The sequence below is a fragment of the Macaca nemestrina genome, chromosome 4, assembly GCF_043159975.1.
Source record: "Macaca nemestrina isolate mMacNem1 chromosome 4, mMacNem.hap1, whole genome shotgun sequence".
NCBI classification, from domain to species: Eukaryota; Metazoa; Chordata; class Mammalia; order Primates; family Cercopithecidae; genus Macaca; species Macaca nemestrina.
Window position 1 is genome coordinate 127,935,609 of NC_092128.1, and position 105,379 is coordinate 128,040,987.

Here is a 105,379-nt window from a genome sequence, read left to right on the forward strand (position 1 = left end):
CTGTTCCCGTTACAGGTGTGACTGGGTGTGTACAGGCTGCTGAGGTGCCTCTTTTCCAGACTTTCATTGGACCATGACATTCTGAGGCCCCAGTTCCACCATTTTCCAAGGTGGGACATGCTGAACCAGTCCCTGGAATTGTGGTTCAAGGTGACCAGGCTGCGGCTGCTCTTTAAAAGGCAGAACTGCCAGGTCTGTGTCTTATTTTCCTTGTCATTCTAACGTATCTCTTGATATGGAGACCAGCAAAGTCTGAGTATGTGACAGCCCTCCTGCTAGAGTTGGTACTATTTATACATGACTCTTAAGAGTCAAAGTAGGTTGAGAGATCTCTCTTCCTGGCACAGCCTGAGTAGGCTAGAGTACTGGGACCCTTAAAGCCTAGCTCATGCAGTCTTCAGGGGAATTTCAAAAAACCATAGGATGAGGGGGTAGAGAAAAAGCTGGTATAAATAAGTTGCAGGTGAAATAATTGGAGGCAGGAAGAGAACGGGACCTGCTTGGAACAGTACACACACTGCCTGGGTACAGCTGAACAGTCAAGCCAGTTCTCTGATTTGGGCCTTGTGCAGTGGGATTAACAGGCCCACTTCTGCTCTGGCCTGGGTGCTGAACACTTTGGTTCTAGAACCAAATGTGGATTCTGGACTCGGGAATTCCAGTTGGGTTTCACAGGCCAGTGAAGTGAGGAGGCCCAGGTGGGCCCACAAAAGTGGCTGTGGGTGAGCTTACGCCACACATGACTGGCTGCTTCTATGCCTACATTCACAAGACAGATCTTCTTCCTCAAAGGCATGCCCAGGGAGATCTGAGGCTCATAGGAGCCAAGTGAAGAAAAAAGGTGATGCCTCAGCCCAGTGCTTTTGCCCTTCCTGGCTTGTGGCTTTGGGGGCTCAAAGTGCTCATCAGAAAAATGGGCAATGAAAGACTGGCTGCTCACCCCACTTTTACCAGGCGACTGCACAATGCTCAATCTGCAGCTCCAGGTACAGCCTGTGTTTCAAAAAGCTGGGGGATCTCTGGGCTGAGTTCAGGAGTCCCCCTCAGGGACTCCTCCTGCCTACCCCTCTGTGCCCACCTGACAGCTCACCATGTCTGCTGTATGCCACCCTTATTGCCTGCTCTTGCCAAGCCCATGTCTCCCTGGGTTGGCTGGGGGCACATGCTCACTGAAGCCCAGGTGGCCTGACCATCCTTCCTCCAATGTACAGCCTTAGGCAGGTGCCACCCAGGTTTTCTCCTAGAATGTGATCTCAGGGGATCGCAGCAGCACATTCCACTCTAACTTACGGACTAGTTAATCAAAAAGTCACTTACTGTACCAAGGTGGGTGTGGGCCTTGACACTCTTGATATCCTTCCTCTAGTGGGGCTGCACTGGGGGTTGCCATCCTTATTTCTTGGTGGAAAAAGCTAGCAGGTGAGGCAGGACTCAAGCGCTAGGGACAGGACAGAGAACCTAGGCTGGCCTCACCCAGGGCCCTCTGTGGCTCCTGCAGGCAGGAGGGCTCCATGGAGCTTCAGACCCCTTTTCTAGGATGGTGCCCATAGCCCCTTCCTGAATCTCCAAGAAGGGCCCACTCTGCAACCTGCACCTACTGGTCTCTAAATGGAAGGTGAGCATCTGGTCTCTAAATGGAAGGTGAGCATCCATTTATGTTTGTGGACATGGCCTTCTGCTCCATTTCCATGAGAAATACCTAGGGAATCCTGGGCCTGTGGTGGAGGTTCTCTAAGTGCCAAAGTCAGTAAGTCTCAAGAATATAATTAATAGTATTTTCTGCACATTACTATCTCAGGGTTACTTTTGCCCAAAAATGTGTAAAAACAAATATTAAGATTTTTATCCTTTACATTATCTTAATTAGGTCATCATACAAACCTTTTATTTTCCTCCCAATCATTGAATTTTTGTTTTATTCTCTTTAAATTGTTACCTGCTTTAGAGGCAAAAACTTAAAAAAAAATACACTACACAAATACTAACAGGTAACAGCAATTTATTTAAATGTAATTAGATTTCTTTAAGTAAATAATTTAAGTAAACAGTTTATATTACTTGTATAAATTATTTTACATCTCACCCTCAATCTTAAAAAAAATTTAGCTAGGTATGCAATTCAAAATTGACAGATTTTTTTAAAATAGGCAACTTAACATTTTATTGGACAAGTTAGGTAATATTCATTCTCAAATATTTTATCTTAGAAATCAACACACTTGACAATTGATATTCATAGTATCTATGAAAGTGACATTCTGAACGTGCTTTATACTTGCCAAAAATTTAGGAGAAAAAAATCTATTCTGGCCTTCAGCAGTAAAACTTAAAGATTAAAGAAATAAGATTAAATTTACTGGTTAAATTAACCAAAAAACTGAAACAGATTCATTTACTTGTTCTTTATCTTTCAGTATCTGATAATGAACAGATTTTAAGATGTTCAGAATCTGCTTCAGTATAGAAATAAGGCCAAACAGCTCTTGTGAAAGAATCATTAAAATATACAGAACAAACCTATCACTTACATTACTTTAAAAAATCACCAAATTCATAGTCCAAAAGAATACCAATCTTATTGGATTTTACTACTGACAGAAGTGGGCTTTTTTAGGACCTGATGCAGCATAACCACTCTATATATCATCCAATTGCCCCCAAATCAACCCAGAACTGAAGGTTGATCCTGCCAGGTCCTAAGAAGACCGTCTTGACACACACCCAATTTTCATTTAGGATCGTTTCCCACTTCTCCTTCCAGTAATGTCTGCCAGAACTACACTTCTGAGAGCCCAGGACAGCAGGGCAGAAATAAAATCTCCTTGGGTTGTAATAAACGTTTGGTTTTGTTCTTCCATTACACAGCTTTTTCTATCCTCGGAGACAGTAAGTTGAGGATGTGCTGTGTCAAGATCTAAAACCAAGGACAGGTGCGGTGGCTCACACATGTATTCCCAGCACTTTGGAAGGCTGAGGTGGGTGGATCATGAGGTCAGGAGATCAAGACCATCCTGGCTAACACGGTGAAACCCCATCTCTACCAAAAATACAAAAAATTAGCTGGGCCTGGTGGTGGGCACCAGTAGTCTCAGCTATTCAGGAGGGTGAGGCAGGAGAACTGCTTGAACCTAGGAGGCGGAGGTTGCAGCGAGCAGAGATCACGCCACTGCACACCAGCTTGGGTGACAGAGCGAGATTCCATCTCAAAAAAAGAAAAAAAAAAAAAGATCTAGAATTAAATCTACTTGAAATAGTTCTGTCTAAGCCAGAATATAGAGGAGGATGACTAAAATCCTATATATATATATTTTTTGGAGACGGAGTCTCACTCTGTCGCCTAGGCTGGAGTGCAGTGGCGCGATCTCGGCTCACTGCAAGCTCTGCCTCCCGGGTTTACGCCATTCTCCTGCCTCAGCCTCCTGAGAGGCTGGGACTACAGGCGCCCGCCACCACGCCTGGCTAATTTTTTGTATTTTTAGTAGAAACGGGGTTTCACCATGTTTGCCAGGATGGTCTCGATCTCCTGACAGCGTGATCCGCCTGCCTCGGCCTCCCAAAGTGCTGGGATTACAGGCGTGAGCCACCGCGCCAGGCCCTAAAACCATATTTTATATTTTGTTAATCTATATGAAAAGAGTTCAGAGTATTTTAGGTTTCAATACCTGTGGTGCACACTCTTAATACGTGTCAGCAATTCCAGGTTTGACTGCATAGAATTGCCCACTACCTCCCTCAGTAGATGTTTAAATGTAGAAACATAATCTGAAAATTTTACAAGGTTTTCACTTAGTTTTGCTAAAATGTCCATCTCTTCATCTTGTTTCAATTGTGAGAGTCAACTGTGCAACATGGGTACAATTATGCTCTCTTCATATGCAGAATTAATGTCATTGTTTTTACTACAGATACTTTCCATTTTTCACCTGAGACCACAGGCTAATTTCAAAAAGAATATTTACTTCTAATTATGTAGCTTCTGTTACATAGCTAGTATTGTCTTTGTTTACTTCATGTATATGCCAAAAAGACCTGATAACTTATGAAACATTCAACTGTTTACTTCAACAAACTGGCTCAATAAATTTAATAAACTCAATTATGTCAATTTTATAAAGTAAAATGAACAATAACTAAACAAAAATTGGATTAAATAGCATTCTCTAATTGAAACAAAATATAAAATATACTAAACATACAATACATGCACTATGAAATTATTCACATGTGAAAAATTATTTTGTGAACACCATTAAATATTATCAAAGTCACTTTCATAATCTCTGAGGGGATTATACAAAGAATGTTTTATGAAATTAGACGAAAAGAAAATTACATATTATGTCTATGGTGAGCAATAGGCAAACAAACAAACAACAAAAAATTAGAATTTGCACAAGATGATTCTAAGCCAGGAGCAATAACATTTTAGATAAATGAATTTAATACACAGCAGAGAAAATAGATTTGCTTTCAAAATCTTTGAAGTTTCTGGTTTGCTGGTAACTGATCAAAGCTTGTAAAATTATCTATTTCACTCTAATATTTTTCTTTTCTTCTCAAAGTAGGTACACAACCATAAACAAATACGATTACTTTCTCTATAAATCTGTTACACCTAAAGTTTATTTCATAGTGATATATTTGTATATTTAAATCCATGTAAAACAAAATTAAAGGTCTGTATGTGTTTAGCAGACCAGAGAAGTCATGTTCAACAGAAAAAAGTAGGATAAAATTTTGTAAATAGTTGTTCAGAATTCAGAAACATATAGCTCCACTATACTCATAATCTTTGTTACAACCATCATAATAACCTGTAGTTACAACAAAACAAAAATGTAAGTTATAGAAACCATATTCTCTAAATTATTTTAAGTTAAAGACCACTGACAAAGGGATCACTAGAGATGTTATTCCACTGTTACCCAACAGTATATTGTTACCTATAACCTTGGGTTAAGATGGGATAAATTATCATCAGTGGCAAGATACATATTCAGTGTAAAATAGCCTTAACACAGTAACAACAATTTTGGTTTATTAAAACAAATTAAGTTCACACGTTGTCATTAAAAAGGCATTTTGAAATTCACTGTATTTTAATAACCTTAATTTGCAAATGGTAAAGCAATTTCCTTCTAAAATTCAAATTGTTTCTCTTACTAAGCAGATTATCCTGATCACTTACCACACTCCTATCATCCTGTCACTTACGACACCGCTGTAAACTACTAAGTGGCCTTTCCACTTAGGATTTCTTCATGTATCTTAGATTTCAGTTTACTTAATCTTCCATGGGAAAGTATATAAATCTGTCCATCTAATAGAGAAGAACCTCTCATAACTCTGGTGCAGCAATCATTGACCATGTTTTCACATAAATTCTAGAAATGAAGACATAGCATCAAATGTAAGAATTAAATTACATCAATATTTGCTTTTGAAAAAATACTGAATCCTTTTAATATAAAAAAGTAGGTTCCTTTTAGAGAAAAGTGATCGAGACTGCTGACTAGAAGCAGCTAGACTGTGTAGTTCTCATAGAGAGGAATGCAAGGTATACACAAATACAGCACCTGCAACTGAAACATCCAGGTACTTGCATTGGGAATAATCAAAGAAACAACTTATGGAGAATGGAGTAAAGAAAGGCAGGACAGTGGGCCACCTGGGAACAACGTGGAGCCAAGGGAACCTCCCCACCCAGTAAAGCAGTGAGTGTATGTGTGACCCTGGGAACGCACAATTCTCCCACAGATCTTCGCAACCTTCAGGTGAGGAGATACTCTCATGGACCCACTTCACCAAGGCCTTCAGTTTAACACACAGAGCTACATGGAGTCTTAGCAGAGCAGCTACTCAGGCCTGTGCAAATTCAAGAGCTTTAGATACTGGCTTTCCAGGCTTCCAGAAAAAGCAGCTGCAACTTGAGCAAAGCAGGAGTTTACACCCCTGTACATACTCATAGGAAAGAGGCAGAATCCAGGGGGCTGAGTAGTGATGGTCTGTAGGACCCACTTCTACAATGCCTCACACAGTAAGACCTACTGGCTTAGATTCCAGCCAACCATTGGTAGCAGCACTGCACCTCCCTGGGATGGAGCTACCAGAAAGAGGAGTGGGTCACCATCTTTGCTGCTTGGGCAACTTAGCCATTCCAGCCTTCAGGCATTGAAGAGCCCAAGCTGACTGGGGGCAGAAAGGATCTCCTAGCACAGTACAGGTGCTCTAAAAAGACAAGACCAGACTGCCTGTTAAAGCAGGTCCCCAGTTTCATTCCTTCTCACTGGAAAGTACTTCCCAATGAGGGTCTCCAGCTACCACCACCAGCGCTCTTTGGTTGATGGAGTTTTGAAACCTCTTTGTGATATAGTTCCTAGAAGGAAGAGTGAGTTGCCATTTTTGCTGTTTGTGTGTTAGCTCTTCCAGCCTTCTGGCTTTGGAGAATCCAAATAAACTGGGGGTGGAAGTGGTACCTCTGAACAGCAGAGTTGTCCTACAAAAATGCGGTTAGACTGCTTTCTTGAGGGGGTCCCCAATCATGTTTTCCTCACTGGGTAAGACCTTCAACAGGGGCTTTCCAGCTACTTCCTACAGGTGCTTTTGGGTTGGAAACAGGTCTGTACCTCCCTGGGATGCAGCTCTCAGAGAAAAGGGCATGCTGCCATTGTTGCTGTTTTGCAGCATTCAGTGGTGATAACTTCCGGTACTGGAACATCTGAGGAGACTAGAAACTGCAGTGGACACCCAGCATACTGCAGCAGCCCTTCAGAAGTCATCAGACTGTTACGTGAGTACCTGTTCTCATATATTCTCATGAGGCAGGTTCTCCAGGCCTGGGCCACTAGCCAATCATTGCCAGAGCTATTGAGCCAGTAGCAACATAGCAACTCCCTGGACAGAGCCTCCAGGGGCCTCTGCAGTACAACTGTCCTTGCCACCCTCAGACTCATGAAAAATCCAAAACCCTAAGTGCCTTATTCACACCTCAAACAACCTGCAGTTTACCCAAGGAGAGGAGGCCAGTCCATCCTCCATGGGTCCCACAAACTACCCACTGCTCCTCACCAGACAGTGAACCCCTAACTTGGCCAAAAGTACAGATCCTCCATCCTGGGCTGGCTGCACTGAGTGATTGCTGACCTACATCTCTCTAAGATGCAGCCCCCAGAAGACAAGCAAAGAGATGGGGCAGCAAGCCAGCTCACATGGTACCCAGAGGATTTGGTGCAAGAGCATCTGTAGTAAAGTGTGGCCAGCGACGGCCATTTCTCCAGGCTCAACTTTCTCCCATAAGAGACTTCAGCCCTAGGGGAACTGTTGGGCCTAATTTCTGCAGGATGGTCTTGCAAATCAAAAGCAGCTGGTCCAACTGCGCACTCCTTGGACTGCTGGTCTCTCCCAGGGCCCCAGTCTGGCCACAGCTGCTCACAGGGCAGTCTCAGGTACCCTGGAAGCTCATACCACAGCATCTGCACTGGTGGGCCATGCCTGACCCATGAGAAGCTCCAGCAAGGCAGCCCCTATGACTGCACCAGCCCACGCTTCTTCCCCACACTCCAGCTTCCCCCGAGACCATAGCAACTCCCCATATTTCTTTGCTGGCAGATGTCTGCAAAGGCAGGTTTGGCTTTGCTTGCCCCACCAGCAAATGGAAATGCAATATGCCCCTGCCACCCCCAGCAACTGCCACTGTAGATGAAGCTTTGGTGGGCAGAGAGCCAGAAAACTCCACTCCTGCCTTTGTGCTAACACTGTGTGGAGAACAGGGTATCTTCCCACACTCTGAACAATCACTCCTTCTTGGGGGACACAGAGAAGGCATCAAAACCTTCGCTGGCCAGCATCTCCCCCTATACCAACACCACCTTTAAGTGCAACAGTACACAGTCTCCAGCAGGTATCCCCCACTCCCCTCCCAGCTGCTTTGCTCCTGCCAGTGAGGTGAATGCCAAAGACAGGCAGAAACCCCATATCCACTAGCACTCTGCTCCAGCTGTGGCACCTTGGTTCCACAGAATCGCAAACTCCAAATCTCAAGGAGCCAGAGAACACAGCTGGGGCTCAATACAAGTCCCCCGGAGTTAGAGTATGCAGCCTCTGAGTTGTGAGCTGGGCACTGCCCGCCCCCCACCACCACCAAAACAAAACAAAACTGCCAGGAACAAAGCCTGTTGGCTGCATCCATCTTATACCACAATCAAATACTCAAGACCATCAAATAGGATTACCAAAAAAAAAAAAAAAAAACAAAAAAACAAAAACCCATTCAAAGGTCAGCAACCTTAAAGATATGCCCACAAAGACAAGACAAAATCAGTGCAAAGATAAAAACACAAAAAGCCAGAGTGACTATTTTTATCCAAATGACCAAATTACGTTTCCAGCAAGGCTTAAGATGACAGAAGTAGAATTCAGAATATGGATAGAAACAAACTTCACTGAGTTACAAAAGTTAAGTTGCAACCCAATGCAAGGAAGGGAAAACATTGCAGGAACTGACAGAAAAAACAGCCAGTGTAGAGAAAAATGTGGCCAACCCGATAGAACTGGAAAACACAATACAAAACCTTTATCATGTAATCACAAATATTAACAACAGAAGAGGCCAAGCAGAGGAAAGAATCTCAAGAGCTTCAAGACTGACTTTCTGAAATAAGACAGACAAGAATAGTGAAAAAAGAAAAGAGGAATGAACAAAACCTCTAAGAAATATGGGATTATGTAAAGAAACCAAATCCATGATGCAAGAGATTGCCTGAAAGCGATGGGGAGAATGAAAACAACTCGAAATACATATTTCAGGATAACATCCACGAGAACTTCCCCAACCTAGAGAGGCCAATATTCAAATGCAGGAAACGTGGAGAACCCCAGTAAGATACCCCATGAGAAGGTCATCCTCAAGACACATAATCATGAGATTCTCCAAGGTCAAAATGAAAGAAAAAATATGTTAAAAGGCAGCTACAGAAAAATAGGACAGGTCACCTCTAAAAGAAGCCCATCAGAAAAACAACGAACCTTTCAGCTGAAATCCTACAAGTCAAAAGAGATTAGGGGCCAATATTCAACATTCTTAAAAAAAGAATTCCAACACAGAATTTCACATCTGACCAAGGTAAGCTTCAGAATTAAAAAATATATATGATCCTATTCAGATAAGCAAATGCTGAGAAAATCTGTTACCACAAGATCTGTCTTACAAGAGCTTCCGAAGAAAGCATTAAATAAGAAAGACTATTACCAGTCACTACAAAAGCACACTAAAGTATACAAACTGCAGACACTATAAGGCAACCACATAAACAAATGTGCAAAATAGCCAGCTAAGATTCTAATAACAGAATCAAATCCACACATATGAATACTAACCTTAAACATAAATGGGCTAAATAACCAAATTAAAACACAGATGGCAAGCTGAATAAAGAATCAAGATCTAACAGTATGCTTTAAGCAAGACAGCCATCTCAAATAAGCTCAAAATAAGGGGAAAAAGAAAAGTCTACCAAGCAAATAGAAAACAGGAAAAGCAGGGGTTGCAATCCTAGTTTCTGACAAAACAGACTTGAAATTAACATAGATTAAAAAAAAAAAAAAGAAGGGCATTACATAATAGCAAAGGGCTATATATGCACCCAACACATAAGCAACACATAGTTCTTAGAGACCCTCTAAGATGATAAATGTTCTTCCATCGTTATTACATTTATACTGCATTTGTTCAGTATTAAATTTCTGATGTTGAACACGGTATGAGGACTTGTTAAAGGCTTTTCCACGTTTTTAACACTTGTGGAGCTTCTCTCTAGTATGAATTCTCTTATGTCTGATGAGGTGTGAGAACCAGCTCGATGCTTTGCCACATTCTTCACATTTGTAGGGTTTTTCTCCAGTGTGAATTCTCTTATGATTAGTCAGGTCTGAGAAGCACTTGAAGGTCTTGCCACATTCTTCACATTTATAAGGTCTCTCTTCCATATGAATTCTCTTGTGGTTAAAAAGGGTGGAGGAGCGGGTAAAGGCTTTGCCACATTCTTCACAGATGTAGGGTTTCTCTCCAGTATGAATTCTCTTATGTTTACTAAGGGCCGAGAACCACTTAAAAGCTTTTCCACATTCATTACATTTGTAGGGTTTCTCTCCAGTATGAATTATCTTATGTTTAGCAAGGTCTGAGAACCACCTATAGGCTTTGTTACATTCTTCACATTTGTAGGGTTTCTCTCCAGTATGAATTCTCTTATGATTAGTAAGGTCTGAGAAGCACTTAAAGGCTTTGCCACATTCTTCACATTTGTAGGGTCTGTCTCCAGTATGATTTCTCTTGTGTTTAACAAGGGTTGAGGAGCAGGTAAAGGTTTTGCCACATCCTTCACATTTGTAAGGTTTCTCTCCAGTATGAACTCTCTTATGTTCAGTAAGGTTTGAAAACTTTTTAAAGGGTTTGCCACATTCTTCACATTTGTAGCATCTCTCTGCAGTATGAACTTTCTTATGTCTAGTAAAATCTGAGAACAACCTACAGTCTTTGCCACATTCTTCACACTTGTAGCATTTCTCTCTGCTAAAAATTTCCTTATTTTCCGTGAAGATTGAGCACAACTGGCAATCGCTGCCAAATTTATTACAATGACAGGTTTTGCTATGGGTAGTTGAAAAACATTGATGAAGGCCATTATAACTGCTTTTCTGCCCCTTGCAATTACCCACACTTTGGTTGTCTTTCTTTAAATGTAAATTATTAAGGTCACAGCTTCCATATTTTCTCAGAATCACTTTTTGAAATGAATCTTTTATGTCATGCTCCGGCAATATCTCTGCAGTGAAATGAAAAGAGCCAGCTGGAGAAAAAAAAAAAAATTCTCCCTCATTAGACTCAGGTGAATACACTTTACAAATATATAATTATACAAAGCACATTAACAAAATGACAATAAAATACCACAGGCTCTATATTCTTACAGACATATAAACCTACCAGAAATATACTGACCAAAATGCCTTTGCGAGAAGTCTAAGAACCAGTTAAGCATTTGCAGCATGCCAAGAGAGCAAATGCCAAGAACCACATAGAAGCGTTAATAAAAGTATTTCATATTTACCCAACACTGTCATTCTTCATCCTATGATGAGTCTAACTATAGACTCCAAACTCCTGTCTTCCCCCTCCAAAAATAAATAAAATAGTGGCGCATGTGTCCATGCTTCTGGCTTATTGAGACCTTACCAAAGACTAATTTCTATATTCCATGACAGTGTTGAAAGGAAAGGTGGTATATACTGACAGTTTCAGACAGATGAGACCAAAGGTAAATGACTGTTACAAGAGATGAAAGACTTCAGTATCATAGACAGACAATGGGTATAGCAAGTGACTACAGGATCTCAGTAAGAAACACAGGGAATGGCCAGGAGTGGTGGCTCACACCTGTAATCCCAGCACTTTGGGAGGCTGAGGCAGGAAGACCACCTGAGGTCAGAAGTTCAAGACCAGGCAGGCCAACATGGTGAAACCTCGTCTCAACTAAAAATACAAAAATAAGTAGGGCGTGGTGGCAGGCGCCCATAATTCCAGCTACTTGGGAGGCTGAGGCAGAAGAAAGGAGAATCGCTTGAACTCAGGAGGTGGAGGTTGCAATGAGCCAAGCTCGTAACATTGCACTCTAGTCTGGGCAACAGGAGTAACACTCAAAACAAAACAAAACAACAACAACAACAAAAGAAACAAAACAAAACAAAAAAACATGGGGAATCTTTTTAAACTAAAAAACACACAAGCCCAGAGAAAACATTCATAGAACGGGCTTGAGAGACTCCAAAAATCTCTAGCCTAAAAAACTGGTATCATATTCCCCCAGACAAAAGTCACTTAATACAGATTTTGACATGTGGCTTTTTATTGTACAAATTGCAACCTAACATTACAACATATACAAAATATCAAGATAATATGGCTCAAAGATAAAAATGAATATCCAGAAATCATTTATTTAAAAAAGGAGATGTAAAAATTACATGAAACAATTTGAATTAAAGTCTAGATCTACTTTTTAAAAGAAAAAAAAAATCACCCTAGAAAATCACAATTACATCTCAATGATGCTCAATGAGTAAAATGGAAAAAAAAAAACCCACCAAAATGAAATAACAAAAATGAAACCAACAAAAAGATAAAAAGCACAGAAAGATAAAAAAAAATTGTGTAGAACTACAAAAAAAGACTAATATGCACTTCAACATTAGTAAAAAATATAAGAAAATCAAGAAGCTCGGCAAATTTCAACTAAGATTAACACAAAGAGATTTCTAACAAGACACAACATAAACAATGATTTAAAAGTTGCAGACAAGAAGAGAATCTAGAATTCAGGAAGAAAAAAGAGATGTGTTATTTATATGCATGCTTCTGCCAGATTATGAGTAAATTTAAGAACACAAATTTTTCAGGCAAGAAGGGAGTAGGATGACATCGTTAAAGCACTGCCAAAAAAAAAAAAAAAAAGTCCAAGCAAGAAACTTATCCAGCAAAAGTATTCTTCAAAATGAAAAGAAAAAAAAAATCTAACTGTATCATTATATCAAGATCTGTATCAAGATCTAACTATATGTCTTCAAGAGACTCATTTCAGATCTAATTAAAAAAAAATGACTGAAAATGGCAGGATGAAAAATACAATTTATTCAAGTGTTAACCAAATGAGAGGAAAAGAGGCAACAATTTATTAAGTTGAAAACTGTCATATTTCATATAATTTACTTTAAGTCAAAATTCACAAGAGACAAAGTAGGACATTCAATTATAGTAAGAGGGTTCATTCACTGAGAACCTATAAATACAAGACAGTTTTCCCAAACACATAAAGCAAACATTGACGGAACTGAAGCAAAAACAGACAGCAATATAATAATGGAAGGATACATCAACATCCCACTTTCAGTAATAAATAGAGCAAGACAGAATATCAATGAGGGAACAAAAAACTTGAATGCACTATAAAATAATTACACCTAACAAATGTATACAGACAGCAGAATACACATCTTTTCAATATCTCATGAAACATTTTTCTAGATGGATGACCTGTGACATCAAAAAAGAAGTCTTAACATTTTTTTTTAATTGAAATTTTACAGACTATTATTTATGGTCCAAATGGAAGGAAACTAGAAATCAATAGCAGAAGAAAAGCTGAAAAATTCAAAAAACATAAAAATAAAACAACACTTTCTCTCCCCCCACTCCCGCCCCGCCCAGATGGAGGATTGCTCTGTCACCAGGCTGGAGTGCAGTGGCACAATCTCGGCTCACTGCAACCTCCACCTCCTGTGTTCATGTGATACCCCTGCCTTAGCCTCCCCTCCCGAGTAGCTGGGACTACAGGCATGCACCACCACGCGCCCAGCTAATTTTTTGTATTTTAGTAGAGACAAAGTTTCACCATGTTGACCAGGATGGACTTGATCTCCTGACCTCATGATGTGACCACCTCAGCCTCCCAAAGCGCTGGGATGACAGACATGAGCCACTGGACCCAGCCAGCAACACTTTTAAGCATGCTCTTTTTCAAGGGTTGGAAGACGTAATATTGTGAAGATGTCCATGCTGCTTAAAGTGGCCCACACATTCAACACACCCCTTTTCAATTTTTAATTTTACTTTTCCAAAAAGAAAAACAAAACCCCACAAAATTACGTAAGATCTCAAGGGACACAATCTTTAAAAGCCTGACAATCTTTTTTTTTTTTTTTTTTTTTTTTTTTGAGACGGAGTCTCGCTCTGTCACCCAGGCTGGAGTGCAGTGGCCGGATCTCAGCTCACTGCAAGCTCCGCCTCCCGGGTTCCCGCCATTCTCCTGCCTCAGCCTCCCGAGTAGCTGGGACTACAGGCGCCTGCCACCTCGCCCGGCTAAGTTTTAATGTATTTTTAGTAGAGACGGGGTTTCACTGTGTTAGCCAGGATGGTCTCGATCTCCTGACCTCGTGATCCGCCCGTCTCGGCCTCCCAAAGTGCTGGGATTACAGGCTTGAGCCACCTCGCCCGGCCAAGCCTGACAATCTTTAAAAAGAAGAAAAATATTGGAAGCATTATGCTTAACAATTTCCAAACACAAAATAAACCTACAGTAATCAAAGCACTTTGGTACTGGTATAAAGGTAGAACACCAAAGTAATGAAACAAAATGCAGCACAGATATAAACTCTTGAATATATGGTCAAATGAGTTATTTGTACACCATATTGAAGCATTATACACAAAAGAAAATAGGTAAAAGCAATTTAAACTTTCCTTACCAAATGAATGGATAATTTAAAATACAAAAAAGGGAATATTAATCAGCTTTTAAAAAGCAGGAGACCTTCTAATACCTATTATAAAGACAAATTTTGAAGACAACACGCTAAATAAGCCAGCTACACACACACAAATACTGTATGAATCTACTTACATGGAATCCTTAAAAATAGAAAATAGAATGATGTTTGTAAAGGGTCAGACAACAGGAAAAATAAGTAGTGGATTCATGTGTATAGCATATTTCTTTTACAAAATAAAATGTTCTAAAGATATGTTGCTAAAAATGTCAATATACTTAAAGCTGAACTATGTAATTGAAAATATTAAAGAGTATAAAATATTGTTTTTTTAACTTTTACGTTTCAGACAGAGTTCTGCTCTTGAAGACCAGGCTGGACTGCAGTGATGCCATCTCAGCTCACTGCAACCTCCGCCTCCCAGGTTCAAGCGATTCTCCTGCCTCAGCCACTGCAGGAGCTGGGATTATAGGTGCACACCACTACACCTGGCTAATTTTATATTTTTACTACAGATGGGGTTTTGCCATGTTGGCCAGGCTGGTCTTGAACTTCTGACCTCAGGTGATCTGCCTGCCTTCACCTCCCAAAGTGCAGGGATTACAGCTGTGAGCCACCATGCTCGGCCCTTGTATTTCTTACAATTAAGAATATAAAACAATCATTGACTACTAACAACAACAACAACAAAAAGCAAATATACAAGTCATAAAATACAGGTAATATTTACACAGGCAAACACACACAGAAATAATTATATTGGCAACATATGTATGACTGATTAACATGACTTTTGTCCAAACATTGGTTTAATGTGTACAGAGTTGAAATATTGGCATACAAAATTTTAATACATAAATAAAAACTAAAAACACAATTAATTAATGTGACATAGCCTACTGTAAAACATGAGCCACTAAGATAGAAAATAGTGGAACAAAATTTAACAAAAAAATTAACCAAAAAATATTGAATCAACATAGTGTACTACTAAAAAATAATTATTCTAGATAGCCATGCATTTTAACTGTGACTGCACATTTATAAAGAGCACATATTTTGGTATTTTTGTTCAATTTCAACTTTTCCTATAGGTTCAGAAGCCACATGTTTAGGTTTGTTACATGGGTACATTATGTATTGCTAAGGTTTTGGATACTGCTACTACTACTCAGGTGGACAGCACAGTACCCCATAGGTACCTTTTCAGGCCTTGTCTCTTTCCTCCCTTCCTCCTCTAGTGGTTCCCAGTGTCTACTGTTTTCATTTTTTATATCCATGTATACTCAATATTTGGCTCTCACTTATAAGTAAGAACATACAGTATTTGGCTTTCTGTTTTTCTCCATTAATTTACTTAAGATAATGGCTTTCAGCTGCATCAATGTTGCTACAAAGAACATAATTTTTTTTGGCTGTGTAGTATTTCACTGTGTATAGGTACCAAATATTCTTTATCCAATCCACCAGTGATGGGCAACTAGATTATTTCATGTCATTGTTATTAAAGACAATAAAGTTTGAATCACTAGTATACAGTGAAAGCAATAACATTTTATGGAAAATGCATTATAATCATTCATAAAAAGCTTTGATATGAATAGGCACTTAAATAATACTGGACATACTTATTATGTCATTAATGTATAGCTGCTATTTTTGCACAAAATGTAAAGGTAAGACGACCTCTGGAAGCAAAGTATTACATTACTAAATAATATAAACAACACAAATACAGTACAATATTGTATGAAATAAAATAAACAATTAGAAATAAATTTATATAATCAATAGACAAAGTTTGAGAAAAGTTGATGAAAATGCTAGTAACTTTTTGTACACAGTAAACTTACACATATAAATCAAAGATTATAATATATGGTGTGCCTGTTAATTATCTAGTTCACGTTTTATATAACACATACATTTGAGCACATTACCTCAGAACTTGTGAAATTACAGGCATAGTTGTTATACAGCAAATCAGAAAGAAAAACATATACGACAACCCTAGTAGTCTTCATAGTAAAGAAGATTATAAATTATTTATAAATTGTAAGTAAGTTATTAAGAAATAGGTAAACTAGCCGGGCGAGGTGGCGGGCGCCTGTAGTCCCAGCTACTCGGGAGGCTGAGGCAGGAGAATGGCGGGAACCCGGGAGGCGGAGCTTGCAGTGAGCTGAGATCCGGCCACTGCACTCCAGCCTGGGCTACAGAGCCAGACTCCATCTCAAAAACAAACAAACAAACAAACAAACAAAAAACCAAAGAAATAGGTAACAATTTGGAATTTATTATATGCTGGAGAGTGTTCTAAGTAACCTATGGTATTAGTATTTTTTGGAATTCTGTGAGGTAAGTAGACAAAATCAACTATTCCACAGTAGAGGCATCTGTCATATAGAATTTACATTTCTAAGCTTAGTTCCTACTAAGAAAAATATACTTTTGAAGTGAAATAGATGTTTAGATTTTCTTGTACTTAATCAGATGCTTTGTGCTCTGATAAAAGTTCTCACTTTCAATTTCTGTATGATCAACTGACTGGAAATTATAAAGCAGAAAACGTATGACGTCTGTCCCGGGCCTCTCTCAAATCTCTTAACCAAATCTCAATGTCTCCCTACTCCTCTCACAGATGTCTAACATAACGCACAGATTTTTAAAAACAGCTTAAAAAGTAGTGGTCTTCAAAAATTTGCACAAATTTTCCAGATCCCTCAAAGCAATAGAAGAACAGTTAGATTATTCAGATCCTTACAGCATAAAAAGGAGTTGTCTCTCACTGTGAATGCACCAGCAGATTAAATGGATAAAAGACTTAAAGAATTTAAAAGCTTAATAAGCATACATCAAAAAATTGTCCTCCATGACAGTAAGAGGCTTCTCAAGAATCAATTCCATTAGAGAACAGCCTCCCAATCCACATTTTAAACTCTGGGTTTCTCCTTCACCTTTGGACCTTTCACATGTGTTATCTGCTAAATCATTCAGACCTATTTGAGTGTATGGCTATTCTTTTCACTCGCTTCCTAGTCCAGTAATATTTTCTATGCTGCAGAAGGTAACCAGGTCTAGCTTAAAGACTTTGCAACACAACTTTTCTATCCTTCAACAGCAATTGGTCTAAGTAAAACACAATCAACTCCCAGTATTATCCTCAGGAGAAATCTAAAACAATGGATCTGTTTAAAGTTCTGATAAATAGGCCAGACACAGTGGCTCACACCTGTAATCCCAGCACTGTGGGAGGCTGAGGCAGGTGGATCACGAGGTCAGGAGATCAAGACCATTCTGGCTCACATGTGAAACCCCATCTCTACTAAAAATACAAAAAATGAGCTGGGTGTGGTTGCGGGCGCCTGTAGTCCCAGCTACTACTGGCGAGAATCTGGGAGGTGGAGCTTGCAGTGAGCTGAGATCAGGCCACTGCACTCCAGCCTGGGCGACAGCGAGACTCCATCTCAAAAAAAAAAATAAAATAAATTAAAATTTTTAAAAAAGTTCTGATTAATAGTCTCTCTCCCTTAATATGAAAATGATGGAGTAATGAGAATTAGTCTGTATCTGCTAGAAGAAAGGCAAATGTTGTTATAATACTAGAGGAATTGCCATGCCACAGTCATCTAGGGAAGCAAAAGATTATAGAATCTGAAAAGAAAATGAGGAAAAATCTCTTTAACTTAGAAATTACACACAAAAGTCCAAAGACATAACTGAGAACATGTTTGTGAAGCACTAAAAAAATCTATAGCCTGGCTCATTGCCATAGCCATTCTTTAAGCAAGTCTTTAAATATTAGATTAGATGGCTGTTTTTAAGTTTCCAAATTTCATAAAAGCACATGACATAAAAGAAAAAAACAGGAAACATACCCCACTTGAAGAAATAAATTTCCAAAACTCAATCCTTAAGAAAAGAAGATCTTTGCATTATCTGACCAACATGTCAAAATAATGATACTAAATATGCTCAATAACAAAAATAGAACACAGACAAAAAAAAGAACCCAGTAGAAATTGTAGAACAGGATGGGGCGACCAAGATGGCCGAATAGGAACAGCTCCAGCCTCCAGCTCCCAGCGTGAGTGACACAGAGGACAGATGATTTCTGCATTTTCAACTGAGGTACCGGGTTCATCTCACTGGGGCATTTCGGACAGTCGGAGCTATTCAGCGGGTACAGCCCAACCAGTGAGAGCTGAAGCAGGGCAAGGCATCGCCTCATCTGGGAAGCGCAAGGGGGAAAGGAATTCCTTTTCCTAGCCAAGGGAAACTGAGACACACAACACCTAGAAAATCGGGTAACTCCCACCCCAGTACTGCACTTTACCAAGGGTCTTAGCAAACGGCACACCAGAAGATTATATCTCACACCTGGCCCGGAAGGTCCCATGCCCACGGAGTCTCCCTCATTGCTAGCACAACAGTCTGAGATCTAACTGCAAGGTGGCAGGGAGGTTGGGGGAGGGGCGCCCATCATTGCAGAGGCTTAAGTAGGTAAACAAAGGCACCTGGAAGCTTGAATTGAGTGGAGCCCACCGCAGTTCAAGGAGGCCTGCCTGCCTCTGTACACTCCACCTCTGGGGACAGGGCATAGCTAAACAAAAAGCTGCAGAAACCTCTGCAGAGGCAAATGTCCCAGTCTGACAGCTTTGAAGAGAGCAGTGGTTCTCCCAGCATGGAGGCTGAGATCTGAGAATGGACAGATCCTGATCCCTGAGCAGCCAAACTTGGAAACATCCCCCAATAGGTGTAGACCGACACCTCACACCTCACACGGTGAGGTACACCCCTGAGACGAAGCTTCCAGAGCAAGAATCAGACAGCAACACTCGCTGTTCAGCATTATGTAGCCTCCGCTGCTGATACCCAGGCAAACAGGGTCTGGAGTGGACCTCAAGCAAACTCCAACATACCTGCAGCTGAGGGTCCTCACTGTTAGAAGGAAAACTAACAAACAGAAAGGACACCCACACCAAAACCCCATCAGTACATCACCACCATCAAAGACCAAAGGCAGATAAAACCACAAAGATGGGGAAAAAGCAGGGCAGAAAAGTTGGAAATTCAAAAAATCAGAGTGCATCTCCCCCTCCAAAGCAACGCAGCTCATCACCAGCAACGGAACAAAGCTGGACGGAGAATGACTTTGACGAGTCGAGAGAAGAAGGCTTCAGTCGATCAAACTTCTCAGAGCTAAAGGAAGAACTACGTACCCAGCACAAAGAAACTAAAAACCTTGAAAAAAGAATAGATGAATGGATAACTAGAATAATCAATGCAGAGAAGACCATAAAAGAACTGATAGAGATGAAAAGCATGACATGAGAACTACATGACAATGGCCGGGCGTGGTGGCTCAAGCCTGTAATCCCAGCACTTTGGGAGGCCGAGACGGGCGGATCACTAGGTCAGGAGATCGAGACCATCCTGGCTAACATGGCGAAACCCCGTCTCTACTAAAAAAAAACACAAAAAATTAGCCAGGCGAGGTGGCGGCGCCTGTGGTCCCAGCTACTCGGGAGGCTGAGGCAGGAGAATGGCGGGAACCCAGGAGGCGGAGCTTGCAGTGAGCTGAGATCTGGCCACTGCACTCCAGCCTGGGTGACAGAGCGAGACTCCGTCCCAAAAAAAAAAAAAAAAAAAAAAAAAAGAAAATATAAAAAAAAGAGAACTACATGACAAATGCACAAGCTTCAGTAACCAACTAGATCAACTGGAAGAAAGAGTATCAGTGATTGAAGATCAAATGAATGAAATGCGAGAAGAGAAGTGTAGAGAAAAAAGTGAAAAGAAATGAACAAAGCCTCCGAGAAATATGGGATTATCTGAAAAGACCAAATATACGTCTGACTGGTGTGCCTGAAAGTGACGAGGAAAATGGAACCAAGTTGGAAAACACTCTGCAGGATATCATCCAGGAGAACTTCCCCAACCTAGTAAGGCAGGCCAACATTCAAATTCAGGAAATACAGAGAACGCCACAAAGATACTCCTCGAGAAGAGCAACTCCAAGACACATAATTGCCAGATTCACCAAAGTTGAAATGAAGGAAAAATGTTAAGGGCAGCCAGAGAAAAAGGTCGGGTTACCCACAAAGGGAAGCCCATCAGACTAACAGCAGATCTCTCGGCAGAAACTCTCCAAGCCAGAAGAGAGTGGAGGCTAATATTCAACATTCTTAAAGAAAAGAATTCTCAACCCAGAATTTCATATCCAGCCAAACTAAGTTTCATAAGTGGAGGAGAAATAAAATCCTTTTCAGACAAGCAAATGCTTACAGATTTTGTCACCACCAGGCCTGCCCTATAAGAGATCCTGAAGGAAGCACTAAATATGGAAAGGAACAACCGGTACCAGCCATTGCAAAAACATGCCAAAATGTAAAGTCCATCGATGCTAGGAAGAAACTGCATCAATTAACGAGCAAAATAACCAGTTAATATCTAATGACAGGATCAAGTTCACACATAACAATATTAACCTTAAATGTAAATGGACTAAACGGTCCAATAAAAGACACAGACTGGCAAATTGGATAAAGAGCCAAGACCCATCAGTTTGCTGTATTCAGGAGACCCGTCTCACATGCAGAGACACACATAGGCTCAAAATAAAGGGATGGAGGAAGATCTACCAAGCAAATGGAAAACAAAAAAAAAGCAGGGGTTGCAATCCTAGTCTCTGATAAAACAGACTTTAAACCATCAAAGATCAAAACAGACAAAGAAAGCCATTAAACTCATCAGGAAGAGCTAACTATCCTAATTATATATGCACCCAATACAGGAGCACCCAGATTCATAAAACAGGTCCTTAGAGACTTACAAAGAAACTTAGACTCCCATACAATAATAATGGGAGACTTTAACACCCCACTGTCAACATTAGACAGATTAACGAGACAGAAAGTTAACAAAAATATCCAGGAATTGAACTCAACTCTGCACCAAATGGACCTAATAGACATCTACAGAACTCTCCACCCCAAATCAATAGAATATACATTCTTCTCAGCACCACATCGCACTTATTCCAAAATCGACCACATAGTTGGAAGCACTCCTCAGCAAATGTACAAGAACAGAAATTATAACAAACTGTCTCTCAGACCACAGTGCAATCAAACTAGAACTCAGGACTAAGAAACTCAATCAAAACAGCTCAACTATATGGAAACTGAACAACCTGCTCCTGAATGACTACTGGGTACATAAAGAAATGATGGCAGAAATAAAGATGTTCTTTGAAACCAATGAGAACAAAGATACAACATATAAGAATCTCTGGGACACATTTAAAGCAGTGTGTACAGGGAAATTTATAGCACTAAATACACACAAGAGAAAGCAGGAAAGATGTAAAATTGACACCCTAACATCACAATTAAAAGAACTTCGCAACTTCAGCACAGTCTCAGGATACAAAATCAATGTGCAAAAATCACAAGCATTCTTATACACCAGTAACAGACAAACAGCCAAATCATGAATGAACTCCCATTCACAATAGCTTCAAAGAGAATAAAATATCTAGGAATCCAGCTTACACGGGATGCAAAGGACCTCTTTAAGGAGAACTACAAACCACTGCTCAGTGAAATAAAAGAGGACACAAACACATGGAAGAACATACCATGCTCATGGATAGGAAGAATCAATATTGTGAAAATGGCCATACTGCCCAAGGTAATTTATAGATTCAATGCCATCCCCATTATGCTACCAATGACTTTCTTCACAGAATTGGAAAAAACTGCTTTAAAGTTCATATGGAACAAAAAAAAGACCCCACATTGCCAAGGGAATCCTAAGCCAAAAGAACAAAGCTGGAGGCATCACGCTACCTGACTTCAAACTATACTACAAGGCTACAGTAACCAAAACAGCATGGTGCTGGTACCAAAACAGAGATATAGACCAATGGAACACAACAGAGCCCTCAGAAATAACACCACACATCTACAGCCATCTGATCTTTGACAAACCTGACGAAAACAAGAAATAGGGAGAGGATTCCCTATTTAATAAATGGTGCTGGGAAAATTGGCTAGCCGTAAGTAGAAAGCTGAAACTGGATCCTTTCCTTACTCCTTATACGAAAATTAATTCAAGATGGATTAGAGACTTAAATGTTAGACCTAAAACCATAAAAACCCCAGAAGAAAACCTAGGTAATACCATTCAGGACATAGTCATGGGCAAGAACTTCATATCTAAAACACCAAAAGCAACGGCAACAAAAGCCAAAATTGACAAATGGGATCTAATTAAATTAAAGAGCTTCTGCACAGCAAAAGAAACTACCATCAGAGTGAACAGGCAACCTACAGAATGGGAGAAAATTTTTGCAATCTACTCGTCTGACAAAGGGCTAATATCCAGAACCTACAAAGAACTCAAACAAATTTACAAGAAAAAAACAAACAAGCCCATCAAAAAGTGGGCAAAGGATATGAACAGACACTTCTCAAATGAAAACATTCATACAGCCAACAGTCACATGAAAAAATGCTCATCATCACTGGCCATCACAGAAATGCAAATCAAAACCACAATGAGATACCATCTCACACCAGTTAGAATGGCAATCATTAAAATGTCAGGAAACAACAGGTGCTGGAGAGGATGTGGAGAAATAGGAACACTTTTACACTGTTGGTGGGACTGTAAACTAGTTCAACCATTGTGGAAAACAGTGTGGCGATTCCTCAATGATCTAGAACTAGAAATACCATTTGACCCAGCCATCCCATTACTGGGGATATACCCAAAAGATTATAAATCATGCTGCTATAAAGACACATGCACATGTATGTTTATTGCAGTATTATTCACAATAGCAAAGACTTGGAATCAACCGAAATGTCCATCAGTGACAGACTGGATCAAGAAAATGTGGCAAATATACACCATGGAATACGATGCAGTCATAAAAAAGGAGGAATTCGTGTCCTTTGTAGGGACATGGATGCAGTTGGAAACCACCATTCTCAGCAAACTATCGCAAGAACAGAAAACCAAACACCACATGTTCTCACTCATAGGTGAGAACTGAACAATGAGATCACTTGGACACAGGAAGGGGAACATCACACAGCGGGGCCTATTGTGGGGAGGGGGGAGGGGGGAGGGAGAGCATTAGGAGATATACCTAATGTAAATGACGAGTTAATGGGTGCAGCACACCAACATGGCACATGTATACATATGTAACAAATCTGCACGTTGTGCACATGTACCCTAGAACTTAAAGTATAATAATAAAAAAATAAAAATACTAAAAAAAGAAATTGTGGAACAGAAAAATAATTGAAAAATTTTGTAAAGCCACAACAGAATTAATGATCAGAAAACGAAAATCAGAAAACTAAAGACATGTTATTTATAGAGTCATGAAAAAAAAAAATAAAAAAACTTGAAAAACATCAACATGGAATATGTGACTTATTAGATACGATTAAGGAGACCAATATATTCATGAAAGGAGTCTTTGAAGAAGAATGCAAGGGAAAGTGGTAGAGAGGTGATTTGAAGAAAAAAGGGACTCATTAAAACTTCCTAAATTTCAAAGTGATGAAAAAAATCTGCTCCCAACCAAGGATACTTAATCTGGGAGAAATTTACTTAAAACATAAGACAAAAATAAAGACTTTCTAAAATGAACCAAAGGTAAGCGTGTTCATTACCCCTAAAACAGTCTTATAAGAAATACAACATGGAGTCCATTATGTTGACAGACATGGTGGTTCACACCTGTAATTCCAGCAACTTTGTAGGCTGAGGCAGAAGAAGCAGCATTTTTGGCCAGGAGTTTGAGACCAGCCTGGGTGATATAGTGAGACCCCTTCTCAAAGAAGAGACCTTTATAATAATTTTGTTTTTCAGGGAGAGGGTTTTAAGACCTGCTAGAACTAAAGATTGACTGGAGTCATTTTGAAAAGGCAGGTCCTCATATAGGTGAAAAACTTGAAAACCCTTGGTCTTTGGCTACAGGCCAAGAAATGGTTCACCTATTTTGACTTGACTTAAAATTCTGTAGTGACTCCATAATCATCTCCAGCTTCTTCCAGCCATAGCCTCGGAGTGGTTCTGCACATCAGAGACCCAGAGAAAGATGCCTATTTGTGGTTATAGCAGTAGGTCTGCAGACTTCGGCCTTTACTGTGCTCTCTGAAACAGTTCAGTGACTCAGTTTCAGCAGTGATAGTCACAGTTTGTGGCAAGTTCTGCCAACCTAGGTACTCAAAGTGTTACTTGGGGAAATCCTGCCACATATTCAGTAAAAAACACACATCAGGCACACCGTATACCAACTGTACTGCAGAACACTGCCCTAGTGCTGGCCCTGCAGATCAAAGTCCTGAAGGCAATTCAGTCTGCCAAGAAATAAGAGAAGATTAACAACTACCCAGGCTCCTGGTAACAAACCCACTAAAGGCAAACTCCACAACAGAACAAGAAGCAGCCATGTGACCCATGTATAACCCCTCTCCACTGCATACACAAAAAGATTCTATCAGCTAATTGACCCAAGAGAAGATTTGTACCTGCTGAAATTAGTCTAAAGAATTGGAAAATTTAGATTCAATAAATACCCTATTAAAATTCTAGTAAAATTTTTCAAAATTTTAATGTTAAAATTTATATGGAATTACAAAAAACATTGAATAGCCAAAGCAGTTTTGAGGATTAAAAACAAAGCTAGGGGCAGGATACTTTCTGATTTTAAACTACATTTGAAGACTACTGTAATAAAAACAGGATGATCTGTGCATAAAAATGCACACCGGTATCAGTGGAGCAGAATGGAGAGCCCAGAAACAAATCCACTCATGTAAGATCAACTTATCTTTGACACTGAACCACTGAGAATGCTGAAAGTACAGTCTCTTCCATGCTTGGGGCTGGGAAAACTGAATATCCACAAGTAAAATAATAAAATTACACCACTTTTCTTACACTATATTTAAAAACTGACTAAATATAAAATAAGGACTCTAATGTATGACATAAATTCTTAATAATCTTAAAAGAAAACATATGAAGAAACCTTAATATTGGTCTTGAAGTGAATTTTTGGATACAACAGCAAAAGTACAGCAATAAAAGCAAATATAAACAAATTAAACTGCTCAAATTAAAACACTTCTGCAGAACCAAGGAAAAACAGAATAAGAAAACCACATCTGATAAGTGGTTAGTATCAACAATATATAAGAAACTCATGCAAATAAAAGGCAACAACTATAATAGTAATAATAACAAGATTTAAAAATAAGCCAAGGATTAAATAAATGTTTACTAATGAAAACATACAATTGGGCAACAGGTATATAGAAAGGTGCTCAATGTCACCAATCTGGCAGATGCAAATTAAATTCATTGTGAGATATTACTTTATACCTGTTAGGATTGCTAATATCAAGAAGAAGATTTATAACAAGCGTTGACAACAATATATTAAAGAAAAGATGCTGTACACTTTTGGTGACGTGGAATTTTCTAGAGACATTATGAAAACCAGTATGTAGGTTCTTTTAAAAAATATTTAATAGTACTACTATACAATTCAGCTATCTCATTTCTGCATATACAATAAATTTACTATCTCAAAGAAATACCTGCACCTCCACGTTCACCGAAACATTTTTCACAATTGTCAAGATGTGAAAGCAGTCTCAAGTGTTTGTGGACACTGACTGCACAAAAAAAACCATGGTATATATACAAAATAGAATATTATTCAGCCATAAAAAATAATAAAACCCTGCCATTTCTACAACATGGATGGACCTAGATGACGTTATGCCAAGTGAAACATCACAGAAACAGAAAGACAAATACTGTATGATCTCACTTCTATGGAGAATATAATAAGGTTGGACTCCCAAGAGAAGAGAATACAGAGGTGAGTGCTAGGCCCTGGAGGTGAAGAAAGGGGAGTATGTTGTTCAAATGGTACAAATTTTCAGTTAAAGGACAAATAAGTTATGGTAACCTAAGGTACAGCTTTCTGAATACTGAAAGTAATACTGTTATGTATGCTGAAAACGTGCTGAGAGATCTTAATTGTTCTCACTACAAAAAAGGTAACTCGTAAGGTCATAAATGTGTTTTTTCATTAATTTAACTGTATTAATCATTTCATTATGTATACACATATAAAATCAATACATTGTATATAATACATAGGTATTCAATTATTATTTGTGAAAAAAATTCGCGTTACTGGGATTATATGTGTGTGTGTGTCATACACATGCATATATAAATGTGTTTATATATATACATATGAATGACACAATCACAGTAAGCTTTATACTAAATAAAATCACAAAATGATGTCATTTAAAATTAAAATTAAAGTTAAAATTGAAGTTTAAAATGTACTCAGTACGCCAGACGCAGTGGCTCATGCCTGTAATCCCAGCACTTTGGGAGGCCGAGGCAGGCAGATCACCTGAGGCTGGGAGTTCAAGACCAGCCTGACCAACATAGAGAAACCCCGTCTCTACTAAAAATACAAAATTCTCCGGGTGTGGTGGCACATGCCTGTAATCCCAGCTACTAGGGAGGCTGAGGCAGAAGAATCGCTTGAACCTGGGAGGCGGAGGTTGCAGTGAGCCGAGATTGCGCCATTACACTCCAGCCCGGGCAACAAGAGCAAAACTCCGTCTCAAAAAAAATATATATATATACTCAGCAATGTTTTAAGCTCCCCAGTGACATAGTATATTTAATAAATGTCTGAAGTAGATACATTGAACTACATTACATACAGTTGAGGAATTTGGCCATATTTACCAACATTTGTTTTTATAAGAATAACATTTTGACGTAACACAATTTTAGAGTTTGTTTCATTTAGGGAGATGCTTAGTGTTTTGATATAATTACTGAGTATACATTTCTGTAAAATCACATTTGAAGGCTCCATAGAACAGAAAATTATAAAGCAGGAAGCATACATCTTTTTGTGGTGTTCCTGGAATTTCTGATCCAAATTACAATATCACCAAAACTTATATATTTAGACATTATCCAAAAAGAGAACTTAAAAAATGGTTTAATATAGAGTTTCTCAAAAATACAGATATTGCTGTTTCCCCAAAGCAATGGAAAAGCAGTCAAATCACCCATTTTCTTTTAAGCCATGAAAGACTTTCATTACTGTAAACTAAAAACAAAAACAAAACAACACACACACACATTACTGAAGGGGAAGTACAGTGCTTGGAAAATTCACAAGAATGGGACAAAAAATGTCCCTATGTTAAAGCAAGAGAAAGAAATGAAGGCTTCTCAGAAACTATTTCCACTGGAGCAGAGTTTCTGAAAGCATGTTTAAAGGTCTGGCTTCCTCTTTGACATTGGGTTCCGTCATTTGTGTCATTTGCTTCATTTACTCCCACCTACCTGGATGTTTGACTACTGCCTCCTGTCTCTTCACTTTCCAGGGCTCTTTTCTTTGCTCCAGACAGGTCATCAAGTCTGGCTTAAAGATAGCAAGACCTGTTTTATTAGAAAAAAATAACATGACTCTTGCTAGGATAATCCGATTACCAATCTAGTACTGTGCTCAGTAGAGAAGAAAGAACATTATAGAAGACTCTAAGGCCGGGCGCGGTGGCTCAAGCCTGTAATCCCAGCACTTTGGGAGGCCGAAACGGGCGGATCACGAGGTCAGGAGATCGAGACCATCCTGGCTAACACGGTGAAACCCCGTCTCTACTAAAAAATACAAAAAAAAAACTAGCTGGGCGAGGTGGCGGGCGCCTGTGGTCCCAGCTACTCGGGAGGCTGAGGCAGGAGAATGGCGTGAACCCGGGAGGCGGAGCTTGCAGTGAGCCAAGATCCGGCCACTGCACTCCAGCCTGGGCGACAGAGCAAGACTCCGTCTCAAAAAAAAAAAAAAAAAGAAGACTCTAGAAAATTAATTTAAATATACTGTTTCCTAACAGAGACTTTAGAATATTTAGAAAGTATTTTAAATTTGTGCTTCTTAGCTCTATTGCCCAGTAATACTGAATCAAAAATCAGCGTGAAAAATGCATTTTTAGGTGTGGGTAACAATATTTCATGCTACTAAATTTCTGGTATCACCACTAATTTAGACTGAAGTATACAGATGAGCTCAAAAAAGGGAAAGATTAATGTTAAAATGAAACATCTTGAAGATTATATTTTCTACCTCAACAGATACCCAATTTTTTCTTTTTGAAGCAGGATTCTGAAACTTATTTATGCAAAGCAGAACCTCAAAAAAAAAAAAACAAAAAAAACAGAAGAAAATAAAATATTTAATGTAGAATATGAGTTGTATATTGAAGTTATTCTCACCCAAGGAGACCAGGTTTCTGTAGTTCTCTAACATCACATCCCTATACAAACACTGCTGAGCAGAGTCCAGGCATTCCCACTCTTCTGGGGAGAATTCTATGGCCACATCCCTGAATGTCAACACTCCCTGGAAAACAAAACATATTTACCAAGTGACCATAGAAAGAATTCTTGATTTGACATCAGGTAAAATGAGAGTAAAGAAAGCTGGTTCTGACTTATATGAGTTACTGGAGTTATTCAATAGGATACTTTCTAGCACAGAAATATTCTCTACTATATTTTTACCTCTGAGAAAAGATGGAATAAGATCATGAAACCAGTGTATGTGCAATACTTTTCTTGGTGATACTGTATAAAATAAAGGACATTAACACAGGCATGCACATTTCTTAATGCTATATTTACATAATCCAAGTTAAGCTGTCTATAGTTCCCATATGGAAACTTCATGGTGAAGTAAAAGCATACTTCTCAAATCTTATTGTGTACAGCAATGAACAGGAGATCTTGTTAAAACCTAGATTTTGACTCTGAAGATCTAGGGTAAAGCTTGAGTTTTCAAATTTCTAAGAAGTTTGCCAGTGATATTACTGCTTCTAGCCCAAGAATATTTTGTCAAAAATTCAGTAAGTGGCACAGCCTAGGTTTTTAGTTTATTTGACCAGTAAAGAGAGATGAGAGCCTTCATTTTCCATAGCAAGCTATATGCAAAGAGAAGGTAAGAAGAAAGAAGAGCTATCAGATTAAATATGGTTTAATCTTGTTCTTGCACATCACTTGATAAAACTCCCCAAGGTACCTATCAATAATAAAGAGAAAAATAATTAACTCAAGTGAAAAATATCTGTCAGAGAGCATATTTACCAAGTAAATAAAGATCAACTATATTAAAAGAAATTTGTATCAGGTGCTGATTAACAAAGGATACAAGACTACTGTGCTATTATTAACATTAACATAAAAAGGGTCAACTTAATATGAGTCTAGTCATGAAGAAACACCAGTTTTAAGCAAAATTTAAGCTACAAATATCTCCCATGTTCTGTAATCTCTAATTTTTGGTTAAACTTTTTTTTTTTTTTTTAAACTTTAAGTTCTGTGATACATGTGCAGAACGTGCAGGTTTGTTACACAGGTATACATGTGTCATGGTGGATTGCTGCTCCTATCAACCCATCATCTAGGTTTTAAGCCCCACATGCATTAAGTATTTGTCCTAATGCTCTCCCTCCCCTTGCCCCCATCTGCTAACAGGCTCTGGTGTGTGATGTTTCCCTCCCTGTGTTCATGTGTTTTCATTGTTCAAATCCTACTTATGAGTGAGAACATGCCGTGTTTGGTTTTCTGTTCCTGTAAGTTTGTTAGTTTGCTGAGAATGATGGTTTCCAGCTTCATCCACATCCCGGCAAAGGGCACGAACTCATTCTTTTTTATGGCTGCAGAGTATTGCATGGTGTATATGTGCCACATTTTCTTTATCCAGTCTATCATTGATGGGCATTTGGGTTGGCTGCAAGTCTTTGCTATTGTAAATAGTGCTACAATAAACATACGTGTGCATGTGTCTTCATAGAATGATTTATAATCCTTTGGGCATATACCCAGTAATGAGATTGCTGGGTCAAATTGTATTTCTGGTTCTAGATCCTTGAGGAGTCACCACACTGTCTTCCACAATGGTTGAACTAATTTACACTCCCACCAACAGTGTAAAAGCGTTCCTATTTCTCCACATCCTCGCCAGTATCTGTTTCCTGACTTTTTAATGCTCGCCATTCTAACTGGTGTGAGATAGTATCTCATTGTTGTTTTGATTTGCATTCCTCTAATGACCAGTGATGATGAACTTTTTTTTGTTTCTTGGCCGCATAAACGTCTTCTTTTGAGAAGTGTCTGTTCACATCCTTCGCCCACTTTTTGATGGGGTTGCTTTTTTCTTGTAAATTTGTTTAAGTTCCTTGTAGATTCTGGGTATTTGCCCTTTGTCAGATGGATAGATTGCAAAAATTTTCTCCCATTCTGTAGGCTGCCTGTTCACTCTGATGAAAGTTTCTTTTGCTATGCGGAAGCTCTTTAGTTTAATTATATCCCATTTGTCAATTTTGGCTTTTGTTGCCATTGCTTTTGGTGTTTTAGTCACGAAGTCTTTGCCTGTGCCTATGTCCTAAACAGTACTGCCTAGGTTTTCTTCTAGGGTTTTCATGGTTTTAGGTTTTACATTTAACTCTTTAATCCATCTTGAGTTAATTTTTGTATAAGGTGTAAGGAAGTGGGGGTCCAGTTTCTGTTTTCTGCATATGACTAGTCAGTTTTCCAAGCACCATTTATAAGTAGGGAATCCATTCCCCATTGCTTATTTTTGTCAGGTTTGTTGAAGATAAGATGGTTGTATATGTGTGGTGTTATTTCTGAGGCTTCTGTTCTGTTCCATTGGTCTAGATATCTGTTTTGGTACCAGTACCATGCTGTTTTGGTTACTGTAGCCTTGTAGTATAGTTTGAAGTAAGGTAGTGTGATGCCTCCAGCTTTGTTCTTTTTGCTTAGAATTGTGTTGGCTATATGGGCTCTTTTTTGGTTCCATATGAAATTTAAAGTTTTTTTTCTAATTCTGTGAAGAAAATCAATGGTAGCCTGATGGGAATAGCATTGAATCTATAAATTACTTTGGGCAGTATTGCCATTTTCATGATATTGATTCTTCCTATCCATGAGCATGGAATTTCTTTTCCATTTGTTTGTGTTCTCTTATATTTCCTTGTTTTAGCATCCTAGAGAGGAAGTCTCTTCTGTTTTTTATTCAGAACTTTCTGAGTTATCCTTGGCAATAAAGACCATTCTCGTTAAATGTGCATTTTTTTAAAGCAGTTTTGCTTAGATTTAATGGAAGCTAAACAGTACATGGTCTCCTTCTTCACTGATAACCAAGGACCTGATCCCATCTCAAACAAGAATCTTGGGCCTCCACACCTTTCCATGTTCGACAGCCGCAAAAGAAACATTTGTAATGTTGCCGGTATAAATTCATGGTGACAATATTTTCATGGTTTATTAAAAACTGGGATGTAGAGAATAAGGAGAAGACTCGGGTATATAAGGAAAAAGTATTTCTCAAAGTCCCTTGACTATCATGAGAATAAAAAGTGAAAAAGGAGTTAAACTGATAAGGCAAAACATCACAAGTAGAGTGTTGCGGGAAGTCAGGGACCCTGAACAGTGGGACCAGCTGGAGTCGCGGCAGAGGAACATGAATTGTGAAAACTTCATGGACATTTATCAGTTCCCAAATAATACTTTTGTAATTTCTTATGCCTATCTTTAACCTCTTAATCCTGTTATCTTCGTAAGCTGAGAATGTATGTCACCTCAGGACCACTGTGATAATTGTGTTAACTGTACAAATTGATTGTAAAATGTGTGTTTGAACAATATGAAATCAGTGCACCTTGAAAAAGAACAGAATAACAGCAATTTTTAGGGAAAAGGGAAGACAACCATACGATCTGACTGCCTGCATGGTGCAGCAAAAAGAGCCATATTTTTCTTCTTGCACAGAGCCTATAAACGGACGTGCAAGTAGGAGATATCGCTAAATTCTTTTCCTAGCAAGGAATATTAATATTAATACCCTGGGAAAGGAATGCATTCCTGGGGGAAGGTCTATAAACGGCAGCTCTGGGAGTGTCTGTCTTATGTGTTTGAGATAAGGACTGAGATACACCCTGGTCTCCTGCAGAACCCTCAGGCTTATTAGGGTAGGGAAAAACTCCACCCTGGTAAATTTGTGGTCAGACCGGTTCTCTGCTCTCCAATCCTGTTTTCTGTTGTTTATCAAGACAACATGTGCACAGCTGAACCTAGACCCTTATCAGTAGTTCTGTTTTGCCTTTTGTCCTGTTCCCTCAGAAGCAGCTGATCTTTTTTCTGCTTTTTGCCTTTTGAAGCATGTGATCTTTGTACCTACTCCCTGTTTTATACCCCCTCCCCTTTTGAAACCCTTAATAAAAACTTGCTGGTCTGAGACTCAGGTGGGTATCAGTCCTACTGATATGTGATGTCAACCCCGATGGCCCAGCTGTAAAATTCCTCTCTTTGTACTCTTTCTCTTTATTTCTCAGCTGGCTGACACTTATGGAAAATAGAAGGAACCTATGTTGAAATATTGGGGGCGGGTTCCCCCGATAGTAGAGAAGTAAACATTTGCAAGTTCTACACACATAATATTTCAGAGAAAAAGTGGACACGGTCTCTGACCTGAGACACATGCACCTCAGAATAAGCCATTTCTTTCCTTTTCTCCTTCTCTGTGATCCCTTCCCAGGTGTGATTATCTGCACAAATTACACCTGTTTCTTGAGAATATGCCTTTGAAGCATGAGCAAAACTCCTTCCCCAGAAGCAACCACACCCACAGGCAGAAGGACCTAGAATTGCAGATAAAGTCTGCCTTTGTCCTTTAACACAAGAGAGTATCAGAACCAGTAAAGTCCTACATAAAAACCAAAATGTGAGTTTCCCCTTTTCAACACTCAGTTGCCCTTCTCTGCCATAGATGCCAGCAATTTCTACTGCAGCAATGGGAATATGGGCCGCACTGACCTGCCCCTACCAAACCCAAGCAGAGTAGTCACTATGATCTTCATTTGGAACTAAAGCTAAACTCACCTCTTGTGAATGTATCTGAAAGCACTCACGGTTGACCCTGGGCTCACCTTAGCCTCACATGCGGCACTTAATTCAAACAACATGGCTACAGGGGAAGTGGAGCAAGATGACTAAAAAACATCCTCCAGCAATCATCCCCCAGATAAAACACCAAATAGAATGACTATCCCAATAAGAAGCATCTTCATAAGAGCAAAAACTCTGGGGAGTGATCACAGGACCTAGTTTTAGCATCAAAGAGGCACTGAAGAGGGTAAAAAAGAAAGCCATTAATTGCCAACAGCAGCCCTCCTCCATTCCCTGGCAGTGCAGCTTGGCAGAGAGAAAATCCATGTGCTTACAGAAGGGAGAGTGCAGTGATTGTGAGAGTTTGCAGTAAAACTCAGTGCTGCCTGTCACAGCAGAAAGCAGCATGGGGCAGAATTCAGCTAGAGCCTACAGAGGGAGCACTCAGACTAGCCCTAGTCAGAGAGGAATTGTCCATTTCAGTAATCAAAACCTGAGTTTCAGGTAGCCCCACCACCATGGGCTAAAGCACTCTGGGGTTCTAAATAAACTTGAAAGGCAGTCTAAGAGCCACTGGGTGCTTTGCTAGGCTCAGAGCCGGAAAACTCGAAGTGCATGTGACCTTGTGAGATGTCAACTGGGATGGCCAAGAAAGTGCCTGCATTACCGTTACCCCAGGTATAGGCAGTGCAGTTCACAGCTCCAGGAGAAAATCTTTCTTTCTACTTGAGGAAAGGGGAGAGAAGAGTAAAAAAAACTTTGTCCTGCAACTGGGACATCATCTCAGCCATAGTAGAATACATCACCAGAAAAAGCCCTGAGGCCCCCATTCTAGGACTTAGTTTCTGAGTGACAGTACTAGACATACCCTGGGCCAGAAGAGAACACACTGCCTTGAAGGGAAGATACCAGTTCTGGCAGATTCATCACCTGCTGACTAAAGAGCCCTTGGGCCACGAATAAACATCAGCAGTAACCAGGTAGTACTTGCTGCATCCCTTCAGGGGGTGAGACCCAGTGCAGTGCAATCCAAGCTGTGGCCGCCATGTGGAGAGACTCCTGCTTGAGGAAAAGAGAGGGAAGAAGAAGAGACTTTGTCTTGAAGCTTGATTACCAGCTCGGCCATAGCAGGGTGGCTGTAACAAGACAGCTCCTGAAGTCTCTGATTTCGGGCCTTGGCTCCTGGATGACATTTCTGGAACTACCCTAGGCCAGAAAAAAACTCACTTCCCTGAAGCAAAAGAAACAGGCCGGGCAGAGTTCACCACAAGCTGACCGAAGATCCCTTAGGTCTTCACTGGATATCAGCAGTAGCCTGGAAGTACTTGCTGTTGGCTCTGGGTGCTGGTGGTCATGGGGAGTGGTTTCTTATGCTTGAGAAAGGAGAGAAAAGAGTAGAAAGGATGTTGTCTCATAGCCTCAGTGCCAGCAAAGCCACAGCAGAATAGGGCACCAAGTAGATTCCTAAGGTTTCTGACTCCATGTTCTTGCTACCAAATGGCATTTTGCTCTCCCCAGCCCAGGGTGGGTAACAGAGCTCACTGCGCTGAGGGAAAGGACATGAGACTGGCTGGATTCACCACCTCCTGAAGAGAAACTGGGTCTTGAGTGAATATCTGCAGTAGCTAGGTAGTGGTCACTGTGGGCCTTATGTGAGAGCCAGTCCTTTGCTGGCTTTGGGTCTGACTTAGTGTAGTCTTAGTGATGGTGACCACAGGGGTGCTTGTGTTACACCCATCCCAGCTCCAGGCAGTTCAGCATGGAGACAGAGAAAGATTCCATTTATTTGGCAGAATGTAAAAAAATAGAAAAAGAGTCTGCCTGGTAACCCACAGACTCTCTTGGATCTTACCTATGACCACCAAAGTGGTACCTCTACAAGTCTGCAAGCATCACCATGTTATTCAGGTTGGGGTGTCCCCTAATGCAGATATGACTGCAATGATCAAAGACTTAGATTACAACACTCAATTCCCTTTGAATACTTGGAAAGCCTTTCTAAGAAGGACAGGTATTAAAAAGCCCAGAATGCCCAGACATCAATGAACATCCACAAAGACTATTCAGGAAAACACAACCTCATTAAATGAGCTAAATAAGGCACTAGTGTGCAAATCCTAAGAGAGAGAGATATGTAACCTTTCAGACAGGAAATTCAAAAAAGCTCAGCAAAATTCAAAATAACAACAACAACAACAAAAATTCAGAATCTGATCCAATAAATTTGATAAATTAAAATCATTTTGAAGAATCTAGCAAAAATTCTGGTGCCGAAAATTCAAATGACATTGAAGAATGCATTAGAGTCTCTCAACAGCAGAATTGACCAAGCAGAAGAAAGAATTAGTAAGTCTGAACACATGTTATTTGAAAAGATACAGTCAGATGAGACAAAAAAAAAAAAAAGCCTCAAGAGGGCAACACTAAGAAATACGGCCTTAAAGAGGAGGTAGAGAAAAAGTTCTGGGTAGAAAGTTTATTCAAACGGATAAGGAGAACTTCCCATATCTAAAAAAAAAAAGTATTAGTATTCAAGTACAAGAAGGTTATAGAATACCAACCACAATTCACTTAAGTATGACGACCTGAAGATCTTTAATAAAACTCTCAAAGGTCAAAGATAAAGGATTCTAAAAGCAGCAAGAGAAAAGAAACAAACAACATTCAAACAAGCACCAATATGTTTGACAGTGGACTCTTCAGTGGAAATCTTACAGGCCAGAACTTTCATCCTAGAATACATCCAGCAAAAATATCCTTCTACCATTAAAAAAAAAAAAAAAAAAAAAGACAAACAAGCTGAGATTTTAACACCCCCAGACCTGTCCCACAAAAAATGCTAAAGGTAGTTCTTCAATCTAAACAAACAGGACATTAATGATCAATAAGAAAACGTCTGGTACAAAACTCACTGGTATATGAAGGACACAAAAACAAAATTTTCTAGCACTATAAATGTGGTGTGTAAACTACTCATATTTTGAGAAGACTGAAAGATTAGTCTATAACTACTTGTAATTATTAAAAATAATAACTCTCTACCTCAAGGCCATAACTCATATTTCTACTTTTGAGGCATTTATAGTTATTAAACATACTAACCACAACAAGTTTAAGACATAGACAGTATAAGATATAAATACAAACAATAAAATGTTAAAAAGTTGGGAGATAAACTGTAGTTTTTATTAGTTTTCTCTTTGCTTTCTTGTTTGTTCATTTTTACAATAAGTGTTAAGTTGCCATCAGTTTAAAATAATGGGTTGTAAGATGTTATCTGCAAGCCTCATGGTAACCTCAAATAAAAAAAACCTGTAATAGACATGCATACATAAAATCAAAAAATTAAAACATACCACTAGAAACAATCATCTTTACTAAAAGAAAGACAGGATGAATGGGAGAGCGAAAAGTAGACAGAAAAGAACACAAAACAACAAGAAATCAGATAACAGAATGGCAGGTGTCTTTATTTATTAATAACAACACTGAATATAAATTAACCCCCCAATCAAAAGACACAAATTGGCCAAATGGGTTAAAACAAACAAACAAAAAAACCCAAGACCTGACACTTTGTTTCTTACAAGACATACACTTCACCTATGAAGGCACAGAAAGACTGAAAATAAAGGGACAGAAAAAGACATTCCATGCAAATGGAAACCAAAAAAGAGGAATAGCTATGTTAAATAAAACAGACTTCAAGACAAAAACTATAAAAAGAGACAACGAGAGTTATTATAATAAAGTGGCCAATTCAGCAAGAGAATACAACAACTGCAAATTTATATGCACCTAACACTGGAGAACTCAGATACATGAAGCAAATATTAGAGCTAAAGAGAGAGAGATCAACCCCAATACAACAGAGACTTTGACAACTCACTTTCAGCAGGAGATAGATCATCCAGATAGTAAAATCAACAAATAAACATTGAACTTAATCTATACTGTGAACCAAATAGACCTAAAAGACATTTACAAAGCATTTCATCAAAAAGCTACAGAATACAAATGCTACACTTCAGTCCCTGAATTATTCTCAAGGATAGACCATGAGTTAGGTCACAAAATAACTCTTAAAATAATCTCCCCCCAAAATGTGATTATATCAAGTATTTTCTCTGACAATAATAGAATAAAACTAATAATCACTAACAGAAAAAACTTTGGAAACTATACAAAGAGAAATTAAAATATGCTCCTGAGTGACTAGTGGGCCAATAAGGAAATTAAGAAAAAAATTTAAAATGTTCTTGAAACAAATGAAAATGAAAACGTAACAAAACTATGAATACAATGAAAGAAGTACTAAGAAGGTTTATAGCAGTAAGTGCCTACATCAAAACAGTTAAAAAAATCTCCAAATAAACTAATGATGTATCATACAGAACTAGACAAGAGCAAACCAAACCCAAAATCAGAAGAAAACAGTAAAAACTATAGCAGACATAAATGAATATAAAACCAAAAAATCAAAAGAAACATAATGAAAAGTTAGAATTTTCTGAAAAGGTAAAATTTACAAAACATTAGCCCATTGGCTAAAGATTTGAGATTCAGGGTCCCATGGTGTTGAAATTACTTTCAGGTCTGAAGGTGCCAAGTGCATTGAAAGATGGAGCTGGAATGGTTGATTGCTGTGCTGTGAAGCTATTTTTCTACAAATCTGGCTGAACTGCTCTGGAAGGGACTGTGTATTAAAAATACGCAGATAAATACTCTGCCTGCAGATTTTGGGGCAAGCCAAAGAGAGAAAAGCCTCTCTGAACTAAAGCCTTGTGAATACCTCCTGTGTTTATATCCTGTCTGGTAATTCTGTACAGTGTTTGGGAAACATAATTAAAAACAAAATTATCTCCAACCTCAGAGATACTCTAAAATGGTAGAAGACAAAGAAAATTATTTATTTTTACATAATTAAACCACAATGTGACATCCATCATAGGCAATCTGCTGAGATTACAAAAGCAGAAATAAAAATCACCATATTTAGTCTAAGTAGAAGACTTAACAGCATAATTTGTCATATATAGTTCATCCTAAATTAACTGGGCAATTGAGAAGCCTATATGTATATTGGGTATATTCAATGAAAATTTAAATTGGCTATATTCAAAAGCAAAATAAGCTTTCCTTGACTTCATAATATTTTATGAATTTACCTACCGTCCAACAGAAAGGTAAACCATTTACATTTCAATACAATGGTTTCCAGATCCTACAGAAAGACATTTCTAAGTTAAAAGACTGACAAAGTCCTATTTACCTATTTAAATGATGTACATATATTTAATAGACAAAATAAATTTACATATAAAATTTTTCTAAAATTAATGTTTTAAAAGGAGAGCAAAATGCCTTATCTTCAACTTGGATAATTAAGTCTGGTATTTCTAATTTGTATTTGCCCTTACAACAGCCAAGTCTAAGGCCATGACCTTGAATTCATGGACATCTGATTTCCAGTAGGCATCTGAATCAGGCACCCGAGGAGTGGTATTGGGTATAATTTTTCACATGAAAGAGGGTTTAGTCAGGAAGTAAAGGCAGAAGAAAGATGCTATGAAGAACTGTTAATGTGAAATAATCTGAATAATCAACAAAGCCTCAAAATCCAATCTTAGAGTTTATTCAAGTGAAAAGTTAGAAACGGTCACCCAGGAGACAATAGCTCTAGTGAAACGAGATGAGTGCTTCATAGCTGAAAGTCAAGTTCTTATTTCTACAGGCAAAAACAAACTGAACAAGATGACAAAGTTTTCTATACAAGCCTGGTTTAAGATTTGTAAAAAATTAATCGGTTACAGTGTATTTTTCCAACTTTTTTTTTTTTTACAACTGGTTTTTCTTTCCTTTTCAACCTAAGAGTGTATTTTAACATTTCATCTTAAGACAGTGCAATAGCCACAGGTAAGAGGGAGGTTAATCTACAATAAAAGTCAATGGTGAAGGGGAAAGAGGTCTTCCATGGGGCACTTCAGCCATTTACAACACCTGACAAAAGAATGCAGATGTAGAAGTAAGTGTAATCCATAAACAGAAAAAACAAAGATGACAGCTGCCTTGTTACAGCTGCCTGTCACATTACCCAGATCTTGTATTTACATTCCTTTAAGGCCCGGAATAATTTAGAGTATCAAACAGCTTAAATTTTGTATTATTTAGTTTCACAGGACCTATGGGCAGGGGACAGTCCTGAGTTAGGGGAAAGACTAATTTGTGTTACAGATAGTGACTCAGAAACAGTTAGGCTCTGGCTTATTTCTGTGTCTATGCAGGTAGAAGGGACTGTGATCAGGTGACTCAGAAGCCCAGCTGACTGGATGGAGCAGATCATAGCCACAGATTTAGGATCTGGGGACAGGGATAAGTCTAAAGTCCTCTAGGCACCTGTATTTGGCTGAAAACTCTAGGGCAAAGAAAATTTAGATGCAATTTGTGAGCATGGAGATTTGTCCTAAGAGGTGTGTGAGCACATTATTACATAGTGTGCATGTGTCCCGGGCGGGGGGGTGGGGGGCAGAATCTCATACTGGTAGCTAAATGGGAGAAGGAATCTGCTCTCATAACTCATTTCCTATGTGTCCTCAGTTCCTGTTGATCTTGGGGGAAACATGGAATCACAGAACAATTTACAGTGTGACAGTCTGTGTGCAGTAGAACAGAACCTCCCTTTTCTGAGACACCTGGAGCCTCCCTTCAGCCCAGGGCCTGCCTGACACATGCTGAGTGACTCACAGGCACACATGTGTCCTTGGCTCCTCTTATGTTATTTGTTGTAGATGATGGACCCAAGTGTCAAAAACATCAGCAAAACAACTCCATTTCCTTTTGAGTAACTCAGGGCATATTGTCAGAAATTATTATAGCATGAGCATGAAGATATATATTTATCCCAGTTTTGTTGGAAAATGAACGAATTAAAAAAAAAAAGAACAAATCAGCAACAATGGATATGTGGTAGGAATAGATGGAAGACTTTGGCAATGATGCCGTGAATCTATATTTTATAATATATAAGTAACAAAGCAGAACATAATTGCATTAACAGATAAGATTATGTTGTTTTCAAATAGTTTGGGTGTGTTTACCATGAATTTTTGTACCACAAATACCCCTGCTTTTAGGTATTTATTTTCTTACTTTTTAAAAAAAATCAACTTTTGGCCGGGCATGGTGGCTCACGCTTGTAATCCCAGCACTTTGGGAGGCTGAGGCGGGCGGATCACGAGGACAGGAGATCGAGACCACTGTGAAACCCCGTCTCTACTAAAAATACAAAAAATAAATTAGCCGGGCATGGTGGCGGGCGCCTGTAGTCCCAGCTACTCGGGAGGCTGAGGCAGAAGAATGGCGTGAACCCGGGAGGCGGAGCTTGCAGTGAGCCGAGATCGCGCCACTGCACTTTAGCCTGGGCGACAAAGCGAGACTCTGTCTCAAAATAAATACATACATACATACATACATAAATACACAAATAAACAAACTTTTAAGTTCTGGGGTACATATGCAGGATGTGCAGGTTTGTTACATACCTGTGTGTCATGGTGCCTTGCTGCCCAGATCAACCTCTATCATCCAGGTACTAAGCTCAGCACCCATTAGCTGTTCTTCCTGACTCTCTCCCCACCCCCTGACAGGCCCCAGGGTATGTTGTTTCCCCAATGTGTCCAAGTTCTCATCGTTCACTTCCACTTATTAGTATGAGAGGATGCAGTGTTTGGTTTTCTGTTCCTGTGTTAGTTTGCTGAGAATAGCAGCTTCCAGCTCCATCCATGTCCCTGTCAAGGACATGATCTTTTTCCTTCTTATGCCTGCATAGTATTCCATGGTATATATCTACCACATTTTCTTTATCCAGTCTACTTTTGAAAGCGATTTGGGTTAATTCCATGTCTTTGCTATTATGAATAGTATTTTTTTGTTTGTTTATTTTAGGTAGCCCTAGAAAGGCCTTACTAAGAATTAGGAAGTTTTAATAAGTAATAGAGAGTGACTAAGCAGTTTTGTAAAGAGTAAACAGAAAGATGTACATTTTTTATAGAATTAAAATGTTGATGGTCCTACTAAACTATTATCTAAACTATTCCAATAACTGACATATTCTTATTACTGTTATTTCAGTTAATTACACTAATAAATATTTTAATTTTCAAGTCAGGATATTACTTCTGTCTCTTAACATACTCAATAATAAAATAAATAATCTGTAATTATTACTATTTCTATTTCACAAATGAAAGCTGTGAGACACAAAGAGTCTGTGTAACTTATAAAAGTTGACTTTTTAATTGTGGGAATAAGTTTCAGGCCCTTTTTAAAGCCAACTTTCTTCTCTATTAGACGTCTTTTGTCACATTCTCAGCCGTAATTTTAGAAATGTCTATATCTTCACTCCTGTTCACACTGTATTTTGATGTCACGAGTTACTATCTTAACACTTCCTAGAACAGTGCCTGGCCTTATCAAACATGATTCCCAAAGGAAAAAAATAAAAACACGATTTCTATTTGTAGATGATACACTATACCTAGAAACCCAAGCGATTCAACAAATACCAAGATTTAGCATAGTGGCAGCATAAAAAATAAACCTGTTTATAAAATAAATATAAAAATCAATGTTCTATCATATTGAGATACCACTTCATACACATGAGAATGGCTATCATACGAAAAATAACAGCATAATCCCTAAAAGAACAAGCGGTAAAAAGAAGAGGGAGAAATTAGAATGATTTTTAACTCCTGGTGCAAATGTAAAATGGTGTAGTCACTATAAAAAACAATGTGGACATTTCTTGAAAAACGAACAAACAAACATAAAATGTACGTTCTTCTACGTTTAGAACATAGAATTATATGATCCAGCTATTTCATTACTAAATATATATCCAAAAGAATTAAAAGCAGGGGATTGAAGAAATATTTATATGCTTGTGTTTATGGCAGCACTATTCACAATGGCCATAAGCTGGAAGCAGCCCACGTCTTCAGCAATGAAAAAACAAAATGCGTTACTTACATGCAATGAAATATTAATCCTTAAAGAGGAAAATAAATTTTACACATGCTGAACCTTGAGGACATTATGCTAACTGAAACAAGCCAATTCCAAAGGAACAAATACTGTATGACTCCACTTACATAATTTATTGAGAATGGTAGAATTCATAGAGAAGGAAAGTAGAACAGTGGTTTTAACAGTGGAGACTGGGATTAACATTGAGTTTTAACTTTGCAAGACAAAAAGAACTATGAACATGAGTGGTGGTTATGGTTGCAAAAAAGTGTGAACGTACTTTATTGTCACTTTATGTACACTTTTTTTTTTTTTTTGAGACAGTCTTACTCTGTCACCCAGGCTGGAGTGCAGTGGTGCAATCTCGGCTCACTGCAACCTTCGCCTCCCAGGTTCAAGAGATTCTCCTGCCTCAGCCTCCTGAGTAGCTGGGATTACAGGCATGTGACACCATGCCTGGCTAATTTTTTTGTAGTTTTTAGTAGAGATAGGGTTTTACCATATTGGCCAGGCTGGTCTCAAACTCCTGACCTGGTGATCCACTCGTCTGGGCCTCCCAAAGTGTTGGGATTACAGGCATGAGCCACCACGCCCAGCCTATGTACACTTAATAATGGCTTAAAATGATATATTTTATGTTATGCATATTTTACAATATTATTTTTGATAATTTTAATATAGAAAACCAATGAAAATTTAACAAATATAATGAGGGGGGAAAGATGGCATTACCAAAGCTACAATAAATACATCTAGGAGAAAATTTTAAAGAGGTATGTAAAACATAAAAGTACAACCTTAAAAGAGTTTAAAAGACACAAAAATAAGCTAAAAATTTTTGTAACATCCTAGAGACATCGATTTTAACACAATTTTAGGTATTTAACATAATAGACAAAAAGTTGATGAATAAAGGCAGTTGGCTCATAAATTTGAAAATAATATAGAAATAGAAATGTACACTAAGACTACAGAGAGATACCTATTTTTACCTCTCAGTTGGAAAAATTCCACAATATTCAGTGATGTTGTAAAAAACACTCTTGTGCAATCCAATTAGAAGAGAATATACAAAATACCTAAGCATTAACTTTGAACCCTGCAAACTCAGTTCTGTGACTATATCATGCAACAGAGCTTTACAAACGTTAAAGAAATATTTCTGAGGTTATTCCCTGTGACTTTACTTGTCATAGCAAAATAACAGACAGAGCAGCTATGTTTATTTATAGGGCACAGGGTAAATAGCCTCGTGCCACCATCTTATCAGAACATTCAGCAGCTTTTAATGTAGAAGAAGAAAGACCTCTGTGTGCCTGTATGGAGCCTTGGTCATAGCATATTATCAAGGGCTGTGTCAGTGTGAGAATGTGATTGTAGTAAGAAACATATATTGGTCTCTATCTACCCCAGCAAGTTGAAGTCCTGAAGTTCTAAGCAATCTTGTCTTTCTCTCCTTTTGAAGACAAACCTGAAGATGAGTTTTTCTCTCACTGCATAGACCAACCAGAAACTGAGGTGTGCTTTCAGACATGGGTGAGCATTGAGGGAAGGCTACCTTTGCATCCAGGGCATGGTTTTCCTTGCAAGTCCAAAACAGCCCAAAACAGCTACTTACTGAGAGAGTCTCTGCATATACTAAATCCTGCTGTACATCTGTGCCTCCTCCACAAAGCTTGGCAGCTCATGTATTTATGCCCAGGTGTGTGTTCCAGGACAGCCTTCTCCCCCTATTGCTTCCACCCCTGTGCTGGATACACATAATCTATTAACAATGAGAAATGAGATATAACTTTTTTATCTGATTCATGTGAGCAACCTCTAAATTATTAGGCCCAGAGGCACAGAAATGAGGAAGCAGTCATGTCCCGCCCGCTCCCTGTATTAGTCTGTTTTCATGCTGCTGATGAAGACACACCTGAGACTGGGCAATTTACAAAAGAAAAAGGTTTAATTGGACTTACAGTTCCACATGGCTGGGAAGACCTCACGATCATGGCAAAATGCAAGGAGGAACAAGTCACATCTTACGTGGAGGGCGGCAGGCGAAACAAAAAAATGTGTGCAAGGGAACTTCTCTTTAAAAACTATCGGATCTCATGGGACTTATTCGTTATCAAGAGAACAGCATGGGAAATACTTGCCCCCATGATTCAATTACCTCCTACAGGGTCCCTCCTACAACATGTGGGAATTCCAGATGAAATTTGGGTGGGGACACAGCCAAACCATATCATTCTGTCTCTCGCCCCTCCCAAATCTCGTATCTTCACATTTCATAATCTATCATGCTTTACCAACAGTCTCCAGAGTCTCAACTCATTTCAGCATTAACTCAAAAGTCCACAGTTCAAAGTCTCATCCAAGACAAGGCAAGTCCTTTCTGTCTATGAGCCTGTAAAATCAAAAAGCAAGTTAGTTACTTCCTAGATACAATGCGGGTAAAGGCACCGGGTAAATACAACCACTCCAAAAGGGAGAAATTGGCCAAACAAAAGGGCTACAGGTCCCATGCAAGTCCAAAATCCAGCAGGGCAGTCAAATCTTAAAGCTCCAAAATTATCACCTTTGACTTCATGTCTCACATCCAGGTCACACTGATACAAGAGGTGAGCTTCAGTGGCCTTGGGCATCTCCGCCCTGTGGCTTTGCAGGGTATAGCCCCCCTCCTGGCTGCTTTCATGGGCTAGCATTGAGGTCTGCAGCTTTTCCAGGTGCACGGTGCAAGCTGTCAGTGGATCTACCATTCTGGGGTCTGGAGGATGGTGCCTCTCTTCTCACAGCTCCACTAGGCTTCCCTTCCGCACTGCTCTAGCAGAGGTTCTCCATGAGGGCCACACCCCTGCAGCAAATTTCTGCCTGGGCATCTGGCTGAGGAGGCCTCACAATTATGGTGGAAGGCAAGAAGGAACAAGTCATATCTTATGTGGATGGCAACAGGCAAAAAAACAAAAACAAAAAACAAAACAAAACAAAAAAAACCAAGAACTTGTGCAGGGGAACTCCTGTTTATAAAAAACCATCAGATATGAGACGTATTCACTATCTGGAGAACAGCAAGGGAAAGACTTGCCCCCATGATTCAATTACTCCCACCAGGTCTCTCCTATAACATGCGGGAATTCAAGATGAGATGTGGGTGGGGACACAGCCAAACCATATCACTCCCCATCTACATCCTTAAGCTAAACAATTACTTCTTGAAGCTACTTGCTATGTGAAATCTAGACTTATTGACGGCATGAGTAGCTATAAATTAACCTAACTATTCTGCCATAATTCATAGACGGTAGTTCAACAACATATAGCTTATCATTAATCAATGTTATTTCTGCAAACTAACAAGAATTCTTGACAATGGCCAACTATTTATTCTGCTTTTTACTTTATAAACCGTATTTAAAAGGCCAAAGTTCGTATCTTAGGTAACATGCATCTGAGTCTTCCAGGCAGCTGTCCACACCTTGGCTCAAGTAAATTCTTTAAAATTTTATTTTTTTGCCCCTGCTTCTTCCTTTAGATTGACATTTGTGGTGCTGTGAACAGGATTCAGAGGGACATCCCCAACCATCCAACATCCCTCTTGAACTCAGAAACTAGCCAATGAGAAGCCCTTGTATTCTTCCAGCTCCCAGTACCTCACTGAGTGTAAGGGATGAATACTCCTGATTTCAGATTTCCCTACTATTTCGTGAGGTCAAGACTTTGCTTGAGCTGTTCTTTTCAACCCTCACTTTCTAGAAAAAAGATTTCCATTTTTGATTAAAGTTAGATTTTTAATTTCAATTTTTTTAACTGCTTTCTCTGCTTCTGTCTCAAGATAGAAAATCTGGGTCATAATATTGGCAGTCTAGCCCTGGTGGTTTTACTTCTTTTGTTCTAAATTAGGTAACATGCTTTTAAAAACACAGCTGTTTTCTATTGCTTCTAATTTGAACTTGACTTTTTGGAACCTTCAAACCAAAAGGTACATGGGAGTGAATTCTCTCATCCCAAAGAGAAAAGGCAATTTCTTTATCTGACTCATTTGGGTGCTCTAGGCAACTTGAGACTTCGTAGAGGTGTTAGGATGATTTTCAACGATGTGTACCAGTCTCACAGGGTCTTTCCAAAAGAAAAACACCTGCAGAAACTTTTAACTAAGCTGGAAGGTAAACATAAGCATTGCTCACCCAGCACTATAATCAGCAACTCTTGGGTGACACCTGGAGGAGTGATGCTCATAAACAGCACACTTAGAACTGGCACACTGCTCTGGCCATGATTACCTTTGAAAAGTTTCTAAATTATGGAAAACTGATCATCAAAACCATGCTTTTCGTTCTAGGTAACATCCCTTAGAAACATAAACTGAACTTATGTATAATACTTGTGGAGCTTCACCTTGCAAATGCCTAGGTAAATGGACCAACATGACTTCAGATGACCCCAAAATGCAATGAGAAAAATGAAGGTCTTTTGACATTTCTAAATTAATATATTTCCATGTGCAATTGGAAAAGGCAGGTTTTAGAATGAAATTTAATGAAAGGCCTTCTTTCTGTTTTGCCTGGCTAAATTCTAATAAGAGATTTCAAAGTACATTTTAAGAGGGCTCTTTCACTTCCTCAAAAAAAAAAAAAAAAACCTTTTACATGTTCAAACTGCCTGTTTGACTTTGCTGCAGGATTTACAATACATATTTTAACTTTCTCCAGTCTTTTCTCAGTCTCTCGGAGATGTAAATCTTACCATGGATTTGAAATGTTAACATCCAGAGAATTAGCAAAACAGCATTCCAGCTGAGATCAAATTAGAAAAAAAAAAAAAAAAAAACAAGTATTTTTAGATCAAATCTCAAAATTTTATTTCTCAATGAATTATCTCTAGCTTAGGCAAAAACATTACATACATAATAATTAATTACTAATGTATTTGCTTTTATTATTTGATTTTTGTTCTTGACCTTCTGGAGTCCGCATTTGCAAACTTGTCTACTCCCATAGACAGCTTTCGTTCTCCTGTTTTACCAACCATTTCTTAAGATCTTGTGTCTGGCCTTTGCAGGTAGATGGTAAGCTGAGAAGCTGAGATACTAAAAAATGTGGCCTGAAAATATAGATTTCAACCCATTTGCAGTAAGCTGTTCTTAGGATAAGTTTTGATTATAGAAGAGCTACAATTTTTTTGTTATTTTGAAGTTTTATAGTCATACAGGATTTCTTGGATTTGGCCTCATGAATGTTTGTGTTGGTTTTTAGTCACCAGTTCAGGTATGCCTTTAATTTAAAATTTAAAATTTCAGTTTATATTTAGAGTGTAATAGAAACTTTTGTTGTTTTGTTTGTTTAGTCTTCTCTCTGGAACTAAATAAAACCATATACTGTGGTTTGGAAAAAAGAAAACTATTTACTGAAAAATTTCAAAGAGAAACAGCTTTGAATAGTGATTACCCTAGTCCTCCAGGAAACAAAAATGCCCCATCTCCAAAATTCCTTCTTGATGTAAATTTTAGAAAGAAAAAGACAAGTAAAGAAATGCTTTTGTCTGAGCACGGTGGCTCACACCTGCAATCCCAGCACTTTGGGAGGCCAAGGCAGGCGGATCACGAGGTCAGGAGTTTGAGACCAGCCTGGCCAACATGGTAAAACCCCGCCTCTACTAAAAATACAAAAAATTAGCCAGGCGTGGTGGCGGGCACCTGTAATCCCAGCTGCTTGGGAGGCTGAGGCAGGAGAATAATTTTAAAAAATTAAATGCTCTACAGTCAAAAGTCCATTTATTTAAAATTGACAGTCAGGCTATATATATGTATATGTACACACACACACATATACACACATACACACGCGTATTTGAGGCCTACGGTTTTCCCATATAAGGTCTTTAGTTAACTAAATTTCTCTCTCCCTAAACTAGTATCTCTATGTGCTTGTTTCTTCTCTTGCCGATGTGATTTTTGCCAAGAATAATGAACCTTACTGGCTTTTTGGAAAACAAAATCTTCTCAAACTGTCTCCTCTGGAATTAATTCTTCCATTTCCTTCTATGTGTCTTATGTTCCACTTAAAACCTTTTGTCACTATAGAGGACAACTAAAGGAAACTTCTAGCAGCCTGAGACCCCTTGAAGAGCACAGATAAAGCACCATAGGCTTCTCCTTTTTGGCAGGGTACCTCTGTTTTTCTTCATGAAGCCCCCAGAGTTGTGGGTAAACAGGTTCTTTTGAGGTCTGAAGCTCTACTACCTTTTACAATGCACTCCCTCTCTGGGGCTTTTAGACAGAAACATGAGTAAGTTATATGTTGTGTCTACATGTATATATATGTCTATAAATGTCTTTGTATATTATCTACATGGTACTGAATTAACTTAAAGATAACTGCTCATGAATTAAAAAATAAGCCCAATATTTTTCAAGAATATGTGAACTGAGTAAATCTTTTGGTAAACATGACTAGTTTAATATTGTTGGTTTAATAAAAAACAATGTCTTCTGACTTCTCAGCAAAATATGTATATATTTAACTTTAAGTTTATTGCTTTTATGATACTTGCCCAACATAGTAATATAAAAATGGATAATAGGAAGTTTAACTTTAGATGAGTAGATTAGTCTGTTTCATGAAATTTTACAAAAATAATTGTTAAGAATAAGTAAAACATGTAAATGGGACAAAAGTTTATAAACTTACAATACTAATTGTTTTGTAATGTGTTCAGTGTCTCAAATCTATGGAAACTACACTCGCAGACTGTTGTTAAGTTACATTAAATGATGGCTATTCATTAAACATCTAAATTATCCCCAAGTAATAAAATGCTAAGATACTATTTTTTTTTTTTTTTTTTGAGGCGGAGTCTCGCTCTGTTGCCCAGGCTGGAGTGCAGTGGCCGGATCTCAGCTCATTAGTTAAAAATTAAACTAATTTTTAAATATAAGTTTAAAATCTGTTAGTATGTCTTATTCCACAATAAAAATGTTTCCATTTAAAATCCTATGTTTCTAAAAAGTATAAAATATATATTTATAAAATTTTAGTACATGACTAATAGTTAAAATTGCTTACTTCTCAGGCTTTCACTATAAATTAAGATTATTAAAAATTAAAATTCTGCCTAAGATATAATAACTAAAACTATTGTTAAGGAGAGAAACAACTTTACATACAGAGTACAAAGAAAATAAAATGTGTTTCTTTATGAAAAAATATTTTAGAAACAGACGTGATGTGGTTTTTCTTAAAGAAAAGGCAATTTTGCTGAGTTTAGAGGTTATTTAAAAAATATGTAAAATTGAAAGAAAAAAGATAAAGAAAATGAGGTAAACTTAATGGAGATGGAAAACTGGAGAAAGAAAGAGAAAAATAAAATTTTAAGGGGTTATAAAAGGTTTATAGAAATCTTATCTTGTACGGTCAAAGCTGATTGAGATTGAATACATCTGTTTATAATGCTTTCCTAAAATTAGCTTTAATATTAATAATATAAAAATAAAATTTGATTTTCTCTTTTTATGAAGAAAAAGATTTACTCCAAATTTGTTGGAAGGAACCCTTTCAGATTTTCTTGGCCAGTACCTGTGCCACTAAATTGAAGGGTAATGTCTTTTAAAATATCTGGTCACTGCTCTCTCTATACATAGCTCTGAAAAAAGCCAGCACTGGACAAATTCTCTCTAACTTTTCCACAGGCATGGCCACCAATCTGTTTTAGATTAAGATTCTATTTGAAAAAAATCTGCTAATTATCTGCCTGGCTTTCAAAAAACAGCTTCATTCATTTTATTGGAAAAAATGTTTTTGCCTTGGTGAGGTTGTCACCTCCCACGAACATATGATTAAAAATATTTTTATAAGCTTAGAAAAAATTACTGATAAAACTGTTACATCCATTGCAGCTCAAAAAAAAAAAAAAAAAAAAAACTACAGATTCACTGGCTACGATTATACTAGACAATCATATTGCTTTATATTATATATATAACCTGAGCAAAGATATGTATGTATGGTAGGAAGTACTTTTATTGTGTACACATAAATACTTCCTATGAAGCAGAAATTTTTTTAAAAAATGAGTTGGCCACTGTCACAAATTCTCCACTGTGCACAAGACAGAAACTGATGTTTTCATGAATGTTTTGTAATTTATGTGTTAATCTACTACATTTTCTTGTAGATATGTATTTATTTTTCTGCAGGCATCATGAGAGACATTTCCTCTATGTCTTTTCCCAGGTAGCATTCCCAAAGCTAAGCCCTGGGATTCTGTTTGAAATCATACTAAATAGAACAGACCTCAGAATCTTACCACGCTCACTGTGCGAAATATAAAAGGTAAATGAGAATTTTTAACCAATGGAATACAAACTATTTTTTTCTAAATCCACCTCTTTTCTCTTGGAAAACATTTTTTTAAATCTTTCAAGCTCTAACGATAAAATCCATTATACAATTAATGAAAAACTGAAGTTGAAGTGAGTGAACATATACATTCAAGGCGACAAACACGGGGGGAAGTAGTGCTGACTGGAACACAGATGTATTAGACTCATGTGTCAATTACTTGAGAGATTCTCCCCACCCCCATTCTGCTCACTAAAGTATTTCATCATTACTCTCCCAAAAGACACTGCACTTGCCCCCTGTGTGGCGGATGTGTATTTTGCTTTGCAAATTTATACACTCCCTCACTAGGGTGGATCTTTCCTGTACTTTGGGACAGTTATTCTCCTTCACAAGCCTGAGAGAAACCAGAGAGCAAGATGCGTCTGCGCCTTTTCCCCTCAATACCAGCACCTGACTGGTTGACCACCAGCGTGTCTGCAAGAAAAGAAAACTAGGGTTGAGAGGGAAAAAAATCTTAATGTTAAAGCGGTTAGCTTTTTAGAGGAAGGGTAAATCAGGAAACTGTCCTCAGCACTAGGGCATCCAGCTGCTCCCCTGAGAGGCTCCACCCAATACCTCCGGCTCTTCCGTGAAAGGAGATGACCCAGGGGCTAGTGTTTGCTAAACACTCCAAGAGACATGGTCCTTGTGGGTGTCTTGGATCATCCCCAACAAGTTGTAATACTTGGAACCAGGAAAATACAGGAGAGTGGTTGAGGACACACGACCCTGCAAAGTTTTCCAAAGACATTCTGGAAAGGCGCGGGTGCCTAGAGAAGATGAGAGGAGATGCGCAGAGTGTCAGGTGATTACTCTTTGCTTTTCTGTCCTGTGAAATATTCACAAACAGACGAATATATTAAAAAGAGCCACCCACGGCTCTGTTAAACAAAAATAAACAACTAAAATGCCACATCAGTTTTAAAATTAAATAAAGAACTGATAGTTCATAATGGGATTTGGAGAGGGATAGTTGGCATTTGGGAATGTGGGAAAGAAATTGGAAATGTAGAATTTTCTACAGTCCCTAGAACAGTTAGGCTGGGAGAACAGTTTTAGATTTGAGACCCTGCTTGCCAAACATTTGAAAAATGCAGAGAAAACCAACGACCCTGTGGAGCATTAAAATAATTACACAGCTAGCAATTAGGCTGAAGTGGCCATGGCGCCCTGGGATTCTGCCTAAGGAAACCTAACTACGTCAAAGGAATTTTTTGTAAATTACTAACTTTGAGGAAAAACAAAAAAACAACAAAAAAACCTTAGGCTTAACCAACCACAAGCTGCCAAGAAAAAGCTAATTACATAACCAGGACATTTCCACCGGAGGGCTTCAAATGCAATACGTAACTGGAACCAATCAAATATTGTATCTGGTTTGCTTCCTCATACCTCTTAAAAAAAAAAAAAAAAAAAAAAAAGCCTTTTGTTCCAAGACCCTCCTTTGAGCACCCAAACAACAACTCATAGCTGGCTGTTCTCTGATTCATAAATTGCTGTTTGTGCAAATAAACTGTTTGTATTAATCGCTTCCGGCATTACTGTAAATACCTCAGACTGGGTAACTTACAAGAGGATTAACTAGCTCATGGTTCCACAGGCTGTATAGAAAGCATAACACCAGCGTCTGCTTCTGGGGAGGCCCCACCCAGGAAGCTTAAAATCACGGAGGAAGGTGAAGCAAGAGCTTGAAAAGGAGACAAGGTGGGGTGCTGTACACTTTTAAATGATGAACTTCAGGGAACTCACTCACTATTGGGAGGACAATACCAAGAGGAATGGTGCTAAACTATTCATGAGAAATCCGCGCCCATAATCCTTCCACCAGGCCCCACCTCCAACATGGGGGATTACATTTAAACAGGAGATTTGGGCTGGAAAACACACCCAAACTATATCCTAAAGTTGCCTCAAATTTAGGCTAGGGCGGTGGCTCATGTATGTAATCCCGGCGCTTTAGGTGGCCCGAGGCGGGCGGATCACCTGAGACCTGAGCTCAGGAGTTCGAGACCAGCCTGAGCAACATGGCAAAAGCCCGTCTCTACAAAAAAACAACAACAACAACAAAAACAAAAAACAGGCATGGTGGCGCACCCGTCTAGTCCTAGCTCCTTGGAGGACTGGGGTGAGTGGATCAGCTGAGCCCGAGACGTGGAAGCGGCAGTGAGAAGAAATGCACTTTAGCCTGGGCAACACAGTGAGACACTGTCTCGGGAAAAAAAAAGGGGCCACAATTTTATTTTTAAAAGGAGAAAGAAGGGACTAGGGACCCCAAGGCCCACTGCTTCTTCCACGGAGGAACTCCAGACCCTAAATGAGGATTCTCGTCTTATGACGCTCCCATCATCCCCGCACAATCTGGAGGAGGGAGACTCGAGGTTGCGGCACAGAGCTGCCCAGAAAGGGCCCTGAACTGGGGAGAAATTCGAGCTTATGGAAAAAACAAAACGTACGGTTTTGGCTGCTGGCTCAGCCCCTCATCTGCGATGGAGGGAAATGAGGACTGAGCTGTGCCCGCGGGGACTCGGGGCTGAAAACTCCAGAGCCGACCGCGAGAAGGCCGAGATACAACCGCAGCCGGTTCCGGCCGGATTCAAACACCCTCTTCCCCATTCTCGGGACACCCACTCCACGCTCTCACCATTTCCCAGCCTCCGGATGTTCCGCCGTCCTCCCTATGGATCTCCCAGTACCTGCAGATCACGGGATAACAGAAGCTATGGTAGAGTCACCGAGGAGCTCCAGGAGCGGAGAAGATGGAACAGTGGAGACGGGAACTGGGCTCAGAGCCCGGGAGCTAGGAGACAAAGGCCCCGCCATATTGAAGAGGCCGCCTCTTCGTCTGTAGCTGCGCACCTGATTGGACAATTTCACGCTAGCACCACTGATTGGCTAGGGCTCCAGGCCCCACCCATTTAAACCCTGAGTGACAGAAAATGTAATCAGACACTGGGCTGAACGAGGCAGGAGTGACAGGTTTTTGCCTGCACCTTTTTCAGGCAGATTCCTCCCTGTGCTGGGGTCCTGGCCCTGCCTGAGAGACATTTGTATTTAACCTTGCATATAAGATTATATCACTTTCTGATTATATTTACGTGTGTGTGTATATATATTACATTCTGAATTATAGTTATGTGTATGCTGCAGGCCCTGTCTCAGCATCCTGTTTTTCCCTTTAGCTGCAGGAGATCAGACTCCTCCAGGAGATGCAGCTGCACCAGCTGGTTGCAGACAATTATCACCTTCAGTCTGTGAAGCAATTTTGGATCTGCTTCCAATTAATGGAGTGGCTCAGTGAGACTGAGAGTTGAGGACCTGGCAGATTGGTTAGAGGGGCCACTCGCCCAGGCCTCCCAAAACACCCTCTTTCCCACCAAAGCTGAGCCTGCCTAAGGACCTAAAAAAGCATAGTGAACCAAGATCGGATCCTAGTCAGGGATAGTGCTGGGCTGTGGGGTAAAGTCAGCTAGGACAGGGCCTCCAGGTGCGGGGAGAGGCCGACATCTTCTGTAGGGCCCCGGGCAAGTCACTGCCCTCTTTGGGCCTCTGTTTTCTTATCTAAAAAAGGTAGGGATGATGAGCCTCACAGGGTAATGATGAGCTTCAAAGGAGAAAAGAAATTTGAGAGTGCTTGTGCCTGGCTCTTCCCGAAAGAGATGATGATGAGAACAATGGTGACAGCTACGTATAACTGAGTCCTCAGGAGGCCCAGTGAGGTAGGTGTGGTTCCCATCATACTTTCAAGTTAAGAAACAGTCTCAGGGAGGCCTGGCTGCATGCCCAAGGTTCCACACACAGTGAGTGTTGGAGCAGGGAGTGAATCTAGAATCAGAGCTTACTGGAGGTGGCAGGAGCACTGGACCAGCTTACTCACACCAGCTATCCAGGGTACCAGGTCAGTGTAACTGGGCATAACTGGATGAAGGGAGCATAGTAGCACTGACCTTGTCCTTGACCCTGGCATATGAAGACACCCAAGTTGGCCACCCTCGAGAAGAAAACACAGAGAGCCCAGATGACGCTAAAGCTGCAAAAAGGCAGTGTCCCTGTGATGGGGAGGAGCTCCAGGGAGTCAGAAGGAAGAGCTCCTCCCTCCCAGCTGGAGGCCTCCACATCAAAAGAGCAAGGGGCCTTTCTCTCCCAGCCCTTTCCTCCTGTGGCAACAGTCCCTGAAATGCCTCTATAAGCGAAATCAGAGTAAAGGCCTGGAAGAGCTGGGCTGAGTGGATTTGGGAAATGGTGGGGCTAGGGACCACATAACATTGTGACTTGTTAAAATCTCACCACAGAGTTAACAAGGGGGTGCTTCATGTTTTTGGAGGCCAGCTAGGAAGAGGGGAGAGAGCTGGGGAGAAGCAGCTGAGTGCCTTTGGCTTTTTCAAGTAAAAGATGTGGATAAGAGAGTCCAGGAGACAGGGGCTTATGAGATTTCAGAGACAGGCCTTGAATGGACACCCAAAAGTGGATACTCATCCCCATCACCACCCGATGGCACAGGGTGTTGCCTCCATCCTGGGCACATTTTCCAGTTGTCTGGTGATGGGAGACCCTGCCAGAAAGGATTATATGGATGGGAGTGAGCCTGGCATGGGCAGGGCTGGAACAAGGATCCTGAGGCTTGGGAGAAGAGAATGCAGTACTACACCCTTAGATCTCAGCACTTGGCAAACTCCTCTCATGAGAGTCTCACGGCTGCCTCTGTGAGCTGAGGCATCAGGCCCCTCTTCCCTATGAGTGTTGAAGACTCCACATCAGCTGCCAGTCCCTGTTCCCTAAATGGTGAAGCTGCAGAGCTGCCTGCTTGCAAAGCTCAGTGAGGTTTGGCCTGAGCTGGACTCAGACTCTCCCTCAGATGGTGCCAATGGAAAGATAGTAAACTTAGGTCCCTCCAAGGGCAGGCAGCTCGTATGTGGCTGAGCCCTTTTCTTTTTCTTTTTCTTTTTTTTTTTTTTTTTTTTTTTTTTTGAGATGGAGCCTTGCTCTGTTGCCCAGACTGGAGTGCAGTGGCATGATCTTGGCTCACTGCAAACTCTGCCTCCCAGGTTCAAGCAATTCTCTGCCTCAGCCTCCTGAGTAGCTGGGATTACAGGCGCCCTCCACCACTCCTAGCTATTTTTTGTATTTTTAGTAGAGACGGGGTTTCACTGTCTTGGCCAGGCTGGTCTTGAACTCCTGACCCTGTGATCCACCGGCCTCGGCCTCCCAAAGTGCTGGGATTACAGGTGTGAGCCACCGCGCCTGGCCTGGCTGAGCAGTTTTTAATGGAAGCCCTCAGTTTTTATGTCTGTCATCAAAGAGAGTTGGGGTGGGAGGTCTCTGAGCCTCAGCTCCCATTGTCCCCTTTGAACCCCAGAACCTGATGCAGACCCAAGTCCTGCTTTGTGCACATCCCCTGATCCTGGTGGCCCTGGCAGTAATGCAGTATGAAGAATGTGGGGAGGGGACCTAATCAGGGTCCAAGGGACCTTTCTGATGAACACTGGCTGACTTCCAGGAAAATGTAACACCCAGAAAGAAAAGGAAGGTGAGCGGCTGGGGCAACACTGGGGGAGAGTGGAGAGGTGAAAGTCAGAGATGCCCTTGGGGAGGATACTCTATGTTTATATACTTTTTTTTTTTTTTTTGATATAGAGTCTCACTGTTGCCCAGGCTGGAGTGCAGTGGCATGATCTCTGCTCACTGCAACTTCCTCCTTCCGGGTTCAAGCAATTCTCCTGCCTCAGCCACCTGAGTAGCTGGGATTACAGGCATGCGCCACCACACCTGGCTGATTTTTCATATTTTTGGGTTTCACCATGTTAGGTTGGTCTCGAACTCTTGACCTCAAGTGATCCACCCACTTTGCCCTCCCAAAGTGCTGGGATTACAGGCATGAGCCACTGTGCCTGACTTAACCTTTTCAATAAATCTAAGATGCAGAGGATGGAGCCTGTGCAATCTCAGATTTAGATTCCATCGTCTGCATCTTAGATTTACTGAAAAGATTTGACACACAGAGGAGGAGACCCATCATAGTGGAGGGTGTGAGTAGGGGACTGAAATCAAAAACCAGTTCCTGGAGGAGGGGCTATCTGTATCCAACTCTGAAAACAGGTTGGGACTGCATGGTATTAGAGAACAGGAAGAGGCCCTTAAGAGAAGAGCCCCAGAAACCAGCCCCTGTTCCCTCTCTTTCCCACAAGTTCCCTTCAGCATCTTTCACCCAGGCCCCATTAGTAGGTCATTTACTTTCCTTCCATTGGCACCACCTGAGGGAGAGTCTGAGTCCAGCTCAGGCCAAACCTCACTGAGCTTTGCAAGCAGGCAGCTCTGCAGCTTCATCACTCAGGGAACAGGAACTGACAGCTGATGTGGAGTCCTCAACATTCATAGGGAAAAGGGGCCTGATGCCTCAGCTCACAGAGGCAGCTGTGAGACTCTCATGAGAGGAGTTTGCCAAGTGCTGAGATCTAAGGGTGTAGTCCTGGATTCTCTTCTCCCAAGCCTCAGGATCCTGGTTCCAACCCTGCCCATGCCAGGCTCACTCCCATCCATATAATCCTTTCTGGCAGGGTCTCCCATCACCAGATAACTGGAAAATGTGCCCAGGATGGAGGCAACACCCTGTGCTGTTGGGTGGTGATGGGGATGAATACTCACTTTTGGGTGTCCATTCAAGGCCTGTCTCCCCTGTCTCCTGGACCCTCCTATCCACATCTTCCACTTGTCCCTCCCTTTAGCTGCAGGAGATCAAAGTTCTCCATGAGATGCAGCTGTTTCAGCTGGCTGTAGACAATTATCACCTTCAGCCTATGGAGCAATTTTGGGTCTGCCTCCAGTTAATGGAGTGGCTCAGTGAGACTGAGAGGTGAGGGTCTAGCAGATCGGCAGAGGGCATGGAGAATATTTATTTTGGGCCACCTGCCAAGAGCCTGTGGCCATGGCTCCCTGGTGAGTGTCAGGCCCTGCTGCATGGTGACCCCTGGGGCCCAGCACTCCAGCTGGGCAGGCACTGGGAAGGAGACTAGGGGTGTGGCTCCTAGAGGCCTCACATCTGCCTCTATGTCTTGTAGCTACAACCTGTCCTGCCAGCTGGATCGCTTATCCCAGTAGGCCAGCAACACCACCCTCAAGGCCATGGAGAACATGCCATGATGAATGTTAGGGGACACTGAGTGCCTGGACCAGCAGGAGCAAAGTGCCTTAGGGCTCAGTGACATTTAGGCTAGGCATGGGATCTGGGTGTCAGACAACTACACTGAGCTCCCAGTTCCACCACTGACCAGCCCTGTGACTGGGGCAGAGGACTCACTTCTGTGGTACTTGAGGCCCCATTGTCATGAATATAATATACACTGCCAATTCCTTTTTCGCATTTATCTATTTATTTATAATCACCAGGTACTACTGATCTCTGTTGGTGTTTTTATTGAAAATTAATAAGCATGTGATACATTTTTTATCATTCTTCCTCATGATTTCTTTACTATATGATCCCTCTCATGTGTAGAACTTAAGACTAATTAAATTCATAGAAACACAAAGTAGGAGAGTGTTTCCCAGGGGCTGGGGGAGAATAACAAGGAGTTGTTGTTCAATGGGTATAGTTTCAGTTTCAAAAAATGGAAAATGCTTTTTATATATGGAAATGATGGTAGCAAAATAATGAGTGTACTTAATTCATCTCAACTGAAACCTTTAAAATGGTTAAAATAGTTAATTTTGTGTGTATTTTAACATAATGTATAAAATTAAATTTCTATATTATTTTTTAAGAGACAGAGTCTTGCTCTGTTACCCAGACTGGAGTGCAGGAGTGCAATTATTGCTTCCTGCAGCCTTGAACTCACAGGTGCAACTGATCTTTCTGCCTCAGCTTTCTGAGTAGCTGGAATGACAGGCACATGCCACCATGCCTGGCTAATTTTTGATTTTTTTGTAGAGAGAGGGTCTCACTCTATTGCCCAGGCTGGTTTAAAATTCCCAGCCACAAGTGATCCTCCCACCTTAGCCTCCTAAAATATTTTAGGCTGAGCATGTTGGCTCATGCCTGTAATCTCAGTGCTTACATATCTATAGCAGCATTGATGAATATTACAAATATGATGTATAAAAGAAAGTAGATGTAAAAATATACATACTATATAATGTAATTTATGTAAAATCCAAAAATAATATAAAATTGAGGTTTTGGCTTTCAGTAATAGTGGAGTAGCTTGTCGAACACTACTCTTACAAATAATGGTAAAATCTGGATACAATGTCATATATTGTTATACAGAAACACACATCTATATATCATACATATGATATATGTGGGAATAAGAACTGAATGGTAATTTTAGCTGTGCCCACTGAAAGGGAGACAGGTATTTGAATTTGAATCCAGCCAAATTAACTCCCTCTTCAAAAAATAACAACACTCTTCAAAGGAATACAACAAGATTCAGAGTCTCTGTAAATATTATTTATAGTTTTTAAAATACAATTTTAAAATTTAAAAGACATGAGAAGAAACACAAAAATGTAATCCATACACAAGATAAAACATAGGCATAAGAAGCTATCCCCAAAATGTCCAAGATGTTATCAGCAGTCAAGTATTTGAGAGCAGCCATTAAAACTATACTCATGGGTGAAGAAAAAAAATTCTCATAATGAGTAAATACATGTGGAATCTCTGTAGAGAAATGCACATTATTAAAAAGAACCACATAGAAAGATAATGAAATTTTTAAATAGTACTTTGAGGTTGATTCATCGATTAGAAAAAGAACAATAGAAATTATTCAATCCAAAAAAAAAAGTACAAAAAGTTTGAAGAAAATGAACAGTCTTACCAATCTGTGAGAAGATTGTGGCCCAGAAAGAGTAAAGGGACAGAAAAATTAAATGGGGTGCAAAAGTAACAATTGATAGCTTAAAACTTGCAAAAATTGGTGAAAACCCCATATTTTTATATCCAAGCAGTCAACAAATCCCAAAAAGAAAATCCAAGTAATATCATACCAAGGCCATATTGTGATTTAAGAAACTGGCAGGGCAGGGCTTTCAATTGACTTTCTATGATTTCTAACTTTTACTATTTATAATGATGGAAAATAGGTTATCCTTGAGAGATTTATCTTGGAGAATGTCTCACATATCAGGCACAGATGACTAAGGGTTATTAAAGGCAGATGACTTTCTAGCCTTGTTTTAGAGTTTTAATTTCTTACCTTGGAAATAAATTTGTTTCTTACAAATCTTGTAGTAAAAGTGATTCTCCAGAAAGATGTGCCCAGGATATTCTCTCCTATTGCATCCTCCCTGCATGGAATTGAAGCTGTGCATACTTCAATTTCAGAAATGTACAGTATTAATTACTTAATCTGAAAAACTAAAAGAAAAACATGAAAAACATGAATTAACATAATTACTGTTACGTTCCTTCAGCAAATGACTAAAAGTGGTTCCAGAGAGATATTTAAAAATCATTATTAAAAGAATTTCTACGGGAGCCCTATTCAGGGCAAAAAGACATTGTACATTACCTCAGCACACAAACTTTCCTAATGTTTTGGGAAGGACCTAGGGTCCTGTTTTGTCCTTTTGGCCGGTGTTAACACTAGGACACCTGATTCCTGGGAACCAGCCTGTGTGGGAGTCACAGAGTCGTGGATGTGGCTCCCAAAGTGGCTTAAAGGGGTCCCTTCTCTGAGTATTCTGATTGTATGAAGGAGTCAGGTCTTTCCCCTGTGACGTTTTCTCCTCTTTATTACAGTGGCAGGAGCATCCCTGCTAGATGCCTGACCCAGGTGTGTAGGCCAAGCAGCCAGCCTGGAAATCCAATGGGGTGTTCTTGGGGTACAGAGGAGGCTTTGTGACAGTCCAGAGAGAGAGAGAAAGGAAAAGGTGGCTTGGGAGAGGCAAGTGCAAAGATACCAGAGATGGGGTATTGTCATTTTAGGCAGTTAATTGACGGTTTCACTTACCAGGGAGCTCCCATCATGGGCTCCCAAAAGGCCTGACAACTGCTAGGCCCGCGGGCCACTAGCTCCACCTTTACAGAGAGGCTGCGCTATGGAGGGGCTGCACCATGCATGTCTGAAAGCCGCGTGGGACAGAGGAAGGTGCAGGGATGAGGGAAAGGACGGGGTGAGGGAAGGAAGGGAGGGTAAACCTAACAACGGCAACCTTGAGCAGGCTGGGAGAGGCTTCCTCAGGTAGGGGTGATGTCACAATCACAGGTTGAGATCAGCTGCCCGGGCCACGCTGGCTCCCCGCAGGCAAGCGAGACTCGGGAACAGCCAGCATCCCCTCCGTATCTGGAACCGCTCTAGACGCGCAGAGGAGCGGAGTCCAAACGAGTGCCATCACCGTACATCCTGGGAGCTGTAGTCTCTTAACCGCTCGTAGCCCGTTAGTGGCAAGGCGACAGTATTACAATCCCAGCATGCGCAAGGCTGGGGGCGGTGCGAAGCCCTGGGGCAAGGCAGTGCGCCCCTCGCTAGACATGCTGAGAGTTGTAGTCTCTTAACCGCTCACAGTCCCCTGGTTGCAGGACTGCAGGACTACAATCCCGGCATGCTCCGGGCTCGGGGTTTGGGCATAGCCTTAGAAAGAGAGGCAGGGCGGCCGGGCGCGGTGGTTTACGCCTGTAATCCCAGCTCTTTGGGAAGCCGAGGCGGGCGGATCACGAGGTCAGGAGATCGAGCCTATCCTAGCTAACACGGTGAAACCCCCGTCTCTACTAAAAATACGTAAAATTAGCCGCGCGTGGTGGCGGGCGCCTGTAGTCCCAGCTACTCGGGAGGCTGAGGCAGGAGGATCGCTTGAACCCCGGGGGCGGAGGTTGCAGTGAGCCAAGATCGCGCCACTGCACGCCAGCCTTGGCGACAGAGGGAGACTCCGTCAAAATAAATAAATAAATAAATAAATAAGAAGAAGAAAGAGAGGCAGGGCGCTGCGCACCTCGCCGATCATGCGGGGACATTGTAGTCTCTTAACGGCTCACCGCTCTCTGGTTGCCTGGCTGCAGGACTACAATTCCATTAGGCACCGGGCTCAGTGGGAGGGGCAGGGTGGTGTGGCAATGCAGTGCTGCCCGCTCACCCCCTGCTGCCCCTTGTCCATGGGGAGTGAGTTTGGAGAGGAATATGAGGGATAAAACTGGGCTGAACAGTGAGAAGGGTGTGACTTCTCGAAGTACACCTCGCTTTTGCACAAATCTGGCAGGTCCCACCTCCGGCTGAGCAACTCGGTTTCCTCTCTTTATCCTTGCCCGCTGGTCTTTCCACAGCATCGCGCCTCCTCCAGCCGATGGAGCCGCCTGCTTTCCTAAACTACTGCAGAAACTGGCCTGATGTCTGTCTGAGACATTGTACATTGTGCCACCGGCCTCTGCTTACTCCGGGCAGAGCGCCAGTTCAGCAGCATTTGGGAGAGATTTGCTGCCTGGGCCGCCCGTGTACAACTTCAGCTTTGCAGTGGGTAACATGGGCTGTGGTTTGGTGAAAATGTCAACCTCACTGACCCCTTTTTCGTGGAAGTGGAAGTCGAGACATGAGGGAGAGTAAGTATTGGCTTACCCGGGATCTGTTAAAAGCAGAGGAGAAAGCACCAATGTTTCCAGGCATGTGTCTGGTGGGACATTTTCGCCAACCCATTTAAGGGGCTAGGCCTCCAAAAATCAACCTAAAGGTGATGATCGTTTTGATATTTTACACTTGTAATCATGGGCCTCATCTCACCTTAGACCTGACTGGCCAGTGTCTCAAAGACATAGATGGTGACCAGCTCTCTCTGGAAGAGATGGTGCTCCAGCTTTGTGGGAGCAACTTTCAAGGTGTAGATCATCTGGAAGGCATCTGAACCTGTGAGGTTTAACATCTCTGCTTTGGATGGAAAGCTCATGACCTGCAGTCAGGGATGTAACTGAACTTGCTGGGAATGATCTGTTGAAATGTTCTGTCTAGATAGTGGAAACATCCAGGAGCACTTCTGCTTCCATGTAGCCTCTAAATAATTGATGTCCCTAAAATCCCAAGTCCTCAGAAACAGTTACTTTTGGCAGGGCATGGTGACTCACACCTGTAATCCCAGCACTTTGGGAGGCCAAGGCTGGTGGATCACCTGAGGCCAGGAGCTTGATACCAGCATGGCCAATATGGTGAAACCGCATCTCTACTAAAAATACAAAAATTAACTGGGCATGGTGGCGTGTTCCCGTAATCTCAGCTACATGGGAGGCCGAGCCAGGAGAATTGCTTGAACCCAGGAGGTGGAGGTTGCAGTGATCTGAGGTCGCACCACTGCACTCCAGCCTGGGCTACAGAGCAAAACTCCATCTCAGAAAAAAAAAAAAAAAAAGGAAAAAAGAAAGTTACTTTCAGAAAGTTGGTACCAGCTTTCTTGTTTTTATATCTAATCTGTAAAAACCCAGGTGTTAATCTACAGGAAAGTAATAGTTCATTCATGTCACATATTCCAATAGTTTTTCATTTGTCATTTCTGAATGTGGTACACTATCAGAAAAAATGGGAAAACATGATTGTGACCATGGAAATCTATTACTGTACTTATGAAACTTGTGAAGAATTTACCACTTCAGGATTAATTACACCTGGATTCATCACTGCCTTTGTAAAGAAAGGAAGAGAAACCATCTGTCATCTATGCAGGTGGCAAGATGAGGAAATATATGGAGATGATAGCACAATACTAGGGCTCTAGTCTTTTTTTTTTTTTTTTTTTTGAGATGGAGTCTTGTTCTGTCACCCAGGCTGGAGTGAAGTGGTGCAATCTTGGCTCACTGCAAACTACGCCTCCCGGATTCAAGCTATTTTCCTGCCTCAGCCTCCCAAGTAGCTTGCATTACAGGCATCTGCTACCACGCCTGGCTAATTTTTGTATATTTAGTAGAGACAGGGCTTTATGGTGTTGGTCGGGCTGGTCTCAAACTCCTGACCTCAAGTGATCCACCCTCCTCGGCCTCCCAACCTGCTGGGGTTACAGGCGTGAGCCACCGCACCAGCCGGGTGCTGCTCTTTTTAAAAGTAAGGCCCTTAGGGACAGTCTGTGTGGTAAAGTGCATGCATCCCTCCCCCATCCCTCAGCATTCTTACCCTACTCCCAGTTCCCTCTTTTGGTAAGGGGGTCTGGTTACCCTTGCTCACAAGTGTTGAAAGGGAATGTTGTAATGTGAGGCTATCCATCATTTTAAAATGAGGATTAATGGAGAGGAGAGTCTTGGGACCTGTGTTTAGATGCACTGCTGTTTGGTGTGTGGCTGCAAAGACACTGTGCTGTCAGCCATCTCAAGGCAGCTGTCTGAGAAGATTGTCCTGAGGCAACCACAGCGGCTGTGCACGGAGCAGGATCTCTTTGCAATTTGGTGTCTTCTGGTTAGATTTTGTGGCTCTGACCTTCTTCTGCTCTCCCATTCCTGGTAGTATCTGCTGGGTGGCCTGGTTTGTTCCACTTTTTTCCTGTTAGTCTATTGTGTAACTGTATTTCACAGGATCTTTAGGGATTCTACCCTTACTAGTCACTGGACATTGGCCAGGTACTTATCTTGCTGGAGCCCCCGTGCTCATTTTCTCCAGTGGAGCTGTAAAGAATTCAACTTACTTGTCAGTCTTCTCATTCGGATATTGCTGGACTGTTTATGAATCTGGGAATCTTGTCTTTGGTCTCATTAACATTATCTCTTTTATGTATTTTGAAGTCTGATACCTTTTTGTTTTGTTTTATTTTGTTTTGTTTGACACAGAGTCTTGCTCTGTTGCCCAGGCTGGAGTGCAGTGGAAGGATCTCGGCTCACTGCAACCTCTGCCTTCTGGGTTCAAGTGATTCTCTTACCTCAGCCTCCTGGAATATCTAAGACTACAGGTGCCCACCACTACCATGCCTGGCTAACTTTTGTATTTTTAGTAGAGACAGGGTTTCCCCATGTTGGTCAGGCTGGTCTTGAACTCCTGACCTCAGATGGTCAGTCTGCCTTGGCCTCGCAAAGTGCTGGGATTACAGGCATGAGCCACTGCACCCGGCCACTGATACTATTTTATTAATAATGTGGACACTTGCAGTAACCGCCACTTTTAAATATTAGTGAATTTAGGCTGGGTGCAGTGGCTCACGCCTGTGCCACTTTACTCCAGCCTGAGTGATAGAATGAGATTCTGTCTCAAAAAAAAATAAATAAATAAATAAAAGAATTTAACTCTGGCAACAACTTGATGAAGTAGGCATAGATCTCCATTTTACAGGTTAGGAAACTGACACCCAGAGAGGTTGAGTCATTTCATTAACACCACACAAGTTTTTGGTGCATTTCAAATCTTAACCTAGAAATCTTTCTCTAGGATATTTAAGCATATCTCATATTCTACTTTGCTTCTCACTGCCAGAGTCCCCAAGGGTACAGATCTCATTCTCACTCCATTTTTTTCTTGTCGATACAAAACTGGCAAAAAATAGCATCATGGGGAGGGAGGAAACTAGCTGGAGCTGGGTCTTCCCTTTTCTATTATCCTTGATAATTGTTACTTTTTTTGAGTGAGCTGGAGAAGTGACAGAGCCTGGCGAATCCTTACCTTTAAAGTTTATTATGTAAAGCTAATCCACTTACTTTTTGCAGGTGTGATTATTCTTTTTTTTTTTTTTTTTTTTTTTTTGAGATATGGAGTCCTGCTCTTTTCACCCATGCTGGAGTGCGATGGTGCAATCTTGGCTTATTGCAACTCTGCCTCCTGGGTTCAAGAGATTCTCCTGCCTCAGCCACCTGAGTAGCTGGGATTATAGGTGCCTGTCACCATGCCCGGCCAACTTTTTGTATTTTTAGTAGAGACAAGTTTTCACCATGTTGGCCAGACCGGTCTCAAACCCCTGACCTCAGGTGATCTCCCATCTAAGACTCCCAAAGTGCTGGCATTACAGGCATGGCCACAGTACCCAGCCTTATCCTAATTATTTTTCTGGGTTTTCTCTTATAAGTTCCTGCTGTGTATTAAAATACAATGCAAATATTGATTAAAATAAAATTTTTTCCCTTCTAATAAATGGTAAAAATTCTTTTTTTTTTTTTTTTTTTTGATGGAGTATCCCTCCTGTTGCGCAGGCTGGAGTGCAACTGCGTGACCTCGGCTCACTGCAACCTCCGTCTCCTGGGTTTAAGCAATTCTTCTGCCTCAGTCTCTCGAGTAGCTGGGACTACAGGAATGTGCCACCATGCTCGGTTAATTTTTGTATTTTTTCTAAAGACAGGGTTTTGCCATGTTGGCCAGGCTGGTCTTGAACTCCTGACCTCAGGTGATCTACCCACTTCAGCCTCCCAAATTGCTGGGATTACAGGCTGGTTTGGACTGAGTTCCAGATCTGGGCTGTCGTGGGACATAACAGGGACCCTTCATGGGGACAGCAAGAAGGTTCACTGACCCAATTCAGAGGAAGGAGGATCCTGGCCTTCAAAATTACTATGACCATCAGAATGCCCTAGGAGATCAAAGAAATAAAGGAGTGGGTGTGAGACCTTTTACAAATGTGTGCACTCAAACAGTGCAAAGGCAAACCTCCTGGGGAGTCAGAATTCAGACCCCACCTCTACCCTCACAGAAGTCTCATTTGGATTTTTGGCTGCTGCCAAAAACCTGCCAGTTAGGATTCCAAGCCTCTTTTTTGAGTCCTAGCTCTTGTAGTAGACAGAATTTCTAAAATTGTTCCCCAAAGATGTCCAAATCTCGGAAATTTCTGAATATGATGGGATTTCAGTTCTGTGATTGTGTTATGTTTCAAGATAGAAAGATTATCCAGGTCAGCCTGGCCTAATTATGCAGGCCTTTGAGAGCACAGAGCTTTCTCTAAGTCAGAGATTCAAAGTAGGAGCGAAATGCGATGTGCTTTTGCTGACTTGGAAGATGGAGGGGACAAATTGAGTAAAATGTGGGGAAACATCTACTTACAGAGAGTGGGTCCTAGCTAGCAGTGAGCAAGGGAACAAGGATCCCAGTCCTACAACCATGAGGAATTGGAAATTGGTAGCAACAGAATGGGTATAGAAGTGGGTTCTTCCCAGCACCTCTAGATGAGAGCCCAGACTGTTTGATACTCTGACTTTAGCGTTTTGAAAACTAAAGCAGAGAGCCCAACGGAGCCTGCCGGACTCTGAACCATAAGTTCTACAGAACCATGAGCTAATAAATGGGTGTGTTCTAAACCACTAATTTTATGGTAACCTGTTACGGAGCAATAGAAGACTAATATGCCTCTTATGCCCTGTTCAGTGTTGACCTCAGCAGCACCTTCTAGGTCTAGGGGACTCATGTAATATATATATATATATATATATATATATATATATATATATATATATATATTTTTTTTTTTTTTTTTTTTTTTTTTTTTTTCCCGAGACAGTCTTCCTCTGTCACGCAGGCTGGAGTTTGGTTGTAGCTCACTGCAACCTCCGCCTCCTGGCTTCAAGCAATTCTCCTGCCTCAGCCTCTCGAGTAGCTGGGATTACAGATACATACCACCATGCCCGGCTAATTTTTGTATTTTTAGTAGAGACAGTGTTTTACCATATTGAACAGGCTGGTCTCGAACTCCTAACCTTAAGCGATCTGCCCATCTCAGCCTCCCAAAGTGCCGGGATGACAGGCGTGAGCCACCACACCTGGTCTTTGACTCTATTTCTTGGGCCCTGCCTTTAAGAGGTATTGTGACATACCTTTGGGTTAATCACTAAGAATGTGACTTACTTCTGTCCCCTAGGCAGCATTGTAACATATTTCTGAGCCCATAACAGGGATAATGTGACCCTTCTCTTTTTGCCCTGCCCCAAGTGAAGATTGTGACATGTCACCAGGCCCTTTGTCTAGGCAATATGACTCTTCTCTCCTGCCTGGGCCCTGATTACAAGGGAGATTGTGACAATCACTGGGTCCATCACATAGATAATATGACTTTCTCTTCCTACCTGGGCCTGACTACAGAAAAGATTAAGACATATCACCGGGCCAAGCACCCACATGATGTCACTTGCCTGCCTGCATTCTGCCTACAGTGGGTATTGTGACAAATCCCTGGCCAAGAACCAAGGTAACATGACCCACCTACCTGGTTCCTGCCCACTGATGGGATTGCAACATATGTGTAGGTCCAGATCACAGGCATGACGATAACTGTTGTACAAGGACCCAGCCAATAAGGGAGATTTTTACTCATAGTTAGGCTTATTACAACAGGTATGCTTCTGGGTATTCTCCATACAGAGAGGTCACAGACTATTAGGACGCTCATGCATATTTTATAAAGACCTTGGGTGGTACAAAGATGTTGTCACAGGCCAGTGCACAAGTGAAATTGTGACTCCCATAGGCACACCCAGCCAGTAATTAAGATGTTCACCCTCAACGCATGCATACAGCCCACTCTTGAGGTTCTCAATCTCACAGCTGGTAGCGGTCAAAATTTGTAATTGTGACTCTCATATGCGGATTTGATTGACAGGTAAAATTATAACTTTTTTTTTTTTTTTGAGATGGAGTCGTGCTCTGTCACTCAGGCTGGAGTGCAGTGGCGCGATCTCAGCACACTGCAACCTCCACCTCCCGGGTTCAAGCGATTCTTCTGCCTCAGCTCTTGGACAAAACTTCAGCACTCCTGCTCGGGTGTCTGCCCTACTAAGACACTGTGTGCAGGTGGAGTTGAGGCTCTTATGTATGGACCTGTCTACTGTTGAGATTGCGAATTGCATGCGTAGACTCAACTCACAGGAGGTGTTGACTCACAAACCTCCAGCTGAGACATGTGCAGGATTAGAAATTTTATTTCTGGATCTTTCTTCAGGTATGATTGTGACATATACCTTTGCCTAGCACCTGATTGCTTTTACATTTTTGCCTGGGCCCAGTCTACAGTTGAAATTGTGAAATATACTTGGGCTACATAGGTGATGTGATGCTCCTGCCTGGACTCTGCCTTCAGAAGAAATTGTTACATATCTCTGGGCCAATCACCTGGTGATGTGACTCTCTCCTTCTTTCTAGGCCCAACTTATAGAAGGCATGGTGACAGATCTCTGGGCTCATCACCTAGGAGATGTGACTCTACAATCCCAGCTGGGCCGAGCCCCACTGAAGATTGTGACATATTACTAAGCCCATAAACTAGGTGACATGACTCTGCTCCCTGGCCTAAGCCACAATTAAAGGGGACATTGAGACATATTGCTGTGCCCAGAACCTATGTGATGTGACTCTCCTTTCCTGCCCAGGCTATGCCTACAAAAGAAATCGTTACATATCACGGAACCAAGATCCCAGTTGATGTAACTCTCCTCCTGGGCCCTGTTCACAGGGGAAATATTGGCATATTCCTAGCCTAGCACCCAGGTGTTGTGAACTTCTGCGTGGTCCCTGACCGTATGTGAGATTGTGACATATACCTCAGCCCAACTCACAGGCATAATGATGACTGTCTTACCTGGACCAAGACAATAGAAAAGGTTTTGACTCTTCTAAATAGGCTTATGGAAATAGGCTATTTACTGGGTCTTGTACTTGTAGAAAGGTCAGAGATTACAACACTCGTGCATATTTTATAAAGTTCCTGAGTGGCACAGAGAGTGTCATAACAGGGCTCAGCACGCAGGTGGGATTGGGAATCTCATAGGCACAGCCAACAGTAAGGGTTGTCACTTTGCCACATGGACACAGCCCAGTCACTGCTGGGGTTCTGCATTTTACACTCAGAGAGAGTCAAAAGTTGGAACTGTGACTCTTACATGTGCATCTGTTCCACAAAAAAAGATGATGACTCTCAAATATTCAGCACACGTGTGAGGCTGTTATTATTCTACCAGGAAAAAGTCTGCAAGGGTCTTGGGGCTCTCATGCAGGAGTCCAGTTAACCACTGAGATTCTGACTTGCAAACTTGTACCCAACTCACAAGTGTTTACTCCCATACCTGAGGTTGGGACCAATGTGAGATTGTGAATCTAATCTCTGGACATTCCTGCAGGTGTGATTGTGACATATACCTTTACCCAGGTTGTGAGCTTTGATTATTTTGCCTGGACAAAACCAAAAAATGAGACAGTGACATGTATTTGGGCCACACACCTTGGGGATATTACTCTCCTGTCTTGGCCCTTTTCTTAGGGGAAATTTGGACATATCTCCGGACCTATCACCTGGGTTATGTTACCATCTTTTTCTGCCTGAACCTTGTCCACAGGGGAAATTGTGATATATTTTTAGACCCACCCCCTAGGTGATGTGATTCATCCCTTCTGCCTGGGTCCTGCTTTCAGTAAGAATTGTAACATATCACTGGATCCTGCACCCAAATGTTGTGACTCTTCTGCCTGGGCCATGCCTACAGTAGGAATTGTGACATATTTCTGGGCCCAACATGTAAGTGATGTGACTATCATTTTATGTCCACAGAAGGCGTTGTAACATATCACTAAGCCCAGCACTCAGGTGATGTGGGTTTCTTGCCATGGCACTGCACACAAGAAGAATGTTGACATATTCCTGGCCCAGAATTCAGGTGATGTGACTCTTTTGCCTGATCCACACCCAGAGGTGAAATTGTTACTTACAGCCAGGCCCAGTTAGCGGACATGATAGTGACTCTCATACATAGACCCAGCCAATACAACAAATTTTTTACTCTTCTGGCTAGACTTAGGGACACAGCTAAGCTTCTGGGTTTTCTTATAAAAGGTCACAGGAGATTATGACAGAAATATTTTATAAAGCCCTTGGGTGGTATGAGCTGTGTCATAACATGGTCCAACACACAGGTGAGATTGTGACTCCCATTGGTACACCCAGCCAACAGTGGGATTGTCACCCTTAAACCTAGACACAGCCCACGGGTGAGGTTATAAATCTTGAATATGGTTGCAGACCACAGTTGGAATCGTAATTGTCATATATGGATTTGGCCACAGGTTGAAGGGGAAGTCATTTCTTAACTAACTCACAGGCACAGTGTTGTCTCTTATACTTGAACCAAGCTAATAGAAGAGGCGTTGACTGTCGCTGTTACGCTTGGGAAAATGGGGATGGTTCTGGGTTTTCTACTTGTAAAAAGGTCACAAAAAATCACAACACATACAGCATAAAAATCACATACAGCATAATGCCCTATGGTGGTACAGAGAGTGTCAACACAGCCCAATACAAAGTTGAGACTTATTCTCATATGCACAGCCAGCTGACAGTAAGAATTGTCACCTGCACACATGGGCAGATCCCACTAGTGAGGTCCTGACTTTGCCTTGTGGACACAGTTCACAGTTGAAATTTTGACTGTCATACATGGATCTGGCCACAAGTAAGACTGGGACTCCTTTCTCGACCCAGCTTACAAACATGGTGATGACTCTCATACCTGGATCCAGACAAGAGAAATTATGTTGACTTCTGCCTGGGCTTAGGGTAACAAGTAAGATCTTGGATCCATAAAAACGTAAAGTTCTCAGAGCAGAATTCCACGCTCAAGCATGTTGTGTGAAGATCTCAGATGGTACAAAGAGTGTCATAACAGAGCCAAAAACAGAGAGGAAACTGTGCATCTCCTATGCATACCCAAACAATAAGGATGGTCGTTCTCCCATATAGACACAGCTCACTGTTGAGGTTCTGAATCTCACACTCAGAGGCAATGAAAAGTTGAAAGTTTGATTCACATACATGCATCTAGTCAACAGGTAGGATAGTGACTCTGAGACCAAGATTCAGCACCCTGGTGAGGCTGTGCCTATCTTATGGGGACTCTGTTTGCCGATGGAGATGGAGCTCTCATGCACAGTTCCTGTCCAGTGTTAAGACTGTGTCTCATGTATTTGGATGCAACTTGCCAGAGGTGTTGACTCTCTGACCTAAAGCTGGGAAATATGTAGAATTGTGAATTTTATTCCTGGACCTTCCAGCAGGTGTGATTGTGGCATATACTTTCACACAGCATCTAATTTATTTTACAATTTGTTCGAACTCAGCCAACTGTTGAGATTGTGACATATACCTGGACTAAGTTCCTAAGTGATGTAACTCTCCAGCCTGGGACTTACCACAGGGTACATTGTGATATATCTTTGGACTTATTACCTATGTGATGTGACTGTACTTTCTTGCCTTGTCTTGGCCTTCATTGAGGATTGTGACATATTTCTGGGCCCAGTACGTAAGTTATGTGACTCATCTTTCCTGCTTGTGCAGTTAGAAGTGATTGTGACATATTGCTGGGCCAAGAACCTAGGTGATGTGGCTCTCCTGCCTTGGCCCTGCCTTCAGGGGAAATTGTGATATGATTCTCGGTTTATTACCTTGATGATATGACTCTCACATCCTGCATGGGCAAGCCCAAAGGGATCATTGTGACATATCTCTGGGCACATCAAAGAAGTGGTGTAATTTTTCTCTCATTCCAGGACTCTAGTCTCAGTAAGGATTGTGACATATACCTGGGCCCATAACCTATGTAATGTGATTCTCGTATCCTGCTTGGCCCTGCTTACAGGAAAGATTGTGACATACGGCTGGGCCCATCACCTAGTTAATGTGACTCTCCTTTTCTTCCTATGCACTGCCCTCAGTGAAGATTGTGACAAATTTCTGGGCCAATCAACTGTGCAATATGACTCTGCTCTTTCCTGGGCCCTGCTATCAGGGAACATTGTGACATATCACCAGGCTCAGCACCTAGGTAACGTGACTCTTCTTGCTGCTTGGGCCCTACTTACAGAAGGTGATGTATTGCTGAACTAAGAACTCAGATGATGTGACTCCCCTGCCTGTGCCCTGCCTACAGTGGGCATCATGACATATCACTGGGTCTAGCAGCCAGGTGATGTGACTCTCCTGCTTTGTTCCTGCCCACAGGTGAAATTGTGGCACATACCTGGGTCCAGATCACAGGCACAATGATGACTTTCTTACCTGGACACAGCCAGTGGGAGATATTTTGACTTGTGTAGCCAGGCTTAAGGCCACAGGTAATGTCCCGGGTCTCCTACTTGTATAAAATTTACAGAACATTACAACAATCAGGACTATCACATGAAGCCCTACAGTGATACAGAGAGTTTATAACAGGGCCTAACTAACAGGTGAGATTGTGACTCTTGTATGCAGACCCAGCCGACAGGCTCTTCATTCTCACACATCAACAGAGCCTACAAATGAAGCACTTAATCTCACACATACAAACAGTTGCAAGTTGGAATTGTCACTCTCACATGTGGATCTGGTTTCCAGCTGGTTTGGTGGCTGTCGAACCATGGTCCAGCAGACCTGTGAGGCTGTGAGTTCCCTATCAGAACACAATCTGCAGGTGAGACTGGGGCTCTTATGCACGGATTTGTGCATTGTTGAGACTGTAACTCCTTTGCTTGAACCCCACTCACAGGAGGGGTTGCCTCTCACACATGAAGCCAGGACTTGTGTGAAACTGTGAAACTCATTTCTATACATTCTCAAGTGTGTGATTGGGAAATATACCTTTGCCCAGAACCTGAGTGATTTGACTCTTTCCTAGGCCCAGCCCACAGATAAAATTGTGACATATACCTGCACCAGTCACCTAAGTAATGTGAAACTCCTTTCTGGGCTCTGCCTGCCAAGGGCGTTTTTACATTTCATTGCGACCAGCAGTCACCCAGGTGCTGTGACTCCCCTGCCTGCTCCCTGCCTACAAAGAGCATTGTGACTTATTTCTGGGTTCATTACATAGATGATGTGACTTCATTCTACTGCCTTGGCTCTGCGCTTAGAGTGCATTGTGACGTTTAGCTGGGTACTGCACCCAGGTAATGTGACCCTCCTGAGTTCTTCCTACAAGAAGCAGTGGAACGTATCACTTAGCCCAGCACCTAGGTGATGTGATTCCCCTCTCTTACCTGGTTCCTGCCCACTGGAGAGATCGTGACCCATTGCTGAGCCCATGACCAAGGTGATGTCACTCTCCTGCCTTGGCCGTGCCCATGGGGGCCACTGTGACACATGTCTAGGCTAATTACTTAGGTGAAGTGAGTCCCCTTTCCTGCCTAAGCTCTGCCTACAGGGGGGATTTTGATATATCACTGGGCCCATCAGTCAGGTGATATGATTCTTTTGCCAGGGTCCCACCTGCAAGGGGGATTGTGATGTATTTCTGGACCAGCACCCAGGTGATGTGTCTTTTCTGTCCTCTCCTTCCCCACAGGTTGTATTGTGCCATACACCTGGGACCCAATTATAAGCACATGATGAATCTTTTACCTGGAATCAAGACATGTGCAGGATGGTGGGACTTACCACTGGACCTTTCCCAGTGTTATTGTGACATATAACTTCGTCCAACGTGTGAGTAATTTGACTCTCCAGATGGCCCAGTTCACAAATAAAATTGTGACATATACCTGGGCCAAAAACCAAAGAGGTGTAACTCATGTGCCCGGGCACTGCTCTCAGAAAGATAGTGACATTACACTGCACCCAGCACCTAAGAGATGTGATTCTCCACTTCTACATGGGGCCTGCCTACAGCGAGACTTCTGACATATCAATGGGTTCAGCACTCAGGTGATATGACTTTCATTTTTCTTTCTGGGCCCTGCCACATGGATAATTGTGACATATCACTGGCCCCAACTATCAGGTGATGTGACTGTCTTGTTTGGGATCTGTTAACAAACGGCATTGTGACATACTTCTTTTTTTTTTTTTTTTCCCCCCCCAGATAGAGTATTGTTCTGTCACACAGGCTGGAGTGCAATGGTGTGATCTCAGCTCACTGCAACCTCTGTCTTCCAGGTTCAAGTGATTCTCCTGCCTCAGCCGCCTGAGTTGCTGGGACTGCAGGCATGCGCCACCATGCCTGGCTAATTTTTTTGTATTTTTAGTAGAGATGGGATTTTACCATGTTGGCCAGGCTGATCTCAAACTCCAGACCTCAAATGATCCACCCACCTCGACCTCCCAAAGTGCTGGGATTACCGGCATGAGCCACAGCGCCTGGCATGGCATATTTCTAAGCTCAGCACTCAAGTGCTGTGACTCTCCTGACTGGGCCGTCCCCACAAGGAGAATTGTGACAGCCCTGGACCCAGTCCTTAGGCCATATGACCCTCCTTTTCTAGCTAGGCCCAGCCCACAAAAATAATTGTGACATATCACTGGGCCCAGCATCTAAGAGGTGTTATTTTTCTGCCTCGGCCCTGCCAACAGAAATACTTTTTACATCTCTCTGCTTCAGCACCAGGTGATGTAACATGTTTTCTGGTTCACACCCACAGGTGTGATTTTGACATATACCTTTTCCTAGCACCTGAGCAATTTGCCACTTTAGCCTGGGCTAATCCCACAAATAGAATTGTGACATATACCTGGCACAAGCACCTAGGTGATGTAACTCTTACCTTGGTGCTGTCCTCAGAGGGGATTGTGATATATCACTGGGCCCAGCACCTGGTGATGTGGCTCATGTCGTTTTCCCTGGGCCCTGCCTCAGTGGGGATTGTAAATATCCCTGGGCCCTGTCCTCAGTGGGGATTGTAAATATCCCTGGGCCCTGCCCTCAGTGGGGATTGTAAATATCCCTGGGCCCTGCCCTCAGTGGGGATTGTAAATATCCCTGGGCCCTGCCCTCAGTGGGGATTGTAAATATCCCTGGGCCCTGCCCTCAGTGGGGATTGTAAATATCCCTGGGCCCTGTCCTCAGTGGGGATTGTAAATATCCCTGGGCCCTGCCCTCAGTGGAGATTGTAAATATCCCTGGGCCCTGCCCTCAGTGGGGATTGTAAATATCCCTGGGCCCTGCCCTCAGTGGGGATTGTAAATATCCCTGGGTCCTGCCCTCAGTGGGGATTGTAAATATCCCTGGGCCCTGCCCTCAGTGGGGATTGTAAATATCCCTGGGCCCTGCCCTCAGTGGGGATTGTAAATATCCCTGGGCCCTGTCCTCAGTGGGGATTGTAAATATCCCTGGGCCCTGCCCTCAGTGGGGATTGTAAATATCCCTGGGCCCTGTATCCATGTGATATGACTCTCCTGCCTGGGTCCTGCCCACAGAGGCATTGTGACATCTCTGGGCCTATCCCTTAGGTGGTGTAATCCTCCTTTTGTGCCCAAGTGCTGCCTTCAGGAGGGATTGTGACATATGCCTGGACCAAGCACCTGGGTGATGTGACACTCCTGGATGAGCCCTGCCCTAAGGGGATATTTTTACATGTTGCTGAACACAGCATCAAGGTGATGTGACTCTACTCTCCTTTGCAGGCCCTGCCCACAGAGGGCATTGAATCATTTCACTTGGCTTAGCACCAAGAATTTTTTACTCTCCTACCGGGACCTTTCCCACAGGGGACACCTAGATGATGTAATTTTTCTTCCTGGTTCCTGCCCAGATTTCAAATTGTGACATAGATCTGGGCCCACAACTCAGGTTAAGTAATAACTCTCATACCTGGACCAAGACAATAAAGATTGTGACTCTTGTACCTAGGCTTAGAACAGTGGGTACATGTTCCTGACCCAGCTCCCAGGTGATATGACCCTCCTACCTGGTCAGTTCTCACAGTTACCTATGTTTGGATTCAGGTCACAGGCATGGTGATGACTCTCATACCTGGACTTATCCACAAAAAAAAATGTTGACTCTTATACCTCAGAATAGAAAATCAGGTAATATGAAGGGTCCATACCAGAATGAAGGTCTCAGAGCTGATTGTAACTTTCATGCGTATCATATAAAGCTCTCCAGTGGTACAGAGAGTGTCATAACAGAGCCCAGCACACAGCTATGATTGTGACCCTCATATGTACACCCAGCTGACAGTAAGGATTGTCAGTCTACCACATGAATACAGCCCACTGTTGAGGTTCTGAATTCACAACTGGAGACAGTCAAAAGTTGGAACTGTGACCCTCGTATGTGAATGCAGTCCACAGGCTGGATGGTGACTCATACCAGGATTAAACACACCTAATAGGCTGTGATTTTTCTACCAAGGCACAGTGTGCGGTATGATTGGGGCCGTCATGCACAAATAAAGTCCAACGTTAAGATTGTGACTCGTGTATTTGAACCCAACTCACAGGACATGTTGACTCTCATACCTGGAGCTGAGACATGTGCTGGATTGTGAATCTCATTTGTGGATTTTACTGAAGGTGTGATTGTGACATATACCTTTGTCTAATATCTGAGTAATGTGACTCTCATGTGTGGGCCCAGCATGCATCAGATCGGATTGATCTGATACATACACCCGGGCCAAGCACTTAGGTGATGTGACTCTCCTGCCAGGGCGAGCCCTGTACTATGGAGGATTTTAACATAGTGCCGTACTCAGCACCTAGGTGATGTGATTTTTCTTCCTGGTTTCTGCCCAGAGTTCAAATTGTGATATATCTGGGCTCAAAACACAGGTAAGGTAATAACTCTCATACCTGGACCAAGACAATAGAGAGATTTTGCCTCTTGTGACTGGGCTTAGAACAGTGAGTACATCCAGGGTCTCCTACTTATACAAAGTACACAGAAGATTATGACACTAACAGATATCATATAAAGCCCTCAGGCTGTACGCAGAGTGTCATAGCAGGGCTTAACACAGAGATAAGATTACCCCTCTCCTATGCACACCCAGCTGACAGGATTGTCACCCTCACACACAGACAGAGACCACTGGTGAGATCCTGAATCTCAGTTGTAGGCAGAGTCTAGAGTTGGAATTGTGCCTATTGCGTGTAGATCCAGTCACAGATAAGATGGTGACTCATTTCTGAACCCAGCTTACAGGCAAGGTGATAACTTTCATACTTGAACCCAGCCAGTAAGAGAAGCATTGACTCTTGTGCCTGGGCCTAATTAGGGCCATGGGCAGTATCATGGGATTATATCACCACTAAAGTTTCCGAGCAGACTCACACATACCCTATGGAACTCTCTGTGGTACAAAGAGTGTAATAACAGGGCCTAGCGCACAGGTGAGATTGTTACCCTGCTATGTACACCCAGCCAACAGTAAGGATTGTCATCCTCTCACATAAACACAGCCCACTAATGCGGTTCTGAATTTTACATCTGAAGGAAGTTGAAAGGTGACATTGTGACCCTCCTATGTGGATCTGGTCCACAGTTAGGAGAGTGACTCTCAAACCAAGATTCAGTACAACTGTGAGCATGTGGCTGCCCTACTGAGACGCTGTTCACAGGTGGAGCGGAGGCTCTCCTTCATGGATCTTGTCCATGATTGAGATTCAGTCTCTCATACTTGGACACAACTCACAGAAGGTGTTGACTCTTACAGCTGAACCCTGAAATGCGTGGGATTATGAATCTTATTCACAGACCTTCCTGCAGGTGTAACATATACTTTTACCCAGCAGCTGATTGATTTTTCTGTCGTATGGAAGCCTAGCCAACAAATGGAGTTGGGATTATGAAATATACCTGAACCAGGCCCCTAGGTGATGTGAGTCTCTGACCTGGGCTCTGCCCACAGAGAACATTGTGACATGTCTCTGGGCCCATCACTTAAGTGATGTGGCTCTACTTTCTTACTTATGTTCTGCCTCCATTAAGGATTTTGACATGTCACTGAGCTCACCAGTTTGTGATATGGCTCTCTACTGGCTGTGCCCTGCTAACCAAAACAATTGTGACATATAGTTGAGCCAAGCACCTAGGTAATGCGACTCTCTTTTGCTACGTGTGCCCTTTCTACCTAAGGGATTATAATGTCACTGGGACAAGCACCCAGGTAATGTGACTGTCCTGCCTGTGGCCTGCCTACACAGGGCATTGTGTCCTATCACTAAGCCTAGCACCCAGGTGATGTATCTTCTTTTTATGGACTGTCAACAGAAAGAATTGTGACACATCAATGGCCCATCACCCAAGTGATATGACTTTGTTGCTTTCTTTTCACACACAGGTAGAATTGTGACTTCTACTTAGGCCCAGCACACAGAAATTATAATGTCTCTCAGATGTAGAACCAGCCAATTGGTGAGATTTTGACGCTCATAGATAGGTTTAGGGCAAACGATAAGGTCCTGCATCGCCTACTTGTAGAAAGGTTACAGAAAGTTCCTACCCACGCACACATATATTATGAAGTCCTTGGCTGGCACAGACAGCGTCATAATACAAACCAGAACACAGGTGAAATTGTGACTTTCATAGGCACACCCAGCAGAAGATTAGGATTGTCACTCTCATACATGGACGGAGCCTACTGGTAAGCCCCTGAATCTCACATGCTGATTAAGTCCACAGTTGGAATTGGGACTGTTACATGTAAATCTGGCCACAGGTGAGATGGTGACTCATTTCTGGGACCCAGCTCACAGGCATGGTAAGGACTCTAATACCAAGACCCAGCCAATATGAGAGATGTTTACTTCAGTAACTAGGCTTAGGGCAGCAGGTAACATCTTGGGTTTCTTACTTGTACAAAAGTCAAAGAGCCTTACAACACGCAAGCATATTATACAATGCCCTCAGGTGGTATAGAGAATTTCATAACAGGGCCCAGCACACAGATGAAATTGTGACTCTTGTTTTACACTCAGCTGATGGTAAGGATTATCACCTTCCGCATGGACACAGCCCATTGTTGAGGTTCTGAATCTCACAGCTGGAGGCAATTGAAAGTTGGATGTGTGATTCTCATACATGGATCCAGATCACAGGTAAGATGATGACTTTTGAATCAAGACCAAACACCCTTGTGAGGCTGGGTCTCCCCTATCAGGATACTGTTTGCAGATGAGGTTGGGTGTCTTATGCACAGATCCAGTCCACAGTTGAGATTGTGACTCAGGTGCTTGGACAGAACTCACAAGAGGTGCTGATTCTTACGTTTGGAGCCAGACCATATGTGATATTGTTAATCTCACCCCTGGACCTTTCTGCAGGTGTGATTTTGACTCATACCTTTGCCCAACACCTGATTGATTTTACATTTCTGCCTGGGTTCAGACTAAATATGAGATTGTGACATACACCTAGGCCAAGCACATAGGTGATGGGACTCTCCTGTCTGGGCCAAGCTCTCAGAGGTGATTTAGAAATATCTCATGCACCAATCACCTCGGTAATGTGACTCTCCTCTCCTGCCTGGGCTCAGCCCACAAGGGGCATTGTGACATATTACTGGGTTCATCACCTTGGTGAGATGACTCTCCCCTTCTTCCTGGGCCCCACCCCCATTTGGAATTTGGACATATCCCTGGGCCTATCACCTAGGTGATATGAATCTCCTCTTTTGCCTTGGACCTGCTTACGTGGGGAATTGAGACAGGTTACTGGGCCCAGCACCTAGTAGATGTTACTGTCTTTTTTGCCTGGATCTTGCTTACAGAAAGGATTGTGACAAATCAGTGGGCCAAGCATCCTGGTGATGTGGCTCTTCTGTCTTAGCAGTGCCTATATATAGTTGGGATTGTGACATATACCTAGGCCAAACATCTGGGTAATGTAACTCTTCTTTCTTAGCCCTTTTCTCACAGAATATCATGCTATATCTCTGTGCCCATCACCTAAGTCATGTGAGTCTCCTCTTTTTCCTGGGCTCTGTCCACAGGGTAATTTGTGACATACTGCTGGACCCAGCACCCAGATCATTTGACTCTCCTGCCTTCGCCCTGCCCACAGAGGGCATCGTGACATATGAGTGGGCTCAGTAGCCAGGTAATGTGACCTTCCTGCCAGGACTCTTCCAACAGAAGGGATGTTGCCATACTCAGGCTCAGTATTCAGGTGATGCGGCTTTCCTTCCTAGTCTCTGCTTACAGGTGGTATTGTGACATATACCTGGGTCCAGTTCATAGGCATGATGATTACTATCATACATGGATGCAACCAATAGAAAAGATTTTGACTATTCTAGCTGGATTTATGACCATGTATAATGTCTTCAGTCTCCTGCTTCCGGTAAGATCACACAGTGTGAGGAAGCTTATACATATTCTATAATGCCCTTTGGTGGTACCGAGCATGTCATTCTGGAGCCCAGCACATAGCCAACAGTTAAAATTGTCAATCTCATGCATGGATAGAGTCCACAGTTGAGGTCCTGAATGTCACTAATAGACACAGTTTACAGTTGGAATTTTGACTGTCATATGTGGATCTGGCCCCAGGTAAAATGGTGACTTATTGCTGGACCTAGCTCACAGGCGTGGTAATGACTCTCATATCTAAACCAGTCAATAGAAGAGATGTTGAATCTTATCCCTAGGCTTGGAGAAATGAGTAAGATCGTAGATTCATATAAGAACAAAAGTTTCAGAGTGCATTGCAAGTCTTACACATATATACAGCCACACATGGTGCAAAGAGTATATAACAAGGCCCAGTACACTGTTGAGATTTTGACTCTCATATGCATACACTGCCAACAGTAAAGACTGTCACACTCCCACATGGACACAGCCCAATGTTAAGGTTCTGAATCTCACACCCAAAGGCAGTCAGAAGTTGGTATTGTTACTCTTATATGTGGGTCCAGCCTTCAGGTGAGACAATGAGTCTCTGACCAAGATTTAGCACCTATATTAGGCTCTAACTCTCCTAATAGGTGCTGTCTGAGGTTTGGCTGTCATGCATGGATTCAATTTGCTGTTGAAATTGTGACTTGCAGCTGGGCATGGTGGCTCATGCTTGTAATCCCAGCACTTTGGGAGGCCAAGGCAGGTGGATCACCTGAGGTCAGGAGTTCAAGACAAGCCTGGCCAACATGGCGAAACCTCATCTCTACTAACAATGCAAAAATTATCTGGATGTGGTGGCTCATGCCTATAATCCCAGCTGCTCAGGAGCCTGAGGCAGGAGAACTGCTTGAACCTGGCAGGCAGTGCTTGCAGTGAGCCAAGATCACGCCACTGCACTCCACCCTGGGCAACATGAGTGCAACTCTGTCTCCAAAATAATTAAGTAAATAAATAAATAATAAGAAAAGGAAAGAAAAGAAAAGAAGTTGTGATTTGCATTCTTGGACACATGAGGTTTGTAAAAGTTCACAAGGTGTGTACTTTTATACCTGGACCCAGAACACGTTCAGGAATGTAAATTCCATTCCTAGACTTTCTCACAGGTGTGACTGTGACATATAGCTTTGCCCAGCCAGAACTTGACTGATTTGACTATACTGTCTGAATAAAGCCCACAGTTTGAATTATGACTTATGCCTAAGCCAATAGCCTCAGTACGGTGACCCTTCTGCCTAATCCCTTCTTGCAGGTGGCATTGCGATATACCTCTGGTCTCATTTCCAGGTGATGTGATTGTCATCTCCTGCCTGGGCCCTGTTCACAAGGGGATTGTGACATATTGCTGAGGCCAGCACTTCTGTGATGTAATCCTTCAGACAGGGTTCTGCCCACAGAGGGCATTGTGACACATCACTGGTCCCAGCACCATAGTGATGTGAATTTCCTACCAGCACTCAACTCACAGGGGGGATACTAATATACTCCTGGCTCAGTATTCAGGTGATGTGACTCTCCTGCCTGGTTCTGCCCACAGGTGTGATTCTGGCATATACCTGGGTTCGGATCACAGGAATAATAATGACAGTCATATGACAGCTCAGCCAATAGAAGAGATTCTGACTCTCATAGCTGAGCTTAGAACAATCAGTAAGGCTCTTGGTCTCTTAATTGTATCACAATTACAGAGGATTATGACACTCATAAATATTCTATAAAATACTTGTGTCATATCAGAGCTTATTACAGAGGTAAAATTGTGCCTCTCATAGGAGGCACACTATCCAACAATTCGGATTGTCACTCTCACACATGGACAAAGTCCACTGGTGAGGTCCTGAATCTCACATGTGCAAACAGTCCACAGTTGAATTTGGGACTTTCATATGTGGATCTGGCCATAGGTGAGAAGGTGACTCATTTCTGGACCCAGCTCATAGGCATGTCAATGACTCTCATACCTGGTCCCACTTAATAGAAGAGATGTTGACTCTTGTATCTAGGCTTAGGGCAATGGATAAGGTCCTGGATTTCCTACTTTTACAGACGTCTCAGAGAATTACAACACTCATGTATATTGCATAATGCCCTCAGGTGGTATAAAAAGTGTCAAAACAGGGCTCATGTCAAAATTGAGATTGTACTCATGCGTACACAGGTCACAGTTTGGATTGTAACTATTAAATGTGAACAGAATCTACTCATGAGGTCCTGGATGTCACTCACAGAAATAGTTCACAGTTGGAATTGTGACTGTCACATATGGATCCATCCACAAGTGGGATGGTGACAAATTTCTGGACCCAGCTCTCAGGCATACTGATGAGTCTTATACGTGGACCCAACAAATAAGAGAAATGTTGACTCTCATACCTGAACTTGGGGCAATATGTAGGATCATGAGTTCATACCAGCATGAAGGTCTCAGAGCAGATTTTCATTCTCATGCATAAAAAAAATTAAAAAGCTCTTAAGTAGCACAGAGGGTGTCATACAAAGGCCCAGCACACAGGTGACATTGTGATTCTTCTGCGCACACACAACATACAGTGAGGAATGTCATCATTCCATATGGACACAGCCCATTGTTGAGGTTCTGAGTATCACATCCACATCTGTTTACAGTTGAATCTCATACATGGATGCAGTTCACAGGTAGAATGGTGACTTTTATACCAAAACTCAGCACTCCTGTGACGCTGTAACTGCCCTGATTAGACAGCGTTTGCAGGTGAGGTTGGAGCTCTTATGCATGAATTCTGTCCACAATTGAGATTGTAACTTATGTACTTAAACACAATTCACAAAAGGTGTTTTCTCTTATACCTTGAGCCAGGAAATGTGTGGGACATGGCATCTCATCCCTGGACCTTACTGCAGGTGTGATGCTGACATATGATTTTTTCAAAGCCCTGATTGACTTTACTGTTTTGCCTGAGCTCAGGCAACAGTTGGGATTGTGACATATACCTGGCCCAAATACCTAGGTGATGTGACTGTCCTGCCTGGGCCCTGCCCACAAGGGGCATTGTAAGGTATCTCTGAGACCCTCACCTAGGTGATGAGACTCTACTTCCCTGACTATCCTTTCCTCCAGTAAGGTTTGTGACAAATAATCTGGGCATATTGTCTAGGTGATATGACTCTCCTCTCATGACTTGGCCCTGTTATCAGGGTGGATTGTGGCACATTACTGGGCCCAGCATCTAGGTGATGTGACTCCCCTTTCCTGCATGGGCCCTGCCTACACAAAGGATTGTGATATATTGATAAGTTAAGCACCAAGGTGATGTGGCTTGTTGTGGGAAGTCAGGGACCCCGAACAGAGGGTCTGGCTGGAGCCTCGGCAGAGGAACATAAATTGTGAAGATTTCATGGACATTTATCAGTTCCCAAATAATACTTTTATAATATCTTATGCCTGTCTTTACTTTAACCTCTTAATCCTGTTATCTTTGCAAGCTGAGAATGTATGTCACCTCAGGACCACTGTGATAATTGCGTTAACTGTACAAATTGATTGTAAAACATGTGTGTTTGAAAAATATGAAATCAGTACACTTTGAAAAAGAACAGATTTTCAGCGATTTTCAGGGAACAAGGGAAGACAACCATAAGGTCTTACTGCCTGCAGGGTTGGGCAAAATAGAGCCATATTTTTCTTCTTGCAGAGAGCCTATAAACAGATGTGCAAGTAAGGAAGATATCGCTAAATTATTTTCCTAGCAAGGAATATTAATAATTAATACCCTGGGGAAGGAATGCCTTCCTGTGGGGAGGTCTATAAACGGCCACTCTGGGAGTGTCTGTCTTATGCAGTTGAGATAAGGACTGAAATACGCCCTGGTCTCCTGCAGTACCCTCAGGCTTACTAGGATTGGGAAACTGCACCTTGGTTCTCTGCTCTCAAACCCTGTTTTCTGTTGTTTAAGATGTTTATCAAGACAATACGTGCTCTGCTGAACATCGACCCTTATCAGTAATTTTTCTTTTGCTCTTTGCCTTGTGATCTTTGCTTTTGCCCTTTGCCTTGTGATCTTTGCTTTTGCCCTTTGCCTTGTGATCTTTGTTGGATTCTTATCAGGAGTTTCTGATTTTGCCCTTGTCCTATTTCCTCACAAGTATATGATCTTTGTTCTCCTTTTTGCCCTTTGAAGCATGTGATCTTTTTGACCTACTCTCTGTTCTTACACCCCCTCCCCTTTTGAAATCCTTAATAAAACTTGCTGGCTTTAAGGTTCAGGTGGGCATCACGGTCCTACTGATATGTGATATTACCCCTGGCGACCAAGCTATAAAATTCCTCTCTTTGCAGTCTTTCTCTTTATTTCTCAGCCGGCCAACACTTATGGAAAATAGAAAGAACCTACAATGAAATATTGGGGGTGGATTCCCCGATAGTGGCTCTTGACTGGGTTCTTCCTAAGTGGACATTGTGACATATTACTAAGCCTAGCATAAAGGTGATATGGCTTTCCTGCATGGGTCCTGCCCATGGAGGGATATCGACATTTCCCTGGCCCAACTAAAACCCTTGGTCTAGTGATTATAAAAAGGTCACAAAAGATTATGACACTCACATGTATTTTATAAAGCCCTTGGGGTGTATAGAGAGTGACAAACAGGGCTCAGCACACGGGGTGATTGTGACTCTCATAGACACATGTAGCCGACAATTGGAATTGTCACCTTTACACATGGACAGAGCCCTCTGGTGAGATTCTGAATCTCACACATAGATGCAGTCCAGAGTTGGAATTGTGACTGTCATATGGGGAATCTGGCCTCAGGCTGGATGGTGACTAATTTCTAGATCCAGCTTACAAGCATGGTGTTGACTCTCATGCTCAGACCAAGTCCATAGGACAGATATTGACTCATAGCTAGACTTAGGACCATGGGTAAGGTCCTGCTTTTCCTACCTGTTCAGAGGTCACAGAGGACTATGAAACCCTAACATACAGTATAACTGGTATAATTTCTTCAGGTGGTGCAGGCAGAGTATGTCAAAACAGGGCCCAGTACACAGTTAGGATTGTGAATCTCATATACACATCTAGTCAAAAGTTAAGATTGTCACCCTCACACACAGTCAGTGATCACTGCTGAGGTCCTAAATCTCTTGTGGGTGCAGTCCACAGTTGATATTGTGACTGTCATATGTGGATCTGTGCAAAGGTGGGATAGTGACTCATTTCTGGACCCCACTCACAGGCACAGTGATAAATCTCATTCCTAAACACAGCAAATAGGACAGATTTTGAATCTCCTCTCTGGGCTTAAAGTAATCGATAAGATCATGTGTCCACACAAGCATGCAAATGTCAGAGAGTATTGTGACTCTTGTGCATACCTTATAATGCCCTCAGGTATTACAGAGAGTATTATAAAAGGGCACAAAACACAGGTGAAATTGTTACTCTCATATGCACAACCAGCCAACAGTATGGTCACTTTCCAAATGCCAAATGACACAGTGCACTGTTAAGGTTCTGAATCTCACACTTAGAGGCAGTCAAATTTGGCATTGTTACTATCATATATGGATCCCATACACAGGTAGGATGGTGACTCTTGACCAAGAATCAGCACCCCTGTGATATTTTGACGTTTTTACTGGGACACTGTCTGCAGGTGGAGTTGGGACTCTCAAGCATCGATCCAGTCCACTGTTGAGGTTGCTACTCGCCTTTTGGGTGCAACTCATAGGAGGTATTGACTCTGATCCTGAAGCTGGGGCATGAGAGATTGTAAATTTTATCTCTGGACACTTTCACAGGTATGATTGTGACATATACCTTCGCTCAGTATCTGACTGCTTTTTCTCTTTGCCTAGGCTGCACCTACAGTTTAGATTGTAAATTATACTTAGGTTGAGTGCCTAGATAATGTGACTTTCCTGCTTGGGCTCTGCTTCCCGGGGTATTGTGACATATCTCTGGGCTAATCACCTAGGCGATGTGACTCTCCCTTTCTGCCTGGGCCAGTCCGCAAGGGTTACCGTGAGATATCCTGTGGTCTATCACCTTTGTTATGCGACTCTTTTTTGCCTTGAATCTGTTTACGGGAGAAATGGTTACATATCACTGGGCCCATCACCTAGATGGTGTGACTGTCTTCTACCTGGAACATGTTTACAGGGTGGATTGTGACATATTGCTTTTCCTAGCACCCAGAAGATGTGACTTTTATTGCCAGGACCGTGCCCATAGTAAAAATATTGATATATCGCTGGCCCAGCACCTAGTTGATGCGACTCTCCCTCCTAGTCTTTGCCCACAGGTGGGATGGTCACACATTAGGCCCAGCTCACAGGTATAATGAAGACTCACATATGTGAACCCAGCCAATAGAAGAGATTTTAACTCTTCTAGCTAGGCTTAGAAAAACAGGTAATGATTTGGGCCTTCTACATGTAGAAAGATCACACAATATATCACCCTCATGCATATTCTATAAAGTCTTTTGGTGATCTAAAGAGTGTCATCTCAGGGTCCAGCACAGAGGTAAAATTGTGACTCTTATAGGCACACCCAGCTGACAATTAAAATTGTCTCCCTCACACACTGACAAAACTTACTGGTGAGGTCCTGACTCTCATATGAGGACACAATACACAGTTAGAATATTGACCATCCAGTGTGGAACTGGCCAAAGGTCAGATGGTGGATTGTATCTGGCCCAGCGATGACTCTTATACCTGGACCCCACCAATAAGAGAGGTGTTGACTCTCATAACTGGGATTGAGCCAAAAAAATAAAGTTTTGGGTTTTCTACTTTAAAAAATACCACAGGTGATTATCAAACACATGCATATTCCGTAAAGCCCTCAGATGGTACAGAAAGTGTTATCACAGTACCCAGCACAACACTGAGGTTGTGACTACTGTATGCACACTCAGCTGACTGTTAAAATTATCACCTTTACATAGGGAGAGAGTAAAAGAGTGAGTTCCTGAATCTCACTGACAGGCACAGTCCACAGTTGGATCATGCCTGTCACATGTGGATTGAGCCACAGGAGGGATGTTGACTGATGTTAACTGATTTCTGTAACCAGATAACAGGAACAAAAATGACTCTCCGACCTGGACCCAAAAACAAGAGAGATGTTGACTCTCATGCCTGGGCTTAGGGCAATGGGCGTGATCCTACATTTGGGATTGTAACAAATGCCGGGTCAAGCACAAAGGTCTCAAAGCAGATTGTGAATCTCACATGTGCCATAGAAAACCCACAGGTGGTACAGACAGTGTCATAACAGGGACCGGCAAACAGGTCAGATTCTTACTCTCATACGCACACCTGACTGACAATAAAGATTTCTCATCCTCTCACCTGAACACAGCCTCCTTACAACGTCCTGAATCTCACACTCAGAGGCAGTCAAAAGTTGGAATTGTGACTCTCATATGTGAACGCAGTCCACAGGTAGGGGGGTGACTCTCACACAAAGGTTCAGCACCCCTGTGAGGCTGTGACTCATCTACTGGGACACTGTCTAAAGTGGGGTTCAGGCTCTCATGCACAGAGCCAGTCCACTGTTGAGGTTGTGACTTGAATACTTAAACGCATCTTACAAGATATGTTGACTGTCATAGGTGAAGCCAGGACATTTGTGGGGTTTTAAATTTTATCTTTAAACCTTTGTGCAGGTGTGATTGTGACATGTATCTTTTCCCAGCATGGATTAATTTTACTCTATTGCCTTGGCCTAGTGAATAGTTGAGATTGCCACATATACCTGGGCCATGCACTTAATTTATGTTCCTCTTCTGCATGAGCCCTGTCCTCAGGGGAAATTATATCTCTGGGCCAATCATCAAACTCAAGTGACTCTCCTTTCTGCCTGGGTCCTGCCCTTAGTTGGGATTGTGACATATCACCAAACCTTTAACCCAAATGAAATAACTCTTTTTCCTGGGTTCTAATTACAGAAGGCATTGTGACATATCTCTAGACCCATCACCTAGGTAATGTGACTCTTCCTTCCTACTGGAACCCTGCCCCCAAGAGGCATTGTGACATATCACTGGGCCCAGCTTCCAGGTGATGTAAGAGTCCTGACTTGGCCGTGCCCACAGGGGGCATTGTGACATACCGCTGGGTCCAGCACCTGGGTGATATGACACTCCTGATTTGCCCCTGCACTAAGGTGAGATTTTGACCCTGCTCCAAGCGGCAACTGTGACATATCTCTGGCCAGCACCCAGGTGATGCAACCCTTGAGCCTGCTCTCTCTCCACAGTTGGAATTGGGAAACACACATGGGCACAGCTTACAAGTGGACTGATGATTCATACCTGAAGATATTTTGACTCTTGCAGTTAGCCTTAGGGCAAAAACTAAGGTCCTGGGTCTTCAAGTTGTAGGATGGTCACAGAGTATCATGACTTGCATGCACATTGTATGAAGCCCTCAAGTGCTGTAAAGAGTGCCATAACAGAGCCCAGCACACAGGGAAAATTGTGGCTGTTGTATGCAAACTCAGACAAAAGTAAGGATTATCACCCTTCCACATTAACAGAACCCACTGTTGAGGTTCTGAATCACACACCAAGAGCCAATGGAGTTGGAACTGTGAATCTCATGCATCAATCCAATTGACAGATGAGATGGTAACACCAAGTCCAGGATTCAGAACACCTAGGGGGTGTGCTTCCCCTATCAAAACACTGTCTGTTGGTGAGATTTGGGCTCTCATGCATTGATTTAGTCCACTGTTGTGATTGACTTGCATAGTTGAACTCAACCTACAAAAGGTGTTGACTCTTATACCTTTAACTGGAAAATGTCCCGGATTGTGAATTTCTGCTGTTGACTGGGTCCAGGTATGCATTTCATTGCTGTGCGTGTGAGCTGGGTCAAAAAATGAGTCACTATCTCACCTGTGGCTGCATCTACATATGACAGTCACAATTCCAAGCCTGGATTGCGTTTGCTTGTGAGATTTAGGACCTCACCAGTGAGCACTGTCTATGTGTGAGGGTAACAATTCTATCAGCTGGATGCGCATATGACAGTCACAATCTCACCTTTGTTCTGGGTCCTGTTATAACACTGTATCACATGCTGGCTTCATACAATATGCTTCAGTATTGTAATACATTATTTCCTTTATTTAAGTAGGAGACCCAGGACCTTGCCTGTTGCCCTAAGCCTAGATACCAGAGTCAAAACCTGTTCTCTTAGCTGGATCCAAGTATGACAGTCATCATCTCACCTTTGAGCTGTGACCATGTATATGTCACAATTTCACCTGTGGGCAGGAACCAGACATGAGAGTCATATCACCTGGGTGCTGGGTAAGTGATATGTCACAATTCTTACTTTGGGAAGAGTCCAGGCAACAGAGGAGAGACACATCACCTATATGACTGGCCCAGTGATGGGTGAACATCTTCTCTGAGGGCCGGGCCCATTCAGGAGAATCATATCACCTAGCTGCCTGGCCAAGCAATATATCACAATGCCCCCTTTGCACAGGGCCAACACAGTACAGTTCCATGACCAGGGAGCTGGGTCCAGCTATATGTCACGATTCCTTTTGTGGAAAGTGTCCAGTTAGAGGAGCAGAGTCATATCACCTAGGCGATGGGCCTAGAGAGATGCCACAATGCCACTTGTGAGCTGGGCCCTGGGAGAAGAATAACATCACCCGGTGCTGGGCCCAGCAATATGTTGTGACCCCAACTGTAAAAAGGTTCCAGGCAAGAGAGGAGAACACATCATCACGCTGATAAGCCAAGAGATATTTCACAACCCCCCGGTGCACATGTCCCAGGCAGAAGACTCAAATTAGCTTTTCACTTAGGCCAGTAATGTCACAATGCTTCTTCAGGGCAGGGCCCAAACAAGATAGGACAGTCACGTCAGTAAGTGCTAAGCTTGGTGATATGTCATAACCTTACCTGTGGGCAGGGTCCAGGCAGGAGAGAAGATTTACATCACTTAGGTGCTCAGTAAAGAGATGTATTACAATTCCTTTGAAGGAAGTGGCCAGACAAAATAGTCACATCACGTAGGGGCTTGGCCCAGGTATGAGTCACAAGATATCTGTGTCTTGAGCACAGAAGGACTATCAAATTACTAAGGTTCAAGGTAGAAGTGCATGTCACAATGACACCTGCAGGAAGGCCCAGGAATGGGACTCCCAATTACCCACATTTCCCCACTCCAGGTGTCAGAGTCAACAACTCCTGAGACTTAGGTCCAAGTACATGAGTCACAATCTCAACAGTGGATTGCATCCTCTCATGAGAGCCCCAATCCCTTCTCCAAGCTGTCTCCCAGTAGGGGTGTCACAACCTCAATGGTGTGCTGAATCCTGGTTGGAGGGTCCTCACTTCACCTGTGGACTGGATCTGTATATGAGAGTCAAAATTCTAGCTCTCAAATTCCCCTGCGTGTGAGATTCAGAACCTGTCATGAGCTGTGTACACATGGGCATGTGACAATTTCTACTTGTGGCTGTGTGTTCCTATAAGACTCTCAATCTTGCCTATGTTCTGGGCCCTGTCATGAGACTCTCTGTACCACTCATGGGTCATTATACTTGGGGTCATAATCCTCTGTGATCTTCAAACAAGAAGAAGACCCAGGACCTTATTCATGGCCCTAGGCCTATCTGTGAGAGTCAAAATCTCTCTCATTGGCTGGGCCTATGTGTAATGCCTGTAAGCTGGGTCAAAGTATATATCACCATCTCAGCTGTGGGGATGCACGGGCAGGGGCAGTGGGAGTTGAGATGGGAGGAGGGTTGTGATGTCCTCTGTCAGGATGTAATTGTTATTGTTTGGGGGCTGTTTTTAGATATTGTGAAATAAAATAAATTTAGATGTAGGTAAGAAGTAACTTTATTCTAAAGTAATGTGGCCAGGCACAGTGGCTCACACCTGTAATTGCAGCACTCTCGGAGGGAAAGGTGCTTGGATCGCTTGAAGTCAGGAGTTCAAGACCAGCCTGATCAACATAGTGAAACCCTGTCTCTACTAAGAATACAAAAATTAGCTGGGTGTGTTGGCGGGTGCCTGTAATCCCAGCTACTTGGAAAGCTGAGGGAGGAGAATCACTTGAACCTTGGTGGAGGTTTCAGTGAGCCGAGATCGCACCACTGAACTCCAGCCTGGGTGACAGATCGAGACTGTCTCAAAAAGAAAAAAATTAATGAAGTAGTGTTGCAATGGGGGAACACCAAACACAATATCTGCAAACGTCTCAAAAGTTAGGCTGAATAGGGCTGTCATTGGTATGTAGGAGCAAGCAAGATTAGAAAGAAGGTGGGAGAGGAGGGCAGAATGGAGGGTGGCAAAATCAATGCAAGATTAGAGAATGTTGCAGCCTGAAGTCAGCCTGTTATTGGGAGGGACAGGAAGAGGGTTCATATGTTTGCTCAGACTGGAGGTGGAGCAGAGTCCAGGAGTCTGGGGTAAAGAGAGAGACTTAAGAAAGTTTGTTTGAACAGTGTTTTTTTCTGAACCCTGAAGACAAAATTATTTAATTGTGTATGAAGAACAATGGGAATGTAGAGAGTCTGTGAATCTGTGATATCTAAAAGAAGACATATCATCTCAGTCATAATGCGAAGGATCTTTCTTTGCAGTAAGCTGTTCTTACAGAACACAAAGTATTAGAGAGTTTTCTTCATTGTAGCTATTTGCCAGAACTCACTACCCACCCTGTGTTTCTCTGCTACTTTTCTGTACCCTATACATTTTTTTCCAGTTGGCATTTCCTGAATTGTATTCTTTATAATAACCCAGTAAACATAGGTAGAGTGTTTTGCCAAGTTCTATGAGTAGTTTTATCAAATTATTAAACTTCAGAGAGAAGTTTATAAAAGCTCATGATTTATAGATAGCTGCTTAGAGGTATAGATGGTCCCCTGGTATTTGTCACTGGCGTGTGTACTGGAGACTATTGAGAAACTGAGTCCTGAAGTGGTTGGGTCTGCAGTGACTCTGGATTCTGAGTTGTTGAACACCCAGTTGGTGTTGAAAAGTTGGCTGGTGTGCAGCAAATGCCATGTATTTGGTGTGAGAACAAAGACATTACTGCAGCCTTAGCTGGAGGGAGACTGTGGGTCTTTTGGGGAATGGAGACTCTCTTCTTCGACACAAGCTGTTGTGCTGTGAATTGTCCTGTGATTCCATGTCTCATCCAGATTCAGACGGAACTGAGAACTCAAAGGAAAGGCAGTTCTGAGGGCAGACTCCTCTCCCCACCTTGCTGCTAGAAAGTGATTTCTGCACACTCACACCCATGCACACTGGACAGTGGTGTAGCCACACTCCTCCCATGACAAGGCTCCACCCTCAGAAATTGTGCTGAGAGAACTTCTGCTTCTAGAGTTTTCCTCCAATAGGTTCTGTAAGTGCCCAGAGGACTCATGGCTTCTTTTTATGCCCAGATCTTGAATCTGCACCAGTGACCCGTTTTCTCCACTAGTATAGGCTTCTGGGTAATCCGTCCCTCCCATCCGCCTGCATGCACACACATTCACATGTCAGAGGTACCCTGCCTGGACCAGTATCTGTAGCACTAACCAGTCTTTTCACCAACGACGTACTGTTCCCTACCCATGGTGTTTTTTTCTTTTTCCTTTTCTTTCTTTTTTTTTTTGTGAGACCTAGTTTTGCTCTTGTCACCCATGCTGGAGTGTGGTGGTAGGATCTCGACTCACTGCAACCTCCACTTCCTGGGTTCAAGAGATTTTCTTGCCTCAGCCTCCTGAGTAGCTGGGATTACAGGCGCCTGCAACCTTTGCCGGCTAATTTTTGTATTTTTAGTAGAGACGGGACTTCACCATGTTGGCCAGGCTGGTCTCAAACTCTTGACCTCAGGTGATCTGCTGGCCTTGGCCTCCACAAAGTGCTGGGATTACAGGCATGAACCACCGCGACTGGCCCCCATAGGCTTTTTATAGCATGTTCTCTTATTCTGCCTTTTTCTTTTCCACAAACACTCTTTCCACAAACCCGAGTCCACACCTCTGGTGCCTAAATACAAACCCTACTGGAAATCAAATGTCCATGAGTTCAGGATGATTTTTTTCGTTCTGCTTATTGTAGGCATAAATGTAAAATAAAAATAAGACACTTAATCATTCAACTTCAAAATAGAAAAGGGAATTACCTCTTCTTTTTTTAAAAAAAATTTAATTTAGATGCCTTTTATATGTAAATCTTTTCTCTGCTTTTTATCTTTTTTGTTTTTTTTTTTTTTCAGTATCTATGAAATCTATTTGTGTTCTAATTCCTTCCTTCCTTACTTCCTTTTCCCTCTCTTCTTTCTTTCTTCTTTCTTTCCTTCCTTCCTTCCTTCCTTCCTTCCTTCCTTCCTTCCTTCCTTCCTTCCTTCCTTCCTTCCTTCCTTCCTTCTTTCCTTCTCTCTTTCTCTCTTTCTCTCTTTCTTCTTGATGGAGTTTCACTCTTGTTGCCCAGGCTGGAGTGCAGTGGTGCAATCTTGGTTCACGGCCACCTCCGCCTTCTGGATTCAAGCGATGCTTCTGCCTTAGCCTCCCGAGTAGCTGGAATTACAGGCACCCGCCACCACTCCCGGCTAATTTTTGTATTTTTGATAGGGATGGGGGTTTCACCATGTTTGTCAGCCTGGTCTCGAACTCCTGACCTCAGGTGATCTGCCCACCTCAGCCTCCCAAAATGCTGGGATTACAGGCATGAGCCACTGCACCAGACCTATTATTTTCTCTATTATGCTAACATTGGGATTATTTAGTTTTTCTTTTTCAAGTATTTTGTGAATTAAAATTTTGTTTTTCTGACATGTTTTCCTTTTTCTTAACATACAAATATAGCACTATAAACTTCTGTTTTACAAATGTTTTGTGGTTTTTTTTTTTATGTATCCCAGGAGTTATTATACATGTTGTGTTTTTATTTTCTTTTTTCTCAATATCCTTTCTGATTTCCCTATTCTTTTTCTCTTTGATCCATTGGTTGTCCGGGGACATGTTGTTTACTGACCACATATTTGTAAGTTTTTAAATTTTTAGTTGGCTATTGATTTCTAGTTTTATTAAATTGTAATTTAAAAAGTTGATACAGCTGGGCGCAGTGGCTCATGCCTGTAATCCCAGCACTTTTGGTGGCCAAGGCGGGTGGCTTAACTGAGGTCAGGAGTTTGAGACCAGCCTGATCAACATGGTGAAACCCTGTCTTTACTAAAAACACAAGATTGCCTGGGCATGGTGGTGCATGCCTGTAATCCCAACTACTTGGGAGGCTGAGCTGGAAGAATCGCTTGAACCTGGGAGGCAGAGGTTGCAGTGACCTGAGATTGTGCCATTGCACTCCAGCATGGGTGACAGAGTGTGACTCCATCTCAAAACAAAACAAAACAAAAAACGTTCATATAATTTTAATGTTTTTAACTTTGAAAACGGTTTGTTTTTGTTGGCCCAACATATGATCTATCATGGATAATGTTCCATCTGTGCTTGATAAGAATGTGTATTCTCATACTGTTATGTGAAATTGTCTATATATGTCTGGTAGGTGCAGTTGTTCTACAGCACTATCCAAACATATTATTTTCTTTCTAGTTTTCTGTCTGAATAATCTATTGTTTTACGTAGAGTAACAAAGTCCTCTATTATTGTCATATTTGTCTGTTTTGTTCTAAAGTTCTTTTTATATGTTTATATATTTATATGCTTCAATGTTGGGTGCATACATTTTTTAATTGTTATATCTTTTTGACAGATTATTCTCTTATTATTATAGAGCGATCTTCTTTGTCTCTTGGGACAGATTTTATTTCTAGAAGCCTATTTTGTCTGATATAAATATAACCACTCTTACACTGTTTCAATTATCATTGGCATGGGTTTTTTATATTCTTTAGCCATTAACCTATGTCTTCCCTTAAATCTAAATTAAGTCTCTTGTGTGACACATACTATTAATTTAAAAAATATATTTAGATATTCTGTGAATCTTTTATTTCATTTTCTGCTTACATAACAGGATATCCTAGAGTTGGTATTTTATTTTTTAAATTTTTATTTGTTTGTTTATTTATTTGTTTTTTTGAGACAGAGTTTTGCTCCTGTTGCCAAGGCTGGAGTGCAATGGCACAATCTCGGCTCACCGCAACCTCCGCCTCCCAGGTTCAAGCAATTCTCCTGCCTCGACCTCCCGAGTAGCTGGGATTGCAGGCATGCGCCACCACACCCGTCTAATTTTGTATTTTTAGTAGAGGTGGAGTTTCTCCATATTGGTCAGGCTGGTCTCCAACTCCCAATCTCAGGTGATCTGCCCACCTCGGCTACCCAAGTGCTGGGATTATAGGCGTGAGACACCGCACCCAGCCCCGTAAGTCAGACTTTTCTATTGCCTATAAAAGTTACTTATGTGATATTTGCCTGTATAAATATTGCCCCATTTTGTTTATTAGTTATCTTGTTTATTTCTTTTCTTGGGTGGTTGTCAGTGTCTTATTGTCTGGATGAGTAGTCAAAAAGGCACTCTAAAATTACCGTCTATTGTTTGAATATATGTTATTGTGTGAGAAAAACACTTGTTATACTAATTTTTAAAAATGTAACTATTTTTTGAGAGATGTAAATATTGGTGATTAAAAACATAGAATTTTAGAGTTGCATACTTACACTATATGTCTGGTGCTTTTAAGTATATTTACATTATTTTGAAACAGATCTCTAGATCAATTTTATCTTTAAAAAGTGCATTTTAATGTCCAATAAGCTGTCTTCTCCTTCTCTCTTTTCCACTTCTGAAAACATTTTACTTTCTGTTTTGCCTATCTCTTTTTGACCATCTTGTTTTAGTCAACATATTATTTCCCACATCTTTAATTTTAACAAGTAAGTTATTCTCCTCTCAGTTCAGATTCATCAGGAAATTGAATCATATCCAGAATAATTAAAACTGAAAGAGTAATATGTTTGTTAAAGCAATGAAGATTGTCATACTAATAAACCCTAAAATTTCAAAGGCTTAGCAAAATAACACACTTTCTGCTTACATCACCATCCCCTTTGGTTTATTTCTGGTTAAGAAAACTTAACCAGAAGTTTGTGATTATTCGGAGTTTGTGATTATTCGGAGTATGTGTAAGTTTGTGATTATTCGGAGATTAGATTTTTAAAAAAATTTTCTATCTGCTTTCTCTCTTTCTTCAGCCAATAGATGAAGAAAGATGCAAAGAAGACACATTTGCTTTTTATCCACACATCACTTCCAGTCACTTTGCTGAGCAAAGTCAATGTGAACAGAGTTGAGAATAGCAGTTCTCTGGCAGGACAGCCACTTCTTAGCAAAAAGATGGCACAATAAAAGTATAAATCTTTCGTGGAAGGCTAACGTATTTTCAGCAAATTAAGCATATACATGAATAAAATTCTTGCTGTAAAATATTCATTTTGTTGATTCCTATTGAGCTCAGGTAATATTGGATAGTAAGTAAAAAATTATTTGAAATAGAAATTTTGTGAATAAAGTTATTCTGTCAAAGTAAAACCATTTTTATCTCATACTAGTTGTCTTATCTGTAGTTGTACAATAGCTAATGCTACTTTTTATTAACAATTGTACTTCATATAATTATTCCATTTATATCACCCTTCTTCACTGTTTCAATGTCTTCTGCACTTCATATCAGTGAAAAACAGGCCATCTGGTGCCAGGAAATAGGTGTTTTGCTAGTGCTACGTTAAGAGTAATGATGAAGAGCACTTGTCTGAATTGTTCCCACGTGGCAAACTGTGATTTGGCCTAAAGTACACACATTTATTATTTTCCTCTAAATGTACTGATGAAATAAAATTCTTAGCTAAGAAAGGCTTGATCTCATTCAAATATGTTTTATGAAATTTGGTTGACATTTCAGTGTCTCTGAGTTAAATGGAATATTGAAAATATCCATGAATCCAAATAGAGTGTTATACATGGACATCTTTTACTAAAAGCCTTTCTGAGGCAGAGTAAGATTCATAAAGTTTCTCTATAATATCGAAGAAATGTGTTAACTCTGTTCCCAGTAATCAACTCTGAACACAGAGCATTCTCAGTTCCCAGTATTCACCCTGAGTCATTCAGGAAAAACTGGTATCTCTGTAAGGAGACAGAAAAAGGTGTTTGGGGGAGGGTCACAATATTGCACATAAATGCTTTCTACATGCACCTATTAGGATATTAATCTAATTGGTCTATCATTTGCATGGCTAGATTGTTACTGAATGTAGTCATACTATTTTGTTTTTTGCAGCTAATGACATCTGTTACCTGTAAGTTTCATACAATAACTTGCTCAGCTGAGACATGAACCTTTGTTAATTTACCCTCAATTGAGGGACTAGATTTGCAATTTCCAATCTTTCAATGTTAAAGCAAATCAGAGAAGAGTAGTGTGAGTAAGTAGTATGCATTTTCTTGCCTAACTATCAAAATTCTTCTCATATTGCCTTGGACACTCTAGGCAGCCACCTAAAAAATATTCCCTCCTAATTTCTTAGCCAGGATATTAGATTTCACAATGTCAAGGACTTGTGATTGGGCTAAGCCAAAATCTTGTCTTTGCTTCTTGACCATTTCAAAGAGCATGGCAATTACGCCAAGCCATTGAAAGATGTGGTTCTGATGACTCTTATTTTATTTCAAATGTTTTCTCTAATTGTTAGTCTTATTGCATTAATCTAAAAGAGAAACTATCTACATCACAATTTATGCATTCAAGAAATATTCATGTTAAGATGTTCAAAGTTTGATATTCTATTACAGAATAGTAGAATTCTCTGAAATTTCAATGTCAAATTATTATTAATAAATTCATTATGTTTTCAATGTTTTCCAAAGTTGAAATTAAAGAATTGGGTATGTTTTTTCATGATAAGTTCAATTCTAGGAAGGTACTTACTGGCCTGCCTGGTATTTTTGTCATGAATTATGTAAAACTGAGTTCACAGAATGGAACAGAAATGCTAATTTAATCAGAATGAGAATGAATTCAGCCATGTTGGTAGACTATTGTTATCCCAGAGGCTGATCATTTACTTCAGCTGTGTAGACATTGCTTCATAATGCCAGCGAGCCCTTTCAACCAAGTTGCCTTTGTTTCCCATTGATGTGGTCACGTTCTTGTGTCTGTTTTCTTTTTTTTTTTTTTTTTTGAGACGGAGTCTCGCTGTGTCTCCCAGGCTGGAGTGCAGTGGCGTGATCTCGGCTCACTGCAAGCTCCGCCTCCCGGGTTCACGCCATTCTCCCGCCTCAGCCTCCCAAGTAGCTGAGACTACAGGCGCCCGCCACCACGCCCGGCTAGTTTTTTTGTATTTTTAGTAGAGACGGGGTTTCACCATATTAGCCAGGATAGTCTCGATCTCCTGACCTCGTGATCCACCCGCCTCGGCCTCCCAAAGTGCTGGGATTACAGGCTTGAGCCACCGCGCCCGGCCCTTGTGTCTGTTTTCTTAAGCTGTCCCAGATGAGGGGTGATTATTTCTTGCATAAGTGAGATCTCTTCTCTTTTCTCTGCCATGAGATCCTCCAATTATCCCTACTGAAAGCAACATGTTGAAGGCAGAAATGGAGGCAATAGACAAATATATCTGTTGCCATGTGGCCACCATAAGCAGCTTACAACCTCGGTTACCTAGAAGTTTGATTAATTTCAGAGAAGCAGGGGTGTTTTTCCATGATGTGCTTTTTCTTTTAAAAACACCGCTGATTAAATTTATTCTAATCAAGATAATCTCTCTTACGATAAACAGGGAGCCAATACATCAGTAACCTAATTATATGAATAATGTCCCACCACAGTCACACCTTTTGTCACACTCAAGAGAAAAGGATTACACAGCAGGTGTGCACTGAAGTGGGAACCTGAGAGTCGTCTTAGAATTTTGTCTACCCACCTGAATAGATATCTAAAACAACCTTTCAGTTGCTTTTGTTGTCTTTCTAAGTAAACAAAGACATCATCTGCAAGTAATAATTAATTTCACTGCTTTCCAATTTTATTCATTAAAATAATTATCTTTTTCTGGCTTATATGAAGTATTTTTCATTTATATTATACATTCACATACATACATATATAACAATACAAATGTATCCATTTTAATTTGTGTTAAATTTTTAAGAATGGATGGGCCAGGCACAGTGGCTCACGACTGTAATCCCAGCACTTTGAGAGGCCAAGGCGGGTAGATCACGAAGTCAGGAGATTGAGACCATCCTGGCTAACATGGTGAAACCCCATCTCTACTAAAAAGACAAAAAATTAGCCGGGTGTGGTGGTGGGCACCTGTAGTCCCAGCTACTTGGGAGGCTGAGGCAGGAGAATGGCGTGAACATGGGAGGCGGAGCTTGCAGAGAGCTGTGATCACACCGCAGCACTCCAGCCTGGGCGACAGAGCAAAACTCCGTGTCAAAAAAAAAAAAAAAAAAAAAAAAAAAAGAATGGATGTTAAAGGTAACCTCTTTTCTGTTTGAAAGTGGTTTTATTGTTCTATTTAAGAGTATTATCCCTGGAGTCAAAGTTGCTTGTGTTTTAATACTGGCTCTGCTATTGTGAGCAAGTTATTTCTCTCTCTGGCTGTTCTTTCTTTATAAATTGAAGATAATAATAATACCTTTGTTATTAAGTTACTGTATCTATTAGTCCATTCTCACACTGCCATAAGGACACACCCAAGACTAGGTAAATTATGAAGGAAAGAGGTTAATTTGACTAACAGTTCAGCGCAGCTGGGAAGGCCTCAGGAGACTTACAATCATAATGAAAGGGGAAACAAACACATCCTTTTTCGTATGGTGATAGGAAGAGAAAACATGCTGAGCAAAAGGGAGAAAAGCCCCTTATAAAACCAGCAGATCTTATCCGAACTCGCTCACTATCATGAGAATAGAATGAGGGTGACTGACCACGGGATTCAATTACCTCCCACGAGGTGTCTCCCATGACACATGGGAATTATGGGAACTAAAATTCAAAATGACATTTGGGTGTGGACACAGCCAGACCACATCAATGTGACAACAAAATTTATTAACACATGTATAGTGTTATGGTTAGTGCTCAGTACAAATTAGTTATTATTAACGAGATATTTATATGCTGAATTATGTTAATACATGCTTTCACCAATATTTTTCCATTACACATGAGTTTTCCAACCAATAGATGAATATATATTTGAATTACAATTTTATTTTATTATTTTTATTTTATTTATTTATTTATTTATTTTTGAGATGGAATCTGGCTCTGTCGCTCAGGCTGCAGTGCAGCGGCGCGATCTCAGCTCACTGCTAGCTCCGCCTCCCAGGTTTACACCATTCTCCTACCTCAGCCTCCCGAGTAGCTGGGATTACAGCTGCCCACCACCACGCCTGGCTAATTTTTTTGTATTTTTTTAGTAGATACGGGGTTTCACCGTGTTAGCCAGGATGATCTCAATCTCCTGACCTCGTGATCCACCTGCTTCAGCCTCCCAAAGCACTGGGATTACAGGTGGGAGCCACTGCGCCCGACCTACAATTTTATTTTAAAGGTGATATATACATTTAGAATAATAGTGTACACAACGGAATACTATGTAGCCTTAAAAAGGGGCAAATATTGTCAATTGAAAAAATAAGGATAAATTTAGAGAATATTTGCTAAGTACAATAACCCAGCCACACAAGAAAAATATTGCATGATTTCACTTATGTAAAATCTAATAAAGTTGCATGTGTTATTTACAAAGTAGAATGTGGAATAATTGGTTACCAGAGGCAGTTGTTGATAAAAGAATGCAAAGTTTTACAGACAGGATAAAGAGATTTTGAAATCTATTGCACAGTAGAGTGATTATAGTCAATGATAATGTATGTATATTTCAAAATAACTAACAGTAAGTTTTAATATCTCACCACAAAAAATACTAGGTAAGTGAAGTGATAGATACGTTAGTTAATGACGTAGTCCATATTTTATACATATATCAAAACATTACACTGTACCCCATAAATGTATATAATTTTGATTAGTCAACCAAATGTACCAGCAATACATGTATTTTTTTTTAATTATCTTTAAAAATTGAGCCAGAGAAATAAATATATCTTCATATCTTATAATTTCAAGAAAGACATACATATATTTTTAATTACACATGGCTTGCTTATTTAGTGATGTAGGTAAGTAAACTTTTGATATTGTGAATAGTCTGAACCTACCACTCAATAATAAAATGTTAATTATTACTGTTATTACTGTTCAGAATAATACAATTCTTTCTTTCTTTCTTTCTTTCTTTCTTTCTTTCTTTCTTTCTTTCTTTCTTTCTTTCTTTCTTTCTTTCTTTTCTTTCTTCTTTTTTCTTTTTTCTTGCTTGCTTTTCTTTTTTCGAGATGGAGTTTTGCTCTTGCTGCCCAGGCTGGAGTGCTATGGTGTGACCTCAGCTCTGCCATCTCTGCCTCCCGGGGTCAACCAATTCTCCTGCCTCAGCCTACCAAATAACTGGGATTACAGGCATGTGCCACCATGTCCAGCTAGTTTTGTATTTTTAGTAGAGATGGGGTTTCTCCATATTGGTCAGGCTGGTCTCAAACTCCCAACCTCAGATGATCCACCTGCCTCGGCCTCCCAAAGTGCTTGGATTACAGGCATGAGCCACCGTGCCTGGCCTTGTTTGATAATAGAATACTTTCAAAGACAGACTCTAAAGCAACTGTTTAAAGTAAAATTCGCTCAACATAAATTTTTTTCTTCTCTTACAAATTTATTTAAATATATATTTTAAACTGCCTTTAAATTTATCAAGCGAACATAAAAAATTAGTTGACAAAAAAGAATTTATCAAACAAGTAGATCAGAAAACAATTTGCCTCTTTCTCTAATTTTAAAACTGACAACACTCAGCATTTAAGTCCTTATTCACTAGCGTTACTAGAGTGGTAAAGAGCAGTTCAAGATGAGGGATCTTTCTTTAGTATTTATATTCAGGCTGTATGAGAATATATGAGAATTTGCCAAGAATAGTATTAAAAATATCCATAGACTATTATAGTCCCAAACTGACCAATTAACATGAACATAAATTACAACCCCCTGGTGTGGCCACCTTGTTGCTCCCAGGCTTAACATTGGTCCTGATCTAAAAAACTTTACAAATCACCAGAGCTAATAAATTTTCTGTACACTCGCTCTATGCTGGGCACTCTTCTGACACCTTTACTGGTATTAATTGCTTTAATTTTATCAAAACCCTAGGATTCAGGCAGTATTATCCTGACTGTACAGCTGACGAGTCGAGCACAGAGATGTTAAGAAACTGTCTCCAGGTCACACAGCCCATAAGTGGCAGAACCAGGATGTAATCAGGGACCACCAGATAACGAGCTTTAATATTGGCCATTATGGCCAGCCCCTTCTCACTCAATGTTTTTTTCCATTTCTTATTTAACATTTTTGCTTTGAATTTTCTAATTTATTAGAAATGAAGCAGAATTTAAAAACAACTTTTTTCACTCCTAGATAGTACAGAAAACTTCATTTAGGGTTCAAAGTGCTCAAAACAAAGCCTATTGCAAATACTTTGGTTGGTAAATGGTTTCTAATGACCTTATTCCTCCCATTACTTAAAAGAGTCACTAATGGTACTTTTGAAAAATATCTTTTATATTAAAAGCTAGAATGAAGCTGGGTGCACTGGCTCAAACCTATAATCCTAGCAGTTTGGGAGGCCCAGGTAGGTGGATTACTTGAGGTCAGGAGTTCGAGACCAGCTTGGCCAACATAGTGAAACTCTGTCTCTACTAAAAACACAAAAATTAGATGGGTGTGATCGTGGGTGCCTGTAATCCCACCTACTCGGGAGTCTGAGGCAGGAGAATCACTTGAACATGGGAGGCAGAGGTTGCAGTGAGCCGATATTGTGCCACTGCACTCCAGCCTGGGCAGCAGAACAAAATTCCATCTGAAAAAAAAAAAAAAAAAAAAAAAAAAAAAAGCTAGAATGAGCCTATTATTTTATTTAAAATTTGTGATCTAAATTTACATCATTATTCATTGAGTGGGATAAAGTTTCTGAAAGTTTTGAAAACAGTAGTATAAGAATACTTTTTCAGCCAGGTGCAGTGCCTCACGCCTGTAATTCCAGCACTTTGGGAGGCCAAGGTGGGCAGAGCATGAGGTGAGGAGTTCGAGACCAGCCTGGCCAACATGTTGAAACCCCGTCTGTACTAAAAATACAAAAATTAGCCAGGCATGGTGGCACGTGCCTGTAATCCCAGCTATTCAGCAGGCTGAGACATGAGAATCGCTTGAATCTGAGAGGCGGAGATTGCAGTTAGCTGAGGTCGCACCACTGCTCTATCTTGGGTGACAGAGTGAGACTCCATCTCAAAAAAAAAAAAAAACAAAAAAAGAATACTTTTTCATATGTAATGATTGAAGAATATTGTTTTCTCAGTGACTAAAATGAAACAAATTAGAATTACTAACCAGTCACTTACAATGTGGTTTTAAATGTTATTTAATGACCACACGTGTAGCTTCCTTGGACTCATTTTAACAACTTATTTCTATTGCTTCTTCACTTCTTTTAGAAAAAAATTAAAATTTATGTTACTAAAAGCCTATGAATTTTATTTTAATCTTAGTGGTCATCTTAAAAGACCTTGCATGCTTATGATCATAGAAACCCTATTCACTATGTACATCTAGAAGAGATATAACTACTTTGCATTAAACCAAACAGAGTAATCCTTTTTTTTTTTTTTTTTTTTTTTTGAGATGGAGTCTCACTCTGTCGCCCAGGCTGGAGTGCAGTGGTGTGATCTCAGCTCACTGCAACTTCCACCTCCCGGGTTCAAGCAATTCTCCTGCCTCAGCCTCCTGAGTAGCTGGGATTACAAGGATGCACCACCACACCCAGCTAATTTTTTTGTATTTTTAGTAGAGACGGGGTTTCTCCATATTGGTCAGGCTGGTCTTGAACTCCTGACCTTGTGATCCATCTGCCCTGGCCTCCCAAAGTGCTAGGATCACAGGCATGGGCCACCGCACCTGGCCAATTCTTGCTATCTTATAAGTGACTACAATATTAACACCATCACCTAGATAGAACTTATAGATAAGTGGAAGACACTAAAAATCAAGTGTTGCTACCTGTCATGATTGGTCACTCTGTGAACACAATAAACATCTTTGCATGAAAAACAACTGAGTAAATGTTTTTATCCAAAAGTTGCCATAATCTCAAAAATTTTCCAGAAAAAATGAACAAAATGTTGGCTACAGTTAGGCGACTAAGTGAAAACTGTAGACTGTGAACCTCATCCACTAAAAAAAATCAGCACATTGTGCACGTGTACCCTAGAACTTAAAGTATAATTTTAAAAATCATAAAATAATAGAAAAATCTCTCGATTGTAACATTAATATGAAACATTATATGTTCATGTTAAACATTAATATGAAAAGGAAATATTATTCCAATTTTTAAATTCACAGAGCTCATTTTATTTGCAACATTTAACATTCACACTCAAAAATAGAAGATCCTGCATGAAAACTTAAGTTGTGCTGTAAATATATCATAAAAATTACATTTAATAATTATCCCTTAATATTAACTCTCTGGACCTTGTGATCCGCCCACCTGAGATTTCTAAGAAATGTTTTCTAAATACTTTTGTATGTGCTACAGTTTGCCTTAGAATCTAAT

At 41.2% G+C, this 105,379-nt stretch overlaps 1 protein-coding gene, 2 long non-coding RNA genes and 1 pseudogene across 21 annotated transcripts; 1 reads left to right on the forward strand and 3 right to left on the reverse strand.

Annotated features, from left to right (window-relative positions):
* Positions 1-1,982: 1,982 nt before the first annotated feature.
* Positions 1,983-2,948, reverse strand: LOC112429216 (tripartite motif-containing protein 60-like; annotated as a pseudogene).
* LOC105495923 (zinc finger protein 736) lies at positions 1,983-61,693 on the reverse strand. 9 transcript variants are annotated; one of them, XM_071095240.1, is made up of 6 exons: positions 61,662-61,693; positions 59,927-60,087; positions 34,205-40,611; positions 28,666-28,792; positions 27,742-27,837; positions 1,983-10,847 (listed from the first exon to the last, which is right to left on the reverse strand). In XM_071095240.1, the coding sequence occupies exons 4-6, from the start codon at positions 28,697-28,699 to the stop codon at positions 9,790-9,792; spliced, it is 1,188 nt and encodes a 395-aa protein (XP_070951341.1). In that variant the 5' UTR covers positions 28,700-28,792; positions 34,205-40,611; positions 59,927-60,087; positions 61,662-61,693; the 3' UTR covers positions 1,983-9,789. The 9 variants fall into 9 exon arrangements, with proteins under 9 accessions (XP_070951341.1, XP_070951340.1, XP_070951337.1 ...); XM_071095239.1 differs by lacking the exon at positions 61,662-61,693 and adding an exon at positions 60,885-61,174; XM_071095236.1 differs by lacking the exon at positions 61,662-61,693 and adding an exon at positions 60,683-61,174.
* Positions 12,663-16,542, reverse strand: LOC139362887 (uncharacterized). Its single transcript, XR_011622436.1, has 2 exons — positions 14,055-16,542; positions 12,663-13,731 (listed from the first exon to the last, which is right to left on the reverse strand). It is a non-coding gene; the product is annotated as an uncharacterized lncRNA (long non-coding RNA).
* On the forward strand, positions 61,313-98,811 carry LOC105495921 (uncharacterized). Of its 11 annotated transcripts, none has more exons than XR_011622432.1 (9): positions 61,400-62,262; positions 72,299-72,450; positions 72,585-72,697; positions 73,906-74,045; positions 79,263-79,382; positions 80,276-80,382; positions 86,316-86,460; positions 95,742-96,017; positions 96,848-98,811. It is a non-coding gene; the product is annotated as an uncharacterized lncRNA (long non-coding RNA). The 11 variants fall into 11 exon arrangements; XR_011622429.1 differs by having other exon boundaries at positions 72,299-72,408; XR_011622434.1 differs by lacking the exons at positions 61,400-62,262; positions 72,299-72,450 and adding an exon at positions 61,313-61,390.
* The last annotated feature ends 6,568 nt before the right edge of the window (positions 98,812-105,379 follow it).

Bases quoted from the DNA above. Each gene is read 5' to 3' on its own strand.
- LOC105495923 (XM_011765847.3), bottom strand. The intron at 27,838-28,665 runs GTGAGAATAACT...CTAATAAAACAG, and splicing joins CAGAAACCTGGTCTCCTTGG to GTCTTGCTATCTTTAAGCCA. The intron at 10,848-27,741 runs GTAGGTGGGAGT...TTTTTTCTCCAG, and splicing joins GGCAGTAGTCAAACATCCAG to CTGGCTCTTTTCATTTCACT.